This window comes from Pinus tabuliformis, chromosome 6 (genome assembly GCF_031772625.1).
Source record: "Pinus tabuliformis cultivar Carrire ecotype Pingquan chromosome 6, CPIR1, whole genome shotgun sequence".
In the NCBI taxonomy this organism is placed as follows: Eukaryota; Viridiplantae; Streptophyta; class Pinopsida; order Pinales; family Pinaceae; genus Pinus; species Pinus tabuliformis.
In genome coordinates this window covers 603,482,277-603,626,455 of record NC_142292.1, presented here as the reverse complement: position 1 = coordinate 603,626,455, position 144,179 = coordinate 603,482,277, and the positions used below count along the sequence as shown (strand labels likewise).

The 144,179-nt window shown below is 37.6% G+C and overlaps 1 protein-coding gene across 6 annotated transcripts; it reads right to left on the bottom strand.

The window, feature by feature from the left end:
• Positions 1-29,607: 29,607 nt before the first annotated feature.
• Positions 29,608-110,290, bottom strand: LOC149260007 (BTB/POZ domain-containing protein At5g60050-like). Of its 6 annotated transcripts, none has more exons than XM_089419576.1 (5): positions 110,072-110,290; positions 109,905-109,941; positions 109,272-109,494; positions 107,836-109,061; positions 29,608-30,325 (listed from the first exon to the last, which is right to left on the bottom strand). In XM_089419576.1, the coding sequence occupies exons 4-5, from the start codon at positions 108,973-108,975 to the stop codon at positions 30,044-30,046; spliced, it is 1,422 nt and encodes a 473-aa protein (XP_089275702.1). In that variant the 5' UTR covers positions 108,976-109,061; positions 109,272-109,494; positions 109,905-109,941; positions 110,072-110,290; the 3' UTR covers positions 29,608-30,043. The 6 variants fall into 6 exon arrangements, with proteins under 6 accessions (XP_089275702.1, XP_089275687.1, XP_089275686.1 ...); XM_089419561.1 differs by having other exon boundaries at positions 109,317-109,494; XM_089419560.1 differs by lacking the exon at positions 109,272-109,494.
• Between the last annotated feature and the right edge of the window lie 33,889 nt (positions 110,291-144,179).

Here is a 144,179-nt window from a genome sequence, read left to right as displayed (position 1 = left end):
TATGAGAGGAAGCGGTGGTGTGAGTAGCGGCAGCGTATCGAACATTGAAGCAGCCTGCGGTAACCGAGGGCCCGTAAGTCCGATCTACCATGCAGTGGGTTCTAATGTTCGATCTCCAATCGGTTCACAGCAGGCAGAGGGTGTTGCGGCTGACTCAGTGAATGAAGAGCTGCGCGCAGGTTCTGTTCCGGATGGCATTCCTGTTAGTGGGTCAGTGGTGTTAGATCTGCGCGGAGGCTCTGATGAGCTGTTAGGCGCGGAGAGATCAGGCTGTTTTAATATGCGTTGCTTGCAGTGTGATCCGGCCGTTTTTGAGCTGAAGTCGGTGATTCCAGGTACGTCTTTCCAGGAGAGCGTTTCGGTTGATAATGAGACAGTTAGTAGCCCTTTAAGTAATGAAGACCCAAATTCGAGCAAGAATATGAGTGTTAATGTTAATTTGAATAGCGAAATGAATAAGCATAATATTATTATAAACAATTGTGATTATAGTAATAAAGCTGCAATATTTAATAGTAATAAGGATGAAGTCGATACTCCTAATTGTGATTTTATTAAAGTAGATAATAATAATAGTAGTCGTGGTAATAGAGTATTGGATGGGATTGATAGCCGTTTTTGTAAGACTGATATTAAGGGTATGTCGGTGGGAAATTCGAGTTCCCTACCTAAGGACAATAAGGTGGTGAATCTGTCGAGTTTTTCCTTTCCGCCTGCGGTTTTTAATCTCTTAGGGAAAGGTCTTAATTTTGCCTTAGCACCCAAAAAAATCCCGATTGAGGATATCATTTGCGATGTAGAATATGGCATTAAGAACCTTCCTGATAAGATTAAAGACACGATTAGGCAGGATTGTGCCGTTACCCTAAGGAGGGCTAAACCTCCCCGTAGCAATATCAGTAAGGCTGAGTTTGAGGCTCTGAAAAGCTTGAACGGAAATCGTGACATCGTGGTCTTAAAAGCTGATAAAGGTGGGGCTGCCGTTATCATGGATAGAAAGGATTACAGAAATAAGATGCTTGACCATCTTTGTAATAGTGGGAGTTATAAGAAGCTTTCGAAGAATCCCCTCAAAAAGGTTTCCAGAGCGGTAGCTCTTGCGATCAAGTCGTGCAATTCCACGATTCCTCTAGCCCAGAAACTTATTGAGGGTAACCCCATCACTCCGAGGATTTATGGTCTTCCTAAAATCCATAAGGATGGGGTCCCCCTGAGACCCATTGTCAATACCATCGGTGGTCCGACTTACCTCCTGGCCAAGTTCCTCGCTGCAAAGTTGAGACCCTTGGTTGGGCAGACTGAGTCCTTTGTCAAAGACTCAGCTTCGTTTATTGAGGATCTTAAGAAAATTAATCTTGAGCCCGAGGACATTTTGGTAAGTTTCGACGTGGTCTCTCTTTATACTTGCATTCCTATCAATGAGGCCATGAAGGTAATTAATAAGCTAACTGACCCTGATACGGCTAAGTTAGTTGAGCTTTGCCTTACCTCTACCTTTTTCAGCTTCGAGGGAGAATTCTATGAGCAGACTTGCGGAGTTGCCATGGGCTCCCCCTTGTCCCCTGTCGTGGCTAATCTCTTCATGGAGGAGTTTGAGTCTAAGGCTTTGGCCTCCTCTCGCCTCTTACCAAAGCTTTGGAAAAGATTCGTTGATGACACTGGTGTTGTCTGGTCTCATGGTCCTGACGAGCTGGATCGTTTCTTCAGTCACCTCAATAACCAATCCGCCGCCATTAAATTCACGATGGAAAAAGAAGATAATGGTTGTCTTCCGTTCTTGGATGTTCTCATCTCTAAGAAGGTGGATGGTTCCTTTTCTCATCAGGTGTATAGAAAGAAGACGCATACTGAGCAATACTTGCATGCTTCTTCACATCATTTCCCCGCTCAGAAGTTAGGGGTTCTTAGCACGCTTGCCACCCGTGCTGTTAGAATTTCGGATGAGGAGAGCCTAGAAACGAAGAAGGCTCACCTCCTAGAAGTCTTTGAGAAGAATGGTTACAATAGGCACCTCGGTCGAAAAGCCTTCCTCAGGGCCAAGAAGGAGCCTTCAATCCGAAGGGTTCCTAATGATCATATCATGGGTGTGAACCTTCCTTACATCCAAGGAACCACGGACAGGATTGCGAGGATTCTGAAGAAGTATGGTGTTCCCACAACTTTTAGACCTCTCAATACTATTCGTGGCTCCCTCAGGTCTGTGAAAGACCCGGTTGACCCTAAGGACATGAAGGGCGTCTATGTCATTCCATGTTCCTGTGGGACCCCTTATATTGGTGAGACTGGTCGCTCTATCAATCAGCGGATTAGTGAGCATTCGGCTGACTTAAGACATGGTAGGACCAAGTCCTCAGCCCTGGCTGAGCATGCGGGGAAGACTATGCATCATGTATGTATAGAGGAGGCTCAAGTCATTGCCAAAATTGCGCAGTTTCACCATCGCAAATTTAGAGAGGCCCTGGAGATTGAGAAAAGGCCGAACAATCTTAATAGGGATGATGGCTGGAAGATTAGCAGTTGCTGGGTCCCAACCTTATCTTCCTAGCCTCCTCATTCCCCTTTTTGTTTTGTATTAGGGTTTCTGTCTTTCCCCCTCCTTTAATTTTTATTTTGGCAGATTTGTCCGATTATGATGGAGTGTTTAAGTCTTTAATAAGTTAGGAATTAGTCTCGGGCTAATTATTGTATTAACCTTAACCTGGTTATGATACTATTGGGCATATTATAATTAGATTTTTCCATAATTTCATTATTTATTCATTTATAATTATTTCTATTATAACCTTAGAATTGAGTTTCCCTTTTTTAAACCTTATAATAATAATCTATTTCCTAACGACATAGTTAAGTGTAATATTTTTTGGAATAAATGAATATTGAATAAATATTGATTATTAATAGAAATTTGACCATTAAGTTTAAAGGATAAATTATGATATACCAATAATATTAGTTATACTATTAGTAATATACGTGGACTTTATCAACCCTATAGGTAATAATATATTTACCTAAGGACTTAGTTACCTTTAATATTTTTATTGGAATAAAAAATATTAAACTAATATTGATTATTTGGCCATTAGGTTAAAGGATAAATTATGATATACCAATAATAAGAGTTATACTATTGGACTTTACCCTAAATTATGGTATTTACCTAATATAACTAAAATCTAGGAATAAAAATGTTTTAACAATTTGTTTGGAATTATAAATTATTAAGTAGATATAGATTATTTAATAAACATATATTATTTTATATAACTTATTAATTTAATGGACCATTATATTTAAATAGTAAATATGATATATTTTAAAGAAGATCTAACTTACCAATGGACCATTAAATAATTATTATACAATTACCTAGTGTAACTAAATTATAATAATAATAGTGATTTATTACCATTCACTTGTATTTAAATAATATTGGAGTAATAATAAATATAGATTATTTAATATATATTATGAGATATAATGACCATTATAATTAAAATATTAGTATTATACTTTGGATTCTCTTAATATTTGAGATAATAATAATAATATATCTATTTATTTTTAATTAGCAAATGAATTCCTTTATTTACCTATTTTAGCTATTTCTAGAAAATTTAGTGGTTTGACCAGGATCATTAGGTCAAATTAGCCGTTAGCATTATAGTTGTTGGAGTCTCTGCACATTCTATTTAATCAAGCTAAGCCGGATTGGTTCTTCAACTTGTCCTGACGATGAACCACACTGGTTGGTTCGAAACGCGTCGACAAAAGATTGGTTATGTGATTTTGCCGAAGATTATCTAAACAATGTCATCCATTTCACCTTCTTTTCTCTCACTTTCCTTCATTATTTACCATATTTTGCAGCTCTATCACCTTACACTAAGACCATTTTCATGATCATATATGGGTTTACCATTGTTATTTTCCAAAGCATTATTTTAGTATTTTGAGTGAATTTATGGTTGAATATTAAAAAAATAACATGTATTCACTTATATGTAAAAGTTGTAAGAGTTTTGTGATGTGTGTAGGCATAATTAAAGATTTCATCAGAGCCATATTTGGCCTCTAAGTCTCAAATTCGAAATTCCTCTTCAAAATATTAAAGATTTGAGGAAGATTTGTGATCTTTGATCAAACACATTTCATGGAGAAGAATCATGGAAGTCTTCATAAGTGTTTCCTATCAAATCTATGAGAGATTTGTGAAAGGATATGAAGAGATGTTAGTTACTAGATGTTAACACATGGTTGTAACCACATTAGATATTTGTGGATCTAGGACAGATTTTTGGATCTACATTTATGAGTTAGTTATCTTCGTTTTTGTATAAATAAGAGTGCCTTCTCCTCTCAAAGGTGTGTTAAGTTTGGGAGCTATGCTCATTCTTCAATGTTAAGTTTTGGAATGATAAAGATTGGTTATGTGTATATTTGATGTTATGAATACTAGAGTGCCTTCTCCTCTCAAAGGTGTGTTAAGTTTGCGAGCTATGCTCATTCTTCAATGTTAAGTTTTGGAATGATAAAGATTGGTTATGTGTATGTTTGATGTTATGAATACTATTTATTTTAATACAATCCTTTGATATGGTTGTGCTTTCGTGATGAGATTTGATGTTTGATCAATAATTTCATGAACTTTTCACCTCTCATGCACTTTATGATGGCCACTTGATGAGTATGAGTGTATTTTAGTGTTTCATTTTTTCAAGATAAATAGTTTCTTTTATGTTCATTTTTTTGCATGGTTTATTTCAAGTCTTTTGATTAGATGCTTTGTTTTCTATGCACTTTATTTATGTTCTTTTATGCTCATTTCAATTAAGTTTCTTGCTCTCATATTCATAGACAATTTGATATTTATGATTGGCTCTATTTAGTATGCACACATCAGTGATCTCAATGGACTTTAAGCAATTTAATTTCAAGTCATTTACTTTTCATAGATTAGATTTGCTTCTAATGTTTAAAAGTCATTAGAATTGCTTCCAAGTTCAATAGATTAGAATTGCTTTCAAGTTCAATAGATCATATTCATTTCAAAGTCCAATAGAATAGAATTTCAAAAATCTTTCTGATAGTATAGAATTAGAATAACTTGTTTCTTTCAAGTTATGAATTTGATGTTTTGATAGGTATAGTCTTTGAGAAAGAATGTGTGTGTGTGTGTGTGCTCATTTAGATATTTTCATTAATTGGTTTTCTTTGAGCCTTGCAATAATTTTCGTAAGTTAATTTCTTTTTTTGATTGAGATTTAATTGTCTAGCATATATTGTGCAAGTGTACTTCACAAGTATATGAACCTAGATTGACATTTAATGCAAGTAATTTAAGTCACAATTAAATTACCCAACAAAGATCAAGCCATATCTGATAATGATATATTGTATGAGAAATTCATGCATTTTAACATGAATTTCTCGATACGTGGACTCACTCTCTTGTCATATGGTTTCCCAAAATCTGAAGACAGTTATTTCAGTAGACCAGTTTTATAATATCGCACCAAAAATCCCTAACATATTACATTCAAGTTGTATAAATGCCCATAGATGGAACCATAGCAGACAATCTTGTTGTTGAGAAACACTTCAATATTTTTAATACAAACCTTGTTGTTATTGGCTTATTAATTTACTTTGTGATTACAGGTCATGAATGGTTCCATAGTCTAGATTATTTAATAGTTTTAGATCTCATACGACTTCCTTAGCAACGCACAACTGAGCCAAGATGCCCCCCTAAGTAAAGGAAGTGTTTCTCTTTTCCTTTCAAATTTATTTCGTTACAGTTCGTTTAATTATGTGCTCAAGTTCATTGCTTCTAATCACTGATAGTTTTGATTGATTTGAATGAATGTTTTTTATTTCCTTTGTTTATAGTTTGGTGTGGTGTGTCAACACAGTGTAGGCTACTCATACTAACCAACCAATCAAATAAAGACTTGTTCATTTTCAATTGTAAAATTCGATCGTTAAAATATAAATTGTATGATCAATTGAATTTATAATTGTTTTATGATAGATATTTACAAGGCGAGGATTTTAAAATGTTTAGAACCATGACCATGTTAAATTATTTAAATTGCAATTACTTTCATAAAATAGAACTTTGTTTTCATGATGAGATTCAATAGAAAAATTGGAAACTAAGTCTTGCATACATTGTGCATTACACTTCATAAGTTTACCAAATCGAATTGATGAACTAAATGTAAAGGAATTCCAATTCAGAAGAATTAACTGGCACAACCCTCTTTCCTTAAGGGTATTAACATTCTTTTTCATAGAAGAAGCAAAACCCAACTCAAGAGACACAATATTATCCGCCCTTTTAAAAAATCTACTTAATGAACCATGAGGAAGAGGGTCATGCGAATTCACATCAAATTTGGAATTACCCATTGAACAACCAATGAACTCAACAACTTAAGAACACAATGAAGATCTAAATTCTCAACCACAAATAAACCAATTTTCTTCAACCAAGAGAGATGTGGAAAATACCACCAAACCATAATTACTCGTAGCTAAAATCCACAATATTGCACAAGCAACGAGCCTGGGGTAGATGAAAACCAAGACTGAAGTCTCAAATCCGTTGCAACAAGGCCATATCTTCCATGAACAATGGCTTTGACAACATACTACAACATTGGAAATGAGCAAGGAGAGGTTGTGGCAACTAGCAAACCCTATCCGCTTACTCTTGTGGCTTCATCGACTTAGATTTCATATTTTGAACTTCCTATGAGATTCCCAAAATAAACCTGCTCTGATACCAATATGATCTGTAAATTGTCATGAATGTTCCACTAGAATAGTTCATCACAACATATATAATAATATTTTTTTGTTTTCTAGGTTATGTGAGACTTGAGATGACCAGCACACCTAACTTGCGGCTTGAGTAGTCATGACCCAAGGGCATTTAAGTCATCAAAACACAAGAGGATCTCACCTAGCCTAGGCCACACCATTCCTTAGCATGGTTGGATTTTTCCCCATGGAGTTTCGAGCAAGTGACCTTCACATCAAGGAGTGCCTTAACAAAACACCCTTTCATCGTCTCCCCTACACCTCATGGGAAACATATCTAATAATATTAGTAAAATCTTTGTTATTTTCCATAGGTTCCAAATCCTTTTGTTAGTTGACTTTCTTTTTTAATTAATTAAATTAGCCTAAAGTTGAGAAATAAAAAACATAAAGAAATATACACAACTCGCAATAAACACAAAAATTTTCTCTATAGAAGGTGAGGTCGATCTTCTCTCTTTTCTTCAATATGGAAAATGTGTAAGTACAAAGGAAGAGATACTCTCTATGGATTTACCTAAGACTTATGGCCTACAAGGTTGCTATGAAGACATTAACCCCCTCTATTATGCTCTCTATTTTCTCACTCCCAATTGCTCTACCCTATTTGGAACATAAGTTAATAGCATAGAATGAAACCCCTATTCCTCCTTGTGGGCCAATATATAACACAATGAGATATCCAACTAGAGGTAAGGTTTGACTCCCTCAACTCTCAATCAGAGTTTACAATTTTGAATTTTCTAGAGTATTTTTCAGTGTCCACATGTGGCTAGCCCCATATGCATGAGTAATGAGGGATGATGTGGCATCCACTCATACCATGGTTTTCAACATCGTAGGTCAACTTGAAGGAGGCATAACTTTACATACGGACTCTGTTTGGTGCACTTTTTGCGTCCTTGGAAATTATTTAAGTGTAGAACAATATCAAGGGGTCTAGGGAAAGTAAGAGTTTTTGGACCCCAAAACCCTTCATTTAATGCCTCAAGATGCCTCTACAAGGTTTCAACCCCAATTCTCCAAACTGGGGTCGACCAGTAAAAATGACCTTGCAACCTAATTCCTGTAATTTTTCCTCTCTAAAAGCATATAATAATTCAATATGAGTCAATGATGAAGAATTAAGTGTGAAATACTGTACCAAGACCAAAGAGGAAATCAATGGTTGATTCCAAGTGGACGTACAAGGTGAAAGATGCCATTGATGGCAACATTAAGAGAAGTACAAGCCCCGATTCAAATTGAGAGGAGCCTCCCATGATATAGTTACGTACTTGACAAGAAACCTTCAAAATTCTCATTTTTTATAAGTACATTTAGTAGTGTTTTTACCACCAAATCGAAAAGTGGTACTATTGGTAGCATCATTTTAATTTTTGCCATTAAAATTACCACTTGTTTTAATTGTAGTCTTAGCAATCTCATAATGTTGCCAACGAAAGCTTTAAATCAACTCTTGAATCAAAACATGGTGCCAACCATAGAAGCATTTTGTGGGAGGGTGGGAACTTTGTGGTTAAAATTATAGATCATTTGAAAACATGCCCTTAATCAATTGTATTATTGCAACCAAAATCTTAAAAATAACTCTCAAATCAAATATTGGTGCTCTCAATTGCACGTCCCTCATTTTTATGGTTAAAATTGCAACTTTGGTACCATGGCTTTGAGCTTGATAACCAATGCTTTTGTAACAAAAATATTAAAATTAATCCTCAAACCAAAAGTTTCTACACTTTTTAAACAATAACGTGAAATCTCAAAACATTGCAAACAAAATCATAAACAAAACAAACAAACAAAAAAACAATATATATATATATATAAACAAACTTTTTATATATGAATATAGAATCTTCTACCCATACGTTCCAAGAGCATACCCCTCACTCTACTTACAAGGAATTGAAAGCAGTTGGTCTAATTACCACTTGTTTCAATTGTAGCCTTAACAACCTGATAATGTTGCCAACAAAAGTCTTAAATCAACTCCTGAATCAAAACATGGCGCTAACCATAGAAGCATTTTGTGGGAGGGTGTGGGGTTTGTGATTAAAATTGTAGCTCATTTGAAAAGATGCCTTTAATCAATTGTATATTGCAACCAAAATCTTAAAATTAACTCTCAAATCAAAATTTGGTGCTCTCAATTGCACGTCCCTCATTTTTTTTATGGTTAAAATTGCAACTTCGATACGATGGCTTTGAGCTTGATAACCAATTCTTGTGTAACAAAAATATTGAAATTAATCATCAAACCAAAAGTTTCTACGTTTTTTAAATAATAACATGAAATCTCAAAACATTGTAAACAAAATCACAAACACAAAAAAAAATATTCTCAAACCAAAAATTTCTAATTTTTTAAATAATGGCATGAAATCTCCATTGCAAACAAAATCATAAACACAAATATATATATATAAACTTTTTTAAATAAGAACATAGAATCTTCTACCAAGTTCCAAGAGCATACCCCTCACTCACTCTGCTTACAATGAACTGAAAGAAATTGAACAAGAAGCAAGGGTGGAACATTGATTATTGTTTAACATATAGGTGGAAGAAATGTGGGGCAGTGGGTTCTTGATATAAGTAAAATCCATACCAAGAAAACCCAATACATACAAACAATGGACATTTGTTGGCAACTAAAAACTATACGGAAAAAGTGTTGGTGGAGCAAAACAAATCCCACAAGGAGATTCTTCTATCGAAGCTCTGCAGCAGCAAGTAAACAAAATGGATAGCAAAATTTCAATGTTGGTCGAGAAATTGGCAAATCTATAATTTCATAGTAGTGAAAAAGATGAATAAGCCACAACTCTCATTAGGTTGACTCCCCCAATAGATAATTATGCTTTTCGTTTTTCTCTTTTACCTCTAAATTATGAATGCGAACTTAATAGACATGTATAGAGTTGCGACAATGTTTTAATTTATGATGACTCAATTATTTAGTTATATTTGACTCATCCTTTGAACCTAATTTTAAAACTTCTTTTTCAGAAAGAAAAAGCTTCATAATTTATATTAAGAGAATATAAAAATCCAGATACAGGCAAAGGCATGAGGCCTTGATGCAAATTGTTCAGAAACCTATTACTGTCCAGATGCATGGATCTTAGAAATAAACAAAAATTATGAGTGCATGGCACTACAGAGACTTCAGAAAGGAGGAACCATGTAAGTCAAGATATTAAAGTTCTGAATTTTAACCAAAAATGCCCCTAATGAGAAAGACAAAAATGCCAAGACGGAGATTAATCCTCAGAAGGCAAATATCCCAAGATCTTTGTCAAAATGAGGTCAAGAGGCAGACTGGAATTCTGGAAAATATGATCGTTCCTCCACTTCCAAAGGAACCAGCATGTGATGATGAAAAGAGAATGCCAAGAGGGACGTTGCGTGCTCCACCAGAAGAAGGCATCCTGAACAGAAGGAAAAACTCTGTGAGAAAAACCATAGATTAGAGACAGCACGTACCAGATTGAGGAAGAAGCGCCACATTGGAAGAACATATGAAGGTTGGATTCAGCACTGATGCGGCACATCTGACATTGGCTCGGCCCCTGCCAGCCTTTCCTTTGCAAGACCTCCCAAGAGAGGTTTCTATCTGAAAAAAGAAGCCAGGAAAATAGGATCATCTTAAGCGGGCAGGAGGCTTTCCAAAAAGGGGAAGGAAAGAGAGGCGAGGGAGGCGGCCGGGCAGTTGAGAGGGCTGCATATAATTCTTTAACAGAAGTTAGAAGGGCAGGCTTCTCAAGGGACCAGATGAGTTCATCAGCAGAGCCCGATTGCAATCTTCCTTTGCTGGAGAAACTGTTGACAGCCAAATTCCATGAGGGACGAAGAGGAGGAGGGATGGAAAGGTCCTCTGCGCTCTTCCAAACAGGAGCTTGAGAAATCCAGGACTGAATTAGCTTATTCCATGTAAAGAGACCTTTTGAGAGGAAGAAGAGGATCAAATCTGGAGAGAGCAGCGATTCCAGATTATGCAGCGTTGGATCGAGGCCGATAAAAACACTGGAACCGGAGGAGAGGGACCATTTAAGATTTTCTAAGAAGAAGGATTGAAGCTTTCTGAAGCTTTTCCAAATGATGGAGCCAGACCTGATTCCCAGCGACTTCCTTCTGAACCAGAATACCATATTCCTCCCTTTAAGATATTTTTGTTTTATAATGCTGCTCCACTGGCTTTGACCATAGATGCCTCTGATAAGCGATTTGCAGAGAAGAGCTTTCCCAAAAGAAGACATGTTCAGAAGACCCCAGCCGCCCTTCTTCTTCGGCTTTGATAATAATTCCATCTTTGCTAGGTGAAGCTTGTACTGGATAGAGCGACCGCCCCATAAGAAGTTTGCTGCCAGAGAGGTCATCTTTTTTGTAATAGAAGAAGGAAGGAGGAAAAGGTGCGCCCAATAAACCGCCATTTGAGAGAGGACAGCTTGAACCAAGATTAGCCTGCCAGCTAAGGAAAGAAAGCGCATCTCCCATTTAGAAATTTTGCTGTAGAAACGATCGATCAACCACTGCCAATCCTTGATGCGATATCCATTCGCTTTTAGATGGAAGCCCAGATATGTGAGGCCGTCCTCCATCAGAGCAATTTTTGTTCCAAACAGATCAGCAACCCATTGAGCTAGGACAGGACTCAAATCATTATGAAAAAGCGTGGACTTATCCTTGTTTATAGCCAAGCCTGTTGCAGATTGGAATTTAAGGAAAATCACGTTGAGACAGACCCATGAAGATTTGCATAACATCGCAAAGATGAGGATGTCATCTGCGAAGAGATTATGAGAAAGCGAAATATCTTTACATATTTTAACCGGTCTGCATCTTCCCTCAGAAACTGCCCTGTTAATCTGAGAACTTAGGGAGTTCATCACCAGTATGAAGAGGAGGGGGGAGAGAGGGCAGCCTTGACGGAGGCCCCTCTCCGCTTTGAAGAAAGAAGAGGGAATGTCGTTGATAATAACTGAAAAATTGGCGTTCTCGACACACGCCAAGATCCAGTTAATTCCTTGCGCCTTTAAACCGATTTTTGCTAAAAGAACTCTGAGGAAACCCCAATCGACAGAGTCGAATGCTTTTCTGAGATCCACTTTTAGAGCGGCAGCATCAATATTTTTGGAATTGATTGCAAAAAGGCATTCCTGAGTCAACGCGACAGCATCCAAGATAAGTTCCCTTTAAAAAGGCGTGCTGTTCTTTTGAAATGAAAGAACTTAAGACAGACTTCAACCTATTAGCGATTATCTTGGAAATGATTTTATAAAGGGAATTGCATAATGCAATTGGCCTGAAATCCAATAGCGAAGTCGATTTTTCCTTTTTGGGAATAAGAGCCAAAAATGTGGCAGATAAAGCACTGTTGACATTCCCTGATTATGCTACTCGTATGATTTCATTATAAATTGGGAGAAATACTCAAAAATAAAACAAATTAAATTAACAATTTAGATATCAAAATTAAAAACAATTACAAAACTTTTTGAAACAAAAATATAAATATAAATATAATAATAATAATAATAATAAATTGGGAAATCTAAACTAAAATTAAATCAAAAATAAATTAATAATTTAAAAATAAAAATAGACCTAACTCTAAAACATTTTAAAATTTAATTATATAATAAAATTAAAATCAAAATTAAAATAGACATCTTATTTAAAATAAAATCAATTTATATATATATATATATATATATATATATATATATATATATAAATAATAAAATTAAAATAAATTAAAATAGACATCTTATTTAAAATAAAATCGAAAAAAAAAGGGTGGGCTCATCTCTAGGATTTTCTCCCTCCATTTTTTTTCCCTTTCCAATAATGTTTTTTAATATTTTAATCTTAAAATTATTTTTATCTACTTTTAAATTTTGTTTTTTTAATGTTATTACAAATCATTACATTTTATATATATATATATAAGGAGTAACACTTCTCAGTTTAATGATTGGTTTTAACATTTTAATTGTAACCTTACAACTAATAAATTCTATATTTTCAAACAAGTTATAATTTTAACTCTAGATTAAAAAGAGGGCATTTCTATTATTACCATGTTTTTGTTATACACTATATTTTCAAACTAGTTATAATAACTAGTTATAATTTTAACTCTGGATTAAAAATAGGGCATTTCTATTATTACAATGTTTATGTTTGGTGATTACAAGGTTGTTAAAACTATGATTGAAAACATAGTAATTGTAACCCCAAAATAAAATAAAAAACCAATAAAAGGTGTTACTAGTGACATCCCGATTTAATTGAAGGGTTGATTTTAAAGTTTTTGTTCGAAGATTACAAGGTTATTAAAGCTATGACTGAAATAATCCCCAAAATTTAAAAATTGCAAAATTACAAAATTAAAAACCAATAAAAGGTGCTACTAATGACATCCCTATCCGATTCAAGAATTGATTTAGTATTTTAACCAAAACAAATTTAGTATTTTAACCAAAACAAATATTAATTTCTAGAAAGAGAATTCCCATTCTGAGGTTACAATGCTCATCAAATTGATAAATATATGTTTCACATAGAAGTTGAATATGGAAAAAAATTTGCTCCAATTATTAGTGATCCTCCTATTATGACCATTATGTACTCTATTAGTTAGTAGTTATATTAAATGAATGTTAAGACAACATTCCTTAATCCCTTGATTAAGAAAGAATTATACATTAATCTATTAACAAGGTTTGAGGTGCATGGTTGATATACCTATATGTACAAAATAGAGTAAATCTTTTTACAAGCTAAGGTAACCACCCCATACCTCTTTTTTCACAAAAAAATAACCACCCCATACCTCTTACATTGTACTCTAGAATTGATTAGTACCTATTAAATTTGGGCTTCACCAAGAACACTACATATTCTAATTTTATTATTTATTTAATAGATCTAATTCACTAGTTTTAGTAACTTTATGTAGATGAGGAGTTCAAAGAAGTCAATCACATGTGCAATGATGAGTTGACACAAGAATGACATGATGGGCATTGCACTAATGTGTTATCTCTTAGGTCTGGAGGTGTGGTTAAGCAAATGTAAGGTTTTCCTTATGCAATGAAAATATACAACTAAAAACCTAAAAATGTCCCAGACAATGAATTGTCAACAAAAGACCACTCCTATGATGTTGAATCTAAATTTGCACGCTAACTTAGATCCAAAACTCGTATATCAACTAATGTACGTGCAACCTATAATTGACACCAGACCTAATATATTTTTTGCATGAACACCTTGAGCCAATTCATGGTTGTGCTAACATGAATTCATTAGATAAATGAAAAACATGTGCTCTAGTATTTAACGTTGAATTATGCTATACGATATGCGAGATGTTAGTTGATGTTGCATGGATTCATTGTTTCTAATCGGGAGATACAAATAACAAGGAGAGTACTTCAATGTGGATTAAAAAGTGGTTCCCTAGTTCAATGAAATGCAATATTGAGTGGCATTGAGATCATAAGACAAAGCCCCAATGATAACTAACATTGCTAATTCGAAAGCTATCTAGCTTCATAAGTTGATTGTAGAACTAATACTTGAGATCTTGGTGCCAATTGTGGTCTATAATGATTAGAGTTGTATCATACTCTCTGAAATCCAATTTTTCATTATCACTCCAAGCACATTGACATCAAGACCCTTTTTTAGGAACATGGTTTAAAAGAGAACATTGGCTTTAGAGTATATTCTGGCATCAATTAATGATAGATATCTTGACTAAGCCCTTGCCCAAGGGGATTAAGATGTTCAATATGAGACTTGGATTAGTCAAGAACACTTTCCTCAGTGGTGAGTGTCAAATTATTGTACCTTCAAAAATGTTTTACAACATAGGTGCACATGTAGCAATCTTGAGCAAATGTACGAACTAGATCTTAATGCTTTAGTCATAACAATGTGAACAAGACAGTGAAGGCACACCTCATTCCAAATTCAATGGTATGGTGCATTAATAATGAGGTCAATGTAAAAGTGTATTATTCTACTATTTTCAACAATTTGTTCTCAACTTAAGTATAATTTGCATGAATTATACATTTTACATGTCTTTTTAAGTAAAAGATGGTGAATATAGTGAGTTTCAATATGATTCAAGCAAATCGCTGATATGAATTTTGTGTAAATCTATTTAATAAGGATGCATGTAATCTACTAGTGTATTAATAACAAGGGAGTGATCATTGTTATAAGGTGGATTGTTCGTCTATTTTCAACCATCTATTTTCAAGGTGTGTGTACAATTTGTATGTATTCTACATTTTATATATCTTTTCTAAATTAACAGTGAATGTAGAGAGTTTCAATTATATTTAAGCAATTTAATATTATGAACTTAGCGTAAATATATTTAATAAGGGTCCATGTAGTCTATGAGTAGAACACCAATTTCATGGAGACCTTATCTCTTTACTGAATGATCCGAATTGGATCCATGGAAATTATCAAAGTGCTATGACTGTATCAAATCAGGAAAGACTTCAAAAACTGTGAACAAAGAGCTATCAGGAAGACCTCTAGACAGTGGCAGTTTGTAGCCAGCAAGGAACGACAAGAACCTCGGTCAAAGCGCGTTGACCGAGACCCATGGAGACCACGCAGGACGCAAACTGACACTTAGGAAGTCTGAATCAGAAAACGAAAGTCATTTCTGATGTGCGATTAGCGCTTCGTTGGACAAAACCCCTCGAGAAGGAAAAGCTCGAGCACTTGGTTGCATGGGAAGCCAGGAAACTGTAGGGAAAGCACTAAAGCAAAAGGCGGGCCCCACGCTCCAAAACCAGCGAAATATCAAAGGCATGTTGGGCAGTAAGCGGATTTGGAAAGAGAACAAGCGATTCCATACATTGCACGACGCGTGTCCAGCGGATGAGAGAGGAAATCGCCTCTCATTGCGGGATAACAGTCGAGCAAGTCAACCGCACGATAAGAGCGAACACCGTAGGATCTGGGGGCTCCAGATCTAACGGCGGAGATTGCGCCCGATGAATGACCGGATCTAGAGGGAGAATTAAGTTGCGGCATATAAAAGTCTGAAGTCCGATTTCACTGATGAGTTGGCGGATGAATCATTACATAGCGTAACTGAAATACCGAACCGTTTGAAGAAGTATTGGCGCAGTTCGTGAGAGGACAAGTGGCCACTTCCCTACGAGACATTACACAGTGGCAATGACGCAGAGGCAGGGAACTCCAAGCGAACAGCAGCAGGCGATCCGAAGGGGCAGAAGAGGAAGCAAACAGTCATGAGCCGCATTGGCTTTAAGCCATGAACAGACAGAGAGACAGAGAGAGCGCGGAGCGAGAGCGAAGCGAGCACTGTAAGAAAGAAGGAGACAGTGAGACAAAGAAACAAAATAGAGAATAAGCAAGAAGCAGAAAACAGAGAGTCGAACTAACCTGCAGACTAAGGTAGCATCGAGCAGACAGAAGGCTTGAAAGGTTCGAGCAATCCCTGAGAGGATATCTGTTGGGAACTAGGTACCAGATTGGACTCATTCCATTCAAGACCAGTTGAGGTCGAGACTTGGCAAGGAAGAGTCTGTGCACTCTAGTGGCTTGGGGAATCCAAAAACCACCCTGCTAAGCATCATTTGTTTCAGGAGACTCAAATTGAGCTCCTCATTGTAAAAACTCTACTTTAAAGACACAATAAGAAAAGGCCACCACTGAAAGCTGGACCGGAGACGTAGCCCAGGAGGATTGGGTGAACTCCTTATTAATTTGTTGTGTTCTTGTGTTTGCTTACTATGTTTCTCTTATTGTTTTCCATTTCCAATGTCCATGTATTTTGCAATCTGATCGATCCATTGCCTAAGATAAAATAGATACACACCAGCACATGAGTTTGTAATATCTTTATTCATTAATTAATTAACTGAGATCACTCAAGAGTGATTTTCAGATCAAGTGGTATCAGAGCGCAAGGCTGTTAAGGTTAGACAAGCTTGTGTTGGATTCAGTTGTTGAATGCTAACTAGATCAAAGTTCAAATTAGGAGAATGAGAGTTGGTCAAAACTAATCTTGAAATTGGGAGAGTCCATCTTTGAAAGACAATGTCAAAAGAAGGTTCTATGGAGCCAGACCTCAATTCATAAATAGTTTCCTAACCATAAAGTCCATGGTAGAGGAAATGTATAGGGACTTTAGTAAACACAAAGATGATGATTCATCAGGCTCCAAACAAGGTAAAGGAAAAGATGAGTCTCACTTCCATGACCACTCAAAAGGCAAGGGGAAAGAAGAAAGCTTTCTCACACCTCCTAATAGCCCTGAACATAAAAATAAAGCATCTTTGATTAAACTAGATGTCAAATTTGATTTACCTATATATGATGGAGAGTTGAATGCAGAAAAGCTGGACAATTGGATTAGACAAATTGATGTTTATTGCAGAGTGCAGAATATTGATTCAGACAAGAACAAGATTCAGTTGGCAAGCCTATGCCTTGGAGGCACTGCCTTGGTTTGGTGAGAAGGCAGGACCCAAGTTAACCTGAAGAGACATGGTAAGATTATCTCTGTCTGGAGTGAATTTGTTTCTGCAATCAAAAAGTAGTTCTATCCATTGGCCTACATGCAACAAGCCATGATGAGTTGGCAAACTCTTCGACAGTTGTAAGGGAAAAGTGAAAAGGGAAACACTCAAGAATTTAGAAAGATAGCATTGATTCTAGGAATCTCATTAGACTCACCTGAGAGTCTGTTGAAGTACATTGGTGGTCTACACAGCTACATGAGGCACATTATCCTCATGTTTAATCCCACTAGTATAGATGAGGTATCCGTACAAGCTACTCATCTAGAAGCTAGAAGAAAGAATGGAAGTCCAGAAGTTGGGGGATCATCCCAACCCACTGCAAGCAAGAATAAAGAGAAAATAAAGCAGAAATGGAAAGCAAGGAAGGCTAACACTGCACAAAAAAGCAAGGCTTCATGCACTCATTGTAAAAAGGATGGGCATGATGATGAGCACTGTTGGATTCTGCACCCAAAGTTGAGACCTAAGAAGTTCGAGGGCAAGAAGAAGAACACTGTTGCAGCTATTCAGAAAGACTTGGGGTCAGACTCAGGAGATGAAACAACTATTGCAGCGACAGGTATAAGAGGTTGTCCACTTTAGAGAATGCAGAAATCAAGAAGCAAGGCCAAGAGTTGCTCGAGAAAGGGTTCATCAGACCTAACACATCACCATGTGGGTCACCAATCGTTTTGGTGAGAAAGAAAGATGGCTCGTGGAGAATGTGCATTGATTACCAAGCACTAAATAAGATAAAAATCAAAAATCGTTATCCCCTCCCTCCCATAGATGATCTTTTAGATCAATTGAAAGACACTGTTTATTTTTCCAAGCTAGACTTGCATAGTGGATACCATCAGGTCAGAATTGCAGAACAAGATGCATGGAAGATTGCTTTCAAAACAAAGCAGGGATTGTATGAGTGGCTGGTTATGCCTCTTGGCTTAACTAATGCTCCTGCTACTTTCATGAAATTAATAAATGATGTACTCAGACCTTTTCTTGATGATTTTGTTATTGTGTATCTGGATGACATTCTGATATTTAGCAAAACGCGGGAAGAACACTTAAAGCATGTTAAGCAGACACTAGATGTTTTGAAAAGAGAAAAACTTTATGTTAAACTCTCAAAATGTAAATTTGGCAAAACATCTTTGAATTATTTGGGACATATAGTAGGGGGTGGTGAATTGAAGATAGATCCCTCTAAGGTGGCAGTCATTATGAACTGGCCTAAACCCAAATCTGCTACAGAAGTTAGAAGCTTCTTAAGGGCAGAGCAATATTGGAGGAATTTCATTTTTAACTTTTCCTCAATTGCAGCTCCCTTACATGTTTTAACAGGATTGAACAATGTGTTTCAGTGGGGAGGAAAACAGCAGAAAGCCTTCGACACCTTGAAAGAAAAGATTAGTACAGCACCTGTACTAGCACTGCCTGATCTTCAAAGACCGTTTGAGATCCAAACAGATGCTAGTGACTATGCCATGGAAGCAGTGTTGACACAGCACGGTAAACCCATATGTTATCATTATGAGACATTTAATTTTGCAGTAGTTAACTATCCTACATATGATAAAGAATTGTATGCATTAGTACAAAGTGTGAAAAAGTGGAAACATTACTTAATGGGAAAAGAGACAATAATATATACTGATCATCAACCACTTCAATATCTACACTCCCAAACTAAGTTGCAACAATCAAGACACTATATATGGATGGGTTTTCTACAACAGTTTCATTTAGTCATCAGATATAAAAAGGGCATACATAACAAAGTTGCAGATATGTTATCTAGACCCATTCTAAATGCATCTACTATACTCAAGCATAATTCTGTGTTACATGAGAGTTACATTGAACAATATGTTCAAGATATAGACTTTAAAGATATATATGCAACTTTAAGTCAAGGCAAATGAGTAAAAGAATTGAATTATCATGTAAAGAACAGACTCTTATACCATTGTGGGAAGTTATGCATTCCACAAACTAAAAGAGGAAAGATAATTCGAGAAGCACACATTCTCTAATATCGGGTCACTTTGGGGTAAGTAAAACAGTTGCACAGCTGCAAAGATTTTGTTATTGGCCAAAAATGAATGAGACAGTTTTTAGATATGTAAGAGGGTGTATTATGTGTGCAAAGAGCAAGCCCAACAATAGAAAACTAGGCTTGTACACTCCATTACCAGTTCCTTCTCATCCTTGGGAAAGTGTTTCCATGGATTTTGTTGGAGGACTGCTTATATCTAGGAAAGGTCATCATTATTTGTATGTTATTGTGAATAGGTTCAGCAAAATGTGTATTTTGATACCTTGTAATAAACAAATTACAGCGGAACAAATTGCAAAAATGTGCTTTCAACATGTATGGGTTCAGTTTGGATTACCCACTTCTGTTGTATCTGATCGAGACACCCGATTTGTGGAGAAGTTTTGGTCAAGTATGTGGGAACTAATGGACACCAAACTGAAGAAAAGCACAGTGTTTCATCCACAAACTAATGGCCAGACAAAAATAGTTAACATGAAAGTGATCCAGTTACTCGGGGGATATTGCAGCAATCATCCTAAGCTTTGGGATGAACATTTATGTTACATGCAGCATGCTTACAACCGAGCAAAATATTCTTCTACACAGAGATCTCCTTTTGGGACCTGTTTTGGTTTCACACCAAAGTCTCCTTTGGATTTTGTCTTTGGTAAAGATACCACAGTTGAGGGACACAGTGATGTGGACAGGGCAACCAAGTTCATTGAACAGATCCAAGAGATCCACCAGGCAGTACAGGAACTGCTTGAAAAGAGCCAAGCCAAATACAAGGCAAGGCATGACAAGCGTCGGATGGAGCATAGTTTCCAAGTTTGTGACCAAGTCTAACTGTATATCAACAAGGACAGGATGCAAGGTGAAGGTAAAAAGCTAAAGCCTATCAAGTATGGACCCTTCAAGATACTTGAGAAGATTGGTGATAATGCTTTTCGCCTTGATCTACCAGCTTACATGCACATCTACTCAGTCGTAAATGCAGAATGCTTGAGATTGTTTGAACCTTCACTAATTAAAAATCCCGAAGAGCAGAGTCAATTGCATTCTATTGATGACCTATTACCTAAATATCTTAATGAATTGCAGGAAGACACAGTTCTGGACAGGAAGGTGAGGACGATGCTCAGAGGAAATGTTGAGTACCTTAGAGTTGGGCTCAAGGGTCCAAAGTCGAGCAGTGCAAAGTGGATAGAGATTAGACAAGTGAGACAATTGTACCCTCACTTAGTTGATGCTTGAAAACCAACTTTTGGTGTTCCAAAAGCTTTTTCAGTGGAAAGGCCGTGATCCGAATTGGATCCATGGAAATTATCAAAATGTTATGATTGTATCAAATCAGGACAAACTTCAAAAACTATGAACAAAAAGCTATCAGGAAAAACCTCTGGACAGTGGCAGTTTGTAGCCAGCAAGGAACGACGAGGACCTCGGTCAAAGCGTGCTGACCGAGGCCCATGGAGACCGTGCAGGACGCAAACTGGCAGTTAGGAAGTCCAGATCGGAAAACGGAGGTTGTTTCTAATGCGTGATTAGTGCTTTGCTGAGCAAAACCCCTCGAGAAGGAAAAGCCCCGAGCACTCGATCGCATGGGAAGCCGAGAAACTGTAGGGAAAGTGCTAAAGCAAAAAGTGGGCCCCGCGCTCCAAAACCGGCGGAATATCAGAGGCATGTTGGGTGGTAAGCGGATTTGGCATGAGAACGAGCGATTCCATACATTGCACGACGTGTGTCCAGTGGATGAGAGAGAAAACCGTCTCTCATCGCGAGCTAATGGTCGAGCAAGTCAACCGTGCGATAAGAGCGAACACCGTAGGATCTGGGGGCTCCAGATTTGACGGCGGAGATTGCGCCCGATGAATGACTAGATCTGGAGGGAGAATTAAACTGCGGCATATAAAAGTCTGAAGTTCGATTTCACTGATGAGTTGGCGGATGAATCATTACACAGCGTAACCGAAATACCGAACCGTTTGAGGAAGAGCTTCCGCCGTTCGTGAGAGGACAAGTGGCCACTTCCCTGCGAGATGTTACATAGTGGCGATGACGTAGAGGTAAGGAACTCCAAGTGAACAGCAGCAAGCGATCCGAAGGGGCGGAAGAGAAGTGAACAGTCATGAGCCGCATTGGCTTTAAGCCATGAACAAACAGAGAGACAGAGAGAGCGTGAAGCGAGAGCGAAGCGAGCACTGTAAGAAAGAAGGAGACAATGAGACAGAGAGACAGAACAAAGAATAAGCAAGAAGCAAAAAACAAAGAGCCGAACTAACCTGCAAAGTAAGGTAGCATCAAGCAGACAGAAGGCTTGAGAGGTTCGAGCAATCCTTGAGAGGATATCTGTCGGAAACTGGGTACCAGATTGGACTCATCCCATTCAAGACCAATTGAGGTCGAGACTTGGCAAGGAAGAGTCTGTGCACTCTAGTGGCTTGGGGAATCCAAGAACCACCCTACTAAGCATTATCTGTTTCAGGAGACTCAAATTGAGCTCCTCATTGTAAAAATTCTACTTTAAAGACACAATAAGAAAAGGCCACCACTAAAAGCTGAACCAGAGACGTAGCCTAGGAGGATTGGGTGAACTCCTTATTAATTTGTTGTGTTCTTGTGTTTGCTTACTGTGTTTCTCTTATTGTTTTCCATTTTCCAGTGTCTATGTATTTTGCAATCTGATCGATCCATTGCCTAAGATAACATAGACACACACCAGCACATGAGTCTGTAATACCTTCATTCATTAATTAATTAACTGAAATCACTCAAGAGTGATTTTCATATCACTGAAGGATACTAATTAAAGTTTGTCAGTCATAAAAATAATGGCACAAATGCCAGCACTACAGAGGATCCTAGATTCAAATCTATTGTCATAGCCCTGAAGAAAAAACTACTTTAATTCTATAAAACGGTAGAGATATGAGCTTTATACATTTAGTTCGGCAAAGAACAATGAGTTACCTATCTAGTTTTTTCCTAGTAAATTTCATTTCACAAAATTAAAAGAAAAATAAATAAATAAATAAATAATACTTTAATGTTATAGTTCGGCAAAGAACAATGAGTTACCTATCTAGTTTTTTCCTTATAAATTTCATTTTACAAAATTAAGAAGTTTTTATGCAAAAATTTAATTTTATAATTAGTTAAAAAGAAATCGCAAATTTTGATAGTAAATTAAGTTGTTATTATGTAATTCTTTCCAATATATACTTGTAAATTGTCAACCTGTAGCAAACTCTACTTACCACAGTCTAGAAATCTAACATGACATCCCTCTTTGTAATCCACAAGTGTATAATACTAATACATGTTTTCCCTTCAAGAGTAACCAAGAAGGTAAGGCGACACGACTTGAAAGCAATAACCAAGGGCCCCTCTATATAACTTAGAATATAAATATGCAATGTCAAAACTTTGACGGAAATGTAATAACCCTTGACACCATACTCATTATTATGTGGCGTATGTAAAGGAGCAGATGCCCATGCAAATAGCATGTTGAGGATCTGTATAATCACTGTCGTGATATAAAAAGAATCCATTACTCTCTTAGCGAGGAACTCTTATAAAAAATAATCCATAGCGGGGAACTTGGGTCAGATAGAGATGGATGGTCAATTCATTGAAGGGAATTGTCATGCACATTAAAATAGCAAATGCAAAAAAATATTGTAGGGTATAAATACGTATTAAGAAAATCATATGACGTAAAAAGAATCCGTAACATGCTTAGTATGAAACTCAGGGAGTGAGGGACTATGAAGTCCTAAGCATGTAGTCTAATGCATTTGTGACACAACCATGCTAAAAGTTAAAGCGAGTTACAGAAAGAGTTGTTTTAGGATATAGCACGAGCGTTAAAGACGGCCTGAGTGACGTACCTTTGATGTGTGGAATGCTTTAATCCTGTAACTCGCTGATTCACGAGATACCTCACTCACCCAAGGGCGGCATAGCTTTATGTTTTGCATAACTTGCACACTTCTTGTCTCTAGTTGCTTTGCTACGCTATTGGTAGCTTCTGTAAGAAAAAAGATTGCTGAAATCTCAAAAGAGCCACTTCACATTTAAATGCCTCGGATCAAGGGTGGCATTCGTGCAAAAGTGTAAGAGTTGAAACGTCCCTAAACAATCAGTGTCATTATTTGCTGCTATAAACCTCATTGTTGTTATTTAGACTTGCTATAAATCTCATTGCTCTTATTTAGACCTGTGTCATGATCCCCTTTGAGATAGTTTAATAGTTGTAATCGTAAAAATGCATGGATAAAGAGATTAAATTCATTCAAAATCTATGTAAATGTGTTAGAAAACCTACACAGATGAATCTAGCTAGTAAAGGTTGAACACACAGCTTTGCAGAGCAAAAACACTAAAAGAAAATCGAAAGAACAAAAGAATGATTCATTAGAAAATAGATTACAATGCTCATGATATAGCATTACTGGGTGAAGATCCCAAGGTAATGCACCACAGTGGTGATCAATGAGGGGACTCAACACCTACAACAAGTTCCGGAGAGAACTAGCCAGTTACGGAGTGAAAGGAGGAGCAAATCAGGGAGTAAATCATGCAGAAGAACTAGCCAATTGCGGAGTTAAAAAAAAGAGAAAATCAGGAAGTAAATCATTAAGAAGAACTAGCCAGTTGCGGAGTTAAAGAAGGAGAAAATCAGGGAGTAAATCATGCAGAAGGAATCTTGCATGTAGTCCCATGCTCTAACTAAGTGTCCACATGTAGGTGTGTAGTACCTCCAACACCCCCCCTGAACACCACTATGGGGAAAAATAGAAAATGGGCCCTGGCAACTAAGGCCAAAGGTCACTCAAAATACAATGCAACTTGTACTAAAATTGAGGAAAGTGGGAAAACCTCGTGGGGAAACCCCCCTCCCCTCCCCCTCCACCCCCTCAAAATACAATGTAATCAAAAGAAAAGAGGAAGAAAAGACAGTTGCTAAGCAACTGTGTCCTTCACTCCAAGACGATCGCACAGAGAGCGAAACTTCTGCTCAGTGAATGTCTTGGTGAAGATGTCTGCAGTCTGTTCTATTGAAGGACACAACTGCAAATCAATGACCCGATCATGTACCAAGTCTCTGATGTAGTGCATATGGATCTCTATGTGCTTCATTCGCTGTCGTTGTACTGGATCCCTGCAAAATTTGAGTGCTTTGGTTGTCACACCAGATGACAATGGGCTAGTGGAACTGGACGCCCAACTCAATGAGGAAGTGTTGTAGCCACAGAGCCTGAATGGTGATGTTGACTACTCCTCTGTACTCGGCCTCAGCTGAAAAGAGAGCAATAACAGCTTGCTTCTTGCTCGACCAACAGATAGGGCCAGACCCTAGACTGAGTGAATATCCGAAGGTGGACTTGCGATCAATACTGTCGCCCACCCAATCAGAATCAGTGAAGCCAAAGAGATTCAATGCAGTGCCTGTTGCATGGTGAATCCTGAAGGTGATGGTACCCTGCACATATCGGAGGATGCGCTTGGCAACATTCCAGTGTAGCTCATGTGGCTCCTGCATGTATCTGGAAACTGCCCTTACTGCATATGAGAGATCTGGTCTAGAGTGGGTGAGGTACAATAAGCTCCCCACTAGCTGTCGGTAGAGAGTGCTGTCAACAAATGGAGTGTCACCTCCATGCTCAAGGCGGACCCCAGACAGAAAAGGAGTCAGTGCTGACTTGCAGTCAGTCATGTGAAATCTCTCAAGGAAATCCCGTGCATACTTAGCCTGAGAGAGTTTGATGTCTGTGGCATCCTGGCTGATCTCAAGACCAAGAATGAAGTGTAATGGACCCATGTCCGTCATCAAGAACCTATCATACAAGGCCCTCTTAACTGTAGCAATTGCTGAAGCCAAGCTACCAGTGATCATGAGATCATCCACATACAAAACTAAGATAAGAAGAGAATCATGTGTCCTGAGCATGTAAACATTCGGATCAGACTTACATCTTTCAAAGTTTTGTGATAAGAGAAAAGAATCCATCTTCGCATACCAAGCTCTCGGGGCCTGCTTAAGGCCATAGAGAGATTTCTTTAGTCTGCAGACCAAAGATGAATCATGAATGAAACCATGTGACTGCTCCATGTAGATCTCCTCAGATAGGTCTCCGTGAAGAAAGGCATTCTTCACATCCATCTGAGGTACTTCCCACCCCTGGGCAGCCACAATGGCAAAGTGCAAGGCGTATGGAATCTATCTTTGCTACTGGAGCAACGGTCTCATCATAATCAATGCCATGCACTTGCTGGAAGCCTTTGGCTACTAGCCTAGCTTTCTGCCTGGTGATTTGCCCATCTCCGGCACTCTTGGTCCTATAGACCCATTTGCATCGGACAAGTTTCCTTCGTGAAGGAAGGGGGACCAGATCCCAGGTTTGGTTCTCAAGGAGGGAGTTATACTCCTCCTCCATGGCGGACTCCCAAGATGGATGCCCAAAAGCCTCAACATAAGACTGTGGATCAGAAGGCTGAAACAAATGACAATGCTAGGATGGCGATGGTTCAGTGGTAGTGAGGGCAAGAGGAGGCTCAATAAACTCTGAGCTAGTCCTCTACAGATCAGAATTATCCCCCACAAGACCATTTCTCGCAGCTGGGTGGTCTTGTGCATATATCTCACGTAAGATCCTTGTCCTCTGATTTATGATAAGGGAAGTTGATTCACTGCGGGAAGCCCGATCTATGCTTGGATGTGGATCATCATATGCATGCACTAGATTTGTATCTGAAGATTCTGTCTCTGCATCTGCATGCTCTACCTCGGCATCTGCATGCTCTGTATCTACATCTGAGTGTACTGAGTCATCATTTCGGACATGAGGTAGATAAAAGGTGTCTGCATGTGGCGATTGAGGTGCATGCAAGAGACCTTCCTCAAATTTGACACTTCGCTCAATGATGAGCTTGTCCGTAGAGGATATCAGGAGTCAGTATCCCTTCACACCATCAGGGTATCTAACAAAAATGCACTCAATGCTCTGTGGATCAAGAGCTTTCCTCCTTTCAGAGGGGATCCTGGCCCATGCTCGGAAGCCGAAAACACGAAAGTGGGTGACCTCCGGTTTAGTGCCGCTCCAAGCCTCAAAGGGGGTCTGATCCTTGACAGACCTATGAGGAGATCTGTTCTGGATGTAGTTAGCACAATTAAGTGCTTCGGCCCATAGCTTATGAGGCAATGACTTAGCATGCAGCATGCAAGAAGCCATCTCTTTGAGAGATCAGTTCTTTCTCTTAGCAACTCTGTTCTGCTGCGGAGTGTATGGAACTATGTAATGCAACTGTATGCCGAACTGAAGGCAAAGGTTCTGAAGTGCTGTGTTAACATATTCCCCCCTATTGTCTATACGGAGGGCTTTGATTTTTCTCTCTGACTATGTCTCAACTAGTGCTTTGAAATCTTCAAAGTGCACAAAAACTTCATATTTGTTCCTGAGAAGATACACCCAAGTATATCGTGAGAAATCATCAATAAATGTAAGCATATACCTTGCTTTGTTGATGGAAGGATGAGGGAAAAGCCCCATGAGATCACTATGGATTAGATCTAGAGGAGAGGATGCTTTGTGAATCTTGCCAGTGTCAAACATTTCTCTAGGAAGTTTGCCAAGGACACACCCTTCACAAACTCCTTTGGAGAAATTGATATTTGGCAAGCCTTCCACCATCTCATGCTTGCTTAGCCGCTGCATATACCTGTAATCTAAGTGACCAAACCTCTCGCGCCAAAGCCTACTACTATCATCAGCATGTGTAAGCAATAAGGAGGATTCAGATTCAATAAATTTAGAAAATGTATACAGTCTGGCTCCATTGTTTACCTCACCGGTCGCAATTTTGGAGCTGCTATGTAGGTCATATATGTTCACTGCATTTGGAATGAATTCCACTCTCTTTCCGGTGCCGAATGAGTGATTTGATAAACTGAAAGCAGGTTTACCGAAAGTTTTGGAACATGAAGCACATCTTCAAAGCTTCCGTGTAAAAGTTCCACTCTACCTTTTCCGGTGACCTCAATAGGTGAGTCATCTCCCATGAGGATGATAGGTCCTTTGCATGCATCCAAAGAGGAATAGACTTCCTTTGCAACAGCCATATGATGTGATGCACCAGAATCTAAATCCATGCATCAGGGGAAGAATTAATTGCAACTAAAGCATGAAAATTGTTACCTTTCCCGTGTGGCGGATCCTCAGTTTTCTTCTTGGCGCCCTGAGGGATGTGGTCCCCAAGGTTGTGCTTCTGAAGGATTTCTGCCATTTGGTCAATTTGTTTCTTCATGCAAGAGGATTCTGGATGGAATCCTCTTTGACAGTAGGTACATTTGTTTCCTTTATTCCCTTTCTCATTTTTCGAGCCGGAGGAGTCCTTGAAGGGCTTGGTGTACCCTTCCTTCTTTGGATGGGAATGCGCTTTTCCCTTGTCTTTTTTCTACTGATTTTTCTGATTTGAATCAGATCTGTGATTTTTATTGTGGCTGCCATCATGCACAGCGAGTGCATGCACTTTTGGAGGTTTGATTTTCCCCATGCCAATGAGTTTATCTTGCTCAAAAGTAAGGAACTCCATGAACTCTTTGAGAGAAGGCATAGTGTAGGATTTACCTGTTGCGAGCCTCACTGGATGATATAGCATTACTGGGTGAAGATCCCAAGGCAATGCACCATAGTGGTGATCAATGAGAGGACTCAACACCTACAACAAATTCCAGAGAGAACTAGCCAGTTGCGGAATGAAAGGAGGAGCAAATCATGCAGAAGAACTAGCCAGTTGCGGAGTTAAAGAAGGAGCAAATCAAGGAGTAAATCATGCAGAAGGAATCTTGCATGTAGTCCCATGCTCTAACTAAGTGTCCGCATGTAGGTGTGTAGTACCTCCAACAATCTAATGGTAAATTCATCAGCGATAGCAAGGGACCCCGCCCCTAAGAGACTTGGGGGCAATGACATAACCAAACAATATAGAAGCAAGGTCAACATACGAACCCCACTCGTCCTAAACGAACAAAAGAGAGATATATCATTGTGCAAGCTATTGCAATTCAGAGGGCGTTATCCATAACGAGGTCAATGGACGAAACAGATGGGAAGGCATTGCAAAGAAATTTGACCTCTTCTAGTTTAAATTTGATGTCCCGATGGCTCCTAGCTTGTTTCTTTAAAACTAATCAAGGTTACTGTTTCATTCAACCTCAAGAAAATTGAAGCCTTTTGCCATTGTTTTGTGCTTTCCCCAGTGCAATGCCTCCACCAGTGATTTTGATGATGGTAGAACCCGGGAATTTTGTTTGGCATTGCTTGCCCATCGTTGTCCTTGAAAAGGCCGCCACAGCCTGCTGGAACTAGGTTTCTCCTAGAAGCGCCCTTGAAAGTAAACTTGATGTGATCAAGATCCCAAGCATTTCCAGTGCATTTAGTCAGTTGTGGCTGCAGCTTTAGTCTTTAGCCCTTGAAAGTAAATTTCTTGTGATCAAGATCTCAAGCATTTCCAGTGCATTTAGTCAATTGTGGTTGCAGCTTTAGTCTTTAGCCTTTCGCTTACCAGAAACCTAAAGTAGCAAAGAATATGTAACATTTCTGTATTCAAGCTTCTGTGATCCATAATGAATTAAACAAAGTCTTTCGGTAGAAATCACATGGGATAATTTTTTGGCCAACACATTTCGAACCAACAAGTATGGTTCATCATCAAGACCATATGAAAAAAGCATTGCGAAAAGAACCAGTGTTCACAACATAAAGACAATTTGTAATGACGAAGGGGCTTTCATATTAAACCCTTAAACGAATATGCAACGGTAGAAAAAATTGTTTGCCATCAATGATAATCACTGAAAAAATGGGTGCTTCTTCCTGACATTTGACATTCTACTTGTTCAGAGATGCCTTGAATCTAGGGAAGGCTTATGTATCATTGTGCACATCATATGCAGGGAGTCTTTGAAGCTTTTAGAAAGAAACAAAACATGGCTGCCTATGAAACTTGCTGGAACTAAATCCCCTCGTACAGATTATGAGGCTTCGAAACTCACCTACCTCGTACAGATTATGAGGCTTCGAAACTCACCTATAACAAGCCACAGTGTAAATACATAACAAGCCACAGTGTAAATACATCACATATGGCATGAGAGTTCAGTTGTGCGACTACAAATCCAACTCTTGATTATATAAACAGAAATTATCCAGTTCTGGAGTACATCACAAAGGTTAAAGAGGTCAATTGAGGCATACAAGCCATGATACAATGTACAAGTAATTTCACAAGGTGTTGAGTGGAATATTCACAAGGTAAATTCATACCAAAGGGCCTTGCATACTCTTATACATAACTACATTCATATGGCCCTGACACGAATTCGATATTAAATCTGATAACTGAGCACTGATTTTGATGAGACGTATATCATCCTCAAGAAATAGTAAAGCAGCTCCTGTTGAACTCTATAGCCCTTTGTATCTTGCAGGTAATCACTTTTAAGCAAATGAATAAAACAAAATCCATAGCAAGCAAACAGCCACCCTCGTGTATATAAAGTTTGTTCCCCAATACTGCCTTGCTTTCATGACTCGAACTAATCTTCACTAAAAAGCTGTGGAGCATGACTTGCTCTTCGGAACCAAGTATTAAAAGCAGTTACTAAATGAGTACAATCATCCACATTTCGAGTAGCAAAACTTAAGCACTGCTGTAACAAGACTTGAGAATCAGGCATTGGCAATGTGGAGATTATTTGCAGAAATACATCTTCCAAATCCTGATAAAGAAACTTTAGTGTACTTGACGGGGTGGGGGAAACACTGTCTTTGCAGACAATAAGAACTGGAAGCCAATCCTTTACAAGCTTCATCCGTACCTGGAAGAATAACACACAGATATTATTGATAAAATTGCTCATGAAAACAATCACTTAAGATAAGGTACAATCATGAAAACATGGAAATGCGGATCCGATGGGATATGGCATAACAAACAAAAGAAAAATAACAGAAACCAGACAACTTCATAGCTACAATATCATTTTCAATCATCTCACAATTAATGGCTTATAAAGCTTGGCAATTATAGACATGCAACAAAATAATGGTGAATCCACAAACTGAAATAATATAAAGGAAACCTGTCATATAAAATCGTGGAAACTGTGGAAGCAGATTACTAAATAAAACAAAAATTCTAACAAATTGTGTTTTTATTTTTCGCTGTACACTACAGGATAATGTGATATGAGCACAACCATAGTATTCAAAAGCAGCCGGTTCAATCCGTAAACAGGTCAAACCAGCCGATTCATTAGGCGGAGGTACTTGACCAGTAGAAAAACCAGTTTTTATGTTCGTGGGCTGGGGTTTTGGCATTAACCGGCCATAAACCAGCCAGTTTATGACAGAACCGGCTGGTTTTCCCATAAACCGGACGGTTTTCCCACAAACCAGCCAGTTCTGTCATAAACTGGCCAGTTCATTACCCCATATGAGTTTTTTTTGGCTTTTCTCAGAAGTTTTGAGGGAAACTAGGGGCTATTTCCCTCCAAACAGCCCCTCCAAGCCTTTAAAAGGATGCCTCCCCTCTCAATTGCCTCACACTTCTCAAGATTATCAACCCTAGCAGTGTTGTCAACCAATGGTAATGTTAAATTCTTAGAGTAAAAGTTATTAAATTTTTATCATTACTATGAAATGACTCAGGATGTTTGAAAGTGGTTTCGACCTCATTGCATTTCATATGGAGAAACTAGATTTTTAGATATCACTCGAACACCAGCAGAGTTAATGGTTTTCAGGATTTCAAAATTTAGGGGATTAGGGGATTAGAATGTTTCCAATTGATTCTGTCATGCATAAGGGTATGAGATTGGCATTTGTTCAAGATCATGAAGCCCTTTAAGTACTTGACCGGTAGAAAAACCGGTTTTTATGTTCGTGGGCTGGGGTTTTGGCATTAACTGGCCATAAACCGGCCAATTTATGACAGAACCGGCTGGTTTTCCCATAAACCGGACGGTTTTCCCATAAACCGGACGGTTTTCCCATAAACCGGACGGTTTTCCCACAAACCAGCCGGTTATGTCATAAATCGGCCAGTTCGTTACCCCACATGAGTTTTTTTTTTCTCAGCAGTTTTGAGGGAAACTAGGGGCTATTATTTCCCTCCAACCAGCCCCTCCAAGCCTTTAAAAGGATGACTCCCCTCTCATTTGCCTCAAGATTCTCAACCCTAGCAATGTTGGCAATCAATGGTAGTGTTAAATTCTTAGAGTAAAGGTTATTAAATTTTTATCATTACTATGAAATGACTCGGGATGTTTGAGAGTGGTTTCGACCTCATTGGATCTCATATGGAGAAACTATATTTTTAGATATCACTCGAACACCAGCGGAGTTAATGGTTTTCAGAATTTCAAAATTTAGGGGATTAGAATGTTTCCAATTGATTTTGTCATGCATAAGGGTATGAGATTGGCATTTGTTCAAGATCATGAAGCCCTTTAAGTACCTTGATGTTGGTGGCATTGACTGTTGAACTTTGTTGAAGTTGGTGGTAGGTGGTATTGCTTGTTGAACTCCTCTACCATGGCCTTAACAAAAATGTACCCTTCACTCAAAGGAAAATAATTGGTTAGGCATGCTAAGTTTTTTCTACCATATTATAAGGTTGAGGAGATGAACCCTTCACTCAAACCAAAATCATTGGTTAGGCATGTTTCAATTTCAACCATATTATAAGGTTGAGCAATCCAAGTCTGAAGACTTCGAGCTAGATGATGTTTATGTAGCTCTTGTTGATGATCCCATTTCTAGTTGTGTTGAATCATTTATGAGTTTCATGAGTGATCATGTTGATCAGTGATTTGTAGTTTTTGATGTCTAGTTTTTTTGCTACTACAATTACCACTGAGGTTGCAGAGGAGTCTAAGGTGTCCTTAAACTCTGAGCTAGATGATGTTTATGTAGCTCATGTTGATGATCCAATGTAGTGGTGACAAGTTTGATCATAATGAAGAGTGATCATGTTGATCACTAAAATATAGACTTGTTGTAGGCTAGTGGCCCCATAGCTTGTAGCATTGGTTTTGGACTCTGGAGGCCATTTAGAGCCTCATTAATTATGTATTTTGTTGCTGATATGTATTACAATCAATGTCATTTTGATATATTCACCTTTACATGGTATATAGATGAGCAAACTTTGTATATTTTGTCCCCTATTGGTTTGGAATCATGGTTTTAAATCTTAAAAATAGTTTTTTCATTAAAAACCATTATTCCATGTATTTTTTTGAAGACCGGTTCATTGAGATCTGACCAGTCTAGTTTTTTCAATCCCAGTTTGAAAACCGGCTTGATAAGTGGATCAGTCTGGTTACCAGTTCCAGTTTTAAATACTATGAGCACAACAATGTGAATATTCACACACATGAGAGCACGTATGCAAGTATGAGAAGAGAGGATATTGCTGCAATGTATGCATGATGTAAAATTGAAGAAGAGTGACTAAGTTTGTCTACGTCCTCAATAAAAGAAGCTTCTAGAGGTAGGAAGTTTCTAAGAGAAAAAGATGTACAAACAAGATTTTAAGAAAGCGCAGAGATATGTATAATACATAGAATACATATTAAAATGCAAAGATTCTAGCCCCAAGGCTAGCTCAATTATTAGATGCATATATTGAGATCAAATCTCATCAGATATTTTTGAGTTACCAACACCTATACAACTAGTGGGCGATCCATGTACTAGTACCTCCACTCTTCACTCAAGTCTACGAGGGTGGGATGAGATTGGGCAATCCATGTACTAGTACCCCCACTCTCAAATCTATGAGGGTCGGATCAGATTGGATGATCCATGTACCAGTACCCCCACTCTCAAGTCTACAAGGGTGGGATGAGTCTGGACGATCCATGTACCAGACTCCAGTACCCCTACTCTTAAGTCTATGAGGGTGGGATGAGATTCTTTCCTCGGAAAATATAAAAAGCAAAGCTTCTGGAAGAAGGAAGCTTCAAAGAAAGAAAATAGAGATATCTGCGATACATAAAACTAATATAATAGAATATAGTAGTCCATGTGATTACATTTCATATTTCTTCCATGTTTAGAGGAAACTATCGACAATTTTTGCTCTAATAGAGGAAGTGTTGCCCAAAAAGCTCACTAGGACATGCACTTAGGATGAGTTGACAATGAACCTTGCAGCCAACAAAGTGGTAGTGAATTTATACCAATTTGTACGTGTGCATACATCAGAAGATTATCTTCATCCAAAAGAGGTTGAAAATCTAGAATGATGTCCATAGAATAAGAAATAACAATTTCACCCTCCAAATGTGGTGGGGGCTCATATAGCATAAACTGACTCACATTCATAACATCATGTATAACCATGCTGAGAGCGAAGATCCAACCTGAAGGAATTTTCTCCAATTTGCTGCAAAATGGTGTAACACCCATACAGCAAAGGTTCAGATGAGGTTCACATGTGTGTGTGTGTGTGGACTTTAAAATGAATTATAGGATAAACGAGTAAGAAATCATCAATAAATATAAAAAAAAGCTACCACAGGCTTGGAAATTGCGAGTGATTACAAACTTGAGTTGTGGCATGAGGCTATGAGTTTTCAACCATGGACTTGGTCAATGGCTATGAGATTTTTTTAGGGTCGCCAAATTTCAAACCTCAAGGTTGAATTTCAGCGAACCTTGTGACATAACAGAAAAGGCTCAAGTTTATAATACTAGATTGAAATGTGTTTATCTAGTAAGGCCAAACTTTATTACCACTCTGAAAATCTGGGCAGACATGATACCAGCCATGAAGTTGTTTATCCAGTAAAGCCAAAGTTTATCACCACTTAGAAAATGTGAAGAGACATGATGCCGACCATGAGGCTATATGTATTTGTCTCAAATCTTCAATAACCTATCAAGAACCTGTACATGGACTTCAGCGAAATTCTAAAGTAGAAGCCTCAGATTGCTCCCTTCGTTGATGAGTTGAAGAGGCTGTGAGAAAAGATACTAGAATCTCATAAGCAAGGGGTTGATACTCATAGCAAACCTTAAATGGACGGTGTCCCCTATAAACATGGATAGCTCTATCGTAACTACACTGCAACACGAGTACAAGTGCCCCAGTACTTATTATCTTGGTGATAGATACAAATAGCATGAACAAAGGAATAATTAACTATCTCAATTTAATGACTAGTTTGTGGATGAAAAGATACAGAGAATCTCTGCTGACAATATGAGGTTTTCAAAAGTGACTAAGAAATCACAAGTCACAATCAAAAACAATAGTGAGTGGTTAGCCAAATGGCACCATACAAGCAAGAAAAACAACCCACCAATGTCAGAAAAATCTTATTGTTACATGGAAGAAAGGGAGCCATTTTAAAAACCCTATATAGAAAGATGAATATACAATCATGCTTCCAAGAGAGTAGTGGGCAGCACTAATAAATCCACTGATATAAATCCCCAAAACTGTGAGGGAAATGGAAGTAGTGGTTAATACAAGCCAAGCTATCTATTCGAAACTTTAGATTGATTGCATAAAAAGCATCTTAACTTTCACATGCTTGTCACAGAAAGCCAATAGAATATCTATGTAAACGTTGAATAGAATAGTCTTCAATGTGCCAAAATGACCATACCTTGAGAAAAAAAAATGGGACTCTCTAATGATTGTGAGGATCTTTGAACAAATTGGAACATTACATTGTTTTAATTTGTTCAGCAAACCATCTCTTCATATATAATCAAGAAAACGAGTTTGATTTACTATTGTAGTTATTAAAAACTAGGGTATTGCTAAAGTATGTAACTAGGAAACCAATAGTAATCGGTTATGTTAATAAACACCATTATAGAACTGAAGCATAAGTAACATCATAAGATATCACAAAACCTTTCTCATTGTTGATTGATAGACCAATCTAAGACATCATCTATATATAATTGAGTATGTTGCCTCCTCAAGGTAACTACCTTAAAGTCACATTCTACCTAATGTGATGTTGCCCCGCATGTATGAGGTTTCTATTCCAACTCCTCAAATCCAGGCATCTTTTTCTCATACACTCCATCATACACCTGTTCTTCAAATTCGTTCAACAGTGGTATATCAGTTCTTGCTTCCCAGATACATCAATTCATATGCGCCATCATTGCTTCCAGTTATTATGATTCCATGTGTTGTTTCCTAGCTTCGAATGATGATGATGATTTTGACTTGTTTGTAAACTGTGCTACAACATAGATATGAAACCTTGTTATCTATGTCTGAGTAAAAGTCTTACATTCTTGCCTCATCTAACCATGGAAAATATAATTGTTCTCAGACAATTGTGTCTTGGCCTAGGCCACTAGAACTGCCAAGTATCAAGGTAGATAGCATAACCATACCACCTCCATACTTAACTTTTCCATGATTTCCCTAACATCTCCATTTCATTCATACAAAATAACTTGTTTGTAAAGTGTGTTGCATTAAACGTTAATATCTAAATCTGAGTAACAGTCTTACCTTCTTGCCTTGTCTAACCATAGGGAACTTGATTGTTCTCAGACAAATGTGTCTTCGCATAGGCCACTAGGTACTGCCAAGTGTATCAAAGTAGATAGCATAATCATACCACCTCCATACTTAACTTTTTCCATGATTTCCCTTACATTTCCATTTCAGTCATACAAAATTTACATCCCCAAACTTATGAATAACTTATCAAATGTCAACAAGAAAGTCCAAATGAAGATTTCAGGAAAGAAGTAAATCATGCAAACGCCAATCAAATTAAGCCAAAATATAAAGGTTGAGAGGTAAAGAGCACAGAAAAGGAAATAAAGAAGTCCCACTACTTCAATAAAAGTCACTCCCCCCAAAGTCCTAGAGTTAAATGCCCATCTTAAAAAAGAGATATATTTCAGAACGAAAGGCTTGTACATGAGTAGCTTGCCCAATGTGCAGATAATCCTAGGGGTGTTCCAACAATAGTTGTTTATACTAAGGATGTCTCAAAAATTGCACGTGTTCCAATAAGTAACGTTCTAGAATATGTGGGTGTTCCAAAGAATTAGTGCACACACACACACACATATAAGGGTAAAAGAAAGGTGTCGAAGTAATAAAAAAATGAATAAAAACGGCCCCCTCTCAAAGGTTTGTGATAATGAATGATGATTTCTAGTCAAAAAAAGGCTAGTCATACCAAAATACAAACTAAGCACATCATGACTTATAAAGTTATATATAGGTTTTCCTACTCCCCTTCCATAAATTATAACACCCTTATATACATTAACTTGGAAAGTTATTTTTTGTCCTACTCCGAAGACACATGTAAAAGCGATGGATTGTAACAACATGATTTGCTTTAGCAAGTTGGTAAGATTAGCTCGTGTTATTTTTTCAAATCTGAATTATCTATGTTGTCGCACCTTACATCTTGTTCAGTGTTTCAAGCATCACGATAGGTTGGGAAATTACACATTGGAGTTCATGCCTTGTATATTTGGGACCTATGCACACTACCTTAGGATCAATGATAGTGTGGATGTCCCATCATCATTATGGTGTCCACATCAACAAATTGCATACTTGTTAGCATATAGAGAATGCATTAGCCACTTGGAGCAATATTCTCATACATGTCGGTGGTTAGAACATAATTTTTTAGAGCGGCCCGCTTCAAGAATAGTTACCTTTTGACAGAGTGCCCAAAATTCTACCAGATCAATGCCATTGGATACAAATTGGTTGCGGGATTTCTGAAATGTGGCCATAATAGAAAATGGAGTAAAAAACGACCAAGTTACATTTGTTGCATAAATTGTTGTGTGAAAATTACCATGTATTTTGAGCCTTCAACTACTTGACATCCACACGTGGAATTTGACCACAAGATTGGAGAACTCCACTAACTCGACCAAATCAAAGAGGAGGATAGGAGTTTTTTTAAAAACCACTTGTAGCAAGCACATGGTATTGTAAAGCATAGTGTATTGAATGATGGTTTTGAAGCACCTCTTCTCTAAGAAAAGTTGCTCTAACTCATCTTTTTACTTATTAGAGGTTGGAGGAAATAAAGGAAATCTTTATACTATTTGTATTTTGGAGTATTTATTTCTTTTATTTGCAAATGTTTTCTGGATTTAATGGAAATCAATTAAAGTTTTAAACTCTATCAAACAATCAAGATCAGCACAAGGGAAAAGGAAGCCAAAGAGGTATAATCCATGTTTCTTCTTTGCATTTTCTAATGTTCGTTGAATGTTGCGAACATTGGCATCGGGGTAAAATCAGCAAGGGTCCGGAAAACCAAAAAATCATAAAAATCGGTAAAAATCGGCAAACATCAGGAAAATCAAGATACCATCAAAATATTGGTAAAAATCAGCAAACATCGGCTAGGCCAAAAAATCGTGATTTCGAGATAAAATCCGGATGTTGTCGAGATGTTCGCAACACTGTGTTGAACAAATTAATGAGATGTTTTAAGACAAATATCACTGCATTTTGTCCTTCTATTTCGTTATTCTTTTAGTAAACCCTTTGAAGTCTAATCTGGTTTTTTTTCTAGACTTACATTTAACATCTATGTGGAGTTAAGATTTTTTATGATTTCAAATTAATGCTTTTATTCCAACATGGAGGTTTTCTTGTGAGAAGCATTGCATGCAAAGAAAATAAAAACTCCAACACCCAATGCTGAAGGTATCATTGATTTTTTCCAGACCAATCTAATTTTTCCTCATTTAGAATTTTTCCAAGTGATCTTTTAGTTACTAGCTCATTTCAAGTTGAAGGTTTTAAAATTTATATCTTTAGATTTAACTTGGATAAACAATAAATCGATTTAGGGCTTTATCAATTTTCTCCAAAACTTAAGTGGGATCAGTTCTAATTAGTCTCTGTCAGGAATGAATTACAGAGTTTAAATTATTTATATTCCTAAGCACTAAATTTTCGCCTCCAGCGATTTTTGCAATCATCTCATTGGTAGTACAAATCTAAATAATAACTTAAGCACTTGAAATGACTCGGAAATTTTGTTGAGCATTTGATCATATCTACAGTTGTTTGGTATGACATGGAAAAAAATGGTAAATCTAGCGTTCATATGTGAAGTAGATCGGTCCCTTTAAAATGTGAATCGAAATCTTTCCTAAAGTAATACTTTATATTTGTTTTATGGAAGCACTAGTTTGATGAATACGTGGTGGAGGTTAAAACGCTCAATATATTTTTTATCTACTGGAATGTTAATAATTTTGATTTCATTTCCAAGTAACAAAGTAAATTCAAATTTCATTTCAATGCACCATGTCTTTCGAATTTGATGTGCAAGATTTTCTAAATGGAAACACCATACGATTACATATTTCCTATTATCTTTGTTTATATTTCTAACATTGATACATTGTTAGCATCATATTTTTCAAATGAGAATTTTTATCCAATGCATAAATGGTATCTACTTTGATTGCTTGCTGCATGGTTTAAAATATGGTTGAAGTAAAACAATAATGCTCAAAAATGATCATACATTATCTCTAGGCAAGATTTCTTTAGAATTTTTTCTTTCAGACTAGAGACATATTCCAATGACTTTAAACAACCACCGGATCTGTCATTAGGTAGGTAAAACTGCAGTTGGGAACTAATACATGCAAGAACTACATAAAATTTCACATGGTTGGAGAATTGTTCTCACCTAGTTGGAAATCCCTATAAAACCAATTAGTACCCCTTTGAGTAGTACTGCATTAGACAACACCTGTAAATGGACTCTACTTCCACGTGATCTAGGGTAAAGACACATGGGTCACCTGGAACCAACCATTCGACTGCCCAACTAATATAGTGGCACCAAGAACAGCATTCATGAAAATACTCTCCCACACTGTGGTAATCAGGTAGCATGGCTAAGGGTGCTGAAAGAAGTTGTCATTGATGTCAAAGGCTGTCCAAGAAAAAATAGAATATGATACCCTTTCTTTGAATGAATTTTTACTCCATTTACCTAGCTCAAATGGAAGCATAACATAGAGACCTCTCCAACGGTATATGGCACTCCCTCTAACTCCTCACAATTGAGGAGATACGAATTTTTTGAAGTTTATTAATTATGTTGCTTTGACAAGTCGACCCCACAGTGACAGTTTGGACCCCAAAGAGCACTATATATAGGCGTGAGGAGAGGAGGCATTTTAGCAATTCGCCCAAGGAAATTCATAGCTGTTTAAACAAGTGAAGAAAAAAAGGATTTTTGGGGTTCATATCTCATGAACTACAAGTGAGGAGGCCGGATTGGAGAGGCAATCTATGGAAGGATTTTTGGCACATTTTTAAAGGGTTTTGGCAGATTTTTTGAAGTGTTTTTGGCACATTTTTTAAAAAGGGTTTTGGCACACTTTTTGAAGGTTTTGGTTATGGTTAGAAGGTTGTTACAACTTACAAGCCTACACTTTGGAAAGCAAGTAATACTGTAGCTTTTCTCATGTAGTGTATGTGAGAGGGCCAATATCCCTAGTACAGGAGTCCTTATTTCTCTTTATTAAAGCAAGGGTGGCAAGGTGGAGCAAGGCAAGGGAGTTGTAGCTTCCTTCAGGTTGAAGCCTGTAAATTAGGGGGTTGGTGCCTCATTCTAGTAGGTGCTGGTAAACTAGGGGGTTGTTGCCTCCTTCAAGTTGGTACTTGTAAACATTGAAACTATTTAAGATAAGTTTTGTGCATAAATTAATGTGTTGTTGATAAGTATTATTTGCATGTTGTCTTTGAAGTTTTAAAAAAGTGTTAAAAGAGTCAAACACTGATTCACCCCCCCCCCCCACCAGTATTGGTAATATTTCCAACAAAGGGTACAATCAATCCTCCTTAGTTGGAACTCTGAGATATTGGTCGAGTATTACTTTTTGAGCCTATTAGTATATTAAAGAGTTGTAGCACGTGGCAAACCTTTTGTCTATGAGCCATTTCAAGCACAAAAATATACTAATTTAAGCTATGTTATTTAACCCATTGTTTTACAACCCGGCCGAGTCAACTCCGAAACGGCCGTTTCGAACCGAGCCAGCACCAAAAACTATGACCCGGCCAGCAACCCGGCTCGGTTGACCGAGTCATAGTTGACTCGGTCAACCCGGCCAGCAACCCGGCTCGGTTGACCGAGTCATAGTTGACTCGGTCAACCCGGCCGGGTCCGTATTGACTCGGCCGAGTCAATGAACCTACGGCTGGGCAGCGTAAAACATGAAATAAATTCACTTTTTTGTGATTTTTGGTAAAGGTAAATTCAGTTTATGGATTCCAAAGGGTAATGGTAAATTGTTAAATGCTTTTGGGGTCCATTTCCCCCTCCCAAACCCTATTTAAGACAGCCAAATGCTCTCATTCACTCACAGCAGTCTTATGCATTTGAGTGAGAGTCTTCTTTAAGAATTAGTGAGCAGTTCTTGAGCTTGTTTTAGAGCAGCAGTGAGGAGTCTTGGAGGAGCATTATAGCTGGAGTGAGGAGCTTCTTGGGCAGCCATTTGGAGCAGCATTGAGGAGCTGATTCTTGGAGCAAGCTTCAGGAGGCAGTTTGTGCTTGGAGGTATTTTTTTCCACCTCTATAAATCTGTTTTTGCTTAGTAAATTTTAGGTGCATATCAAGAAAGCTTAGAGAGTGTTTTTTGTCAAATAAATGAACATTGAATCAATTTTATTTTTTTTTTCATTTTCAGATTGTTTTCCTAGTCAAAAAATGGCACCTAGAGCAAAAGATCCTGCTTGGGCATATGTTGAAATGGTTGATAGTCAGATGCATTGCAAGTTTTGCCATAGGAAAATTAAGGAAGGTCCTGGGGGGATTCATAGGTTGAAACAACACTTGGCAAGGATTAAAGGCCAAATTACCGCATGTCCCTCTGATGAAATTGAGGAGATTAGAAAGAATTTGGTGGCCAGCTTTGAAAAATTTAAAGAAGATAAGGCTAGGCAAAAAGAGATACATGCTGAAATTGGGAGGAAGAGGGAGATACAAAGAATGATGGCTACCAACCCCCACTATGATTTTGAGGGTTCTTCCTCTATCCCTCAAACTGAGGCATCCAACCCTTTCCGTTATGTTCCTCCCTCTTTTGGTTCTGTTCAAGATAAGGGAAAGGGTAGAATGAAGGGTGATGTGACTATCAAAAGTTATTTCACTCCCTCCTCTCCATCAGATGCACATGGTCCTGAAGCTAGTAAAGGTCAAATTCAGCCCACTTTAGATGACCATTGGAAGAAAGAATTGAGGGAGACTGCTTGTGACTACATAGCTAGATGGTGGTATGATGCTGATATCCCCTTTAATGTTGCTCGTTCACCATATTATGAGCCTATGTTTGATGCCATACATGCTGCTGGAAAAGGCTTCAAAGGCCCTACTATGCAAGAGCTAAGGGGGTTTCGTTTGCAGAAAGAAATTCAATCCATTAATGAGTATTTGCAAGAGTTCAGGGACTCATGGGCAAGAACAGGGTGTACCATCATGTCAGATGGATGGACTGATCAAAGAAACCGTACCATCATAAACTTTCTTGTCTTCTTCCCACAGGGAACCATGTTTTTAAAATCAGTTGATGCATCTGATAAGGTAAAAGATGGCCACTTCTTGTTTCAGCTATTGGATGAGGTTATTGAGGATGTGGGGGTGGCTAATGTTGTTCAAATCATCACAGACAATGCCTCTAACTATGTTCTTGCTGGTAAACTGTTAGAGGAAAAACACAAGACCATCTTTTGGACCCCATGCGCTGCACATTGCATAGACCTCATGCTTGAGGATATTGGAAAATTAGATTGGGTCAGAAACACTGTAGATAATGCCAAAAGCATAACAAAATTTATCTACAATCATACACTGGTTTTGAGTCTCATGAGGAAACACACTGGAGGCAAGGATATTATTAGGCCTGCCATCACTAGATTTGCTACACATTTTTTGACATTGCAATCTATGCTTTCCCAACATAGAAACTTGCAAAAGATGTTTTCCAGTGATGAATGGAATCAAAGCAATTGGTCTAACAAACCAGAAGGCAGAGAATTGAAAAGGAAAGTCCATGATGAAACTTTTTGGAGAAAGGCAGCAGAGATTGTGAAGCTTGCTGAGCCACTAGTTAAGGTGTTGCGGTTGGTGGATGGGGAAAGGTTGGCTATGGGCTTCATTTACGAGGCTATGGATCAAGCAAAGGAGCAAATAAAGACAGCATACAAGGATAGAGTGGCAAAGTATGGGCCCATTTGGGCAATCATTGATGAAAGATGGAACAATCAACTCCATCGCCCTATACATGCAGCTGGATATTTTTTGAACCCACGGTATCATTATAAAGCTAAGGAGTCAGGAGCTTTGAGGGGGGAGGTCAGAGATGGACTGGTTGATTGCATTGAACGCATGATCCCATCGGAGTCTGATCAGCTGCAGATACATCAACAGGTCACATCCTTCAGCAATGCAACAGGTACCTTTGGGAAGAACCTAGCAAAGATTGCAAGAGAAGCAGATGAGCCAGGTAAACAAAAATTTCAATTTTCAATTTCTTAATGGTTTTACAGTTTTACTTTTTTTATTAAAGACTAAAGTTTGTTAAATCATTTATAATTTGAAAGTTAGATATAATTTGTAATTTTGTTGAGCTTCAGCCTTCATCTAACAAATAATTCATTACACTCCTATGTTTTTTGCAGCACAATGGTGGGAGGCCTTTGGTGGCCAGTGCCCTCAATTGCAAAAGTTTGCAATTCGTATTTTGAGTCAAACTTGCAGTGCATCTGGGTGTGAGCGCAATTGGTCTGTCTTTGAGAGGATTCACACAAAGAAGAGAAACTGTTTGGAGCAAAAATGGTTGAATGATCTAGTTTTTGTCCAATACAACCTTCGGCTCAGACGGAACCAATTGCTGAACAAAAGACCTGATTCAGATCCCATTGTGTTGGAAGACATTGATCCAACATCAGATTGGGTAGTGGAGAGTCGTGCACCAGAGTTTGATCCTGATGAGGATCTTGATGAACTTGAACTGGAACATCAACTTCAGCCTGTTCAGTTGAATGCAGATCCCGATCCACCAGCCTCAGTCTCACAGCCAGCAAGGAGTAGGACTCCAGTTGTAGGTGCTTCCTCTGCTCAGCCACGACAGAAGCGCAGCCGCATATCTACTCTATCTCAGCTTGCATCTGCTTCACAGCCTGCTAGTGGTACTGGCACCACTTCTACAATTGCAGTTGGAGACGATGATGATGAGGAGGAGGCATGGGGCCCCTTGTCTGACTCAATGTTTTACGACTCCGACTCCGACTCGGCCGAGGATCGACTCCGACTCGGTAATGACTCGGCCGGCTCGATTTCAATGACTCGGTCGTTGTAAAAAATACATTAAATATTTATTTTTTTTATAAAAAAACATAATTTTAAATATTTTAAACATAATTTTAAAGATTTTCATTCATGTTTCCAAACACACAGCATTATAATATAGATGGAAGACAACATATGATCAAAGTAGGCTCATGAACCAATCCATTATATCAAAATGGTACCCAATGGCAATACATAGTCAACTGTCATACATGATCAAAGACTCAAAACAAAATACAAATAACCAAGGAGGCTAGAAATGGCCTCTACAACAAAAGTAAACTGTGATGGTGACCAGACTCCAATACTAGTACTACTGGCTAGTAGCTACTGCCAGAGGAGCCAAGATCATCTCGACCAATCTCTGGATCATCATCATCAGAGTCAGACAAGGGGCCCCATGCCTCCTCCTCCTCATCATCCTCTCCAACTGCAACTGTAGAAGTGGTGCCAGTAGCACTAGCAGGTTGTGCAGCAGATGCAAGCTGAGATAGAGTAGATATGCGGCTGCGCTTCTGTCGTGGCTGAGCAGAGGAAGCACCTACAACTGGAGTCCTACTCCTTGCTGGCTGTGAGACTGAGGCTGGTGGATCGGGATCTGCATTCAACTGAACAGGCTGAAGTTGATGTTCCAGTTCAAGTTCATCAAGATCCTCATCAGGATCAAACTCTGGTGCATGACTCTCCACTACCCAATCTGATGTTGGATCAATGTCTTCCAACACAATGGGATCTGAATCAGGTCTTTTGTTAAGCAATTGGTTCCGTCTGAGCCGAAGGTTGTATTGGACAAAAACTAGATCATTCAACCGTTTTTGCTCCAAACGGTTTCTCTTCTTTGTGTGAATCCTCTCAAAGACAAACCAATTGCGCTCACACCCAGATGCACTGCAAGTTTGACTCAAAATACGAATTGCAAACTTTTGCAATTGAGGGCACTGGCCACCAAAGGCCTCCCACCATTGTGCTGCAAAAAACATAGGAGTGTAATGAATTATGAGTTAGATGAAGGCTGAAGCTCAACAAAATTACAAATTATATCTAACTTTCAAATTATAAATGATTTAACAAACTTTAGTCTTTAATAAAAAAAGTAAAACTGTAAAACCATTAAGAAATTGAAAATTGAAATTTTTGTTTACCTGGCTCATCTGCTTCTCTTGCAATCTTTGCTAGGTTCTTCCCAAAGGTACATGTTGCATTGCTGAAGGATGTGACCTGTTGATGTATCTGCAGCTGATCAGACTCCGATGGGATCATGCGTTCAATGCAATCAACCAGTGCATCTCTGACCTCCCCCCTCAAAGCTCCTGACTCCTTAGCTTTATAATGATACCGTGGGTTCAAAAAATACCCAGCTGCATGTATAGGGCGATGGAGTTGATTGTTCCATCTTTCATCAATGATTGCCCAAATGGGCCCATACTTTGCCACTCTATCCTTGTATGTTGTCTTTATTTGCTCCTTTGCTTGATCCATAGCCTCGTAAATGAAGCCCATAGCCAACCTTTCCCCATCCACCAACCGCAACACCTTAACTAGTGGCTCAGCAAGCTTCACAATCTCTGTTGCCTTTCTCCAAAAAGTTTCATCATGGACTTTCCTTTTCAATTCTCTGCCTTCTGGTTTGTTAGACCAATTGCTTTGATTCCATTCATCACTGGAAAACATCTTTTGCAAGTTTCTATGTTGGGAAAGCATAGATTGCAATGTCAAAAAATGTGTAGCAAATCTAGTGATGGCAAGCCTAATAATATCCTTGCCTCCAGTGTGTTTCCTCATGAGACTCAAAACCAGTGTATGATTGTAGATAAATTTTGTTATGCTTTTGGCATTATCTACAGTGTTTCTGACCCAATCTAATTTTCCAATATCCTCAAGCATGAGGTCTATGCAATGTGCAGCGCATGGGGTCCAAAAGATGGTCTTGTGTTTTTCCTCTAACAGTTTACCAGCAAGAACATAGTTAGAGGCATTGTCTGTGATGATTTGAACAACATTAGCCACCCCCACATCCTCAATAACCTCATCCAATAGCTGAAACAACAAGTGGCCATCTTTTACCTTATCAGATGCATCAACTGATTTTAAAAACATGGTTCCCTGTGGGCAGAAGACAAGAAAGTTTATGATGGTACGGTTTCTTTGATCAGTCCATCCATCTGACATGATGGTACACCCTGTTCTTGCCCATGAGTCCCTGAACTCTTGCAAATACTCATTAATGGATTGAATTTCTTTCTGCAAACGAAACCCCCTTAGCTCTTGCATAGTAGGGCCTTTGAAGCCTTTTCCAGCAGCATGTATGGCATCAAACATAGGCTCATAATATGGTGAACGAGCAACATTAAAGGGGATATCAGCATCATACCACCATCTAGCTATGTAGTCACAAGCAGTCTCCCTCAATTCTTTCTTCCAATGGTCATCTAAAGTGGGCTGAATTTGACCTTTACTAGCTTCAGGACCATGTGCATCTGATGGAGAGGAGGGAGTGAAATAACTTTTGATAGTCACATCACCCTTCATTCTACCCTTTCCCTTATCTTGAACAGAACCAAAAGAGGGAGGAACATAACGGAAAGGGTTGGATGCCTCAGCTTGAGGGATAGAGGAAGAACCCTCAAAATCATAGTGGGGGTTGGTAGCCATCATTCTTTGTATCTCCCTCTTCCTCCCAATTTCAGCCTGTATCTCTTTTTGCCTAGCCTTATCTTCTTTAAATTTTTCAAAGCTGGCCACCAAATTCTTTCTAATCTCCTCAATTTCATCAGAGGGACATGCGGTAATTTGGCCTTTAATCCCTGCCAAGTGTTGTTTCAGCCTATGAATCCCCCCAGGACCTTCCTTAATTTTCCTATGGCAAAACTTGCAATGCATCTGACTATCAACCATTTCAACATATGCCCAAGCAGGATCTTTTGCTCTAGGTGCCATTTTTTGACTAGGAAAACAATCTGAAAATGAAAAAAAAAAAAAAAAAATTGATTCAATGTTCATTTATTTGACAAAAAACACTCTCTAAGCTTTCTTGATATGCACCTAAAATTTACTAAGCAAAAACAGATTTATAGAGGTGGAAAAAAATACCTCCAGGCACAAACTGCCTCCTCAAGCTTGCTCCAAGAATCAGCTCCTCAATGCTGCTCCAAATGGCTGCCCAAGAAGCTCCTCACTCCAGCTACAATGCTCCTCCAAGACTCCTCACTGCTGCTCCAAAACAAGCTCAAGAACTGCTCACTAATTCTCAAAGAAGACTCTCACTCAAATGCATAAGACTGTTGTGAGTGAATGAGAGCATTTGGCTGTCTTAAATAGGGTTTGGGAGGGGGAAATGGACCCCAAAAGCATTTAACAATTTACCATTACCCTTTGGAATCCATAAACTGAATTTAACTTTACCAAAAATCACAAAAAAATGAATTTATTTCATGTTTTACGCTGCCCAGCCGTAGGTTCATTGACTCGGCTGAGTCAATACGGACCCGGCCGGGTTGACCGAGTCATAGTTGACTCGGTCAACCGAGCCGGGTTGCTGGCCGGGTCATAGTTTTTGGTGCTGGCTCAGTTCGAAACGGCCGTTTCGGAGTTGACTCGGTCGGGTTGTAAAACAATGGTCTGACTCTGATGATGATGATCCAGAGATTGGTCGAGATGATCTTGGCTCCTCTGGCAGTAGCTACTAGCCAGTAGTACTAGTATTGGAGTCTGGTCACCATCACAGTTTACTTTTGTTGTAGATGCCATTTCTAGCCTCCTTGGTTATTTGTATTTTGTTTTGAGTCTTTGATCATGTATGACAGTTGACTATGTATTGCCATTGGGTACCATTTTGATATAATGGATTGGTTCATGAGCCTACTTTGATCATATGTTGTCTTCCATCTATATTATAATGCTGTGTGTTTGGAAACATGAATGAAAATCTTTAAAATTATGTTTAAAATATTTAAAATTATGTTTTTTTATAAAAAAAATAAATATTTAATGTATTTTTTACAACGACCGAGTCATTGAAATCGAGCCGGCCGAGTCATTACCGAGTCGGAGTCGGAGTCGGAGTCGATCCTCGGCCGAGTCGGAGTCGGAGTCGGAGTCGGAGTCGGAGTCGTAAAACATTGATTTAACCAACATTTGCACTTTGATTATTGATAATTAACAGATTAATATTTCATTTACTACAAATACATTACTTCAAATCATGTGGTTTAATATTTTCCAGGAACTCCAACTTGCACCATTAATTATTCAAAGAATTTCCAATCAACATTAGACCAACTTCCTTCATAGCAAGTCCAAGTCTAATCCTAGCAATATTCTCACCCATAGTAAACAATAGGCTTAGGATTAAGTATAAGGAATCACCCTTCAGGTTAGGAACCATTCCCTGAACCTAGAAGTGAGGGGCAAGGCTATCGAGGTGACAATGGATAGCTTGTTTGAAAATTTCCTCAGGATTTCCCCTTGGTCAGGTTAGGACTTTTCCTTCAGGGAGAATGATGAATCCAAGAGACAACGAGCATATGACCACTTCCCTTTAATATGGTCAAATTTGATCACCAGTCAACCCCGACATGATTAGACATTTCTACCATTTTAGCCTTCTTCTATGCACCACCGATTACTACCAACCTGATCATGACCACCTCAATTGATCCAATCCAACCAATTGAAATCTACCTGAATCTACTATCAGCAAAAATTCTAAGCTATGTCAACCGACTCCAAACATGGGTCTAGTCATCGGTTATAACACTCGCCTATCAACAAAACTCATTGCAAATTCACGAGATGACATTATGGTTGTTTGCCTCTTCATAATGACAGCTTCACAAAGCCCAGGTAACTACCAAATTTTCCTTCAATCGATGGCTTCCTAAAAATATCAACAATTTGACCATTTTTTCTATGATAAACAAAAGACACCACATTCTCCTAGATCAATTGTCTAATATAGTGTGCATGAATCTCTACATGTTTCATGTTGATGTGAACAAGAAGGTTAGTGGCCACTTGTATTACACTTTGATTGTCACATAACACTAGATTCGATTCCATAGAAGAAAATCGGAGTTCACAATCATGTTAAAAATCCACACAATTACCAACCTAGTCCTGACTCCTCACTAGGTGTAAAAGTCCTAAGCACAAGAATGGCACCCCAAGGGCAACTTAGAAAATCCACCACTGTCACCTGAGTGACTTTGCCTTTCTCACTTTAGACTATGGATGATCCTAGTCAATGGGGATGCTTCCCTCAGGTCAAATGAGCATTAATGTATTATAGTATGAACTGGGAGAAAGAGAGCTTAATTCTATTATCTAATTTAATGTTTATGATTAAGGCTTCAAAATTCACAACTTAAATCAGTTAGCCTTCAAGACCAACTAATTACCAAAACACAAGGCTACAGATGTACACACTTGCTTATAAAAGATAAAAGACTGTTGATTTTTAAGGTACAATTAAGACAAGCACAATTTTGCTGTCAAATAATAACTTCCAATGATACAATTATATCTTTAGCACATTCCAGATCATTAAGCAATTATACTTAAGAAAATTTCAACCATAAATACAGTAGGGCAGTAGAGATCACAGTAAAACAATGATACACAACAGACACAAAAATTTATCTTGGGAAAACACAAATCAGGGAAAAACCCAGCAATATTTTCTTAGGAGAAATTGTTCATTCAATCAAATGTACATCTGAATTTTCTAGTCAAAACATAGTCAAATTGACCACACCACTTTCCAAGTCAAACCTAGTCAAAGGAAAGAGAAAAGTGAGACTTTTGTTCAACTAGTCAAGTCTAGTCAACAGGCCAGATTTTGACCTCTGCTGCTCCTGGTCAATTGTGGTCAAAGATGCCAAATTTTGACCCTACAACTCCCTCATGCCAAATTTTGACCCTACAACTCCCTCAGAAAATTTGGTCTAACTATCACAATTGACCTGTGGTCAATGCTAGTCAAACATGTTCAGTCAACATCCATATTTCTGCCCAAAGATTCAGTCAATGTCCAGTCAAAGATGCCTAGAATATTTGCTCCAATAACCAGTCAAAGGTTCCAAGTCAAAGTAGACCAGAAAATGCCAAAGTCAATGTTGGTCAACAAAAACTTCAATCTAGAATTTGGTGATCAACCTTGTTTATTTTTCCTTAGTATCCCAAATTTGGTCTATGTCTAATCATGATCATATGACACAAACACAACGAAATACACAACTACAAGCACTTTGCCCAGCAGAAACATAACAACAGTGAATCAATGAAAAATACACAGAAATATAAGTGACCCAAAATTTGTTTTTATTAGCCCTTCAATAAAACAAACGTAGGACTCCCGTACCAGGGATCATGGCCCTTACAAAGCCCTAATACAAGACAACTAAGACTTGAGGTCAACTACTTTTGACCCCCAATCTGCCCAAAAGACCAAGAACAAAACTTAACTTGTTGTAGCTAGCCTCAAGCCCTTTCAGTCCACTTTGTCTTGACACCTGGCAAGTCCTTTGCCTCCTTTGACCACAGAGAAATACCTTCTTATACTCCTTTATGTTGATTTTTCAAGTACAATGTAGACTAGTAGTTATTTCTGAACACTGATAATTACTTCTGATGATTATGTCTTCTTTTAGCTTTTACAACCTCTTCATCAAGCAATTTTACTTCAGAAATTCAACCATTAACAATATAAGGAAAGAAGAGATCACAATGCACAAAAACAAGACAAAGTTTACCCTGGGAAAACCCACCAGGGGTAAAAAGTTAAAAACCCAACAATTTTTTCCTTAGAGAATCAATTCAATAGGATATATCAATGTCATAGACAAATTGACCAAGATGATAGTCCAACAAGTGCCAAGTTGATCCTTCACAAAAATTCCAGATCAGGACATCCACAACTTGTCCACAAAAGCTCTTGGTCAAGGTTTGCTTCAGGTCTAAACTGGGGCCTAATTTCGACCTCTTTATCTGCCATAAGGAGCTCGCGCTTCACCTCAGCTATAGGTCTGGTATAGGATTGTACAAGGCTGAACTTCGGCCTCTTTCTTTGCCATAGGGAGCTCACACTTATCAAAAATTCTATCACAGAGAAATTTTGGATCTATCTCAGAAAGATACCATAGGAACTCAAATTGATCTCAGCTTCCTGCAATCACTTGAGCAAGAGCAAAAAGTTAACTTCTTCTTTTCGGCCTCCTTACCTTCTGATTAATTGCAGAGATATATTAGAATGTGGTGATGCGAAGTGCGGCAAGTGCCTTGAGGGAGGACGAGGGAGGATGAGTTACTCTAATATATAGTCATCTTAAGGACCAATGGGTGTCTCCTTAGGCAGGCCAACATGATCATAGGAGGGCCGACTTGGACACTTGTTGAAGCCATAAATAATCAACAATAAATTTAGTTTTTCTTTCCATAAGGTTATGAAAAATCACATCATTTACATTTGACAAATACATGAGCATTAAGAACATGCTAGACAGATAAAGTAAAATATTGTTTCAAGTACATCAATGACAAAAATATAATTTATGAAGACCGACCATAGCTACAAACTTCAACACTCCCTCTTAGCTAGGGAGATATTCATAATGACTATCAAGATAATTTCAAGTTGACAAATTCTCTAAGGAAAGATCAAGATTAATATTAGCATCATCATCAAATCATAATCACCAACATCAACCATACATAATCATGGTTCACCATCAAACAACTATAGACATAGTCTATGTGAAACACAGAGGCCTCACCAGTGATAAACAAGCTCACTCTAGAAAGAGATTTGAGCATGATGTTGGGAGGCTCCTGCTCATCTAAGCGACCTCTAGGACTATTCTCCAACCAAGGTCAAACTGACACATGGAGAATGTCTTCTACTAGATCATTATCCAACCAAGGTCAAACTGACATAGAAAGAATGTTAGTCCATTGGACCATTCTTCTACCAAGGTCATAAAGACAGGAAGAATGCCAGTCCATGATGCTATCTAATCTGTCAAACCATTCGCCAACCAAGGTCATAATGACATAGGGGGAAGAACTCCAAACAACTACGTTTTAAAACTCTGACTCGGGTTCGGAACTGGCCAAGGGTCGACTCCCACTCCAACTCCAACTCAATATTGACTCAGTCGGTTTGATTTCAATGACTCGGTCATTGTAAAAAATACATCAAATATTTATTTTTTTATTAAACAACAAAATTTTAAAGATTTTCATTCATGTTTCCAAACACAAAGCATTAGAATATAGAGAGAAGACAACATATGATCAAAGTAGGCTCATGAATATATCCATTATATCGAAAGAGCACCCAGTGCACTATCCAATACATACATGACATGGAGGTCAAAACAAAAACACATAACCAAGGAGGCTCTAAATGGGCTCTACAACAAAAGTAAACTATAAAACATCACTAGTCACCAGTACTACTGGCTACTGGTAGAGAAGCCAACATCATCTGGCTCAGACTCCGAATCAAAGTCAGACAAGGAAACCCATGGCTCCTCCTCCTCCTCATCACCATCTCCAACTGCAACTATAGAACTAGCAAGCACAGCAGTTGCACGTTGAGATAGACGAGATATGCGCTTTCGTCATGGCTGCGTAAAGGAAGTGCCTACGACTGGAGAACTTGGGGTTGGGCCTAGTACAAGTGGATCTGCATTCAACTGAACATTATGTTCAACTAATGCCTTTATCTATAAATCCAAATCAATACCAATATCCTCATCATAATCAAACTCTACTGGATGATTTTCCACTACCCAATATGATGTTGGATCAATATCTTCCAACACAATGGGATTTGTATCAGGCCTTTTGTTCAGCAATTGGTTACGTCTTAGCCGGAGGTTGTATTGGACATAGAATAGATCATTTAACCGTTTTTGTTCCAAACAATTTCTCTTCTTTGTGTGAATCCTCTCAAAGACAGACCAATTGCACTCACACGTGTGACGTAGTAGCACTGCAAGTTTGACTCAAAATAAGGATTGCAAACTTTTGCAATTGAGGACAATGGCTACCAAATGTGTCCCACCATTGTGTTGCAAAAACCGTAGTTGTGTAATGAGTTAGCTCAACAAATTATATCCAACTTTCAAATTATAAACAATTTAACAAAATAAGAATTTGAAAATTGAAATTGTTTGTTTACCTAGCTCATCTGCTTCCCTTGCAACCCTTGCTAGGTTCTTGCCAGAGGTACCTGTGGCTCTGATGAAACAAGTGATATGTCAATGTATCTCCAGCTGATCACTCTCCTTAGGGACCATGTGGTCAATGCAGTCAATCAATCCATCTCTAACCTCCCCAGTCAAAACTTCTGCCTCTAGAGCTTTATAATGATCCCTTGGATTCAAAAAAAACCCAATTGCATGTATAGGGCAATGGAGTTGATTATTCCATCTTTGATCAATGATTTCCCAAATGGGCCCATACTTAACCACTCTATCCTTGTATGTTGCCTTTATTTGCTCCTTTGCTTGATCCATAGCCTCATAAATGAGGCCCATAGCCAATCTTTCCCCATCCACCAATCGTAACACCTTAACCAGTGGGTCAGCAACCTTCACAAGCTTTGTTGCCTTTTTCCAAAATACTTCTTCATTAACTTTCTTTCTCACATCTTTGCCATCCTATTTGTGAGACCATTGACATTCATTCCATTCATCACTGGAAAACACCCTTTGCAAGTTTCTATCTTGGGAAAGCATAGATTGCAACGTCAAAAAACGAGTTGCAAATCTAGTGATGGTAGGCCTAATAATATCCCTGCCCCTTGTGTGTTTCCTCATCAAGTTCAAAATCCATGAGTCATTGTAGATATATTTGGTTATGCTTTTGGCATGCTTTACAGTGTGCTTGACCCAATCTATTTTGTCAATATGCTCAAGCATGAAGTCTATGCAATGTGAAGCACATGGGGTCCAAAAGATGGTTTTGTGTTTTTCCTCTAACATTTTACCAGCGAGAACATAGTTAGAGGCATTATCTGTAATGATTTGAACAAAATTAGCCACCCCCACCTCTTCAATAACCTCATCCAAAAGTTGAAACCAGTGTTGCACTAATCGCCAAATAATTGCGATAATATCGTTTTATCGCGATTTTTTCAAAACAAAGATAAAATTGGGCGATAAAATCATGGGTTTTTTTATAGCCGATTTTTTTCGAAAAATCGTGATTTTTATCCAAAAAATCGTGGAACCGTCGGGTAGTGCGTGTTTTAAAGGGAAAAACACGATTTAATTTGTCATTTGGGCAGCAGACAAGCGCGCGACTGGGGTTTGGAGACTTGGAGACTTGGAAACTTGGTAATTTTGGAGCTGAATCAACTAACTGGAGGAGAAAAACGAAGTGTGAGCTAAGGAGGAGACTTTCACTGTTTTTTAACTTTGTTTTTTTTCTATGTTTTTGGTTGGGTTTGGAATGGGGTTTTTGACATTTGTCCAATGTAAATTTTTTTCAGTTTTTTTTGTTGGGTTTGGAATTGGGTTTTTGACATTTGTCCAATGTATTTTTTTTTAGTTTTTTTTTGTTGGGTTTGGAATGGGGTTTCTTAAATTGTATGTAATTTTTTTTTAGTTTTTGTACAATGTAAATAGTAAAATACTAAATTGTAAGTTTGTAACTTGTAAATTGTAATCCTTATTTTGGCATAGGTTCACGGAAACACCATTCAAGTTTTCAACTTCAAAGTTCAAAATCAAACATGCCAAGGAAATTGAACCTTTTCTGGGAATTTGGTGAACCTAATGCTCTGAATGATAGACTAAACTTGACTTGCAAGTTGTGTGGGCAAGATATGTCCGAGGGGGTGTACAAATTGAAGTATCACCTTGCACAAATCCCTGGATTTGATGTCGGGCCTTGCAAAGAGACAAATCCTAAAATCATCTGAAGAGCCATGAAAGCATTGGAAACTTTAGACCACACTAGAGAGGCCAAAGCAGAAATGAAGAGGCAACTAAAAAGTCAGTTGAACAAGGAAGTGCCAGTGGTTCTACTGCGGCATCAACCAACCCGGTAGCTGCTTCATCATTTTTTGTTCCTCGAACCACACCTAGTTCACAGCCATCTATCAGTTCAATGCTTAAAAAAACTGAAAAAGAACAAGCTGACAAGTTGCTAGCCAAATTTTTCCTTTGGAGTGATATTCCTTTCAGCATTGTAAGGAATAATCCATTTTTCCAACCTGTTGTTGATGCTATTGCCACTGTTGGCCCAAGGTACAAAATCCCTTCTTATCATGACATTAGAGGCCGGATTCTTCAAAATGAAAAGCTTGACTACATCAAAAGATTGGAGGATTTTAGGGAATCATGGGCACAAACAGTATGCACTGTGATGTCAGATGGTTGGACTAACCAAAAGGGGAGAAGCCTTGTAATCTTCTTGGTTAGTTGTCCCAGGGGGACTATGTTTATCAAATCTGTTGATGCAGCTGCACAAACCAAAGATGCAAGAACTTTATGCGATTTGCTGGATGTGTTTATTTTGGAGGTGGGTGCAAAAAATGTTGTCCAAGTCATAACAGACAATGCTGCAAATTATGTTGCTGCTGACAAGATGCTTATAGACAGGCATCCTACTTTATTTTGGACACCTTGTGTTGCACACTGTATTGATTTGATGTTGGAGGACATAGGGAAAATTTCCTCTGTCAAAGATATTGTTGAGTCATCCAAAAGCATTACAAAATTTATATATAATCATACATATGTGCTTAGCTTGAAGAGAAGATTCACCAACAACAAAGAGTTGGTACGCCCCGCCATTACACGATTTGCCACCAGTTTCATATCTCTTCAATCCCTCTTGAATTCTATGTGGGATGTGAAGAGAATGTTTCTTTCAGAGGAGTGGTGTGCTTTGACAATGAGCCGCAAACCAGAGGGAGAGGCCATATGCAGACTAGTTTCATACCAGGAAGACTTCTGGGCGGGAGTGCAGGAGGTGTGCGCCGTTACTAAACCTTTGGTAAAAGTTCTTCGATTAGTTGATGGTGAGAAGCCTGCAATGCACTATTTGTATGAGGCCATGGACAAGGCCAAAAAATCCATTCGGGCCTACTATGATGATAAGGGAGATGAGGGGTTTCAGAGACAACTCCTCCTATGGGGAGAGATTGATGAACGATGGAACAACACACTCCATCGTCCCATTCATGCTGCTGGGATTTTCCTGAATCCCACATTTTCTTACGCATGTGGGTTCATATTTGATGCTAAGATCATGGATGGATTCTTAACCTGTGTCCAGGGAATGGTGTGATCTCCAGCAAAACGTACAAAAATCTCTAAAGAAATTGAGACATATAGGATGGCAGGTGGCACATTTGGCTTTTGACATGGTTGTGACTGATAGGACAATTAAAATGCCAGGTATTTTTTAGTTTGTTTCAAATTTCATTGTCTCTTCAAATTCCATTTTTTTCATGTTTATTTAAAATTTTATTTGTAATTTTGTTGTAGATGCATGGTGGAGAATGTGTGGTGCCAGGGTACCCCCTCTGCAAAAGCTTGTCATTCGAATCCTCAGCCAAACATGTAGCTCCTCAAGATGTGAGCACAACTGGAGTGTATTTGAAAAAATACACAACAAGAAGCGCAACAGGTTAACACTTAAAAATTTTAAATATTGCAAATTTCCAAATAATTTTTTGAATTCATTAAACAATAATTTTTTTTATAATTATTATTTCATGATCTTTGTACAGGTTGGAGTCCCAGCGACTTAATGACATGGTCTACGTCTACTACAATCTTCGATTGTGGGTGAGGCAACCTGAGAGGACACCTGATATGGAGGCCATCTCATTGGATGGGATTGACACCACTACTGCATGGAGGGTTGAGGCCAAGAGGCCTCTCATGGAGTCTAATAATGATTGGTTAGTGCTGGATGTAGTGGAGGGGGAGGAGGAGGGGGGCAGGAGCAACAGGAGGATGAGGTAAGTCAGGTGACACCACCTACCCGAGCTACCCCTACCACCGGTAGAGGACGTGGTCTACCTCCTATAGCTCCTACTCCTAGTTCTTCAGCGTCTAGAGCACAGCAGACTCCACTGCCAACTCCACCAACACCAGCATCTACAACTAGAGGGAAAGGGAAAGCTATGGCATTTTCTCGCAAGAGGGGCAAAGGAAATCAACAGTATTAGACTTTAGTTATTTTGTTCATTTATAGTATATGACATTATGACTCACGAAATACATTATTATATTTTTTGTTGATATTTTGACGCTGAGTTGGGACTTAGGAGTCACGACTTACTATTCAGGACATGATTCACTATTATGTGTGATGTAGCACTAGAAATGATATTAAACATCTTGTATATTAGTTCTTTTATCATATTTATGTGTCAATGTATTTATTTTATGTTGTAGATGGTTTAGATAATAAAAAAATTGAAAAAAAATGAATATTTTTGTATGTTACGATTTTTTCCTGATTATTACCGATTTTTTCCCGATTATTACAATTTTTTCTGTTTTTTCCCCCGCGCCGAAATTATCCCGATAACGATTAGTGCAACATTGACTTGAACCTTCAGGTTTAGAATCCGGTGAACCTCAAAAAATCCATAAAAAAATTGTTTAAATTCGTTGGGTTCGAGGCTAAGCAGCACAGAAAAATCCTAAGTGACCAGGTTATAGGGCATAAAATTTATTCAAAGTTCATTAAGGTTCGAGGGCAATTGGCAATTGTAGTCGAAAAAGGCCCTCGGCAAGCAAGTTACGGCCATAAAAATGTGTTCAATTACGTTAGGTTTGAGGCCAACCAACACAAGTAAAACACTAGGAGAGGAGATTACGGGGCAAGCAAATTACAGGTTGGAAATAAAATCATGAATTTGCATTAAGGACTAAAATCGTACACAAGTTACAGATTGGGATCGGGGTTACACATTACAGGTCTATGTTACAAGTTTTGGTTATGGGTGTAAAATTTTCATTGTGCTTCGAATGGAATCTAGCATATGCTATTTATCCTATCTGTCCTAGAAAACATATATTAGTATATTATATATATTATAAATTAATATCATTTATATTTATTAAAAAAAAAATTATAAATTCATTACTATAATATCTAATATTAATTATAAATATATATAAAATATAAATTAATATATATATATATATATATTGAGATTTTGAAATATGTGTATGGACAAACCTAATGGCAAACCTTATTCAAAAATTCAAATTCTTTGTTGTTGAACTCGAACTTGAACACGAACCATGTAACATTGCAACCAAGTAGACTCCCTTCCCTCAAAAGTGAGAAAAACACGGTGAAAACACAACAAAGTCCCTCATCTAGGGGGTCAACCTCATCAATATACAACAAGATAGCCTTAAAATGCTCAACAAGTCCTCCACACATGTGGACCCAAGGAAATAGGTGTTGTCCCCTCAAAATACTTCATGAAGTGCTCAAAAACCCCGCACGTGTGAGCTAGACATCTCCAAAGGTGAGTCACTCCCTCAAAATGCTCACAAATCCTCTAGAATCGTGCCAAGTGAGTGGAATAATAGGCACTTGTGGCTCCAAACGCAACAACATCAATCAAACAATCAAAAAGAACCAAGTTGACCCCTCAAATGAGCGACGATGCAGTATGTGTGGCTCTCAAGAATATGTGTATGGGCTATTACAACACCCAATGCAATCTCACAATGCCCAAGGCAACCACAACACTCTTAAGCAATGTACACAATGCTTTAAGTAGTCACAGACCCCAAGGCAATCATATGTCTTGATGTAGGTACACAAATCTTGAGGCAAATACACTAATCCTAATGCAACATGATTAGTCATGCATCAATATGTATGCCCTTAAGTCGAGAAACATCAAGTGTGATCCCTTCACTTCAGGATGACTCGTAGAATTTAAACCATTTGCCAAGATTAACCATGTTGGTGACAACATCAACCTCGATGACATGTGGCAACTCCAAAGTCAAGAAGCATTTTCTAAGACACTAAGTTAGGAGTATGTGATGTGATAGATGTGACATTAAATAAGGGTAACTTCATGAGTTGACTCTCACAGCCACATAACGTTTATTTAAAATATTCATTCATGTGAGTGCCTCTAAAGAGAGGGTGTGCTTAACATTGAATTATCATTCCTTGAACCCTTTTTCTTACTGCCCCTTTTCTTGCCTTCTTCTTTATTTGATTACTTCCCTTCTTTGGATACGCATTCTTAAGCATGGACTTCGAGCATTTTGCGAGGTGGTATATGGCTCAAGCTTTCTATTTGGCTTTTTACATTTAGTTGAATTAACCTCAAACTTATAGCCCTTAAGTTGAGACTTTCCTACATGGGATTATTAAGAATGAACCTTGTTATGACATATGATCAACAAACCATGAGTGAGAATACAATAAATGTGCATGGAAGTGATAAGGGAAATGAAAAGGAGTGAAATATGATAAGGATGATGGACATGCTACACTTCCTAGGTCTCTAGTACTACAACTCAATCGAAGAGTGACAACACTTTTAGAAGGAAGACTATGATCCACCATCACATCAAGAAAATAATAACAATTTAGAGTGTTATGATCCATTATTAGATTTCACCAATGTTTATCATCATCATAACAAACATATGAAACACTATCACCATACATGAGCAAAAATGAAAGAATTGACAATATCCAATGCATTCAACCTCATCATCATAATCATCATAAACAAAAAAAACAGTGAGGCACTCTTGTCATGTGTACAATATCATCACTACCAAAATAAACTAAACCAAGCTAACATCATCATCATGAAATCATCAAGACTGCCATATCAACTGTTGATTTGGGGTAGCATTGGATATGCTCTAGCCATGAAAATTGGTGGAGAGACTAAAGAGCATGAGATCTCCAAGGCCCAGAAATCATTTTGGAAAATCCATCTGGATGAAAAGTTATTAAAATAATTAATATTTTTAATGAGGTCCTAAGTCTAAACTTACGAAAATAGAAATATTAATGGGTTTTAATAAAGATAAGGATGAGAAACTTCTAAGAGACGAACATCAAGTCTATTTTAATCTTAGCCGTTGATTAGGGACTTAATCTCGGTCGTTGATTCATCAATAGGAAAAGTATAAGAGAAGGCTTGAGGGCAATGTTCCACCAAGGTTCCGAGACGAGGGGGCGAGGGAGTGAGGGGGTGCGGGAGAGGCCTATGCAAAAGCTCCCCACCATTTTTTAGGAAACGTGGGGGAGCGTCAGGGTCTTAAAAACTTACAAATATAATTTATTAATTGAGTCCACTATGACAATTTGGTTTGAATTGAAAAGCTGCAAAGCATGATCATTGATATGAATATCATTATCTAAATTTCTAATATCATATAAAATAATAAATTTAAAATTCTAATTATAAACAAAAACAGTTTCAAAAACAGTTTCAATTTTTTTTTTAAACACAGTGAACACTCAAAACATAATGATAAAAAAAGAAATTTAAAAAAATGAAAAAAAAAAAAACAGCAGCCTAAATCAGGAAAATTCAATAGCAGATATCAGGTTCCTACAGTACAGGATTACATTTGGATAAGGGACATGGGAGTCTAAAATCATGGTTCTTTCTTCATTCACAAGGAAGTATTACCTCCAACGTTCATTAAAATTGAAATCCCTTCCAACGTTCATATGAGAAATCCTTTGCTCCTACTTAGAATATAAATTGAGATGTGATGTATCTTGATGAAAATATAAAAAGATGTGAAGATATTAACGAATTATCATTTGAACTGTTTGATCACCCTACAAGAGCAAAATGAAGGAATCTTTTAAGGGTAAGGGCTTCATTCTTGTTGTTTGGTTGATTACAGGTCTACTAGAATAACATTTGAACGATGAAGGTCTATCCCAAGCTTTCGGCCTTGAACTCTGAAGTTAGAGCTCAATTTTTGTTAGCTCGAATTCCAGAAATAAGAAGTGAATTTCTCTGTTCTCTACTGAAGCACCAAATCAAGGATTAAGTTTCGTACTATAGGTGGATCACTCTAATTTTCGGTGGCATTAAGGATACATACTTTTGCACTTCAGACTAGCTAATACTTGCAAACATATTCATCCCCTTTGAAGCATAGCAACTCAATACACGTTGAGGTTGATTATAGAAAAGGTCTCGGTGTCATGCGGATGGGATTGAGCAAGTGAATACAATGCATTACCTCTCTGCACCCTGTTTGCATCTGATGGTCTTGGTCATCTAAAATTTCTAAGTATAACAATTAAAATAAGAAGCTCGATCCTTGATCAAATCAAGTGAACGCAAAGATGTACACGCAGTTACGCAAATGCTCATGAGTTGTTACTTACCTGTTAGGCTGTAGCAGTCCGCTCCTCGCACGCAGCGCTGCTCGCACGATGCTTGATGGGAGGTGCTGCTCGCACGATGCTCGACCGAAGGGAGGGAGGAGTTCTGGAATCAGAACAGTGAAATCGAAGGCTGTGAGTGGAGCGCTCAGTGAAGGTTGTGAGTGTGTTGTTCTGTGTTCACGCTACGGTTTTTATAACATGAAACAGCTAAATTCCAAAACCCTACGCTTAGTTTAACTATTAATTAAAGATTAGTTTTAGCGTTAAGTTAATTAAAATCATTTTTTTTCATAAACGTGTGCCACGTCCCCCCTCGTCCCCCCACGTCCCCTCACATCCCCCCTCGTCCCCCTTTTCGGAAACGCCCCCTCAGGAAAGGGAAACGAATCCATGGCACGTCCCCTTGAGTTTCCTCATTTTTGGGAGCGTGGGGAAACGTCCCCTACTCGTCCCCAAGTCCACAGAGCGTGGGGGAGCGAGGAAACTAGACCCCTAGGGGTGGGGGCGAGTCCCCGTGGAACACTGCTTGAGGGTCAGTTGGAAATATACTAAGGGAGACCAGTCAATTCGATTTCTGGAGCAGGGTTTGCTGAGAAATTTGAACTAGAGGTCTGGATCGCAGCAAGAGGTAGCGAGTATGGAGCTGAGAGGCAAGGATAGTGCCAAAGGATCAGCGCAAAGGTCAAAAAGGCAGAAGCAAAGCTACTCAGGAAGACGAAGAGGCAGCAGGACTGCGCAGTCACTGGAGTGCCTGCATGGGTGATGCAAAGAGGCTCAGTGCTGACGCAGAGGGTGTGGGAGCTGCGCAGAGGCTAGCTGGTCTGACGCTGAGCCTAGGAGAGGTGTCGGAGAATTTATCTCAGTCAGGTGAGCCAGTTTAGCACCCTGTGTACTCAAAAAATCTGATTAATAATAAAATCCTCTTTTGCTGCACCGGTTTTCCCGCATTGGGTTTTTCAAGGACAATTGTCAAAAAATATCTGTGTTGATAAGTTTGATTCTTGTGTACGTATTTGTTTCTGTATTATGGTGTGATATCTGCAGCAGAATTTGTTTTAATATTTACTGAAGGGTTTTCGTAAATAACTTATTCGAAAATAAGTAGGTAAAATAAATCAGTTGTTGCAGTGATAGAATTTTCACATCAACTATGTGAGGAAAACCATCATGTGACAAGATCTCTAACATACAAGCTCTCAAAGACCAATCTAAAGTGCTCACAATCAAATGTGAACTAGAACATCATGCCACTAGGAGAGTGGTTCTCACACTAAAGTCTCTAGCATATGATGAAAATCACATGGTTACCTCTCATATAGTATGAGGGGTAACACACATAACATCAACTCTAGCATTGACTACACCTCTATATTCAATGTCAACAATTAACAAAGAAACAACCTTATGTTTCCTACATAAACAAATTGTTGAACAAGGTCTGAGATATATGCCCTTGATATATCGAACAATTCTAGTTGTAGCCTTTAAATGGCTCCCCCTCAAATCTTGCATGCACTTGCAAACCAAGCTAATAGCATGGTAAATATCAAGCCAATTATGAATCAAACATATAAGACTACCCACAGGTTGTCTATACACGGTAGCATTAACATCCGAACAATCACATTCCTTATCCAACATCACTCCCCACTAAGACAAAGTAGAACAAGACATGTAGTCTTCCTCTTGAATCTCTTCAAGGGATCCAGTGCATACTTTAGGTTGAGAAATGAAGATAACATCAACCACTTGCATAACTTGGCTACCACGAAAGAAAGGGCCCAACCTTGCGTCCAGTCTGTCCAAGGTGAAGCGTTGGTTCCTCGGCATCCGCTTGATGTCCTCTAAAGAAGCAAACATATTATACCTTTCAACTTGTTTATCCTTCAAGACCAGGCCCAGTAAAGTCTTCATCTTCCAGTGAAAAGCTACAAAATTCAAGTATTGCTTCTTTCGTCTACTGGTGTGACGAAGGTTTGGTACCCAAGCAGACACCCCATCCATGATTTCAGAGTTGGAGTGAGCTTGCCTTTCCACTCTAGCTTGAGTTTCCAACTTATGAATTTCTCTCCTTGTCTCTCGAGAGGCAGCATTAAGATAGGTAGCAACAGAATCCTAAGAAAAAAGCCTTGCTTTTTTTTACCTTAAGGGTTGCTTCCCCCAACCCCTTGCCTGCAACGCATGCATTGCCTAGGTGGCATGGTTGCAAAAAGGGGGTCACACCTGTAGCAACTGCTATAACGACGACGACTTGAAAAAAAAATAGGAAAAAGACCCAACCACGACACTGTCAGGGCTTTGGCACCACCCAACACAATTGTCACTAAAACTCATCAATCAAACCATGCCAATAGAAAGACACCCCATCTCAAACCACACTAAAATGGTTGCCCTGATGGCAAAGCCAACAAACCCCAGAATAATTAACCAAATACAGAGCCACAAGTTTTGCATAATACATTCATAACTGAATAATACCATGAGGGCAAAGAGACTCTCGACTAGCCAACAATTTTCGTCATGAGAACCCCTTACCAGAACAGAAAACAATCGCAAAAATTGTAGAATAAAGCCCTCTCATCTCAAGCAATAATATATCCCACTTAAGACAGAGAGAACAAATTCATGTGTTGCCCACACCCCACCAAATTCTCAAACTAGCTTATAGAAAGACAATACAATTGACCTAGTAAAACAAGTGCTCAAAGAAACAAGCTCAGGGACGAAATGACTTGTACCACCTCACCACGAGTAACAAGGGTGAATCTCCACAGACTATCGACTACCAAGGCTTGAGGCCATTGCAAGACTTTCGCATGCCCAGCTCCAACACCCACCCACCACCTCTTCCTCAACACCGCAACATGCAAATACCACGTTGTCTTAGTAGCAGGCACACCCGCAAATGTTTCCATTTAGTTAAAGGGTGAAGAATTGCCACCTGTACTAGGGAGGTTGACAACGTGACCTCACCTCTGCTCCATATTCTCTGGCAAAATGCCCAAAGCCAAACTGATGCCACAAATAAATAGCCAAAGGTGGTCGTCTGGTGCATTGCATGCTGGGGGCAAGTCGCGCCCCCTATTCATAAATTCCCATTGCATCCCAGGGCAATGGGCTCGGCCCCCAAGGATCCCTCATAATCACCATTAACACCCCCACTAGGGAGCATATATACATATACAGTTACTGCAATGTGTAATGTCCCTTTGTGATTGCTTAGAAGCAAAAGGAAGTTTAGTCATAGCCTATCTAGATCCCATGGGCTATTGACTGGGAAAATAAAGTGATCACCATAATAAGATAAATAACAATTATATTAAAGGGATAAAAAGCCACTTTCGAGAAATTAAGTGACCCATGGTTTTCATAGGAGCAAATTATAATTCGAAAGGGTGAAGGAGAATGAGGGAGAACAAGAGAAGAAATTATTGAAGAAATTGACAAGGAGCTCTAGGAGTTGTTGAGTAAAGGGGAAACCCTATTATTTTTCAGTTTCAATGTTAAAAGACACACCCTAGCAAAAGATTGTTGGTTTCGGTGTTAAAACTTAAAAGACACACCCTAGCCAATATTGTGTTGTAGGTTGATCTTGTGGCCAAGGAGAGTTGGAACAGGAGGATGATTTCCCATTTCATTGTGCAGGGGTTGAGATTAACCCTGGCAAAAGTCAAAATTATCCATTTGCAGAGGCCAAGATCGTTAAATTGTTAAGGCCAAGTCACCAGGGTTTGCCAAGCCGAAATTATTGTATTATCTGGGCTAAATCAGTAGAAGAAGAGGGGACAGATTATCAAGGCCAAGAAAATCGTTTCGCTGAGGCCAACTATCAAGGTCGAGTTCATGGATTTAACCAGTGAAATTACAGACCGAAAACCCTTGTTCATGAAGGGAAGGATTAGATTGAATTTACCATTGTAGGAAGCCAGTTCGGAAAAACGAATTTTGGATGAAAACCCTAGTTCATGAAGGACATAATCAGGCTGACTTTCCTAGTGCAGGAAGCCAAATTTTGGCTAAAAACCCTAGTTCGTGAAGGGTAGAACCGAGTCAAATTTACCAGTGTGAAAGCCACTTCGGGGAGCCGAATTTTCATGAGTTGTGGATGCCAAAATTCATGGATTTAATGGGGTTGAATCCGTCAAAATTTACAGGCTGAAAAGCCTAATTCGTGAGGGTCAAGTTTATCTTCTTTTACAGGTCTAAATTGTGGTTTAGCAAGGTCGAGTTCATGGGGGTTTTCATTGTGTTAAATTTTGGTATGTTTTATGCCTAGAGCATTTTACTTCAAATTTTCATATTAGATCAATATCAAATTTTCAATCACATCAGCATGATAGTAAAGTGTAGATAGAACATAAACAAAAACAGCAAAAGACAAGCCAAGACAAGAGGACACAAGATGTGTCACCAGCCAGGGACAAACCCAAATGTGGGGAAACCCTTGATTAATTCTTCTTATATTCTTCAATAGTTCAGCAAAAAGAGAGATAGTACATCAGAAGTCAACACTTTGACTTGTTAAAATACATCAGAGTTCTTCACCATGAAGATGACATAATCAGGTTGCAGATATGATGACATGGACTACAGTTCTGAACTCGGGTGAAGGCAAACATTCTTCAATTGATTCTCCAAGGTGATTCCATCACCATGCTACACCTGGCTAGCTGACTAATCCTCAATGCAATAATACCAACCCATGACAATAGCTATGTCCATCTCATATTGCAGCAACATCATACAGCCCTCTAATGGCTTCAGCAGTATGACAGCTCCATGTATTATGCTAGTGATCTGAGCCTTCAAATACCCATACGAAATATTGACTGTGTTGTTATGGCCTACGGCCTAACACACAGTTTTCCTGTAGCAGCATAAACCTCTGTTGCTCACAAGGAAGTCCGCACCTTCATATGATCAACTCATCAATCTAACTTCTATCAATGATGGAGCTCCACTAAGGTCACTGAACATAGGCCTATATTAATCTGCCCTCCAACAATCCCCTTTGTTGCTCCAAAGGTTTCCAACCAAGGTCTTCAACACAGCGATTTCTCTTCCACAAAATTCATTGTTCATAGCCTTCATCAAGTTTAGGATCTCACACCCCTTCCTCCATCCAAGTGACTGTACATAGCTTCTAGATCAAGGTCTACAACATACAACAATTATGCCCTTGCATTTATTGCCAACACAACCCTAACATATGTTGTTCGAACACGCTTGGCTGGATAGACTTCAATGCATACCCTTCAGCACTCTTCTCCACGTCATACAAGCCACTCGCACTGATTTTCAGACCTTCCTTATCTGCCTGAAGCTTGACGCTGTCCCTGTCCAAATCAGAGGTCAGATTAGGCATCATTTAGCTATGGTAAGACTCCTCCATGACTGCGGCTAGGGCATGCTTGAATAGTCTTCCTTTTGACTGTGTCTAGGGCTAGTTAAGGCCTCCTCTTCCCAGCGTATAAGGATCCTCCTCTTGCTGCATAGAACCCTCATTGACTGCGGATTATATCACCTTTCGGGATTGCGGTTAGGGCAACATAGAGACCTCTTGAGACAGTGATTAGAGGACTGCGTCTAGGGCTAGGACAGCGGCCAGATCTTTGGGGTTAATACTCTTCCTTACTGCGGCTAGGGTAAGGTTGGATTCCTTCCTTTAGGACTGCGTATGGGAGCCTTTTAGGACAGCATATAGGGTCTCTTCTAGACTTGCGATTAGATCTCTCCTTGTTGCATTATGGAAGCCTCCTTCACTGCGTTAAAGCCTCCTCCATGACAGCATTAAGGTCTAGGGCAACGTATCCTCTTTAGATCTCTCCTACCACCAAAACCCAAAGACAAGTGGAGAGAGATCACAAGAGATGATTGTGAAATGACTTGAAGACCTCTTCTATTTATGGTGAAACGTTGAGGACAAGTGGGGGTAGTTTGGTGGTTGGCCGACCTTGAAGAATTGTCATATAACACAAATAAATTCATTCTCTATGAATACATGTCGGAATCGGATGATCTTTAGATCAATCCTACACCTATCAACGAGAGAAATCTAAGAAAAATATCAATTGCCATAAAAAAGAAGACCCACAAGGAGTTTGGCCCTAGTTGCCAATTTTAACACTCCCTCTCAACTAAGGAGAACTCCATCTTCTAATCCATCTGCTAGTTCGTACTATCTCTGCCATCACTGCCCTGCACTGCTCTGCTTTGCTGAACTATGAAGAAGAAGAAGTGATCGAGAATGTATCAAACCATTCTCTACTGACACGAAATCAGTTCCATATAAAGAGAATGTCTCATACCACTCTAACTGATCTGAAATCAGTTCCAAATAAAGAGAGTGTATCATACCACTCTTAATTGATCAGAAATCAATTCCAAATAAAGAGAGTGTATCATACCACTCTTACTGATCCGAAATCAGTTCCAAATAAAGAGTGTATAATACCACTCTTACTGACCCGAAGTCAGTTCCAATTGATCCCAAATCAATATCATCCTAGCATAGGGAGTATGGTAGTACACGATGCGTCCATCGGTAGTGCTATGGTCCCAATCCTCATTTCCCTACTCATTGGCCAGATGAGAAGTACTTCCCATGAGTCCCAAACTGCATGGGTAGGATGTCTCAGCATGAGAAAGATGAACCACTCATCTTGCCTACATGTTGCCATGGGGTATCCCAGGGGAAGGCTAAACCACTCACCCCGTACAAAACAAATCAGTAGGGGAAGGTTAAACCACTCACCCTATGATTGTGTCTCAGCAGGAGAAGGATGAACCACTCATCCTTCCTACATAGCAAACCACTAGGGGAAGGTTGAACCACTCACCCTATGGTTGCTCATCGCTCCAAGAAGTACCCCATGCCCCCTGAAGCTCCTAGAGCTCGATATATCATACAGGACACTCAGGAGAGGGTCTCTCCACGACTCCTAGTCGTTATCGGAAAGTCAAGAATTTGATCTTTCCTAGGGGCTTCATCTGAATATCGGCAATTTGCACATCAGTCCCAATGTGATGGAGCCTTATTGCTCCTTGTTGTACCATATCCCAGATAAAGTGGTACCGAATGTTTATATGCTTGGAGGGATCATAGAACACAGGACTCCTCAACAATCGAATTCCCCTCTGGTTGTCACAAAAGATCATGGTGGTATCCAGCATGTGTCCAAACAACTCACTGAAGAGCTTCCACAACCAGACAACTTCACAGGAGGTCATACTCTCAGTTATGTATTCGGCCTTAGCGGTACTCAAAGCAACCGACTTCTGCTTCCTGCTCATCCAGGATATCGAAGCAGAACCCAAAGAGAACCGGCACCCATAAGTGCCCTTGCGATCCTCCACACTACCTGCCTAATCAGCATCAGAATAATCATGCAGCTTCATATTTCCAGCAGTGTATTTCAATCCATGAGAGATTGTACTCCGAAGATACCTCAAAAGATTCTTGGCACCAATCCAATGAGGTTCAGCGATATGATGGCTCAACATGCTAACTGCAAAACATCTATCCGGATGGGAGTTCACCAAGAACATCAATGCTATTATGAGTTTATGAAACTCAGAGGCATTTCCCAAATTAGGTCTGGCCTTTCTACCGCATAACTTCTTAAAGTTAGGCTTCATCGAGGTATTCACGGGCTTGCAGTTCACCATTCCAAATCCATAATCCAACTCCCTCTTACTTTTGCAAATGAGAGGATCTGCACCTATCAAAAAGAGGTCGTCCTCGTAAGGTACCAGTATGAGAGGTCTATCATCCACAACCTTAAAGCAATGGTTTGGATCGACTTCACTCCTAGTGAACCTCAGCTTCATCAGATAGCTATCAATTCCCTCATACCAAGCACGGGGTGCTTGCTTCAAACTATAGAGAGCTTTCTTCAACCTGCATACATGAGATTCTCGATCATGAATCTCAAACCCCTCAGGTTGATCCACATGTGGGGTCTTACTATTACATGAGGGGAATGGTCCCCTTGTAAGTTTTCCTTCGATACATCTCGAACATGTACCTTCATGCTCTTCTTTGAATTTAGGCAACCCTTTCACCATCTGTCTCACATCGGGTAGGGCCTTACATTGAAGATGGGCAAACCTCCGATGCCATAGAAGAGACGTGTCACACGACATGGTCCCCAATCGACTTCTTGCAACTTGATACAAATTGCCAATCCTGAACCCAAGAGTAAAAGCATTTAAAAAAAAAACTTTTTTCCAAACACGTACCTTTCCAACGACTTGTGCTTGTCGTTGGAGGACTTTATGGACTCATATACATTTGACACATGCCCAAGAAGGGCTTCTCCATACATGGCATTGACTCTTTTGACTTTAATGACAAATCTTAAGGCTCTCAATGGGAGCCACTAAAAATAAAATCTTTGGCTCATGAAACCCATGAAACAAGCATAATAATAATTTTATTTTTCTTCTTTATGTCATTTACAAAGATCATAATTACCTGTCATTATGAAGACTGAACCTAGTTACACTTTTCAACACTCCCTCTTAACTAGGGAGGTATTCATAATGGTACTTGGTCATTCTCAATCTGAAGAATTTCTCATAAGAAGAATCGGATTTGTAAACCCTCTGTCTAGCATCGTATTTAACCAGCATTGTCACATAGCAAGGCCTTGACTAACAGCTCTATCCACATGATCAGAGCACAATGCTGGTGAGACCAATGATTTATAGACACCATAATCATTGTCTCTCAAGGTACATACTCCACCCGGGTGTTCACAGAGTATGACCTACTTTGGAATATTCTTATCTTGGATAGCCAATCCTCAAAGAATATCGGTCCTCTACGACTACTCTTATCTTGGATGCCCTATATCATCCTCAAAGAGCATCGGATGCCAGATGTTTACCCAATCCTCCATTTTGTCTTCCCAGGTGAAGACCAGAATGATGTGTCTATCTCTCCCTCTCAATTAGGGAGGACATATCAATTCCAATAACGGAATGTACTCATTCCTACGGAAGGAATGTACCTAAGCTCCCTCTTGGCTTAGGAATTTCCAAGTTTCTTCCAAGTAAGAAACTTGTTTTCAGACTCCCTCTTAATTAGGGACCTAGAGCAGCTGCTTGAAGAGCTCCTTCCTTCGATGTCATGAATTTCTTTGTCAAGGAGTCTTCATATTTTGGGGCTTCTTCATAGGGCACAAACCATCCATCACTTTCATCCATGAGTCAGTCATGTCATTATTCCTTTCATCAAAAAGTGATCCATTAGTCTTCATCTAGCCTTGCTTCATGTCATGCTGCCTTCTTCATGCCATATTTTTCGGAAGGATCTTACTTCCTTCTATATGGTCCTCTTGGACGACATCCATAGTTCTTCCCTTGGCAAACCTGCATAAACCCATCCAAATATTTGTTCAAAATAAGAAATGAACACCTTAAATCAAACTTACCTTTGTGATGGTCTTTCATCATGACATCTTCCAGTGTGAATCAGCAACCTACATACATGTTGACATATCTCCCAAAGATATCCATTGTCAAGGGTCTCCATCTTTTCCAGACTTCAATCAGAGTCTTCATATCTTTCAAGGAGATTTCCTAGTCAAATTTTCTTGGTCTTCCGAATGTTGATTGTCTTTACCATGGTTGCATATCTCACGATATCTTCCTTCCTTTCTTCACACATTTCATTCCTGAGAGCTTCCAATCAGAGTTCCTCAATTGTAGTCAACCACCTCATATTTCATATGACAACATATTATGTTGATTTCATCTAGTGTGACTCGTGCCTTCCGGAATCATTACATAGGAGGAGATTCCTTTCCTTTGATCATGCTTCTCAAGATAGAGCAATGATCCATGTTACCAACAACCATATAACATGACTTTGTAATATTGAATACAAGCATGCATACCTCATTTCCCTTTAGGTCATCTAGGCTTCTTTCAGCATCTTCCTTGATTGAAAAGATTTTCAACCCCTTGATCTGCTTCATCTCTTATGTCATCATACCATCATCCCATGAATTCCACAAGTTGGAGTTCCTGATGAAACACTTGCTTCCTCTCTAGATCGGTGAACCCTTCGATGAGGATTCCATCATAGAATCTTGAGGATCTTTCATATCCCTATTCAGCAGATGTTTCGTTTTGACTTGTTGTATGATGAGACTTGTCCTAGATGACTTCTTCCATTTCTACTTGGGGTCACCAAGAGTTATGTCCTTCATAGTTGACTGCCATAGAATTTTGTTCCAACTATCCTGTCACGAGCTCTTACTTCTAATGCTTTTCCTATTTCAACTTCCTCCACTTCTTTGGTGAAATGGACTTCTTCTCTATATTCCTTGTTATTGCCTTGCTTGAGTTAAGGGCAATCTTTTCCTGAAATGCTCATAGCATTGAATCTTAGCTATGTTCTTCTTTCCTTTGAATACTTTTTGCCCTCAACCTGTCTTCTTATATCTTGCATAGAAATCACAAGTTGTTGAATGGAATAACTTTCTTATCCTCACAGACATTTGTTACCTTGTTCATCATTTAGTGTATGAAGATTATCTCATCCAAGACCTTGCAATTTAGATCTTATGACGATACCCCTTTATCCTTTGATACCTTCAATTTGTGTAGATCATATCTAAGTGATATGACCTTCTTTATCGCATCTTCAAAGAATAGTTCTGCCAACTTATCATAATATCTCTTTGATGTCTCCAATACTACTATGTGAGGGGACCTTTGATTGATTTCACAAGAATCCCTTGAGCCCTTTGATCCCTTTCCATGTATTCAGATAATGCTTGTGCTTCAGATGGTTTGGAGACTTTCCATTGATATGAACAAAGACTTCACTTTCTTCGAGGACTATGTTTATCCTCCTTTTTCCATGCAAGGAAGTTCGATGACCCAACCAGCTTATAGATCTCCTTGCAAAACGAAGTCATTTTACCAGATTTAGATTATAGAATAAAGATACTTACTTGAAGATGAAATCTTCAACTCAATTACTTTGATGGTGGTTGAAGAAGATGTATTAGTGCCCTTTTTGGATGATCTTCTTCCAAATGAAAATCCCTTCTTTAATAAAAGGAGATTGTTCCTTTTATGATGACAACGCCTTTAGATCTAGCTCCCTTTGTTCATGGTGATTGATGAGGATGTCTTGATGCTTCCTCAAATGATCTTCTTCAAGGATAAGGAGGGGATCCTTGCTTCAATGAGAGGGATCTTGCCTTATAGCCTTCTTTGGATAACGAGCCTTCAAGATACTTTGACCTTTTCGATGGTGAATGAGTGCAAATCTAGAAATGTTTCGGCGTTCTCCAAGATGATGTGATCTTTGTCCTTGAAGTGCTTCTCTTGGATATCTATGCTTTGGGCTACCTAGATCTATTCAACTTGATGAAGGTCTTTGTGGTCTTTTGATGATGACTAGAGGATCCAAAACTTGTTGGCGTAGACTTCTTCCTCGATCTAGGATTCGATGTAGATCTCGACTTCGCTTTGATATCCTTCAACTTACTTTGATGTCTTTCTCGAGATTCGATCCTTGACTGTCTCTTTGATTGCATGCCCTTTTCTTGACTTTGACACCTTAGTTCTGATACCGTGTTGAGAAATCTAGGCCATTAGCATTAGGTGATTTCTCTTTGATTAGTTACTGCTTGTGAGTGCTTTTTACAACTTTAGATTAGGATCTACTTTACTTTAGTTATTAGTGTTCTTCTCCATCAAACAACTACAAATGCATGAACATAAATAGACAAGCGACACAGAAGGTAGGCTATCTGCTAGGGCCAAACCCTCACTCTTTGAGAGGAAAACCCACACAAATACTTCCTATAGAAATTCCAATTGATGAATACCAAGACCAAGACCCTTGACCTATTTGCCACTCCAAGACCAAGACACAAGTCCTCTTCCACCTTCTCGTTCACTCTCTCTCGGTTCCTTCTCCTTCAGATTTTGCACTCTATGAGATCATTGTAGTCAAGAGATGACATCGAAATGAGATCACTATAAAGATACAAATCATAGTCACACCGAGACCTTCTTCATGCAATAACCCTGAGACATAGTCACACACTTGTGACCTTCTTCCCAAGTGGCACCGATCTCTCCCTTGCTGTGACACAAAATATCGATGTCTTTGATGTGATATCACATCGAGACAGTGAGGAGACATCACTGTAGTATCACCAAAACTTTCTCTGCTCCAATCCGCAATATTACCTCTGCAATTAGACTGAAACAGAGAGAGACCCTTCTTGTGATTATACTGAACCTTGATCACTGTAGTCTCACTGTATTTCTCCTTGTTGTACTGAGACAACGTTTCACCCTTGATTGTGAGATAGAACCGAATTTATCTACTGCATTTGTTCACCGAAAAACTCAGAGACATCCGACTTGTTAATTGTTATTTGTCCTCTAAAATTACAGAGATATATGTGAGTTTTTGACTGTCCAAAATGTGAAGACCCTAGCCACATATATATAGTAGTTCGTCCTATATAATAAGTCGACATGTGCATCGAATAGGTGTCTTTATTTAGGTGAGCCGACATGATTTTTTATTTCATCTTAAGGCCGACATGAAGAGGAGGACTTGTGCTTGTCGTTGGAGGGCTTTATAGACTCATATACATTTGACACATGCCCAAGAAGGGCTTCTCCATACATGACATTGTCTCTTTTGACTTTAATGACAAATCCTAAGGCTCTCAATGGGAGCCACTAAAAATAAAATCTCTTGCTCATGAAACCCATGAAGCAAGCATAATAATAATTTTATTTTTCTTCTTACATCATTTACAAAGATCATAATTACATGTCATTATGAAGACCGAACCTAGTTACATTTTTCAACAAAGGGCCAGCTAGGGCATCACATGATTTCTATTGTAGCCATCAAAAGTCAATGAAAATTGGTCTAGAGTTGCGCTAGTGAGTCCTCTAGAGGTCCTCTAAATTTGAGGCTATTCCGAAAGTGGAATCTCGAGATATCCCAAGCTCTAGCTTGGAAATCATTTCCCTAATTTGCCTATGGTTAGTGGCTTCATTAAGGATCATTACATTGAACATTGAAGTTGAATCTTACCCCTTTGATCCTTTTATCCTCTCTCACTTGGTCAAGCCCATCTATTTCAAGTCTTACCCCACATCCTTGACCGCGTTTGGGTCCACTAGGGTTTCTTTGTGGTCCCACAACCTTATCACTCCAATTTCACATGGATTGCTTAGAAAACCCTATTCCATTAGGATCCTTACGTCTAGGGCATTTCATATCAAGAAATACTCCTCAACCCTAGGTCTAGGTCTCCTGCTAGCCCTTCTTGGAGAGCCATTTACCTTGCTTGTTGAGCAAGTAAACCCCATCAATAGAGCCTCTCCTCTAAATAGGCTATTGAAATCACTACCTCTGCATTATTGATAAATTTTCTTAGTGGTTTCCATCATACCAGAACTCCTCCCATTGGTGAAAGTCCGTAAAGAGCAAGGAGCTTTAGCTAAGGTGACAATGGGTTATTGCTCTATTGTTGCCACTTGACCTAGTAGTTGCTCTATAAGAACCCCTCCTAGGACCCTTGCTCAAGCTTGGCAATCTCCACGTAAAGAAACTAATGGAAGACCCGCACCTATTATGTTCAATCCCCTTTGTTTCCAAGAGTTCTCCCAAGACCAAATCGAACCCTCCGTTCTAATCAGCTCGTGTATTTAACATTGTTTGAGGCTACCTATGAGTCTGACTGAGAGGGTAATTTTGCCCCTCCCCCTGCATTTCCCTCATCAACACGTTACCTTTTCGTTTCACAAGGGGGGACTGAATTTGGACAGCACTGCCATGCATTAATGGCCAACCTGCTCAGAGCGGCCCCTTCCCAACCACAAGGTTTTGCGTTTAATCTTTGAATGAGATGGGTATGGCGGTTCTGGTCATACCTTGTCCCCTCAGACTTTGACCCATGTGCCTTCTCGGGTTTTTAATAACCAAATAAATATTTAACTATTAATATTACAATTACTAATTACAACATAAAAATTTAGTTAATCATTTTTAATTAAAAAACTAATCCACCTTGAATTTATTTCAAACATGAATACATGCATGTTTTAACTTTGGCAATAATTACAGTGTTGAAACATAATTAATTTTAAACAAAGTATCCACACAACTTGGCACCATGATCGAAATAACAGCCAATTTCACTAGTATTGACTTTTATTTATATTAAAACGGCAATCAAATATTGCACTAAGTTGCTCAATTACGCAAAAATGTTTATAAAGTTCATATTTAACGCAAGAGCATAACAACACATGCATTGAGAGTTAGTCAATTATGCAATAGAAATCTGCCCAAAAGTTAGTCCAATAGTCCTAGTCGATTCCAATAATTGACTAGTCACTTCATGGTGTACGTATGTTCATTCATAATTCCCCAAAGTTTCCACTCAATTTCTACTCAAGGTACTCAAAGATGTCAACGAAAAAGCATTAAGAGTTTACACATCAAACATTCTGATATTTTTGACAAATTAGTCCCTTCTTGACTCAATCAAATAGTCTATGGGCTTTTAACTCTTCAAAGTAACCCACCTAACACAATAATGAGTTTAGGGATCTAACTTCTTTCACTTATCATCTGGCATATGGGCCCTGTCAAAATTCGAGAGCAATAGAGAATTTCTAGACTTGATAATTACCTGTGACTATTTATTTTTCACGTTTTCATTTATTCTTTACTACTTTCATTAGGTCATCAAGCAATATACAAATACAATACATACAAGACAAGGGACACCAAAAATTAGGCCAGAGACCATGGCAAAACCGGCAAGAAGAAAACTTGTCAATCCTTTCCTTATAGTTTCTTCATCAACAAGAGAAATCCAAGTCACAACAAACCTGATTAGAAGATCCAATTTCCAAGTCAACCCTCCACCATATCTTAACATGAAATCTGCCACAACATAGTCCATAACATACAAAAGGTACACATTGCAACTTTATATTTGGAACCCAATCAGTTTTTATGGTTTCGATCGCTTTTCTCCCGCAAACAAATTATCACTTGGTCAATTTTACGGAGGAAATGATAGCACATTATGAGGATACAAAGAGCAACACCTTCTTTAGCCAATTGATAAATCTCAAACAAAAGGTTTCAATGGTGGAGCACACTAAGGACTTCCAAAAATTGAATATAAAGGTAAATGATATTTCAAAGGAGCATAGGATCGATGTGTTCATAGGGACTTTAAAGGATAACATTCAACATGATGTTCGCCTTTGGGAACCTGATTCATTGGAGAAGGCATTCAAGTTGGCAAAAAAAATTGAAAACAAAATTATGGCAACAAAGAAGCCTACCACTCACAACTATAAAGATGGAAGTGTTGTTGCTCCTAGCCTTCCACGACCTAAAGGTTGACACCACAATAATTGGAAGAAAAAAGAGCAAAAAGGCTCCTTGCCATCAAACTTCCTCATATCAATCTTTGGAATGTGGTGGGTCTTAAATCCAACGTTAGAGTCTATGAAATCATGATTAACATTTTTTTTGTTCTCATCCTGAGTTTCCTCTACTACATTTTCGCCATTAGGAAGGCTTTCTTGTAGCAATTTTGTCAAACATTCCATGTCTTTCTTCAAATCTTTAATGTTGCCTTTCAGTTTTGCTTCTATACCATCGATGCCATTCTTCAAACCATCCATCTTAGCTTATGTTACTTTTTGTGAGTGAAATTTGTTGCACTTTGTCTCATAATTTTGATATATCATGTTGCATTTATTCCTCTTCTTCATGTGTCATAGTAGAGATTTTGGGTTGCTTACTAGGTGTTTCCATTTTCATTCTTCGGGTCATCAACTAATGATAATTATGCTTCAAAATGCCCTTTCAATCACTTCAAGCTACTTTCTCAAACAAAACTTATGCAAATTTATAAAAAAAACTACACACCTTTTTTTTTCGCTTTGTAGGAGCTCAATATTGAATCTAATGTTGAATCTAATGTATCTCTGTAATTTCGAATCTCCGAGGTCTGGAATTTCTTTCTGTGGTAACCCTCTGAGTCCTCTTCCCAACCCCACAAGTCTGATCGAAATTGGAGTCTCCAAGAAAGATTTATGCCCAATCTCCCACGATGACCTGATTATAGATTAGTTTAGTAAAGCGAACTTGTACGAAGTGCCACATGTCAATGTTTCAACCTTCGGCCTTGAAAACAATACCCAACAAACTATAGTTCGTCCTCTTTCTACCACTTGTTACGAAATTTGAATCTGATGCTCAGAGAGAAAGTTATGATGATTTTCCCAAGGTCACCTATTGAGATCGAATTCTGAAGCCTGCAAAAACCCTAACTTCCTTGGCTCATATCTCTGAAAACATAGCGAGACAAGATCTAAAATTCGTACACGAGGTCCACCAAGATTTCGGCTCAAATGGGTTTTAATTTCAGCTTCTGAAGCTTTGTAGAAAAAAAATTATAGCGAAAATGCCACAATGAACTGTTTGAAGCAATGAAACCCTAGAATCCAAAGCTCTAATACCAAATGTTATGCAACCAACTCACAAAATAGAATAAGAGATAGATCAACGACTTCAAAATTAGCCTCTTTGAGGGGGCAACCTCCTTTACATTACACAAATGAACAATTTTTGAATGATACAAATAACAAAACCTCCTTTCTATATATAGGAGTCTAAGGTGTCACAATATAATCAGAGCCGACATTACAATAATAATGTAAGGGCACAACAATAACAATAGTGGGCTTCTATGGGGCACAATAATAACAATATGGGGACAATAGGGGCACAACAATAACATAATCATAACATGTTCACACTCAACCGTACCATTATTGACAACATTAAGTGCATAATCATTTGCAACAAATACCTTTACTCATGAACATCAACATCAAACTTAACATTAGTAACACAACTTCTCTCTTTTGCATCCTCCTCCTTTGTATCCAATGTAATCTATGCATCTGGTGGTGTGGAGGATGACCCCTTAAGAGTATCGCCATCATCCAAAACACTCCTATCTCCTTTGTCGGTCACTCCCACAACCCCACAACGCTCAACAACAAATGCAAATGGACAAATGCAACCCAATTTCAGCAGACAGGTGTCCAAATATTGCGATTATCTCTGGGCATGAATCGGACACCTTCCTAACACGAATCCCAAACTTCGGACACATGTGAGCAAATAATCATGTCCGACACGATGGATCTGCGACACATGGGGGGGGGGGGTGGAGGGACGAATCTAGTGACTTAGCTCAGCATTAGTTACTGACAAGCTTCACCCATCTACAATGAAGTGAGAAGATTGATATTGTAAATATCTACATGCCTACAATTTATAATGAGAAACTAGAATGTTGGGATTCACTTATAACTTTGAAGAATTCAGCATACTAGGAAAACAACATTATTGCAGGAAATTTTACGCTACTCTCAATCAAAAAGAAAAGAGTGGTTAGAGTATAGAAAACAGCATTGTTGCAGGGGATTTTACACTACTCTCAATCAAAAGGAAAAGAGGGGTCGAAGTATAGTTCAAGATCCCTTTCGAGAAAGAATGGAAAATTTGATCTCACTTTAGGATCTCACAAATGTAAAAGCAAGGGAAGGTGCACCTGTTCAAATAAAAGATTAGGACCTGGACACATTACTACCCGATTGGATCATTTTTTGGTACAAAGCTCATTCTTGGATAACAATTTTTCTATTTCTTCAAAAATAATTTATTGTGTCGCTTCTAATTATAGGCCAATCTCTCTTATGTTTAAGGAAACTCCTAAATACACCCCAATTCCCTTTTGTTTCAACCCTTTATGGCTACAAAATGAATTCACTATGGATTTAATCTCTAATGCTTCAAGCATTCGAGCAAGTGGGTAGTCGATTCCCCAATCTTCATTTGAGATTAGAGGTTAAAAGCCATCAAGCATGCATTAAAGGACTAGAATAAACACTATTATTTGTCTTCAAGGTGTGAAATTAAGGTTCACAAGGCCAAGATAAGTCACATTCAAGATGGCATGGAGATGGGCCCCACCACCAAGGAGTCAATAAAGGAGGAAAGCATAGTATTCCAAAAATATCTCAAGGAACTCAAATTGGAGGAGGAGCAATGGTGGCTAAACTCATGTAGCCTATGGATAATATCAGGGAAGAGTAACACCAAATTCTTTCATAAGCAAGTGAAAGCGAGAGGGTTATGGAAGGATACAAGTAAAGAAATTACAAAAGAGGATGGAACAACTTTAGATCGTTTGCAGAAATAAAGGTAATTGCTCACTCTCATTTGCCATACCTGTATATTGAAAAGGATGGAGCTAAGTCGAAAGAAACATTGCAAATGATTGAGAACATTCCCACAGTGATTACCAAAAGAGACAACGAAATGCTCATGCAAGAAATTTCTAAGGAAGAGGTTCTTGAGGCAGCCTATGACTTGGACCCTGATAAGGCCCTTAGGCTAGATGGATTCACAATCCATTTTTACAAAGCATGTTGAAATACTATAAAATTTGATTTTATCCAAATGCTTTGCTATGTTTGGAAGTAAAGTCAAATTGGAAGAGGTACAAATTTGACATTTCTAGTTCTCATCCTAAAAGAGGACAATCTTTCATCATTTTCCAAATTTCATCCAATTTCATTATGCATCGCCTCTTATACAATGCTAACAAAAATAATTGCCAACAGGTTGAAGAATCTCATCCCAAACATCATATTAGATAACCAAAGAAGCTTCATGGAAAAATAGTAGATTGTAAACAACACCATTTTGGTTCAGTATGTGATTCATTCCAACCATGCAACTAGAGACAAAGATATGATTATCAAAGTTGATATGGGAAATGTTTTTGATATAGTTAGCCATTCTTTCCTCTTTGATGACCTTTACAAGTTTGGTTTCAATCCTATATTTATATGATCAGTATCTTCTTACATAAGCAGTCATTGGATCACTACTTTAGCTGATGGAAAATACAATGCCTTTTTTTGAAGCTAGTAGAGGATTGCACCAAGGTTGTCCTTTGTCTCTAACATTAAATGTATTCATGGCCAGTAATTGAGTAAAAAATTGGAATCAAAAAGATACAAAGGAAATTTGTCGGGAATTAAAGTAGTGAGCGGAGTTAAGGGCATAAATCACTCACACTTCATTAATGATAAAATATTGTTGGGATGTACATCTTTTGTCGTGACAACAAGGTTTAAACTAGTTCCACATCATTTTACCAGAGTATTAGAGGGGGAATAAACCACAAGAAGAGTCAAATCTATGTATGGAGTGTAAATAAAGAGTTGTTGCATGTAATTTCCAGAATTCTTTTGTTTCCTATAATGAAGAATTGTCCTTTTTTAGATATCTAGAAATGCCTATTTGTCTATTCTCTTCCAAAGCATGGCAACAAGTAATTAGCAAAATCAAATCAAAGTTAAAGAAATCAAGGGCTCAATGGTTGAATTCAACCGAGAGGTTAGTACTTATCAAGTGGGTCCTCTTTGCATTGCCTCTTTTACAGTGTTCTGCCCCTGTAGCTCTAGCTAGAGTGATGCAATAGGTTTCTCAAGAATTAAAGATGTTCACCGAATTTAGGCTTTTGTGATTCATATTGTTTCAACAAATTGTTTTCAGTAAAAATCACATTCATGAATCTGTGATCGGCGCGTGTTGAACCACCCAATGCGGTTCATCATTGGGACTAAGATGGGGAGTTTGATCTAGGCAAGCAGTTAAATAATGTAGAGATGCAACGATTAAATTAAAACAGTAAAAAATAAACCAATTAATAATATTTACACAACATTTATTATTAATTCAAATTAAGCGTTAAAGAAATAATTAAAGAGTTAAGTCAAAAAAAAGAATAAAGAACGAATTGAATTTCAAATAGTATCATTCAATGAAAGCAATCATTATTAATAAATATCTATGTAATTATAATGGATATATATTTAAGGATATTTGGAATATATATAAAAATCTTTATGTATATATGAATTAATAAATAAAAAAAGGATCAAAATAAATAAACTTATTAGTAAATATAATAATAAATATATATTAATAATAAATAAATGTATCCATATATTTTTATGAATATTTATGTAAATAAATATATATACATATATAACTAAAAATTAAAGATTAGTAAAACAAGACCAAAATAAATAAATTATTATTAAATGTATATCAGAGTATTAAAAATAAAAAACATGTTTAAATGTGTGTATGTGTGTGTGTATATATATATAATCACACTAAAAGAATACAAGCCCAATTGAACATCATGACTATAATTAGTCGTTCAAACAGGGATTGTCACATTGTTCCGAGGCAACATCACAAAAGGAAATAAATCCATAATCGCAATCATACAAGAAAAACGCACACAAAAACAACATGGCCATGCATATTCATAAATCAAATCGCACAATTAAAGTTCCAACCCTATGTTCCAAATTTTATTTCTCTGTCTCTTCTAGGGCCAAGCTTAAATACCATTGATACACAACAAACTACCCCAATGTCGTCTTTGGAGCATGCTCCATCAAAGAACAATTTCCAAACTAAATGTAACTCATGTGGTTGTTCAATCTCAGCGGGTTGTATATTGGCTTGAAATTTTGTGCCTGTACTACTATAATTTTTTATAATGCATTGCTTGGTATTTTAAACAATCATCTTCATGAGTGATGAGCTTGTTTTCTCTTGATAATTCAATTTTGGTATAAAACATAAATAAATAGAAAATATAAAAATTGTTATTAGTCCTCGTCACAAAGCAAGAATAGAAATTTATTTCAATTTTTTTAACCAAGTTACATAACTTCTCACTATATCAAATGTGTATAGTAAAACTCAATAATGCACTTAAAAACAATTAGACTTGGTATATTAAAACAATATTCTTAAACTTGCATTTCCGGAATACTCACATTAAAAATTTTTTGGTTGACGTTTCGAGCCATCAAGTGTGGCTCATCATCGGGACAGGGACAGAGATGAGCCACACTTGATGGCTTGAAATATTGCGAAATCCTATCCCAACATACCAACACCTTGATGTTTCTAAAACAAAATTTTACAACGGTAGAATTGGGCTTTGTAGATTGTCTCAAGGAAGGGGTGAGAGTGAAGATTGCACTATTCAGGGTTAGCCTATCAAGTGTTTTTAGATTTATATCTATTGGCAAATATATTTAAACATGTTTTTTATTTTAATACTCTGATATACATTTAATAATAATTTATTTATTTTGGTCTTGCTTTACTAATCTTTAATTTTTATTTATATATGTATATATATTTATTTACATAAATATTGATAAAAATATATGCATACATTTATTTATTATTAATGTATATTTATTAGGATATTTATTAATAAGTTTAGTTATTTTGGTCCATTTTTATTTATTAATTCATATATACATAAAGATTTTCATATATATTCATAAATATATATCCATTATTATTATATAGATATATATTTATTAATAATTTTTGGTTTCATTCAATGATATTATTTGAAATTCAATTTGTTTCTTTATTCTTTTTTTTACTTAACTCTTTAATTATTTCTTTAAAGGTTCATTGAATTAATAAAAAATGTTATGTAAATGTTATTAATTGGTTTATTTTTTACCGTTTAAATTTAACCGTTGCATCTCTACATTATTTAACTGCTTGACTAGATCAAACTCCCCATCTTAGTCCTGATGATGTACCACATTGGGTGGTTCAAAACACGTCGATCAAAGATTCATGAATGTGATTTTTACCAAAAACAATTTCTTGAAATTAAAGAGGTTCCTATGGCAGAGAGGTAAGACAGATGCCAAAAGGTTTCATTAAGTGAATTGATGGATTCCAACATAGCACAATGGCCTTGGAATAAAGGATCCTTCATTAATGAATTTAGCTTTCATAGCCAAATTGCTATGGAGGTTGATATCTAGAAAGTATGATGGTGGAAAAAAGTTTTGCACAAGAAATATTTCACTGAGGAAAGAAAAGGATGCCTTGAGAATATCCAAAAGTAGGAAGCTTATAGAAGTTGATATCCCCATCATTAAAGACAATCTCACCTGGGTTCTTGGTAGTGGCCATTCTATAGACGTATGAGCACGAAAGCTTTATGGGGATGATCAGTCATTGAGAGCTTTGTCCACTTAAGGAATGGTAGGATAACTAAAACAAGGCATCACTACATGATATCTCCTCTTGGTCACAATCTTTGGGCACTTGGTAGGTATGGGATTTTGGAAATCGCCCATCCCATCCACTGCCCTTAGTTTCATTGTTTATTTTCTCGCCTCAAAGACTTTGCTAAGGGACACCTTAATACCAGTGATCAAAGAGGACATGCATTGGTGGACTATAATGTCAAATTTGGCTCCAATCATCAACTACAAGCTTATTCTTTCCCAACAAAGGCCTCATTCTGGTGCAAAATCTAGCATATGGATGACCCTCCAAAAATCAACATCTTTTTTTAGTATTAGTTCCTAGTAAAATCCTAACAACAGAAAATTTACATAAACAAGGGATTCACTTTTAGGTCCCTTCCAAATGCACCCTTTGTCTCTTTGAAGCAAAATTGATCCAACATTTCTTTTCTGAATGTAAATTCACAAACTAGGTTTGGTAATCTGCCTTCAATGGGTTAAACCACAGATATCGAAGATCGAAGCATGTTTGATTAATGAAGCACTCATTACATTGGTTCCCTAAAAGGTTAGCTCGTCTTTGGGATATTTTGGTTAGTGCTTCCTAAAGTTTTTACATTAGCAAGTATGCTCAAATCACAATTATCTTCTCCCAAGAATTTGTCAAGATTGAGAAGGTAAAAACTAAATTCAAAGTAATGTTGGTTAAACATCTAAATTAGAAAGGAAATCAGCTTCAAGAGAATCAAATTCTCAGCAAAGATGAAGAATAGTTTCAACAATTTCATTTAGAAGTCCCCATTATCAGATCGAGAATTGATAACGATATATCCAAACCAAGTTGCCAATTTTTAATGAGTTTATAGGATTTTCAAAGATGGAGATCCAATTGGCAATCCCACACTTTGCTCTTTGATGGGGCTTCAAAGGTGGCATGTGCTAGAGGGGTAAACTTAAACCTTATAGGAACAACAGAATTTTCCTTCACTTGGGGCTTAGGCATGTCAACAAACAATCAACCTAAACCCTATGCTCTTTTGCAAGGCCTAAAGATTGTCATCATCTCTAGCATCCAAACACTTAATGTGTGAGGGATTCTAAGAATGTCATTAGGCAATTGGTTTTGAATGTTACTCCAAGTGACACTCTTTTGCAATCAATGCTATAATGGAAAAAGAAGAAACTGCCTCTTAGGAGTAAAGTTCTTCCATGTCCTCCAGAAGAACAATTCATTAGTTGATGTCAATGCAAATCAAGCCACTTTGCTAAATGTGGGGGCCATTGTTGTTATGGAAAGCTTAGAACCCAACCAATTCCTTAACACTTCATGATTACATGGCACATTTCATACATATGGCTAAGCATGAGGTAACTCTGTTGTATGATGATAGAAGTAATGTGAAGAGACCTCTCCCTTTTGTCTCCATGCATAAATGCTCAACCTCGCATGATTTTGAAATCGTTGGAGGCATTCTTCCTCAAAACTATGGAATAATGGATATCAATATTGTCTTTATGTGAGATTTCAACGTGCAAGTCTACATTTTGGGTTGGCAAGTCTCCAATATCTAATATGGTTAGAGGGGATGATCTTGTTTCTCTTTTGGAGTTTTGGTAACTTCCCACCCTTGTTCTCTACTTCAACAAACAGGAATATTGAGTTTGGGAGTGTCGCATGTTTATGTTCAAGCATTTTCAATTAGGGAACCATTCCTTTATTTTATGATTTCAATCTTCCTCTACACCCCTCTATTTCCTAGGTGTTTGCTTTCTACTCTTGGTTTCAACCATGTTTGTGAAGAAATTGTATGGCCCAACAAGGCATTGCCTCGTTATCTATCTAAGTGGTCTATTATCTATGGTGCTCTTCAAGCCTAGATATTTCACCACCAAGTTCTTTGGAGTTTCCTCTATTTAGCCTACAAATTGTTTCTCTATGCAACTTTTGCATGGTGATCCTAATTGGATCATTATACTGTTTGTCATTCATCTCAATGCTTCCAGAGTGGAAAAAGTGGAGAAATCATATCACAAGACCATTTTTACCAGTGGGATTTGGCAAATTGGGGTCTGAAACTTTCCAAGAGCATTTTGAAGCATCAAACAACGTTTTTTGGGCGTAAAACTTTGGCGCTTTAGTGTTGCACCTTTTCCTCCTATTCTACACAAATACCTTCCAGCGGCACAAAAATCACCTCAATCAAAATCCGTACGCAAAAGTTATGCCACTCAGAAGTTGACCTTCCTATTTTCACCGCCATAATTCAAGACGATGCCACGCCAGCCCCCATAACTCATGGAAAAGGGGCTAGCCACCTGATTATGATAAAGAAAACTCTAGAAGAGCCCATATTGTAACTCTAGTTAAGTGTTGAGATAGTCAAACCTAACCACTAGAAGGCTATCAAGTTACGTTATAACCAGGCCACTAGGAGGAAAAGGGGTTCCATTCTTTTCAAGTGCATTTGTTCCATAGACGAGCAGAGTAGCCGAGAGGGATAGGGAGAGAGCACACAGAGAGGATTTGTGCACTATAGTAGCACACACGCCACAGGCCATACTTATATGTACTCGCTACCATTTTCTATTTAGAGAAATAAAGCAGTGCGGCCTCACCTTCTAGCTGGGTTTTCTCCTGAGAGGTTTCCCTAAGTTAGACCTTGTGTCAAATCGTGGTTTGAGTTTGTATTTCGTTGTTCTCTATTTTCTGCATAATAATAACTTGCATGCATATGCAATAAACAATAATTTACAAATCCAAAAATCTAAAGAGAAATTAATGCTCATAGTGTAGAATTCATATTTTAAAATATAATTTATCAAAATTGTTCTGACGCAAGTGTTGCATGTTTATGTTCAAGCATTTCCAATTAGAAACTTGTTACCCACCAAAGTGCAAAGTGGGTGACCCTAGAGGAGAAAAAAATTCTCCCATTTTTCACATCAAGTCGACCAGCCATGCAACCCTTGATAGCCACCACTAGCTGATGACGTGCCATTTTATCTCCGCCACCTACATCAATCATATACTTTCTCACCCATCTGGCAAGAGCACATAGACGAAGGTGGGTTTTTTATCAAAAGGCACTTCATTCATTTTGCAATTAGGTGTGTATGTTTGTTTGTATTTGGGCTTTTAATATGGGTAACTTTGAAGAAAGAGGGGCTTTGACTGTGATCTTGTTCCCTCACCTTAAATGGGGGGTTAATCTTCAATCCTAGTCTAGTCGGACCTCTCCTAATGGCCCAATGGGTATAGGGGAGGCACTACTTGAGAAGCCTTAATTGAGGTAGCATGTTCCATCTATCCCTATTCCATACTTACCACTTTCCATCTTACATTACAAACCCATATTTCGTCTTCATTCTTTGAGTTCAATTGACCATTGATTCTCTGGGATTTGGCACCCATACATCCACATACCTGGGTAAGGCCCGAAACTTCACATTGGGAGGTTGATGCAGCCAAAAGAAAAGGAAAAAGCATATTATGGTCGCAAAATAAAACAAAAGACTATCAAAATGCCAAAAGATCACTGAAACATACACATTAACACATGGGCAAAAGCCTAGCATGAGCTCTACCTCACTCATTACGGCCATCACCCGGTTCCTGAGCACATGTTGCTCCATTACATCTTAAAAAGGGACCCTTGCATGTCCCAACCCCGATGAGCAATGAGTTGCCTCATCAGTAAGGGGTAATACCATTGTTATACATCATTCAAAGCAAACTCTAACCTTTTGAGCTACGAGCAGCAATATAAGGAAAAATCAAGCAAAAGTAAGTAAAAGGAACATAAGAAGGGCAGAAAAACAAAGGCCAAGTTGGTAGTTAACGCAACCATGATTGCTCCCTCCTCACATCTATACACTAAAGATGTGGATCCCCATCATGTTGGTCCCTTTGACCATGGCACTTGGCCATGAAGTCTTCTCCCCTTTGTACCATCCTTATTTGGTAACAGCTATCAATTGAAGCATGGACTGAGTAAATGTTACTTCCCCTTGGGGGCTGGAAACACTAAATAGGGTTGTCCTTTAGCCACTCCTACCTAGGGAGTAAACACCATTGCTAGTTCAAGGCCCTAATTTTAAAATGGAAGCCTTATTTGAAGTATTGAATATCCCTTTACATTCAAGCTTAGTTCACTTAGATGCAAAAAAAATTATTGCCCCTGATGACTAGTTGCTTTCAATAGACTTTGTGTTGTGATTGTCAAGTGGTTCAACAGCCCATGGCTTGGGCACCTTACCCACAGGTACCTAGGCCCCAAAGAAGTATATTGGCACCCACATGTGAAGCGTTGGAGCCTTGAGTCTCCGAGTAATAACACCACATCACACCTACACCTGGACACCTTCTGCACCCAAGACGGTATACCACTTTGCACTACATTTGGTGACTCTTCAGGATGATGCACTTGGACCAACATGCTCCCAAGTTGGACTTAGCACTCTCAGAGGGATGGCAATTGATTCAGGACCCAAATGAGGATGGTCTCACCTTCTGAGATGTGGGAGGGCCAGTAGCACCTAGAAAGCCCTCAACATTGGACCAGACATGGTGTTCAACAACTTGATCTGGGATCAAATCCGATAGTGGTTCTACCCCTAGACTTACTTTTTTCAATGGAGAGTGGCAAGGTCATGTGACTCACTCTCGATCAATTCTTCTTCATTGTTACATCAGTGTTCAACAAAGTAGAGACAAGATGCAGATGACAACATGGCATTACAATGGAAGGATTAGTACGTGGAATTCTCCCTAGTTGAGAGGGAGTGTTCAAATTGGCAACTAGAATTCCACTTTAGACAGCTCATTTGATAGAGATGATGATTGTATTAAATTCCTCTTTTCAAGAGGACAAAAATGGACCTAAAGATCATCAAATTTGGACAAGGGAAAATATATTATTGAGATCAAGCCCACAAATGTGCAAATTGTCAATTTCATTCACATCATCATGTAGGCTCATGAAGCCCAATGGACGTGTCACTTTACCCTCAACATATTGTATAAATATAAGTGACCTCAAACCTCATTTGGCATCATCTCATCTCACACATTCTTCTCTCTCCTCATCTGATTGGTTTGTATAGCTATTGGGCAGCGGAATTCTTCTCACATGTGTGGCTGGAAAAGAGGACGAATTACATGGCCGAATTGTAGGACTGTTGCAGAGTTTGACCAGCATTGACCAAGGAGTATTTGACCAAGTTTGACTGCGATTTTTGTGTCGAAATTTTGGTTTTGGAGAGCTGCATCTATTGCCATAGAAACCAAGGTATTTTGATCACTTTGACTGCAAGGTTGACCATAGAGTTGATTGCAGGATTTGACCATCGTTTCCATGACTGTTTTGGGCTAAATTTGACCACCTAAGGAGGCCGAGTTTGACTGGGTATGACCGAACTACATTGTGGATGATTTGTTGTTGTTTTGACGAGCATTGACTTTTTAGTTAGGGTTGTTAATTGCTGCAGAAAAATTACAGATTTGACAGAGTTGTTTCGACTTTGATTTGGCAAGTCAATAGTCAATTTTGACTTTTGTACTCTCTCTATCTCTTTTAAACGTTTGATACAATAAAAAGAAAATTGATCAAAGGGTTTTCCCCATCTTGGGGTTTTTTCCTTGCATCCACCAAATCTGGTGTCCTCTTGTTTTCTGCATTTTTGTTATTCATGTTCTATCTACAGTCACTATCAATGTGATTTATGGTTAATGTGATTGCTATTGGGATACTAAATTGGAAATTGTCATTGGGTTGCTAAAGAACATTGAAGTAATTGAGCTAAAAATATAGAAAATACCATTGTTAACTAAAATTAACACTACTTAACAATTTTTACCACTTTAACTTCTCTACTGAATCATGCATATATTAACCAGCCGCATATTAGATTATCTCATAAACATAAACCATATAAGCAGCTAAAACAAAATAACCATGAGAGCAACAATAATCAACACATCAACACAAGAGACACAAGATATCTGGTGGAAAACCCTTCACCAAGCAAAAAACCACCCTTATTGTTGTTGTGCTGCTCTGAATCTTCTATTAAGCAAAATGTGTCTTTTACATAGATTGTTGACTCCCATCAACATGGAGACTCGACCTCATATACAATCAGCTAACTCCCATTAACCAAGAGACCTAATTCCACTGCTCAGCTCAAAAGACTATGTTCTCACACGGATCTACGAACTACCATCCGATGAAGGCCACCACGATCAACGATCCTCACCCAACTTCGATTAGACTATCCAACTACCATTGGATGGAGAAATTGTTCCTTTCGCTCAAATTTTGCAATCACTGCTCCACACCCATGAAATCATTGCCCCTCTACTCTAAGCGGACCTCGTTTCATATATTTTCATACTGGATCCCAAGACTATCTACTCAACTCGATTCAACTCTGCAATATGAACTCTAGCAGTAAGACAATCTCATCAAATCAAAAACACACCACCACAATCATATGCTCTCCACTCTAGCAAAATAGTGGCCACAATATATCCAACAAAAACCGAATAATATCATCAGCAGTTGAAATAAAAATCACACTCTGCCATAACATCAAACCCTCACTCCAAAATATGTTTGCTGCATAATACAATCAATAGCATAAAACACAATGGCTATGTGCCAAATACATCAGCAGCCCCTGCAAAACCAAAAGTGGGAGTCACCAACAAATTATACTCCAGCAGCATGCAAAAACTCTCCAAACAATATCTGCTAGAGCAGCCTCAAATCTTATCTGAATACAAATGCACTACTTCAGCAACCTGCTCCATTCACTGCCATGTACACTCACTCTCTGAAGCAATTCTTCTCACAACTAGGTTTGAAGCATACTCAAACTATGCAGCGTTCTCTTCCTCACCTACACTCATCATCAACCATCACTCAGCTCCAAAATGAAGTATATAAAACATGGAGGGCAAAATTCACCTTAGGCATGGGATCAAGAGTGCACAAAGTTGACGAAATCAAGCCATCATCATCACTACTTGTGCACTTAAGGTGTTCACGCCCATTGGAGGATTCTTTCAACCCATTTCGACCTTTTTCAATTAATATAGAACGTTCTAGGATTTTCCATGTCGAATTACTCCGGAAGTGCACAAGGAATGTGGAGAAAATTTCATGCAGAAGCCTCAGTCGCAAGCACAACACTAGCTAATCTTCACTAGTCGCATGCATAGGTTCGCTTCCCTGCAACCAAGGGCCTTTCAGTCGCATGCACAAGTCTGCATGGGAGCGACCAGGGCAAAGCATAAGGAAAAACAACAAACCCTCACCTCAGAACCTCTAACACATGTTGGATCACCTTCTCCAGCACCTAATCCCACCTCCAAACCTCTTCTAAGCTCAGTGACACCTCTGCAAGTAGATAAAACAAGTCTCCCAAGTGTCACTATCATGTTGACCTAGAAGCCAACAAACAAAGGTTGGCAAGACTACCAACAAGTCCTCAACTCTCCTCAAACACCTCCACAAGTTGCAACACCTCTAAACAAACCTGCAACACCTTTGCACCATCAACATCATCATCATGAGGCCAACACACTGCTGCAACAAGTCATCCTCCAATTCATGCACTAGGTCATGAACACACTAGTACATGAACAACCATCACCATATCAATGCCATCATCTGACCATCATAAGTGTGACATCTAAGGTTACTTGGGAGAGGGAGCGAAAACAGGGAGCAGGAGCAGAAGCAGGAGTGGGAGCGACATTTTCAGAAGCTCCCAGTTTGGGAGCGAATTTTTATATATATATATATATATATATATATATATTGATGCATATATGTCAACAAAAGCATGTAGAATGATGAATTAGATATAAAAAGCATAAAAACATAGATTGAACCATATAACATCAATCATCTAGAAGTTATAATCTTCATCAACCATGTCCACAAGTTAGTAACATACAACATATTGAGTCTCATGATTCATCAATCTTAAAGTTTCAAGCTTTCAAAATTCAATATATAACATTTATCATCATTGATCACCAAAGTTGTACTTGTAAGCTAAGTGTAACCATTACAACAAAGAACATGTAACATGAAATAAAAAGTTTTAAAATGAAATGAAATGAAACAACTTTCAACTTTCACGAAGCATCATATTCATAATTCATTACCAATGAGTTATAATTGCCAACTTCAAACTTCAAACTTAAATTGTCATATATTGTTTACAAAAAATATCATAATAAATATGAAAGAGTCAACAGTTATAAAAACTACTAGAAACTAAAAAAGACAAGTAAAACTATTATCTATTGGATTGCTAATGCTTGGGCCTCTTGTCGCCGCGAGAAATGTCTAATTTTTTAGTATTTTTGGAAAATCAAGATCTTTGTCATTTAATCACCCTCATTAACATAAGATAGAAAAAACATAGCATGTCAAGTCAAGATTTTGTTCGAGTGATGGTTACATTCTTAGTAGGGTCATGATAGAGGAGTTCGACAACCAATTTCACTAACATCAAGGTACATAGAGGGATTGGTGCTCTTCATTAAATACGAGTTTCATACCCTAATACATGACAAAATCCAATGCAAACATTGCAATCCCCCCAATCTTGAAATACTGAAAAATTGATAAGTCTATTGGATTTTGAATGAGATTTAAAATTCTACTTTCTCCATATAAAATCCAATGAGGTTGGAACCACTCTCAAATATCCTGAGTCATTTCAGGGTAATGTTAAAAATTTAAGTAAAAGGATGAAAATGAAAATTAAAGAGAATGTCACTTTTACTTTAAGAATTTAACATTACCATGAATTGCGTATCAATACTAGGGCCATAGGATTGATAATTAGGTTGGCCCACTAAAAATTTATTTATTTCTTTGAAAAAATATTGCATTTGGAATAAAAAAATTGTAAAAAAGCTATGGAGCGAAAATTTTGCTCCCGAAATTCGCTCCCATGCGGGAGCGATTTCTGGAGCGCGCTCCCTGGTCGCTCCCAAAGGGAGCGCGATTTGGGAGCGGGTTCGGCCGGGGGGGGGCCGCTCCCCTGCAACCCTAGCACTGACATCATACAATTGACATCAATGCTGACGCAACCAGTTGTAATCATGCTACTAGGAAGACATCCAAACATCAACTAATCTACAGAGGGTTGACATCAATGCCAACATGAGCTAGTTTCCATCAAGAACCAATGCCAACATCAACTAGTTGGACACATGCACACCATAATGCCAACACACTTGGACATTTCGGCCTCTCTTAGGAGAATTTCGGCCTCTTGTATCTTGGCAAGATGTGATCTATGGAATGCACATTGCATGTTGAAGCTATTTTCTTGACTTTGGTTTAGTTATTATGGATCAATGATGGATTATTCATGCACTTCATCTTGTAAGTAAACTTTGCTGTTGAATATTTTTTCATTTAATGTCTAATGTATGGAATGTAATGGTTATCTAGGGTTTTTCTATTGTGTCCTAATTTGTTGAAAATCAATTGCATAGGACCTAGATAGCCTCATTGTGTGCATTACTCATGCATGGAATGTGAATGGTAGTCCCTTTGGAACTCATGTTGTAGCTCTCCCAAGTGCTTTTGATCCTTAACAAAGGTAATAATTAAAGTTTTGGTTGCTAGGGCATCAAAATATCCTTACTCTTTTGCAAGACCTAGCTAATCAGTGAATCACAAGCATCCATATACTCCATAAACCCAAAGATTAGCATTGGCCAAGTCTTGTTGGTCATAAAACCACTTTATATACATAAATTTGAATTTTCTTTCTCTCTCTCTAATTTGGCCCTCTTAAGGTCAAGCAACCAACTAGGGCTTAGTGCAAATTGACTAGGAAGGGAGATTTTGGGTCTTGGAAAGTCTAAACATCGAGGTTTGTAGTGGTTGCCTCAAAATCATTCCCCTTGGTGGGCATTCATTCCAATTTCAACCATAATTTCCCTTGCCCTAGTTGTTTGCCCTAGGATAAACCCTGGTTTGGAATACATTGTAAGGAACCCTTTTCATGGCATCTCAATCTTTGTGCCATCCCAACTCTCAACCTATCAATCAAACCCTAGGTCTTGTGTTGCCCCAATTTGGCCTCTCTAAGGAAAGCAAATTGCCTCCTCTTCATAGTTGGATCCTTGAACCTAAATTGTGTCTCTCCCTTAAGAAACCTTTTAGTCGCCTTATATCTTTAAGCCTAGAATATCTATTAGGTGACTTACTATATATCGGCACAGGTCCCATTGGTGAAAATCCATAAAGAGTAAGGGGTTTTGGTTGTGGTGACAATGGGCCATCAGCTCATTGTTGTCACTTAGTCTAGTGCTTGCCTTGTAGGGTACCCCTCTCCAAAGCCCGCTAGATTTTGCGCAACAAGACCCATTCCTTCCTTTTATGATTTCAATCTTCCTCTACACCTCTTTGTTTTTCTAGGTGTTTGCTTTCTACTCTTGGTTTTGACCACATTTGTGAAGAAATTTTATCGCCCAACAAGGCATTGCCTCTCTATCTCTCTAAGTGGTCTAGTTACCAATGTTGCTCTTCAAGCCTAGTTATTTCACCAATAAGTTCTTTGGAGTTTCCTCTGTTCTACCTATCAATTATTTCTCTAATCAACGTTTGCATGGACTCCTAAGGGCTTAGTCAACTTTTATATTGGGCTCCAAGGACAAAAATAGAAATTCAAGGGTCAGATTATAAAAGTAGTTTTGGAAAATTTTAGACTGCATTGATTCTTGCATTGTCTCATAAGTACAGATGGATTACAAGGAGATGCAAGAGATTCAACAGGTGTTGAGAGGCCGTGAGGAGGCTACCCAAGGCAACAAAAGCTCAATTCTAACTGCTACAGGATGAATTCAAGAGAAAGATATATAACTTCTCAAATTGCTACAATCATGGGCACCTTAGTTCAATTGAAGCGTCAATTTCCCATGCTAGAAGCATAGCATAACATGCTACGAAACATGATCATTACTCTCTCAAAAAGAGAACATTCTAGAACAACCAACCAAGTGTAATCCATCAATTCAAACTATGAGATTCTTAAGGATAAAGAAATAATTCAACTCTAGAAGAATGTTGAAATTGTCAAATTGGACCCAAATTCAGCCAAGGAAGCACTCAATGAAGAAACTCATAAACATGTATTTTGTTAAAAAAGTATGTTTTTTTGGTCAAAGGACAATAGCTCGAGTGGTAGCTAGTGGATTTAATTCCTCCACCCAAGTTCCCAAGTTCTATTCTCTAGAGACATTTTAGCCTGTGTGGCAAAAATTTGAATGTAGTGTCCCCAACCTTTGGATTGGCTTGTGGTCAGATTAGGAGGGATTTCTAGAGCTTATGTCAACTAGGTCAGAGGAGCAGGATTACATTATTGGTGGGCCCATCGGGTTTTGACAGGTTTTTTGGGCGTTGACTAGGATCACTTGCCATTTTTCATCATCGGGATGAGTTATGCACAATTCGATCTTAGTCTCGCTGCATTCTGATGATTTCCATAAAATGAAGTTATTAACAGGCATATTTTAATTACGCTTAAGGTGTTGTTTCAGGCTAATTACTTGGAGAAACACCTTAGTGTAATAGCTTGTTGGAATCGGGATGAAAATATCTACAAGATAGAATGATGAAAAAGGGCTTTGGGATGCTGGTATGATCATGGTGTCAGTTTAAGCATTTTCTGGAGATAAAAGTGACTTGAATTAGTAATAAAAAAGTAACTTATTAAATAAAAGGAGAAAAAGTGTTTTTATCTAAAGGGTAAATAAAAGGGGGCAAAAGTCGCTTGGAAAATAGGAAGAAAATGCACTAAGTGGCTTATTAATAAAATAATAAAAGGAGATTTCTAGAAGATTGGAGAAGATCTGGCAAAATCTCATAAAAGAGGAGAGAAGGTCATTTCTCATTCATTCCGGTTTATGAGCCCAGGCAAGTTTCTCTCGAGGATTTCAAGCGAGACTCTCAAACTAGTTCCAGTGGACATTCGTTGCCACCCTAGCTAGTAACCATCCAATTTCGGTGGGCATCATTGCCACCCTAATTGGCATTGTGGGGAAATAATTCAAATTTCCATTTGTGCTTAAATTGCAGGTTAATTTGCAACTATCTCTTTGTTGGGCCAATTTTCATTAGCTATTCCTGAGGGACAAGTTGTTTGCAGATATTATTTACCGAAGTTGTGTTATTTACTAGGGTTTTATTTGTTTTGCCAAAGCTGATATTTATTTGTTGGGGTTGAGATTATTTGTCGGAGATCTTATTTGTTGGGGTCAAGGTTATTTGTCGGAGTTGATATTTATTTGTTGGGGGGTCAATCCATTTTGTTGGAGCTGCTATCTATTTGTTGGGGTTTTATCCATCTTTCCGGGCTTGATATTTATTTGGTGGGGTTTTATCCATTTTTCCAGGGCTGATATTCGTTTACCAAGGTTAGATCCATTTTCCAGAGTTGGTATTCATTTGTTGGTGATCGATTCATTTCGTTGAGTCATTATCTTTGGAGGCCAAGTTAGTTTAGCCATTTGTTGGAGAGGTGTCCAGGTTCATAAAGCTGATATTTGCATGTAAACTCTTTATTTCAGCTACTGAAATTATTGGTTGCCTTTGCAATATTCTTGTTGTATGTGCGACTTGTTTTGCTCGCTAAGTGTTTGTGAAAATGTTTGCTCACTAAATGTTTGACAAAATTCCTCAATGAAAATTTTGAAAATTTGTGGGTTAAAATAGCAAATTTCAGAAAAAGGGGATATTACATTGAACATGCTGAAAATCATGATAAGCAATTCCTACAAGCGCAAAGGGTAAGGAAAATTTGAATATCTTGATATTGAGGTGAAAGTGGCAATTGTCATGATTCGATCTTGATTCTTGGGTCTTGCCCAAGATAGTCCTCCGAAGTTACTGATTCACCAATTACCGTTTAAAAAAAAATATTTTTCTTAAGTAGTCAGATATTTTGGCCTCTTTTGTAGAATCTATACCACTAGGATATACTAGAAGGTGTTATTATTGGCTTTGCATGGCTATAGTTATAGGCTAGTAGAAAGCACTCAATGAAGCAGCCAAAAGACATGTCTTTTGATAAAAATATATGTTTTCTAAAGCAGTTAGATATCTTGGCCTTGGCCTCTTTTGTAGAAACTATACCACTAGGATATACTGGAAGGTGTTATTATTGGCTTGCATAGCTGTAGTTATAGGCTAGTAGAAAGTTCCTTCTTATAGTTTTGTTTAGAGACTGTTACAGCAGACTGTTGATGTAATCCTTCTACGAGGTTTACTTACAGCTTGTGCTTAGTAAAAATATTCACCAATTATGATTAAAAATAAAAATAACGAAACCCAAATAATGATCATTACTAACATATTTTGCTCATTAGACAACATCAAGTGCTAAGTACTTATACACATTAACATGCTTTTTGGTTGCTTGCCAAAAAGTACAATAGAGTTGAGTGAAGGTGAGTTTTGATAATAATAAAAAAATCTATACATGGTAAACAGACATGCAAACTAAAAAGTGTAGAAAGCTAGAAATTTAGTAGACTCTCAACATTGTTGTTTGTAAGCTAGATCTATAAACACATGGCTAACTGAAAAGTATGATTACCAGACAATTGAAATTCGCAACACTCAAAATCACATATGTTTATTGACTCAAAACAAGAATTCACATAGTTTTCTCACATTTTTGTTGTTGTTATTGTTATGTCTCATATTGGTCCTCTATATTCTTTAAGGCATATATGGAGAGATAACAAGTAAGCTTTTAGAACAGAGAAGCTTTTAGAATAAGGAAGCTTCTAGAGTACAAGTTTAGAGTAACTATAACAATGTAACAAGTCTATAGTTACCATCTTTTTGAAGGTTGTACGTGTTGAGTTACCCATGAATGGCTTGTCAATCATACTAGTAAAGAGTGAAAATGCACAAGGATTATATCATAGTGAATTATATCCATAAAGAGTCCAATAGCAAAACTGAACACATATTACCTCGTTATCAATGTTTTATTCTCAGCATCTTTAAACAAAACCAAGTGATAAGGAACAAGATAAGCTATATGAAGAAGTTGTAATTCCAAAACTAAGGTACTAGGCATTTTTGGCTAACATTATCTATGATAAAAGAAACCAAGTGATCATTTACCTTGCAATTTTGTGTGAAGGAGGCTTCCTTCAAACTTGTTGCATGATCTTTGGTCATCAAGATAACCCATGGATTTAGAGCAATTAGATTGTCAACCATAATCTGATCTGCTTCTTCACTTAATTGCACTATTTTTACAATAGTGTCTTAAAATGGTCATTCTGTGAAACGAACCTTACATTCTTTATTAGATTGAACAGTTCTACATTCGCCAATGGAATAACCACAATTCTTATGATAATTACAATAGTTTCCTTTCTCATCAAATGAATAATGTTGGCTTGAACCCTTTAACTATCCCCTAGGGTTGTACAAAGTCTCGAGAGTGGAAGGTTCAAGGAAAAAGTACTCGAGTGGAATCTACACAACATGCATAGTTATTTTTGTCCTAAAACTCCCACCTTGAATTGAAACCTGTTGAATAGTTCAATGTATTATTGGACAAACTAGATTGGATGTTTCCTAACCTAAAGCCATTGTGCCAATTAATTTTCCCAACACGGGAAGCTTAAAACCTCACCTTCACAATAGAAGTGAAATCAACCCATTGAGTGATCAACCTTCCTTCAACAACTAACAAACTTTAATGATTATGCCATCAATCTAAGGCAATTCATTCCATATGGAACTCAACAATGAGGAACTTGTCTACGTCAATAATCTCAAGTCAAGTCTTAAACTATCCCTCCACACCTCATAACCAAGAATCAAGCTTCTCACCATTAAAGTTGCCATCAATTTTACGGATCTAGACCTTGGCTTCCAGGTGAAAAGTAATATGCGAACTAGGTTTGTAATTTGGGTTTCCATGAGCTTGTTTTTGTAGGAGAATCTCTTGGAAGGTCCACAACATCTCCCGTATCATCTGAGTCTAGTTCTCGCCCTTACCAAGAAGGATTTGTTCCAACACATTGGTAATGGTTAAGTCATGCATCAATTCAACATCTATTTGGCCTCTTCGACATCTATTTGGCCTCTTAGTGCTATTCAAGATCACATCTAAAGATAAACCAATGATCTAATGCTAGAAATATACTTTTGAAGCTAAAGGTGATAGGACATAGACAGTATGCATCAAATCAAAGATTTTGGTAGTTTCATGTCATAAACTGAAATGTGATTTTTGGAATTTATGAGGAGTTTTGGGGCCTCCAAAGTTGTTGAACTATGTTCCACACCCCGTCACATTGTAGATATTCTTAATTTGGCAACTCAATGACAAATTCAAAACATGGGACGAGATTCCTCTTTTCGAGAGGACCAATTTTGACTATTAAGGCGCTCAATTTAGTCAAGGGAAAGTGTAATTTTGAATTAAAGCCCACATGTGAATATTTGATCAAGTCGGCCCAAAAGATAAATTAGACACCCATGGATGGCTATAAATACAAGTCAAGTGACCCTCATTTGGACGTCATGAAACATTCTTCTATTCTTCGTTGGCTCGCACGAGTTTGAGATGGTTAGTGGAAGTTCGCTCGCACAGGTCCGAGATTGTAGGGTCTAATGCTCGCATGTGTCTAAGGTTTTGGGTCACAACAGCAACCTTGTAACAGGTAATTTTTGGTTGCAACCGCACGCAGTGCGACTCATATGTGCAGTTGAAGCCTTTCAATCGCAGCACATAACGTCATCCGTGCGGTTGGGACCTAGGGTTTGGTTTTATCAATTGACTGTAGATTTCGCTCGTTGATCGCAGGGTTCGGCAATTGACCGCAGACAGTGACAATTGATTACAGGCTTCTGAAGCAAGGTTTTGAGTATTAACATTGTCGGGTTCATCTCATGGATATATTTAGTTGATTTTGCTGGATAGGTTTATGGTTGATGATATGGATCATTGTACCCTCTCTTGTTGAATCATTCAATGACAATCTAATAAGAAGAAGAATTTGAAAGGGTTTTCCCCATAGTGGGTTTTGCCCTAGTCTCCACCAATCTTGGTGTCTCTATGTGTGAACGCTTTTCTTCTATTGTTCCTTTATGTTTGGCTACATCGCAGATGATGTTGTTTTTTCTATATCATTGCATATGTTGTTGAATAATGTTGTAAATCTGAATAATGTTAAGTTGTCATGGGGTCAATTTAATATGCAAATGTTGAAATGCAATTATCAAAGCAAAGAACAATCTAGCCCTAAGAAAAAATTAACATGGTATCAGAGCTACGCTGAAGAAAGTCATTGAAGATCACCCCTATGAAGACACCATTGATGGAAGCAAGAGAAGATGGTGGAGCCCTAAAAGAATACTAGGGTTTGTAGTAAACCCTATGCAATTTGTTTATTAGGGTTTGATGGATATCATGAGGTTAGGGTTTGGAAGAAACCCTGGATTATGACAAAGATTGGAGATATGCACTTTAGAAACCCTAGCATGATTAGTGTGAAGATGTTCTAGCACTTATGAAAATTTTGATGTAGCCCCTAGATGGGATGGTCTCAATTTTGCCTTAGTTATTGATGAAGATGATGAATTTAATGAAGGCAAAAATGTTATATGGACAATGGATAGTCACGACTCTTGAAGGCTAGTTCAAGAGGGAGAGGATCACCTCTCATTGAAGATAAGTACTTTTAGATTTATGTTACCTCTTTGTGATTCTATTCTTGTTTAAGTTTATTGCTTTGATTATTACTTATACTTCCTGCATGTATATTTGAGTATTTGGATACTTCTAACCTCCTAATGAGTTGTGATAAGTGGATCCTTCTTGAGGATCATGACTAGTGCAAGAAAAGAAGAACTAGCACTAGAAAAGGAAAAGAGGCACTTGATGAAAAGTTGACAAAGTGCTATAGCTACCTATGTCAAATAAGAAGGCGCACAGGTATTTGAATACAAGGTAAGGTATGATGGGGATTTCACTTTCATGAATGACTCATAATGCATATGAAAGTAAGTTTAATTCATGGCACTTATGGTGCATTTGGTATTGAGTCATGGTGAAACTACTGAGAAACATTGATTTTTTATATATTGACATACTTGATATTTGGCAAGCATCTTTTATTTTAGACATAATGGATTTCTTGATCCTATAAAGAAGGCTAGCACATTGATTCTTATATATGATAGCTTGATACTATTAATAGTGTTTGTGATAAGCATGATAACCATGATGATAGAAGTGTAACAATATGATTATTGCTCAAGATCTCCTTGTTGACCTTGGCTTAGTAATTTTTACAATATGGCAAAATTGGATGCCCTATCTTGATGATTGGATAATATAATAAAGGAGTCATGAAGTGATTATGATCCTTGAAGTATGATGATACACTTATCAGCTGCCCTAATCATATGACTCTAACCCTTGATGAAAATTTGATGTCATGTTCATATGTGATGATGAAGTAGTTGATGTTGACATGTTATGTCCATGATGAATATATGTATTAGAACTTGATATAGTTTGATTTCATGATCTAACAATTCTGTTGATGCATGACAGTATTATGATAGACAAGTTGATGTTTTGAATGATGATGACTGAAGTAGCTTCCCATTGAAAGGGAGAAACTCTCCATAAAATCCCTACACCTATTATCATGTGCATTAAATGTATAGAAGATTCCTTATTGTTGAAGTTTTCTAACATAAATAGACAAATTTCTGATGTTGTTGGTCTGCAGCAAGTTCTAGTCTGAGAAGAGAGGGTTTCTCTTAGTCTAAGCCCCAACTGCACGGAAGAAGGCTTAAGAGTGTGGTTATAGCTTCCCAACCGCACGGAAGAAAGCCTATGGGTGCGGTTATGCCTGTAGGTCACAAAATCTGAAGCCTCGTGCACAAAATCAAAAGTGCACTTGGAGTATGATAGTCCTACATACATCGAGCAGACAATAGAATGACCTATGAGCAAGGAAGTTTGAATATTTGACTTACTATAGAGAATATAAATGTGTTAACTAAACTTGTGTTTGCAAGGGACCAAAATATGCAAATTAGTTTGTTATTTTGATTTGATCATTGAAGATAGTATATGACAATATTTGATAACAATTGCAAGGATTCGACAAGATTTGGCTTATTGAATTAACTTAGTTGGCTTGGATGATTGATGATGATTTAGAACTTTAACATGATGGTTCATAGATATGTTTTGGCTTATGGATTGTTTGAATTCATAGTGATAGCAAGTTAGAGTTTTGATCTAATTTGGTACTTGATGACAAATGATTTGCCTTGGTGATAGTATTATGTGGGCATAGTGACTTTCAGTAATTGATGTTGGGCATTGATTTTGTATTGGCTTTATTGGCTTTGGCACATTGGTTGAAGGATAAATAGTTGTGACTTATCCTTGGTATATGCATTTGCATCTAGTGACAATTCATGTTATGATGGCATGATGGAATTTGATATCGCTTAATAACAATTTGTTGACATGACAATAGATGAAGTCATGACTTGGTATTTGGATGAGAGCTCCACCTGGTCCAAAGAGTTTGTTACAGTGTTATTGGCAGAAACTTTTATGACTTTGATATTAACTTTGATTTGGCATATAAGGCTTGATAAGCTGACTTAGTTGATTTGATTGCACAATATTGATTTGTGTAACGTTGATCGTATTGGTTTGGCCAATTGTTATGTTTGCAAAAAACATTGTATGAAGCAAGCTCCCCGAGCCTGGTATGTCCACATTGACAGTTACCTCGTGAGGACAGGAAAATGTGCAAATCCAAACCTCTACTTCGAAAGAAGTCCAAGGTATGACTTTGATTTTGGTTTTATATGTTGATGGTCTATTCTTGACAGGTAATGAGCCTCTGATGATCAAAGTAAGAGGGAGATGGCCTCTGAAGTTTGAAATGAAGAATCATGGCATGATGAATTACATTCTGAAGTTGGGAAAAGAAAATCTATATTGTGAAGCTATTAAAGAAAGCGGAAATGTGAATCCTTGGACACTCCGATTGAATTTCAAGAAGTTATGAAGAGATATTGTTGAACCTGACTTGGCAACCGATAGTTGATTGAAGTATTGATGTTCCATGTGAACACCCATCCATGTGTGTGTGTATATATATATATATATCATAGTTACATGGGTACTGCTCCCAGGCACTGGAGAGCACGTACCCCACACTTCCCCCGATCCTGGGAGCTTGGGAGCTGGTAGGAAACGCTCCAAAATCGTCGAGAGATTCAATGGGTACTTTGGATCTTTTCGAAAGCTTCACTTCAATAGATTTTGATATTTCGGGTACCTATTTTGAGAAGGGAAGGTACCATTTATTTATTTTCTAAGTGATACATGTCTGGTCAGGGGGCATGCATGAACTCTGTAAAGCAGCAGAGACGTGGAGATGTAGCGAAGGTTTCAACAAAATATAGACAATTGCCAGACATTCATTGGCAACTTCTGTTGCAAATATTGAACTTCAACAATTGCAAATAAGTCTACTCTCTTGAAGCCTATCTTGAAGCTTTAATGATAAGATTCAACGAATTACAGTGATGGTCAGAAAGAGAAAGAGTAGTGTGTGTTAATTTCATTTTATAAATTTCCAAACTTGAATTTCGAAGTTGAATATAATATAGCATTGCATGAAATCACATAATAATCAAGTAATAACAGCGTTTTTTCCAGTTTGGGAGTTCCACATGTTTCTTTGCTGGGAAGGAATTTGATTGGAAAATCGTTGATGGATTAATATTTTGATTTTTTTGGCAGTGTTTCAAAGTTCAATCTTTTACATATTTCTTTGCAAGATGGAATTTGATTGGCAGTTTTGGATGGAAATAAATAAATTATTTTATTTTTATTTTTAATATATATTAAATTTTAATATATTATATTATTGTCCTCCCAACTTGACATTTCCTGTAAATTTGGGCAAAGCTTCTAGCCGTACCAGATACTTGTTCCCCCGTACCCGAAGTACTAGCATACCAAAAACTCGTGCAACATATATATATATATATAGATATATAGTGTCTGTGTGTGGTCAGTGAAATCCTAAGCTGGACCTGGTGTAGTCAAAGAGTCCTAGGTGGACCTAGTATGGTCTCTGCCAAAAAACTGTTTGACCGAGAAAATGGCTCAATCTAGTTGTGGAAACCAGTTCCCATTGATTGGGGGGAGCATTCTTTTGTCACTATGGTTCTCATAGATGAACAAGTTAACTAATCAGATAAGTGACGTGTTAAAAATAGATTTTCTATATGATTTTGTAAGAATTTTATGTACATCTTGACAAGAAAGGAGCCTAGTGCTTGGAAAGGAATTGCTAGAAGTGTAAGTTCCTTCATTGTATTAGCAATCTTGTGAATGTCTTAGCAGGGGCTAAGACAATATGCACTTGGTGCAATTATTGGTCATTTCGATAATTAGAAAGCTAGGTGATCATGTATATATGTTTTGCATAAAACCTAATTAAGTCGCTTCATACACATTGAGTTGCCGCCAAGCACCCTTTGAGATATTTGCATGGGACAATCAATTTTTGGTCTAAGATATTCTTCCTATGATATGTGACTGCATGGATGTACTAATGTTGTTTGGGATTGTTATTAATAAGATGAGCACATTTGGGTGTTGCCTTAGTATGAGATCTGCCATGATATTTTTGGATGAGAAGTTTGTAGCTTTAAGCACAGTCGAGGTTGAGTACGATGTTGTTAGCATGACTAGTTGTGAGGCAGGTTGAAGAAGCTCTTTGGAGAGTTGTTTGAGCAGGTTCTGGATATGACAAGGATACATTGTGATAATAATGAGTAGGATCCGATTGGCAAAGAATCTTGTATATAGCAGGGACCAAGAAACCTTCAGTCGGTGTTGTTGTACAAGACAAGCTTAGGCTTGTGGTTGTTGCCTCCGTGAGAGGGAGGATGAATAAGGTATCCTTTTTGTGATATGTATTTGTTCTAATATAATATTTGATTTGATGCCCTGTATGAACAAGACACTGCTACTATTGAGACATGATGATTGAACTCTTTAGTGAGTTGTTCAAGCCAATACCAAATATGAGCATGATGATATGTTTCTGATCTACAGAGCATAGGACTGATTAAGAACACTAAGTCTGCTCTTCCCCCTGTCTGAGCTCCCAGGGTGAGGAATTGAAATGGAAGACTTCTAGGGTTGAGGGACCTCTGGACAATAGGATCGTAGATGTTGCTCCCCTATCTGTCACCCATAGGGTGTGTGTGATCCTTGTATGTTTTTACAAGTCGGGTATCTCCCCCTATCTTGGTCTGTGTAGCGTATACCCCAATTGGCATCATACCCACAAGTTAGGCTTGTTCGGATTACCGCTCCCCGTCTGGCCAATGGGTTGAGAGAGTGCTTGGGGGTGTGCGATCCTTACCTTTGGTAAGTTGGGTATCTCACCCAAGCGGATTATGATGTTGGCATTCTACCACATGACTCTTGAGGATCATTGTTGGGAAGATCAGTGGGCAATAGGATAGGTTGAGATGTGCTCCCCTATATCACCAATTGCTCGACATGGGGTTGAAGATGCTTTGCTCCCCATGAGATTCCGAGTTGAGATGTGCTCCCCAATGTGATTTTTGGGTTGAGATATGCACCCCTATGCAGTTTCGAGTTGAGACTAAGCTCCCCGATGTGGTTTCAGGTTGATATGTGCTCCCAAATATTGTTTCGGATTGAGATGTGCTCTCCAACGTGATAGAGGGTGGTAGCTTAGGCTCCCCTCCGATGTCAATTTTTTCTTCTTTTAGATTCGAGAATGTTCAACATATGAGCAAGAACAATCAAGAGATGAGCATGAATAAGCAAAGATGAACCGAGATTAGCAGTGATAACATTTGATGATAAGATACTTTGTATAGGATATGATTTGATGGTAGGATACTTGCTATGATTGCATGATGCGATTGGAATTTCTCCCTAGATGAGGGGGCGTTAATTTGGTAGTTCAATGACAAATTCCAACCATAAGACGAGATTCCTCTTTTCGAGAGGACCAATTTTTACTATTAAAGCGCTCAATTTGGTCAAGAGAAAGTGTATTTTTGAATTAAAGCCCACATGTGCATATTTGATCAAGTCAACCCAAAAGATAAATTGGACACCCATGGATGGATATAAATACAAATCAAGTGACCCTCATTGGTTTATTCTTCTTTCTTTGGTTTTGGCTCACTCAGGTCTGAGATGGTTCATGGAAGTTCGCTCGCACAAGTTCGAGATTGCAAGGTCCGATGCTTGCACGTGCCTAAGGTTTTGAGTCACAACTGCGGGCTTGTAACAAGCAAGTTTCGGCTACAACTGCACGCAGGCCGACTCATATGTGCAACTAAAGCCTTTCAGTCGCATGCACATCACGTGATCCGTGCAATTGGGACCTCGGGTTTGGTTTTATCAGTTGACCGCAGATTTCACTCGTTGACCACAGGGTTCGGCAGTTGACTGCAAACAGTGACAATTGATTACAGGCCTTTGAAGGAGGGTTTTGAGTATTAGCATTGTTGGGTTCAACTCATGGATATTGTTTAGTTGATTTTGCTGGAAAGGGTTATGGTTGTTGATATGGATCACTGTACTCTCTCTTGTTGAATCACCAATGACAATCTAATAAGAAGAAGAATTTGAAAGGGTTTTCCCCATAGTGGGTTTTGCGTGTGAATGATTTTCTTCTATTGTTACTTTATGTTCTGCTGCATTGATGATGATATTGTTCTTTCTATATAATTGCATATGTTGTTAGATAATGTTGTAAATCTAAATAATGTTAAGTTGCTATGGGGAGAATTTAATATGCAAATGTTGAAATGCAGTTATCAAAGCAAAAAACAACATAGCCCTAAGAAAAAATTAACAGATATCACCTCAAGCTTTCTAATGCACTTTACAATTTGTGATTCCAAGCTACAATTAAGAAGATATGGCCTCATCAAGTTAGTGTTTCCTTGAACTCCTATTCCAATTAAGAGAGAGTGTCAATTATTCCAAATGCATAGCAGCAAAGAGATGAATCTTGTTAAAGAGAGTAGATCTAGTAGAGGGTAGGAGGTGGAAACCCTCAAGGAAACTATATCTAGGGCCTTGATCGTACAAAGCCAAATGGTGAGAGATCTAATCAGGGTAAAAAATGGAAGCCATTGAGGTGACTAAAGCTAAAGACCATAACCTTTAGGCTCGAATACCAATTGATATGAACACAAAAACAAGAATGTGAATACACACATACAAGATAACACAATAGAAGCATGTAAGTATGAGAAGCGAGAAGATTGACATAATCTACACATGTTGTTCACTCACTTGCATTACTATATATAGAGTACAAATTGTAGGAGAGGATGAAGTTGAACATGTCTCCAATAGTAAAAAGGAAGCTTCTAGAGGAAGGGAAAGCTTAAAAGAAGAAATATGTACAAGCAAGCTTCTAGAAGAAAGAAACTTTTAGGAAAGTACATAGAGATGTATGCAATACATGCAAATATACAATAAAATGCAACAGCCCATTCGACTATGTGTCATCCTACTGTCTTCACATGTGCGCATTCAAACACATACATGTATGATTATACATGGTTACAGCACCAAAAGAGTAGAGTAGAGGAGAAAATTAAAGGAACCTTTCAAGAATCCATTTCTGCCATACCCTCTGTTTTCCAGGGTTATCACTATTCACTTTGATATGAATCAAAATAGGGAGGCACCTTTAAGATACATTGAAAGTATACAGGGAGACAAGAAAAAAATACATCAAGACCTCAGGACATTGTCAAGAATGAAGCAATCAATATAGAAAAACTTAAGAACTAAACAAATTGCACACCAGACAAAAAATTGAACAGAACAAAGTCTTTGCTGGCTTGTGTTCTTTTTCATATCCAAGACTAGATTTACAGAAAATAAGTCTTGTTTTGCAATTTGTGGAGTCTCTTTCAGACCTGATGCTTTCGCAAAAACATCACTTGTACCTGACGCATAAAATCCACAAAACCTAAATTCTAATATTTGAAACAAACGATTTTAGTAATGAAAAGATGGATGCTCACAGTGAGAATTTGGTTATTAACATTTCGGTTTGTTCCTTTGTAATTCAAGTAACATATGAAAGGAAGATAGGAACACAAAGTACAATGACATACGAGTGAAATATTTTGAAGTCATCCCCTAGGTCTCTTTCCATTATTTTTTTGGTAGATAAAGCAGTAGCTTACAAACTGGAGAAAGTATTTTTAACACAAAAGCTAGAAATTTTTAAAATAACTTATGCTAATGGAAGAAGAATTATTATGTACCTGTCGTGCAGCAAGGATATTCCCAGTAACAACTGAATTTGCAAGGCGATAAGTGCAACGAAGGACAAGTCCAGGAAGACCTGGGACTATGTTACGCCATGCATCATCTCTAAAGGTTCTGTGTAGATTTGCAGTAAATGCAGCTTGATCACTCCATTCTTTCACTGCACTGTCTGCAACTCTCAGTTCAATCATTCTTTCTATGAGCCATAGCAAATGCCTTGCATTCACACATGCTGTATGCAGGTTCATCCGCTGCATAGCTTCAATTTCATCATGGTCACCTCTCAGATTGGGACTGGAGAACTCCTCCAATGAATCTTTCACTGTTCTCAAACTTGTAGTAAAAGCATTGTCCAAAACTAGGCGAACAGCATCTCGAGATGAATAATCCCGCAACAGCTTAGCCACAAATGCCTTAACAGTTGCACCATTTGAATGACAGTGAGTTGCAGTAAATATCAAACCATGTAGCATATCCTCCAATACATTGCCCTTTACAGGAGAGATTCTTGCAAGGAGTTCTGCAGCCTCTTCATGCTTAAGATATGGGACCAATTTGATAACTTCTCTCTCTTCCTCTTCCGTCCATGGCACAGCCTCTAAGAACCGAACACAATAACTGATACATTCATCATACAAGAGTTCTGAAGCAATAGGGAGAAGAGATAATGCATCGGAAACATTGCTGATAATTCCAGCAAAATCCTTGGAATAGAACAGCTGAAAAATCGCAAAATATGATTCCGTCGCTCTCGAGATAGGCATATTCAAACTTATAGGCAATGGCTTTTCCGATTTCTTATCCACGGATGCCTGCCATCTATCAGATAGAAGAGCAGCAAAATACCTAGATTCTTTAAGAACATTGGAATGCAAGTGAACTGCAAAAGGCCGATCGATCTCCACACTTTCCTCCGTATCCTTGTCAAAGGACGTAGAAACTCGGTGCAGAAACAGAACAACATCGGCAGTAGCCACATCATTGAATCCTCCAGACTTATTAGCTTTACAATACTTTGCTTGCTGAAAATCGAAATCACTCTCATCATTTATCATTGAGTCAAGCTTTTGGTCACAAAATGTTGATAGTCGACTGCTGCTGCCAACACGCTGCCTCTTTTTAGAGTTCAACGTCATTCTTTAATCTATACACAGAACCCTACAATCCAATTTCCCCCAAGGATTTGCACTTGAACAATACAATACAAGCACGACCTGGCCTGCTGCGGAAAATATAAATATTCAACATATAAGTAATTATCTAGACATAATATACCTTATAATTTTATAAATCTAAACACTTAAATGTTTAGAATAAGTTAAACAAACTTTCATGGAGAAAAAAAATGAGTGGCATGACACAGAGGCTAAATTGATAACAGAAAACATAATAAAACTAAATAAAAAATAAAACCTATAATTATTAAACATACAAGTAATATCCTATAAAATTGTCACTGCCTAAGGATGGCACGCACAAATCGAGAAATGGTCCAAATATTTTGTGGTTGATCCTCGCTAGCCTGATGGTTCTAAATATGGCCATGTAAAAGGAGGCAGCGAGTTCGAGTCACCGCATAATCGCTCGCTGAGAAGAGAGGAAGAAAAGCGGTACTTCGCAGTACCCATGTTCTTTTATCTCTGCTCCTCTCATATCTGTTATGCACATATTGTAAAATTTGCTTACAAAATATATATATATATGAAAAATACGTTTTTAAAGTTTTTAAATGTATGCACATAAATGTTTGGAATAAGAGCCGTAAATCTGAAAGTTACAGGGGTTTTTTTCTGCGAAATTCAGATGACAAAATTTGAAGCATGAAAACTTTGAATTTTTAACTAAAATGACTCAAATCTAAACGATGTTAAATCTACACAGGCCCACGACGGCTTGCAAAATTTTGGCAAAAATATGCATTTAAAAGCATATGGTTGTGCAGAATTCGGTGCAAATTCACAAAATCACAATCACTGGAAATAGCGATTAATCTAGTGCTTAAAAACAATTTATTCCAATGCCAGCGTTCAAGCAGATCCACATTTTGGTTTACAATGTTACTAACCTCAGCCATATCCATCGTCAAATTTATATAAATTACCCTGGGAACCCAACCCAACAAAAAAATTCTTCGATCACCCATTAAGTTCGGCAGAAAATGATTCAAATAAAAGAACTAACACTTTAGAGGGACAAATTTCAACAGAGAGGGCGAAATTGCGAGCTTAGTACCTGACAAATTCCGTTAGAAACATTCGACAATGGCCGTCAATTGATACAGGGTTCAAATACTGTCCAGCCTCGGTTGCGTTAACAAACAGATGCAAAGACACTGAAGTGATTTGTTCCGTTTCGCTTCCTTCTTGAACATTCCTGTAATAAAAACCCTTTCCCTCGGAATAGTTCTCGTCACTTCAAAAATAGGAGGAAATTATTGGGCCATTACGCGGAGGACTTATCCATAAATCTACTTTTTGGTTTTTTATATGTTTTGATTATCAATTAAAAAAAAAAATGTTTTGTTTGATCTGTATTTTCCGAATATCAAAAGGTCCGGGCTGTGGTTCATTTTCCGAATTAATAAAAAAAATTGGGGAACTTAATTTTTGCCACGCGTTCACTCCATGAGGTGTGAATTGAAGTAACATTACATGTAACTCGGAAAATGGAGGATAAGGATATGACCTCATGACAGTGGTTTCGGATTAATATGAAGTGACATTTAATTTGAAGTTGAACCTGGAAGATAATGTATGTTTTTATGTTTTTTCGGTAGAAATTATATAGTATAATATTTTGGTTGACGTGTTTTAAATTAATTAGTGGTTTATCATTAGAGTAGATGAAGAGGGAGACCATGGTGACGGTATGTAATTTTTACGAAAGATTTTTGGTAATTCATTATGGATCACAGAAGCTTCGAAAATGCATGTCTTGTCAACAATAAAGGTTAAAGTGTTATTATATGTTAAGTGATATAAAAAAACGTGGTTGTTTATAAAAGGTTTTGGAAGGTTTTTCTTGGTGTAATTGTTGTTTTATGTTTTAGTTGGTTTTTTGGTATATTTTCCAATTTAATTGGTGTAAAATTCCATAGGGATTTCTTGAATTGAAAGTTTGAGTTGTAAACTCTCTACAATCCAAGTGTTGTTTTATGTTTTAGTTGGTTTTTTGGTATATTTTCCAATTTAATTGGTGTAAAATTCCATAGGGATTTCTTGAATTGAAAGTTTGAGTTGTAAACTCTCCACAATCCAAGTGTCTTATATGGTTGAATCTATATATGCGCTCAATCTCATTTTAAACAACAAAAATTAAAAGTTGGCCCAAAAAAATTTGTCAACCAAAAACTCCAAAACGTAACATGTTTAGACAATGCCTAAAATATTACATTTTAATTTTTCGTTTTCATACATCTTTCTAAAATTTTAATTTAATTTTGAATAATTATGTGGATAGACATGTCTCTTTTAATTTTGAATACTTTTGTGGATAGACATGTCTCTTTTGAAATAGGGCTTTGAAATTTTTAATTTAATTATCAATAATTATTTAATTATTAGGTGGATCTGCTCAAAGTATGTAACTGGCAAAGATAGATCTGATTTTTCAACTTGTCCTAACGATGAACCACACTGGTTGGTTCGAAACGCGTCGACAATGATTTTCTGAATGTAATTTATGTCGAAATTTCTTCTTATAATTGGATGGTAGGGTTTTAACCTCCGTGAAATATGTTAAAAGTTGTCACAAATCACGGGTTAAGATTTATCTCTAAGTTAGTTGTTCCCATTTAATTAATTTATAACAAATTAATTAATTAAGAAAATGTCATATCAAGATATGTCACGTTGGCCATGTGGTATTGATAAGTTATGGTATTTGTCCATGGTATTGTAACAAAGACTATTTACAAGTTAAAAATCCACATGAAAAAGTGGGGGTGAATCTCCATGGTTAAGAATATTGTTACATGTTAAACACGTAACAATATTATTAACCATGAGTTAAACATATAGGCATGTAACAAAATTTTTAACCATGGAGATTCACCCTCACTTTACCATTGAGATTTTTAATTTATAAATATGATTTGTTACAATACAATCTTTGATCAATACTACATACTAAAAAAAACCATTACTCATTTCATATGAGAATTGTTCATATGATTATTTTTTAATTAATCAATTTAATTAAATAGGCAAAGAAGTATAATTGCTTTAGTGATAAATTTCAACCTTTGATTTAAGAATATTCTAAAATACCCCATGGAAATTAATCTCTACCATCTACCTAATCATTATTGTTAATTAAATTAAAATTTTGAAAACCCAATTCCAAAAGAGATCGACAAAACTATTCATAATATAATTAAAATTTTAGAAAGATGTTCCAAAATATAAGTTTGCGCTCTCAATCTACCAAGCACCAAGAGGAATCAAATCTCTTGACGTGCAAACCTCTTTTAGAGTGAAAAGAGAGAGTTTAAATCTCTTGAGGGCCAAAACTCTTTTAGAGTGAAAAGACAATAAACTTGATATTTTCAAAAATCTTTTTAAAATTTTAATTTAATTATGAATAATTATATGGATAGATGTGTTGCGATTTCAAAATTTTAATTTAACTATCAATAATTATTAGGTGGATGACAGAGATTTAACCTCTATAGGGTATTTTAAAATATTCTTAATAATATTCACAAATCAAAAGTTGAATTTTTCTCCAAAGAAGTTATGTCTCTTGTCTTTTTAATTAAATTGATTAATTAAAAAATTAGTCATGTGAGTGAACAAATGTTATATGAAATGAGTTATTGTTTTCATATTTTAACTTGTAAATGGTTTTTTGTTACAATACCAATGGCCTATACAATGGCTTATCAATACCACATATCAAACCTAACACGTCTTGACATGACATTTTTTAATTAATTAATTTGACATAAATTAATTAAAAGGGAATAACTAACTTAGAAATAAATCTTAACCATTGATTTGTGAAAACTATTAAGAATATTACTTAATATTCCATGGAGGTTAAATCTCTACTATCCACCTAATAATACTAATAATTAAATTAAAATTATGAAATGTCTATTTTGAAAACACCTATCAACCTAATTAATTATTTACTAAAAAAGAAAAATAAAATAAAATAAATCTTAACTCTCCTTCTATTTAAACTTAGTATTAGTCTTCTACTTATAATTTTAGTTCTAATTTCATGCTCGTACAAAGTTTTATCATATTTGTTTTGTTATTCCATATACATTAGTTGGAACAATCTCATAGACTTTATAAATAGATGGTAAAGACTTAGTAAATTTATGGACAGATGGTTAAGCCTTAATTTTCTTTTTAATGAGCCTCAAACTACCATATATAATATATATACACACACATCTAACTAACAAAATTATTACAATAAATAATTTTTATTGATAATTCATTTTAATAAAATAGCTCTTAAACAAACAAAAAAAATTCATAAAAATACAAAAATTAAAATAAATTTTACACCACTACAAAACAAAAGCAATATTTAAATCTCCAATCTTTGAAACCATAGAAATTCGATTCAAAACCAATTAGCATATCTTCCTAATTCAATGAATTCGAAGCATCTTATTATATTTAGGGTAGTTACCAAAAAATGCATTGAACACATAGCAAATATCTCTATCCTTAGTAATTATTGACCAAAAGATGTTAATTTGGTCTTTCGGTTAAACATCCATATGTAATTTCCTTGGTAATGTGATTGAAGTAATTTCCTACTTGAATGATTGGAATTTATCCACACCCTATTTGAATATGCCAACTTTATTTGGGATTCAAGATTTCTTGCAATTGATATAACTCTATTGGGTTTAATCCAGATCCATTTACATTGTTCCCCCATTTCAAACTCCAACAAAAATTTGTATCATTATGTTTTTTATCACTCTATGGATAGGATCATAGTGACTTGCATCGAATGATTTTGGATAGATTATAAGAAGATCAAGTTGAAACTATCTCTTGATTGATTGACATTTATAATGAAACTCAGAAAAAGGTACAACATTCACTATATATAGTAAATGATTTTTACTTTCCAAAATATCAAACATCTCAAATTACTCTATAATAATGAATAGAATATTTATGCAATAAACCTATTAAATTATGATTACAATTAATAGAATATTCTTGCAATCTTGAATCCCAAATAAAGTTGGCATATTCAAATAGGGTGTGGATAAATTCCAACCATTCAAGTAGGAAAATACTTCAAACACAAGTGTTACCAAGGAAAATACATATGGATGTTTAACCAAAAGACCAAATTAGCATCTTCTCGTCAATAATTACTAAGGATAGAGATCTTTGTTATCTCTGCAATGCATTCTTTGGCAACTACCCTAAATAACCAAAAAGAGAGAGCCTCATACTGTGGATACTCTTGTCATGTCAATGATGCAATTTTTTAGACCTACCTCTTTAACTAAGATCCAAAATTCTACTTACACCCTTTGCCAACATCTGGTGACACTTTCACTGTCATCATGGAAGAGTAACAATTTAATGCTACTCTTTCCTACACTACTGCCTTACAACATTTCCTTTACAACATCTGGTGCAATTGCTATTTTAAAATAAAATTATAAGACATTATCTAACTATCCTACATTTCGGGCCCCTCATAGGGGTGATTAGGAATTATGTTTTGTGTGCATTTCGATTAGGAATTTGAATTTTAGATTGTTTGATTAGGAATTAGGTTTTGTGTTTTCATTTCGATTAGGAATTTGAATTTCATATTGTTTTGTGGATTTTAGACTATTTGGTCGGGCTCTAAACAATTGGGGATATTGTTAGATCTAAGGAAAATAACATTCAAACAATTTTAGAATGTTTATTTTTTTTTTCTCATATGAGTTTCTCATATAGAGTTCCTAAAAACAATACCACATTTTGAGGTTAATCATAAGTGATTTCTTTTCCTATGTTTGAAACTTTATGGGACACAATCCCACTTGGAGAGTGTCTTTGGGGAAATTTCTTCCAAACTATTTGGGTAAGCATGTTGATAAAAATTCCTCCAAACTATTTGGGTAAGCATGTTGAGAAAAATTCCTCCAAACTATTTGGGTAAGCATGTTGTTTGTAACACTCACCACAACAGATATATAATAAAAAAATTATTTTATGTTATGCCTTAGACCAACGTTTATGCCTTAGACCAATGTATGTATCTTTAATCAATATTACATTTAATTTATTTTGTTTTTTTACCTGGGTTAACATCGGAATAAAGGACAGTTTCACATAATGAGGTCTCATGAACTTAATAAGATTATCAGCACACCCTTATACTATCTCTACATGTAGCATTATTATGGAAATATATGTATATATCATTTATTTGGTTTGGGAACTTCGAAGACCCCGCCAAGGATTAAGGCTTAGGTTTCTTTTAACAAATAGTTGATTAGTCATGTCATGGAGTCGATCATTCTAGATCTAGTCCTTGATGTTTCCATGATAGACTCATTATTTAAGGATTCTCAACGCCTGGTTGAATCCCCACCATTCATCTTTAGGGTTTCCCATCAACGACACAGATCATTCGAGGGTGGTTGATGGTAACCGTTTCGCCTTCAACTCCCATTCGGTACCACCATTTTGCTCCTTCGTCGAGCTACTCTACAACCTATGGCACCAAGGGGTTTCGCTCCTTTCCTCTTGTCAATTTTCACAGATAAGTTGTAAACTCATTTTCATTTAACACTGTTTGGAGTGCTAGTTTAGTTTTATTTTAGTTTTTGCTCTCACATAGTCATGAATCTAGTTTTGTAGCGCAAAGTCAAGGTGATTGGTGAGCCTAGTTCGTGAACTCTTTCTCTTACTCCAGCATTTGGCCAAACCCTCGACTCATCAGGTAATTTGCACCTCTCCCTTTTGCACTTAACTATCAGTTTCCCCTCTCTAACATTCGCATCAGACCTTATGTCTCTGTCATACAAGTACCCAAAGTATCTCAGGTCCTATTCTGTTTGCCCAGGGTGTTCCTAAGGTGAGACTCCTTGACCCATTCAGGGGTTTTCTTTGCTTTCGTCTTTTTTGTTTGTTCGTTATGGCTAAATATGAGTACATCTATGCATAATTTCCTCACGCAGTAGCTTACCGGTATTACTTATGAATTTATTTCTTATTGGAAATTCAGTGGCACAAGTCAGTCTCTTTGACGTCGACTTGTAAGTTCGCTTTCCTCAGAGCTCGCAGGGTGACCACAACTAATTTGCTCTGGGTTCTTGCTTTTCTAGGTTTTGGGTTCTTTCACCCTACCTCTGAAGTGTCCAAAAAAACAAGGCTATACACCAAGTTTATTTTCTTTAAATGTCCGTAGCTCTAATAGATTTAAGGGTAAAATGGATACTAAGTCTGGTAAGCTCTCGATAGGGCATTGCAACTTATTAGTTTTTGTTACGACAACAATAGCCAGATTCCTTATTTTATTTAAGGCTCATGTGGCCACAGTTAATGTTTTTTGCTCTCGTTGGGTTATAAACTGTGAGTATAATTTCCCGTTGGGGTTTTGGAATTTATAATGTGTATTGTGTGGGATTTTGGACTTGGAATGGAGTAACAAGTTTTTCCTTTGTTATCTTTAAAATAAAATTATACACAAATGGTTCTTTTCAAATTCTTTGTGGTTATGGTTGTATCATATGTTTAGCGAGGCAGTGCCTTCTAGACATACCTCAGATGTTACATTTGCATAATTGTTATTATATTTTCTTGTTGTTCGATGTTAATATATTGTTCACATAGTTATGGTTTAGCTTATTCAATAAATTCCTGAAGGTTATTAAGTTATTTCTTCACAAAAATGTTATTAGGCACGTTAGTTATATATTCTCAACCCTAATGGGGTTCTGTTTCATACCCTGGATGAACTATTCGATTGTTTTGGGAGGAGGATTGTTTACCAACTAACCCAAACTTTAGTCTCACAAGCAATCCAACTCCCTTTTCAGTATAGGTTTAATTACAATTACCATTCCCTTTGTGGTTGACAAGCTTGTTAGGACCCCTCCCCTACCATTACCTAAGTTATACGCAAGCTTCGGTGATACACATTATCACATACACACGAAAAATACACTTTCAAATATCTAAGTTTTAGTCTCCTATTTATGCAAAATACTGGCACTTGGCCTTACCAATTTTCCTTTGACCAGAAATAATTCTTTTATATACACATCATTGTCAGCAGATATATTACACTTTTATTCATGCAATGTATAGTATAACCCATTTCATCAAGTCCTTCATAATTGAAGTTCCAATACATTTAAACTTATGATAAGTTACTTGTATTACACATAACCATTCTTAACAAAAAACTCTTATTTCACCATTCGATTAACACATTTCAAAAAATTGATTTCTTTCTAAAAAGACAATCTTTCAGAAAATTAAATATTACTTATCTATCCTACTTACCTTTGTCAGAGAAATTACGCTAGGGACAGATTCCTTTATCCACCCAACCTGCAAGACTGGCACTTACGTCCAGAGCCGCCCGAGCCTCTTAGTTGCCAGAGAAGGTTTGAACAACATTCATTCTAAAACCTCGAGACCCTTAGTCCAACCCAAAATTTCTTTTCAAGGGTTTCCACTGGCTATGACCAGCTCAAGAAGACCCTTTCTGCAGTACTACTTCTTCTTCCTTGACAACATCCTGTCACAAGTTCTTCTTCTTCCCTTTCCACCTCAGGCACACACTACCTTCTTTTCTAATATATTTTCTTTTAATCTCTTTTAGGGAAGGAAGTAACCGTCTAACTATTTAGAAAGTCAACATTCTTTTATATATATTTTTTAAATCTTTCCCCCATAATTTTTCTAACTCAACATCACTAACTAAAGGAAGAATATAAATAATTAAATTTTATAGTTCAAGTTATTTTACGAATCTTTACCAAACTGAGTTACCAACTCTTCGCAACGTAAAAATAAATGACAACTATTTACATGCCCAGGGGTGTTACATCTTCCCCCCTTGAGCAAAACATTGTCTTCAATGTTTATTCGTGTTCTTGAAACAGATCAGGATATGATTCTTGCATCAAGCCTTCATCCTCCCAGGTGGCCTCTTCCAGGCTAAAGTGTTTCCATTACACTTTAACCTAGGTGATGGCTCGCAACCGTATCATTATTTCTCTCCGACCGAGTATACACTAAGGCTCTACCAGAAACTCTTCATCTAGTTCTACCTATCCACATAATAAAATGCTGTTGACTCAAGTATATTTAATAATAATACCATTAATTATTTCCTAAAAAATTATCTATCAAATTGTTACATGCACCTCTTGGCAGTTATATATATATATATATATATATATATATATATATATATATAGATATATTTCTTGAGTAAATAAATGTGAAACACATTATGGACCCGTATATAGCTGGGTAATGCAAGTCGGTATGCAACAAGTCCAATTCTTTCTAGAATTTGGAAGGGTCCGCAATACCGTGGGGCTAATTTGCATGACCTTTCCACTGTAGGGTGCTTTTCTTGGGTTTCACTCAAACATATACACAGTCCCCTACTTGAAATTCCTTATAAGTTATTTTCCTATCCACGTAAACCTTTTGCCTATCTTGGGAAGCCTTCAAATTCTGTCAGACCTTTTTCACAATGAGCTCCATTTCTTCCAACATGTCCGGACCTAACAAAAATTTATCCTCCAAGCTATTCCAATTAATAGGTGTTCTACATATTCTTCAGTATAAGACTTCAAAAGGGATCATCTTTAATGATTCATGGTAACTGTTATTGTATGTGAACCCACCAAGTGTAGGTACTCCTCCCATTTACTAGGTTGTTGCATTACATACATTCTTAACATATCTTCTAATACCTGATTCGCTTGCTTCTTCTACCCATAAGTCTGTGGTTGATAGGCAGTGCTAAATTGAACCTTAGTCCCTAGACTGGAAAAAAGAGTTTTCCAAAACATTGATGTGAATTTCACATCTCTATAAGAAATCAAAACTTTTGGCATTCCATGAAGTCTGAATATTTCCCGCCTAAATATGTCCACAATTTGTACAAATTTATAAGTATATTGAAGAGGGATAAAATGAGCAATCTTGCTTAACTTATCCTCCACCACCATAATTGAGTCATTTTGTTTCTTAGTTTTAGGTAAGCTGGTAATAAAATCAAGAGTAATTACCTCCCATTTCCGTTCTGGAATGGGTAATGGGTGAAGCAATCCAACTGGGTGTTGTTGTTTCACTTTAACCTTCTAATATTCCAAGCATTTGGCCAAGTATTCAATGATATATTTTCTCATACCAGGCCAAAAATAACCTTGCTTAACAACAATGAAATGTTTTTGGCTGGGATGAGCAGCATAGGGTCTCTTGTGAAATTCATCTAATATTAATTGTTTTATCGCTATCTAATTGGGAACATATATACTTTCCTTAAAAGTCAATAAATTATCTTTATTTATGTCATAATCAGACTGCTAGTTAGAGTTGTTCGTATGTTTAGCTTGCTGCCACAAAAACAGATACTTGGGATCCTTGTTCACAACATCTTTAATTAAATTAGAAAAATTAACTTCTACTTGACTGTATGAAATCTCATATATGTGTTGTGATTTCCTACTTAATGCATCTGCTACTCGATTTTCCTTCCCTTTTAAATGCTTGATGTCAAAATCAAACTCACTTAAAAAGGTTATCCACCTAGCTTGTCGTGCATTAAGACTAGGTTTCTTAAAGAAACTAGTTAAGTTGCTATGATCGATCATAAGTACGAACTTTTTCCCAAGAGGTAATGCCTCCATACCTTCGAGGCATGCATTGTCATAGTCAATTCTAAATCAAAAGAAAAATACCAGTGTTCATGTTCTTTTGTTTTTCAGGATTGTATGCAATGGCCTTGCCCTCTTGCATCTATACTCCTTGCACTCCTTCCTGACACGCATAAGATAGATAACAAATTCCTTTTCAGGATCTGCAATTTTTAATGTTGGTGTTGTAGTTAGTATTTGCTTCAATAACTCAAAACTATGTTGACAATCAGCAGTACATTTGAAGACCTTTCCTTTCTTCTGTAAGGAAGTTACAGGATAAGATATTCAGGAAAATCTTTCAATGAATCGACGGTAATACCCCGCTAAACCCATAAAAAATATTGAATATTGGCCACATTAGTAGTGGCAGGCCATTCCATAATGGTTTTAATCTTCTCTGGATCAACAATCATACCCTCTGCATAAATTATATGTCCTAAGTATTGAATTTGATCCTTATAAAAATCACACTTACTGTACTTGGCGTACAATTGGTGGTTCTTGTAAAGTTTGCATAACTATATGTAAGTGTTTTGTGTGTTCTTCTAAATTTTTTTAATATATAGGGATATCATCAATAAAAATTAGGACAAACTTATAAATATAGGGATGGAACACATTGTTCATGAGACTCATGAATGTTGTTGGGGCATTGGTAAGACCGAAAGGCAGAACCACAAACTCATAATGGCCATAACGAGCCTGGAAATTTGTTTTAGGAACATCTTCCTCTCTAACTCTTATTTGATGGTATCTAGATCGCAAATCTATCTTAGAGAATAACGTAACTCCTTTAACTTGGTCAAGTAAATCATCGATTCTTGGTAAAGGATACTTATTTTTAATGGTCAACTTATTAAGTTGTCTATAATCAATGCATAGTCTCATAGTACCATCTTTCTTTTTGACAAACAAAACAGGTGACCCCCATGGAGACACACTTGGGCAGATGTATCCTTTGTCTAATAACTCTTGCAACTACATCATTAGCTCAGTTGGTTCAGGAATACTCATCTAATAAGGGGTTTTTGACACAGGTGCAGCCCCTAGAATTAATTCTATAGTAAAGTCAATATCTCGCTTCAGTGGTAACCCCATAATTTCTTTCGGAAACACATCAGCAAAATCATGAATAATTGGCAAACTTCCCAAGGAGGTTAACTTATCTTTTGAATTAGTGAAACCCACTTGAACCGTGTAGATCTGGCATCCTTTCCTAGTACACTTACCCAACTGGGATGTTGTAATTGATCGCAACTTAATAGGTCTTCTTATCCCTTGAATTTCCTGCTTGACCCCCTCTTTGGTAAGGTAATTGATAGTTTTCTCCTTACAATTTACTAATGACCAATGTTTTTCCAACCAATCCATTCCAATTAATACATCATAGGATCCTAGCGGTAATACATTTAGATTCACATTAATTAATTGGTCTGCTATCTCAATAGGACAGTCATCTATTTTGGCAGTTACCCTCCTTTTTGCCCCCATGGCCAGCTATACCAACTAAGAATTTTTTAATTTACAAACTTGCACATGACACATCTCCACAATTCTAGGATTGACATAACTTATGCTCGCTCTTGGGTCTATTAAAATTAACACAACATGGTTATGCATCTTACCTTCAAATTCGATCATTGTAGATTGATATTCAGCTTGATGGTCATCCAAGGCAACATTAATCCTAGGTATACTTCCCGCCACCTCTCCAACCATAGAAGCCTCTTAAACATTGGCAGCCTGCTATGTTCTAGTGTGATGAGGGTAGTTTTTATAGTAATGAGGCTCCCCACAACCCCAACACTGTAATGGAGGTCTTTGTGATAAACTGACTTCTAGTTTACTAGATACTTTTGCTTGTTTAAATTCGTTCTGTGATTTAAATTTTTGTGGAGACTTCCTAGAAGGTTTGTTGTGTTGGATTTTATATATGTTCTTGGCACCTCCACTTTTATTATTTTTAATATTTTGGAAGGGTTTATGCCCTTTATTATTACTACATCCCTTATTTCCTTCTCCCTTCTGCTTCATTTGTTGATAACAGATATGTGCCTTTCTGATGACCTCGTCCATAGTTTTTGGATTATCAAATTTCAATCATTCTCAAATAAAAACTGGTAGACTGCTCATAAAATGTTATACCTTGGCCTTATCTTCACGTGTATAGGATACATATCTTAACAGGGAGGTAAACTTGATCACAAACTCATCCATGAATAGTTTTCCCAATCGTAGATCATGGAACCCCTTCGCCTTGTCATAATAGAACCGCTCAGTCAAATATTTTTCTCTAAAATGTTTATGAAAGTCTACCCAAGTCACCCCATGTTCATCAACAACATGAACAACCTTGACCTCTTCCCACAACAACGTGGCCTTCCCCTGCAACTGGTAGATGGATAATATTGCCTTCAAATTATCATCGTAGTCATAAATTTGGAAGTATTTATTGATGTTAATCAACCATGCTTCAATAACTTCTTTCATTTCCCCATCAAAAATTGGGGGTTTAATTTTCTTGAACTCCCCTTTTAATTTTGTCTTCTGCTTCTTATTCTTCGGGTGATCTGACACATTATCATATTCTTCCTCATTTCCACCATTATTCCCTTCCACTCGTTGAGTATGCCTTTCTTTGGGTGCATTTTCACCTCTCTGCCTTTGTTCCTCTTCCCTATCTTCATTACCAGAAATAGGCATGAAGATTCTATGATTCTGACATTAAGACAGGCTTTTCCAGTATTCGTTCTTGATCTCGCATTAGCCTCTCATTATCTACCATCAAACTAGACATTTCAGGTCTTAATTGTTGTACATTTTCCAACAACATAACAGTGGAGTTTTGATGACCTCCTTCTAGTTGAACCCACATCTTTGGAGTAACTCCTGAGACAAGTATGGAGCCTGATTCCCTGGTAGGTCTTATCAGTTGTGTACTTCCATCTCCTCTTGTCATCATGCTTTTTCTATGGTCACAAACATATATTTGTTAATTCTATTGGCCAAAAAGGCCACCGTATAATAACAGGGCTCTCATACCACTTGTAACTCTCACCACAACAGATTATATAAATATATCAATAAATAAATAAATAAATATATATATATATATATATATAAAATATGTTATGCCTTAGACCAACGTATGTGTCTTTAATCAATAATACATTTAATTTATTTTATTTTTTTACTTGGGTTAACATCGGAATAAAGGACAGTTTCGCATAATGGGGTCTCATGAACTTAATAAGATCATCAACAGGCTCTTATACTATATTTGCGTGTAATTAATATATATGTATATATCATTTATTTGGTTTGGGAACTTTGGAGACCTTGCCAAAGATTAAGGCTTAGGTTTCTCTCAACAAATCTTTGATTAGTAATGTCATGGAGTCGATCATTCTAGATCTGGTCCTTGATGTTGCCATGATAGGCTCCTCGTTTTAGGATTCTCAACACGTGGTTTAATCCCCACCGTTCATCTTTAGGGTTTCCCATCAACAGTGTTGATCATTCGAGGGTGGTTGAAGGTAACTGTTTCGCCTCCAACTACCATCTGGTACCACCATTATGCTCCTCCATCAAACTGCTTTGTGACCAGTGTCACCATGGGGTTTTTCTCTTTTCCTTTTGTCAATCTTCACAGGTCAATTTTAAACTCATAGTCATTTAACATTGTTTGGGGTGCCAATTTTGTTTCCTCTCTCATAGAGTCATGAATCTGGTTTTGCAGCATAGATTTAAGGTGATTGGTGAGCCTGGTTCGTGACCTCTTTCTCTCGCTCCAACATTTGGCCAAACCCTTGAATCGTCAAGTAATTTACACCTCTCCCTTTTTGCGCTTAACTATCAGTTTCCCCTCTCTTATATTCACACCAGACCTTATGTCTCTTTCATATAGGTACCCAACGTATCTAGGGTCCTCTTCTGTTTGCCTAGGTCGTTCATAAGGTGAGACTCCCTAAACCATTCAGGCGTTTTCTTTGTTTTCTTCTTTTTTGTTTGTTTGTTACAGCTAAATATGAGTACATCTATGCATAACTTCCTCATGCAGTATCTTACCGGTGTTACTTATGAATTTCTTTCTTATTGGAAATTTTGTGTCACAGGTGAGCCTCTTCGATGTCAGCTTGTAAGTTCGCTTCCTCAGGGCTCGTGGGGCAACCACAACTAATCTACTCCAGGTTCTAGGTTCTTTCACCCTACCTACAGAGTGTCCACAAAAACAAGGCTATACGTTAGGGTTATTTTCTTTAAATGTATCATTTGTAGCTCTGATTGATTTAAGGGTAAAATTGTTATTAAGTTTGGCAAGCTCTCGATAAGGCATTGCGACTTGTTATTTTTTTGTTAAGACAACAATAGTTAGATTCCTTGTTTTATTTAAGGCTCTTGTGGCCACAATTAATGATTTTCTGCTCTCTTTGGGTTATAAACTATGATCATAATTTCCCACTGGGGTTTTGGAATTATAATGTGTATCATGTGGGATTTTGGACCTGGAATGGAGTAACAAGTTTTTCCTTTGTTACCTTTAAAATAAAATTGTACACAAATGATTCTTTTCAAATACTTTGTGGTTATCGCTGTATCATATGTTTAGCAAGGCAATACCTTCCAGGGATACCTCATATGTTACATTTGCATAACTATTATAATATTTTATTGTTGTTCGATGTTGATATATTATTCACATAGTTATGGTTAGGCTTATTCAATGAATTCCTTAAGGTTATTAAGTTCTTTCTTCACAAAAATGTTTTTGACCACGTTAATTATATATTCTCAACCCTAACAGGGTTTTACTTCATACCCTCGCTAAAATATTTGATCGTTTTGGGAGGAGGATTGTTTCCCAACTAACCCTAGGTTTAGTCTCGAAGAAAATCCAACTCCCCTTTCTATACAAGTTTAATTACAATTACCATTCCCTTTGTGGTTGACAAGCCTGTTGAGACCCCTCCTCTACCATTACTTGGGTTATACGCAAGCTATGATGATACACAATATCACATTCACAAGAAAAATACACTTTCGAATATCTGAGTTTTAGTTTCCTACTTACGCCAAATACTGGAACTTGGCCTTATCAATTTTCCTTTGACCATAAAGAATTCTTCTATTTACACATTAATGTCAGCAAATATATTACACTTTCATTCATGCTATGTACAATATATTCCCATTTCATCAGGTCCTTCATAACTGAAGTTCCAATATGTTTAACTTATGACAAGTTACTTGTATTACACCGAACCAATCTTAAAAAAAAAAATTATTTCACCATTCGATTAACACATTTCAGAAAAATGATTTCTTGTTAAAAAGACAATCTTTCATAAAATTAAATATTACTTATCTGGCCTACTTAGCTCTGTCAGAGAAATTACGCCAGGGAGAGACTCCTTTGTCCACCTAACCTGTGAGACTGGAAATTACGTCTGAATCTCCCTCAGAGCCTCTTAGTTTCCAAAGTAGGTTTGGACAACATTCATTTTAAAACCTCAAGACACTTAGTCTAGTCTAGAATTTATTTTCAAGTGTTTCCACTGGCTATGACTAGCTCAAGAGGACCCTTTCTGCAATACTAATGCTTCTTCCTTGACAACGTCCTATCACAAGTTCTTCTTCTTCCCTTTCCCCCTCAAGCACACACTACCCTCTTTTTTGAGATCTTTTCTTTTAAGATCTTTTAGGGAAGGAACTAACTATCTAGAAACTCATTATATATATATATATATATATATATATATATATATATATATCTAAGCATGACTAACTAAAGGAAGAATAAAAATAATTAAATTGTATAGTTCAAGTTCTTTTACTAGTCTCTACCAAACTGAGTTACCAAGTTTTCACACCGTAAAAATAAATGACAACTATTTACATGCCCAGAGGTGTACATTGTTAATTCCTTGGAAAAAATTCCAATCTATTGGGGTAAACATCTCATTAATTCAATGGAAAATGGCTATTCATGTTGATATCTACATCAAAAAGTTGTTGCAAGCATATCGTGATCTAAAACTTTTCCTAAAATTTTGTTGGCAAAGACCACCAACTTTAGCTCAGAATCTCACTACTACTAGTCCAATATTACTCTTCATAATCAAACTTAATGAAAACACAAGTTTTTGTTTGTTTCCAATATCATGAACTCAATTTCAAGTCATTTTTTTATTATCAAGAGTAATTTTACCCATAATGCACTTTTGACTTTGCTCCCATTTTAATTATGTGTGGATTTACTTTATTATTAAAAATTTAGAAGCATTTATATTATTATTTGATGAATATGTTTAAGATGAAAGATTATAAAGGTTCATAAAGGTTGTGTTATAGGGTATAATTCGATAAAGTTTTCTAAATTAATTTACATGTTTATTTGTAAATAAATAATAAAAAATAAATTATATTAATAAAACATTTTTTCTAAAAAAGAGTATATATATATAGTTTTTACTTTCCTAAAAGCTTGTTTTGTTCGAACGTGAGGAAATAGATTAATGTCCTAAAACTTAGAGCCATTTGGCAGGAACGAAAGCCTGCCCCCTTATGGGCCACGAATGAGTAATTACAGGTGGCGTGGTTTTTCTTGAATAACAATGATGAGTCAACCTACCTTTGCAGATAGTAGCCAGTGATGGTTGCCCCTACTATTGATTTGACAATTGAGTTATGATAGGATTTCCCACTGTTAAAATATGTGTGTGTGTGTCCGTGTGTTCTGATGATCTTAATGACTTATTCTTTAAAAAAATGTCATTCAAAATATGTAACAATACAAAACATAATTAAAATTAATAAAGTTGTACATTGATATCGATCTTCATTCCAAAAGTTTATGACCACGGCCTCCAAGGCTTCGTCATCTTGAAATTCCACAATATTCATTATTCCATTCTAACCCATAATAGCTTTCTTAGATAATCTATCAACCACCATGTTTAAATCTTTCTAGATATGTTTTCATTTGAACCATTCCATGTTTCTAATTTAATTTTTGTTTTCCTGCAATATATGTGCTAAATGGGGATCCACTAATCCGACATGATCACAAATATTTTTCACCTTATAAAAATTTGCAGCATAGATGAGTGCCCATAAAGCTAAGAATTCTGATATGGCGTCGACACCCCTCTTTGGCAAGAATTTGATATGCACAAATGATGCTTAGTTAAAAAAAATGTGTCAGCACCACATATTGGAGGAAAACCCTAGCACACCCCACAAAGAAGCCCCCTGGGACTTCCTCAACTAGAGTGGGCATGATTGGAAGTTGATTTTTTTTCCTCTTTGGAGTTGTTCTAAAAGATTTACAACAAGAGTCAATTTCCCCCATCACCAACTTGGCCAAGATCATCTTATCCTGAAAGATAGCCAAGTTTCGAGCCCACCAAATGGAATGCACACACGATGACAGAAAAAACCAAAAGCTCATTGACAAATTTATCATCAACCCAATTATGGACACAATAAGACAAAGAGTCCTTGTCCCATGAAGCAGAAAGAAGAGAAAAGGAAGATTTGGCGAGGGACCAAACCTGAATCACAAAGGGACAAGCAATGAACAAGTGATAAACATACTCAATCGTTGATTGGCATGATGGGCATCTATTTGGCCCATTCTAACACCTCTTCAAACTGTTATCACATGTAAGAATTTATTGATAAGGGCTAAACCCAAGGGGATCTTACACTTTAAATGACCATTATGCTTCCACAAAAACTTCCACCACCAACAAGACTCACTAGAAAAGGAAGCTTTAATTTGTGCTTGATATCCCAATTTAGCAAAGAATTAACTGGCGAAGGGTTATTGGTCCATATAAGGCAGTCCTCAACCTCATTTGAGAGTTGAATCATCAAGGAAGCTAAACATCCCACATATGTACACCAATCTTGAGCTTCTTTATTTATTAGGCCTAAGAATGCAACAAATTTCCACCCATTTTGATCTCATTCCTAAGGATATTGAGCTCGAGCATCAAATACAGATTAAACACCTGTAGAATTCAAAGTGGTGATGGTATTGTTGGATAGTCTGTATAAATATCCAGCACCAACCCATGCGTCCAGGTCGATTCGAATACTCTTTTTGTCTCCCACTTTCTAAACAATTCAATCGTTAATGATAGGAAAAGCACTAGAGAGAGCCTTCCACACAATAGAAGATTTAGTTACATATTTCCTAGGGTCCCTAATCCAATTAGTTACATTGTTCCTGACAAATTACTTGTCTCTCATCACTTTTCCCCAAAGAAAATGATTGTTTAAGAATTTCCATAAACTCTTGGTTGCCCGGGAGTTATAAAAGAGATTTGTGTTCCTTAGACCCCACCAGCAAAGAGCTTAGATTTTTCAATAGTATTCAATTTAACCAATGGAAAACCTTCTAAGGATTGACCTACAACCCATAAGAACATGAAGCTCAACTTACGTATTTTACTCAAAATACCTTTAGGGATAGTCGTTATCAAAGTCCAATAGATGGGTATGCTCTCCAACACAAACTTTACCAGAATCAACTTGACCTGGATAGATATTTGGCCTCTATTGTTTTTATCATCCAATTCCAATATGCCACTTTATATGCATTTGGCTTAAAAAATAAGCCCAAGTACTTAAATCTTTCCTTCAATTCTTTTAATTGAAAAGAAAATTTGCTACCAATCAAAACGTTCATTGAGTCATAAATGTTGCCAAAGGAGATCGATTAGTTCTCCTTATTGAACTTCATCCCTATGACAAGTACAACCCTCAGTAAAATACTTTTTTATAGCTAAGAAATAAGTAGGAGAACCATCTAGAAAAATGAGGATGTCATCCACGAAGAGAAGGTAAGATATCTACATATGATTTCAAACTTTTACTCCTTTCAAAACATTCGAGGCTATGGATTTTTGGATCATTTTACTTGGAGCCTCCACTAATAATAAGAAAAAAAGGGGATTTAGGGGGCATCCCTGTCTAGGTCCCATTGAGGCTTTGAAAAAAGGTGAAGGGCACCCGTTAATAAGCACTGTAAAGGAGACCAATAAAATGCATCCCATGATTCAGTTTACGGTTTTCAATTTCATCCCCAACTTAATCCAAACTAGCCTAATGTATGTCTAGCTCATACGATCATATGCCTTGGAAAGCTTTGTCTTCATGCCAATGGCTGGAATGTTGTGAGACTTTATAAAATGTATAGTTTCTTGTGCTAATGCCACCTCATTGTGAATCTGTCAGTTCTGTAGGAATCCAAACTATTTGTTTGATATAATGTCAATAAGGATCATCTTGAGTCTCATCGATATGACCTTGGTGATAAATTTATAGATCACATTACAAAACAAAATAAGCTCTATCCATGGAATTATCACCAATAAGAACAATGATCAATACCAATGGGAACTTTAAACGAGGAAATAGGATCATGCCTCTAAGTTTCAGAAGTTATCCGAAAAGTCCTCTATGCTCGGTGATCCTTTTCTCCCCGTGGGTAAGCCATCCCACAACCAGCTTTCTGTTAATCAGATGTCTGCTCTTCGGTCCTGGGTTAATAATCAATCTGGTGTTGACTGCTCCCCTGCGCAACAAGCTGTGTTGGTGGGTTCTGATGAAGCGACTGGCTCCCTTGGTCTTTCACATCCTATCCCTCGCTCTTTTTTGTCTATCTTGGAGCCTAAACTTGTTCCCATCCTGTTAGATAACCCTTGTTCGATCTCGCTGCTTTCACTTTCAGATCCAGCCCGCGCTCAGGGTTTTCGTCCTTTCGCATGCTATTCCCCTCCTCTGCTGTCAGAATCGTCCGAAATCGCGGTGGAGTCATCTCTTTCAGGTCTCAGCCCTCCGGATGGTCGATCCTCCGTCGAGCGGACTGGCTCTATCGTTCCCGTTCATTCTCATCCTGAATTTTCCCTTCCCCGCGGATCAACTCATTTTGTCCCTCTAACTCCACCGCAAGCCTGTCACTGTCCTCTCATCTTGGTCTTCCCACTTCAGATCCACGTGACCGCCTAGCCCCTCCGTTGACCCGATGCAGTCTTCCGATCTTGGTCCCTTCGATTCGGATCCGTGCTTCCCCAGTTCTCCTTCTCTGCCTAATTTCGTCGTCGTTGTAGGAAATTCTTTTAGATCTCTAGGACAACATCCGTTACCTAAACTTATTCAGCGTTCTTTTAATTTTGGCTCTCATAATAATATGTATATTAATATACATTTCGATAGGTTGAATAACAGTAGTTTAGGTGTTTATAATTTCAATAAAATTGTTGGTAATAATTATATGATGTTGATTGGTAAAAATATTAACAGTGAGTTAACGAATAATAATAGTAGTATTAACAGCCGAAAGTATTATTATAATAATAATAAGCTTCTTCATCTTTCTCGTAATAATAAGGTTGTTAATCTTTCTAAATATTCTTTTCCTCCTTCATTATTTAGCTTTCTTGAAAAAGGGTTAAATTTTGCCATCGGCCCTAAAAAAATCCCTGTGGAAGACATTATGTGTGACGTAGAGTTTGGGATTATGGGCTTGCGTGATAATATTAAAGACATTATAAGGCAAGACTACGTTGTTGTCCTCAGGAAGGCAAAGCCCATAGAAGCAATATTAGCAAGGTTGAATTTGAGGCCCTCAAATCCTTAAACCACAACAAGGACATCGTGGTTCTAAACGCTGACAAAGGAGGGGCTACTGTCATCCTTAATAAGGAGGATTATCGCCAAAAGATGTTGGATCATTTTTGTAATAGTGGCAACTATAAAAGGCTTCTAAAGAATCCCCTGAAAAAGATTTCCAGAACAGTCGCTCTAGCTATAAAGTCTAATAACACTGTGAGTTCCTTTTTCCATAAACTTATTGAGAGTAGCCCCATCACTCTGAGGATCTATGGGCTTCCAAAGATTCACAAAGAGGGGGCTCCCCTTAGACCCATTGTCAACACCATAGGTGGTCCAACCTACCTCCTTGCCAAATACCTTGCCTTGAAGCTTAGACCCCTTGTTGGCGTCATAGAGTCGTTCGCCATTTGTCAATGAGCTTAAGGGCATAAAGTTCAGCCTTGGGACATTCTTGTGAATTTTGATGTGGTCTCCCTTTACACTTGCATCCCTATAAAGGAGGCCATTGAGGTCATCAACCGCCTCACCGATCCTGATACCATCATTTAGTTGAAATTTGTCTCATGTCTACTTTTTTCAACTTTGAAGGTGAATTCTATAAGCAGATCTGCGGGGTTGCCATGGGCTCACCCCTATCCCCGGTTGTTGCTAATATTTTTATGGAAGACCTTGAATCTAAGGCTTTGGCCTCATCCCGTCTCTTGCCCAAGCTTTGGAAGAGATTTGTTGACGACACTGGTGTCATTTGGTCTCATGCCTAGGAAGAGTTAGATCTTTTTCTCTAGCATCTCAATAATCAATCTCTATCCATAAAGTTCACTATGGACCAGGAAGTTGATGGGTGTTTGCCTTTCCTTGATGTTCTCATTTCAAAGAATGATGACGGTTCTTTCTCCCACCAAGTGTTTAGGAAGAAAATTCATACTCAGTAGTATCTTCTTGCCAACTCCCATCATTTCCTTGCTCAGAAGTTGGGTGTTCTCAACACTCTAGCGACTCGGGCACTGAGAATTTCTGATGAGGAGAACCTTGATAGTGAGAAATCCCATCTCCTTAATGTTTTTGTTAATAATGGTTATAGTAGGCACCAAGGTCTGAAAGCTTTCCTTAAAGCCAACAAAGGCTCCAAGGTTAAGACAAACCCTAAAGATCGAGTCTCAGGGGTTCATCTCCCTTTCATCCAGGGGACCACTAATAAGATTGTGAGAATCCTTAGGAGGCATAATGTTCCCTCAACTTTTAGACCCCTTAACACCATTCGTAGCTCCCTTAGATCGGTTAAAGACCCTATTGACCCCATGGACATGAAAGGTGTCTATGTTATTCTTTGTTCTTGTGGTACCCCCTATGTCGGTGAGACTGGGCACTCTATTAATCAAAGGATTCATGAGCACTCAAATGACATAAAACATGGGAGGACCTGGTCTTCCGCCCTGGTAGAACACGCGGAAAAGACTAAGCATCACATATGTATTGAGGAGGCCCGTGTTATTGCCTAGATTGTGCCTTTTCACCACCAGAAGTTTAGGGAGACTATAGAAATTGAAAAAAGGTCGAGCAATCTCAATAGGGATGATGGCTGAAAAATTAGCAGCTGTTGGATCCCTGCCCTTTCATCCTAGCCACCCCCCCTCTTTTGAGTTATATTTTCAGTATGGTCTTCTATGTTTTTTCCCCTCGTCTTCTGGCTTGTTTGTTTTCCTTTTTTCCTTCTCTGCTCTTTGGATTTTATTCAAAAAAATTAAAAATCGTATTATAATTTAATATTACTTGTTCTCTTACATTTCTTCTAGATTAAAAATAAGGATAAGATATTTTAGTTGAATAAGTAATAAAAATTTTACCCCTTAATTAATTAACATAATGTAAATATATATATGATGGAATGAAACTAATATCTCGTTATTCCTTTAAATATAAATAAATTAAATTAATTATTATTTAACTAACTAATTAAGTTATCCATTTAATAAACATTTATTAATTCATATAATAATAATAATAAGTTTTTATTTAGTTTATATAGTTTTAACTAATAATAAAAAAGTCTATTGATTTATACTCATCATAGTTAAATACAAACGATTACATTTAATCAAATATGGAAATAAATATAACAAAACTAGCTTATCAATTAACTAATAAATTTTCCATGTCCCTATTTCTTGGTCTTGTCTTGTTACCCAGTCAAATATAGTTGTAGAATGATCTGCTCTCTCTATTTAACCTACAACCACGATCTGGTTCTTCAACTTGTCCTGACGATGAACCACACTTGTTGGTTCGAAACGCGTCGACAAATGAATTATGATGTGATTTTCGCCGAAAACTCTTCTCAATAAAGAACTATGACCTCAAAATCCCACCAATGAATATGATTGATAAACAAATATCATAGTTCCTTCATTAGTTCAATGAATTTCTTTCGGTATAGTTCCTATTATAATTTCTCGATGCTAAAATTACAATTCTCAATCCTGGTGGGGAAGTTTGTAGTTCCTTGGTAAACATTCCTAGGAACTATGACCAATAGGAACTTTAACTGAGGAACTAGGATCTTTGAACAATAAAAACACTGACATATAGGAACTGTGAACAATAGGAGCTATGACTAATAGGGTCCAATAAGAACTATGACTGGCAAGAAATTATATGAAGAAAATCTAATCAAGGAACAATGATTGGTACCAATGGGGAACTCTAACCTAGGAACTAGGATCTTTGACCTGGAAGATCCTTTGCATATTTACTTGAATATTCATTATTCTTATGTAAAGTTATTTTTGTAATCTTACTTTGGTTGTTGCATACATTTGTGCTACCAAGAAACAACTAACTATGAGAATTTTGGGGAAGCATTGCTCAAAGATTTCATTTATGGGGGCTTTTTAGTGGAGGATTGTGTGTAAGTGGAAGGAAAAGTTTTTGAGGAATTGACCTTTAGTGCTCTTAATGGATTAGAAATTGATACACCATTTCACTCTTTCACCTAAGGGTTGAGCCATAAGTTTCACATTTTTTCTCTTAATACTACCCATGGACACAACCAAAATCACCCAAAAAAATAAATTATTTTAACCCTATGCCATAAGAATAAGAACGTTTCACATTTTTTCTCTTAATGCTACCCATGGACACAACCAAAAGCACCCAAAAAATGATTTTAAACCTATCGCATAAGAATGCTCCTACTTAGCATGTTCACTTGCTAGTAGTGCACCACATCGCTTGTGGTAGACCATTTTGAGCATCCATTATCCACATTTGTTATTTTACATGATGTCATTGTGCTTAATAATTGAAGGTACATTACTCTAACATTTTAAAACGGTATAATCATCTATTGTGATACTTTCCTTCATGTTTACGCTAACATCAAATAAAAATTAATAATGTAAAAATAAAATAAAAGTATTGTAACTTGGAAATTTCTTTAAAACAATAATTAAAATTTATAATATAAATGTATTAGGTTGAATTTATGTATATTTAATCTTTTAAATTATTGTTTTTCATATATATATATATATATTTAGATTAATATTTAAATAATTTTATTCTCATTTTAGTATATTTTAACTATATCACTATTGTTTCCAAAAAGAGTACATCAATGGACTACCTGTATAAACTAAAGGGCCAACTCTCTTGCCCTTTTTTTATGTCTTCTTAATTGCTAATTTCAATGGTTGTATTTTCACATGGCTCAAAGCCACCAATGATGTGACACAAACTATTGTTAGCACCTAGAAGACATGAGATACGTAGAGTCGTTAAATTGCGATCTAGGAGATGTGAGGTATATGTAGCATTTAATGTTGGATCTACCTTACTTGAAAAAAAAAGCTTCAATTATTGCCTCATTTGGCATGTGCCTTTAGATCCTATATTTCTTCATTGGAGTTTGATTTTAGAATGCTAGGACTAACTCACAATTTCCTTGGATACAAAGGTGATGTTGAGATATTGTCATTGATGGCAAACCAAAGGGTTAGCTGATCAAGAAAAAACCCAAGGAGTTACTGTGTTAAGATATTGTGTTGACCATCCCTCAATACTTGTGTCTTCAACTACTCATTGTTTGTATAATGTTGAACACAAATAACAATTATTTTCAGCTACCATAGAAAGGTTTGACATATTGACCTAGTGTCACTTGGAAATTCATGTGAGAGGATATTGGCTTGATTACATTCCTAATGGTTACATCAAAAATGAATACAACGATTGTGTCATGAGGAGATTGAGATGCTTTGAACTGTATACAAGCTGCAACTAGCACTTGTAGTGCATACCTGTAATATTTTGGTGTAATGAACAGAAGTGAGATGAGAAAATTAAATGGATACTTTCGAAAACTAGCAGTAGCATTTTTGAACATAAGAGGATATGCTTGGAGATGATTTTTAGTTCTCAGATTATAAATTACAAGTCAAGCATTTTTAGAGGAGAATTTAATAGTATGCTTAAATGTTTCAGAATATAACACCACTGTTAATATATAGGTCGACTCTCCAAAAGACATGTCCATTCAATATAGGATTAAATTAGTATAAATAAAATTCATTCGACCTCATTTGGAGCCAAAATTTAGATGAAAATGGAACAAAAGGCATATTTGATATAAGATAGTATGAAGCCCAAAAAGGAGAGAGTTATTTGAAGAAAAGAACATGTCCAAGGATAAAAAATTGAACACAGGTTCTAAGGAAACACCAAATTTCGGCATTTTGAAACACCAGACTTCGACTTCTGACGTAAGAGACTTCGACCTCATTTGGGCATTAATCCATCTAAGACAAGACAAACAAATCCGAGGGAAGTGAATAACAATTTGAGGTTCACAACTTGTGAACCAAGGAGCTGAAACAAGGTGAGGTGCTTGTGGATTTTTTTTATTTTTTTTTTGGTGCTACCTTGGGTTTGTTTTAGGGAACAAGACCTCAACCTTCTATTGAGTAAACTTCAACCTTCTTGTGGAGAGACTTCATGCCAAAGATAGGGCACATATACTCAACCTGTGGAGCAAAACTTATTGGCCTTCTTTTGGAACAAAGTTTGGCCTATTGGGAACAATGATTTCAGCCCTATGTGTCTCAGACCTGTAACTTCGGCCTTATGGAGACCTTTGATAGGAGACAGTTTGGCTGTAATCGCCCTAGGTTAAAGTTCATGTAATAAAAGTTAATAAAGGCAAAAGAATAAGACCAAGGTCATGGGGCATGTATTCCAAGCTGAATGTTGGGAAAAACATCCTAGTGGGTGTCACTTTCGATTTATTATGTCTAAGGAAATTGACAAAGGCAAAGAGGCATTAATTGGCATTTTATTTATGAAAATAAAGGAAAATAGGAGAAAAGGGAGATGAAAGGTCACATATTTGCATGAGAGTAAAATTGAAGGAAAAATAAAGGAAAATGAAGAAAATACAGGCCTCGGTGATAAAAAGGCTTTTGAAGATCAATTCACAACTTTTGTTGGTTTAGCTTTAGTCAGTTGAATTTTGGAGCTCTTTCTATTCTCTCATATTATCGCACACTTAGAGCATTCTTGGAGCACTCTAGCATTGGAGAAGGCAAGCAAATGAAGGCAAAGGAAGGACAAGGAAAGTAAAGGACAAGCAAGGACGGTTGGATCAAGCAGCTTCAGTAGGAAGACTTGTAGGTAACATGTTGCATATATGATATCCTAGCTAGTTTGAGAATGAATGGTACATGCATTTGTATATTTGGTTCTCTTTTTGTCATGGGAATGGTTTTTTTCCAGGTGTGATAGTGGTTTTAGCCTTGTCTTTCCATTTCCAGAGAGCCATGGTGTGATGGGATTCTTTTGTTTGGTTGAGCTTTGGATTGCCAAAAGGTTTTGGAACCGGGTGAGGTGGTCTCAAGAAAATCCCCAAGGGTTTGGGGTGGAGGTGGTTTAATCTTCGGGAAGCTCTCGACAAGTGGGTGGAGACAGGAAAATTCCTTAAGGTAATGGTGAAGAAATTATGAGGCATCCAAGCTTGTTTTGGAAATTCTGATCTCTTGACTAGTTTTGGTGGGATCGTTTTAGCCTGAGGGTGGACGTGATTTAATCTCCAAAAAGCCCTGGTTGTTTATGTTTTGAGTTCCCACATTCATGCTTGGAATATGACATGGGGGTGATTGGTTGAAATAAATATTTGGTTCAACCCAATCTATGGTCGGACGGTACGTGGAAGTCCTTGACTTGGTTGCCTTTTGCATAAGTTATTAAGAGATATTTTCCCACTGTATTATATGAGAAATTGCACATGTTATCATGGTCATTTGATGGTTGTTATGTCATGGTTAATAATTTGGTTATGTGCTGGTTATAAGCATGGATTTGCGATGTATTCTAGCTATGTCTCATTTAGGATTTGATAAGTTGTTGGGATGGGGTCCCCTGGGTCAGTGTTGGGGTTAAAACCCCAAGTTTTGATATAAGTTTTGGTAAACAGATGTAAAGTCTCCGAAAATTGTGGATGCAGAGCGCATAGATAGTTAGAAGTCAAAAGGGGTTTAGCCTCTTGTTTATGTAAAGTCAAGTCAGTTTTCAGATCTATTCATGGTTCGCGGACCATGGGATTTTATGAAGAAAAGCTATAAATAGGCGTGTCTTAGAGAGTCTAAGGCAATAATCAATGATCTAATAATGATGGATGTAATGGGTCAATAGGAGATAACACAGAGAAGTGAGTTGTAGAGGAAGGAAAGGCTCTGCAGCTGAGTGGGCAGAGGCCTAGAGTAGAGTCCGTAGCTGAGTGCGCGGATCCCTGCAGCTGAGTGCGCAGATCCCTGCAGCTGAGTGCGCGGATCCCTGCAGCTGAGTGCACAAGGCAGTTTGAGTCTATAACACCATATTGAACATCGATAAAGAAGACTGTTGGAGAATTTCATGTGTTTATTTGTTTACTTCGTTTATTTATGTTTACAATATATGATGTGATGGAATAAATGTCTTTATGAAATATTGATGTATTGATGTGCGATTCTATTGGATAAGTCTTGCTAATTGTACGCATTGCATGTTGAGTATTTACGTGAAGATTATAATACATGATGTTGTGTTTATTAAATACTTAAGTAGATTTGTGCGAACTCAGATCTAGGGTTGTTTTATGGTGCACATAAGTGGATGTTTTATCTGTTAAGGGTCCGCAAAACCCTATCGTAGACCTCTGTGAAGGTCTAAGGGTTGTTTAAGTAAAGTTGCAGTACCAAGCCTTAGGGGCTTATAGGTCTGCGCGAAGGCAGATCTAGGGCAATAAAATACATCGCACTGATCTCCGAATGCGGAAACTTGGTTCCAACATCCCCCCATACTGCTCCGAGTGAGACTTCAGCTTGCGCTACACGGGTTGATGCCAAAAGGGCTAGTAGTGTAGGGTTTTGTTTGGCGTAATTAACTCTGAACTTGGGTCAGGACCCACTAAGCCAACAAATGGTTATGTTACCGGGACCGGGATCTGCATAAGGAGATGTGTGACGTCACATCACTGGAATTCGACCAAGAATGAAATTGAGAAGTGGTTGGATGGAAAGATCCACGAATTTGCGGCGCAAGAGAACAAGAATTCGCGCCTGTCAAAAGAGCAGTGGTTGGATAGATATTTGTACACAAAAATACATGAAATTTTCTTCTGCACCTTCTTGATCAAACTATACGAGTGGATGGCTAATTTGGTAGATGGCCAAGGAAGGTGGAGGCTTGACGGTCCAATAGTGTGGACTCTAGAGCTAGTGTAAATCTTGGAAGCCTCTGAAGATAAGATCGTGCACGTTGTTGACCACTGGCTCGATTGAATTATAGGAGGATTTGTTACAGAGTTCGTAGTTGATACCTCAGTCAGCTACAACGAAGTAGAGCGACGCTTCTTCAAGGGACTGCGAGGTAAGTATCTGAGATATTTGAATACCTGGATTAATATGCTCTTGTGTGAGAAACGGTTTATGCCATTTCCTTGGTGTTCAGATCTACGCGAAATGGACGGATCTTCAGAAATCTAGAGAAAGAAAGCCCTAAATATAGACCATTGATTGGACCTCCTTTGAGTGACAATGAGGGAACATCACAAACCTCACTACAGAGTGCGGTCCAGCTAATAAGACAGGGTTTTCCGCGGATACATCATCCATCCACTCCACCTCCACCTTCACCTCCATAGCATACAGCCTTGCCCACACCACCACCACCACCACCGTTCAGCATGTCGAACTTAATAAAGCTGCCAATTTTCAAGGGTATAAGGAGAGAAGATACAGATTAATTATGGTTTGTTGTGAATTTTCTATGTGTTAGCTTTGCTACATGCATGGACATTTCAAGAGTCGGATGCAGGCCTGGCCGTGTTGCTACTGTGTGAAGAAAATCCATATCGGCCATCCTCCTGATTCCTCTCACTCCGCCCACACTCTCATAGCCCCCCTTCCATCTCTGATTCTCCTTCAAAACTCGGCATACGCCCCCATTCCCTCAAGCCCCGAAACGCTAAGTCCAAAGTCACATGGCACCTCCACTTGACCGTGCACCTACTCCAACTATTCCTCACCATATAACCGCACCATTCGAGATAGTCCTTCAGCGATCTAACGGTATCCGTCGCTTTCCCCGCTTGTTAACGTGTGTACACCTTCCATCGTTCGATCGTTCCTGCCGAGTGATCCGACGTTATCTGCTCCTCTCGTGCCCATAAGCTGCACACGCAATAACCCGCGGGGAAAGCGGTTTGCCGCTGATCCCATTTGCCATGCGTCACCCAATGATTGCGATCACTCCCCCCACGTACGATTACCACCGTCCTCTGAAAGCAGTGAGGGGAATACCGCCTGCCAACAAAATCACTTTTCCCTGGCCGTTATGTCCCCGCGCAGCTTCCGCCCCCGATCATCGTTGGATCTTCCCGTGTTTAATCCAATGGCCCTCGTCCATCCCGATCTCATGTCTCCTGATACCGCCTACAAATCGATCTCTGCCATTCGTCTGTTCCATCCAACGACCAGTATTGCCCTCCTGACCAGATCATCCGTCCGCCGTGCAGTCTTCGTGTCCTCGACCTGTACCATGCTCTCGAAGGACAGAAGCGACCATATATCAGTGTTTGGCGCATTTACTCTTCAACAACTGCATTCAAGAGCATTATGGCCGAAGGACGAGAAGAACATGCCTCGAGCAGTTGAATTCATTTACCAGTTATGGAACTTCTTCCATACGGCATTCCACCTGCTCAAAAGGACAGCAAAATACCAGAGAAGGTCAAATTCATTCATTGAAGCAGCAGGTTGTAGCAGAGGCCCATTTTAGATAGTTAACGTGGTTGGTGGTCCATTATGACCCCTCCACGCATAGAATAGCAGAGCATTTTGTTAATCAACCTCTATATATATCCAGAAAACAGATGTAGTGAGGTTGATGGTTGTAGTTTTGATGTAAGGTTCAACTTCTGGAGACTGTAACTACTGTGATACTTACAGCGTCTAGTCTTCATTTTTAGCTAATACAAGCTTCTTTTGCTGTTAATTGCTCATTTTCCATTTCTGCTCTGTTCTAGGCTGTGCCTGTTATGCATTTGTTCATGTGCTCTTGAATTTTAGCAGTAGAGGGGCTGTCATCCCACCTCTGTATTAGAATCTAGTATGTGTCATTGACAGTGTTATACAGGTTTCTGTTTACTTAGTGCCAGAGAGCTGTCATCTTGTCTGTGCATTAGGAAATAGATTTGCAGACCTCTTTACTGGTTGCAATCGGCCATCACAGAGTCTTGTGCATCTGCTGGTGTGGTCAGTATTCTCCATGTACACCTAATCCTCAAACTGTGAGTAATTGGTGGTCTAAAGCCTCATAGTTTGGGGGTGTTCACCCATGTCTAGAGTTAAGCATAGTAGAAGTGGTTATCTGGCTTGAATAAGCATCATTCCTTCCATTCATCCATTTCCAACATTTTGTTGAGTTTGTAATGTTCTCGAGCATCTCCGAGATACAACCTAGGAGAGTTTCTTGGGGTGATAACATTAATTGGCGCCGTTGTCGAGGAGAGGAGATTGAAGCTTAGCTTACTTGGGAGAACGACACAGTTCCAGATTTTGGTGATAGACAAGGTCTGAGCACATTTCTGGTTGTAATCATCTATCTGGCGACTCCACTGGAGGAAGACCAGCCTTTGGCGACTCCACATTGCAGTTCTGGCTCAGTTTGTGAGGCATACTCGAAGAAATCCTCAGAAATCACCAGCTGAACCAGTGCCTGTCCTTGAGAAGATTGTCAAATCGAAGAAAACATCATAAAAAGGAGCATCAGGATCAGGTAAGCCTAAGAAAACTTACGCATCTCTGAAAGATAAGGTTATAGATGAGGATATATAGTTTAAAGATTTAGAGCCCAACACTGTTAGTAAAGAAATTCCTTCAGAGATTAATAAAGCTCCTTGTTCAGTTAGTTCCCCTTTGGATCTTGGTCCAAAGATAGTTTCCCATATAGTCCATCATATCCTCGTGTCTTTGTCATCTGTTCCATTGTTTCCCACCATTCAATCTGCTAGCATTCTCCCACATACCCCAGTCATGGCAGGACAACAAGCACCTACAAAGATGGAAATAATTATAGCTGCTAGGTATGGGCCTTTAGTTTTGCCTGTTCCTTTGAATGCCATGCTTGCTAGAGAGTATCAAAAATATATGCCTAAATTCACTGGTACAGAGGGAGTAACTACTGAAGAACACCTTGAAGCTTTTTATAGTTATGCTGATAACCTAGATATCAGTGAAGATGATGTATGGATGAGAGTTTTTGTCCAGAGCCTTGATGGTGAGGCTAGGAAGTGGTTCAGAGAATTACCCCATGGGTCCATAACAGGCATTGAAGCATTGGATGATGCAATCCTAAAACAATGGGGAGATAGAAAAGACCTGCTCTACTACCATACAAAGTTTGGTAACCTAAAGAGGGAGAATGGGGAATCATTGCCTGAATTTAATAAAAGATTCAATCGTATGTATAGTAAGATACCAGCTGAGGTAAAGCCTACCCCCACTTCTGCCAAACTCACCTATGCCAATGCTTTTGACTCTGATTTCTACCTGTTATTGAGAGAAAGAAGATGTGCCACTCTAGCGGATATGCAAGATGTAGCCCTATAAGTAGAATCAAATATTATGGATACAGAAAAGATCAAAACACATGTTGATAGAAGGAGGCAGAGAGGTGAGGCTTCTTCTTCCTCTACCTCATCTTCAGAGCCTAAATTAGATAAAATGACTAAGATGATAAAGTCATTGGCTGCTGAAATATCTAAGCTGAAGGTTGAGCAGAATTCAGGTAAGACAAGGCAGCAAAACACATTTGCTCCAAGAAATCCAAATCCATTCAGAAGAGCAAATGAGTAGTTACAAATAATTCAGAGGGGTAAAGAAACAAATGAAGAACAAAAGGTTAAAGCTCCTTTTCAGAATGTAGTCATGGAGGAGGAACAATTTGAAGACGAGGATGAAATTCACTACATAGAAGATAAAGGCAGTGCTGCATTTTTAACATTGGCTGCATATGAAGAATCACTGCCGCAGGACCAAATCAGTCAAGAATGGGACAGAGAGGTTGTTCTGCAGACTAGTGAACAACAAAGTTACAATTTGAGGTCACATGCAAAAAATGTCAAAGAGAATCCTGCCCAAGGAGCTGCTATCCAAACAGAGTCACAGAATAACAGACAGAGAAGACCAGCAGCTGACCCAGTCATCCTCAAAGCACCAGTTCAAGAGGTAAGAGGTTCTGACAAGCTACCTTCCTCTTTCAGCTTAGAGTCAGAAGTCCAGAAGATAAAAATATCTGTGCCTCTGGTAGAGTTGGTAAAGAGTGAAGTGTTTAGAAGGCCTATCCTTGAAGCTCTTGAGCTGGAAACCACACAAACCTCCACTGACTCTATCAATTTGCAAGATGACAAGCCTGCAGTTGTGCTTAGCCCTATGATTGAACCTGCTGATAATAATTCTCCATCATTTTATGTCTCCTTGACCATTCATGACAAATTCCTCCACAATTGCCTACTAGACACAGGGGCCAGCCACAATCTGATGCCTAAATTTTTCATGGAAGAGTTAGGCCTTGATATCACTAGACCATATCATGATTTATTCTCTTTTGATTCAAGGAAAGTGAAGTGCCTAGGATTAATAAAAGACCTGGCCATTACCCTAACTCAGCTGCCCATGAAGAGTATGATGATGGATATTGTGGTAGCAGATGTCCCTCCTAAGTTTGGCATGCTGTTGTCTAGAGGATGGATTAAGAGACTAGGTGGGACATTACAGAATGATCTATCTTATGCCACTGTCCCAGTTTTTGGAGGAGAAAGCAGGAGATTGTACAGAGAAGCACAACTGACATACATCATCAGTGATGAGAAGAACCCTACTAATCATCCCATATATGCTGTGGACACTGATTTTGGAGCATGTATCCTCCAAATAGAAGAATCCCAAAAGGCCTCAATGCAGCTCAAGAAACCAACAAATCAGGCCGGGGAAGAGCAAGGAAGTCAAGTTTGGGAGATGTTCTTTAATGGAGCATGTTCCAGGGAGACTGCAGGAGCAGGGGTGGTGCTGGTATATCCAAAACAAGAAAGTACACATCTGTCTTTCAAGCTGGCTTTTCAAGTCACAAACAATATAACAGAGTATGAGGCTCTGCTATTGGGCCTTAATGCAACTAAAGACAGAAGAGTCAAGAACATAAAGGTGTTTGGAGATGATGATTTGATCATTCAGCAAGTAAATAAAACCTTTTAGGCAAAACACCCAAGGCTGAAAGCGTACAGAGATGAGGTATGGAGACTCAGAGATTCTTTTGATAGTTTCTGTATTTCATATATCCCTAGAGCCAAAAACCAACTTTCTGATTCTCTTGTTGTGTCTGCTAGCATGTTTATCCCTCCCATGCCTCCCAGACTAGTTTATGTAGTCCAAATGAAATATAGACCATCCGTGCCTGATAATATCCACCATTGGAAAGTTTTTGAAGATGATGATGAAATAAATAGGTTCTTGCAAGTCATTGATGAGTTTTCTGAAATGCAAATTGACCAAGAAAATGAAGCCTTGGAAGAAAGCCCTCAACCCCAGCTTAGAAACAAAATTGGTAAAGATAGCATTGTCCAGCTTCCCAAGAATCATATTCCTAAGGGTTTAATTCCTCTAGAAAGACTGTTTGACCAAAATGATGTGCCTTACAAGGCTGCCCAAAAAGAAGACCAATCTGCGGTCTGTAAGCATAATATAGGGAGTCCAGGTCAGCCTAGATACATAAATTTGTCCTCTCATCTGTCTGCTGACCAAAGTTTAGAATATTGCAATTTAATGCAGCAATTTGCTGGAGTGTTTGCCTGGGAATATAGTGATCTGAAAACCTATGAAAAAAAGATTATTCAGCGTAAAATCCCTCTAGAGAAAGACACCATACCTTTCAAACAAAAGCTGAGACCAATAAATCCTTTGCTCCTTCCTTTGATTGAAAAAGAAATTAAAAAATTGTTGGCTGCCAAAATCATAGTCCCTCTCAGATATTCAAAATGGGTAGCCAATTTGGTGGTGGTGAGGAAGAAAAGTGGAGAAATCAGACTCTGTTGATTTCAGAAACTTAAACAAGTGCTCCAAGAAAGACAATTACCCTCTGCCCAAGATGGAGCATTTGCTGCAGAAAGTCTCAAGAGCCAAAGTAATGTCTTTCCTTGATGGATTTTCAGGCTATAACCAGATTGCTGTACATCCAGATGACCAAGAGAAGACTGCATTCACCACTCCTTGGGGCACTTTTATGTATTCCAAGATTCCTTTTGAATTGATGAATGCTGGA

Bases quoted from the DNA above. Each gene is read 5' to 3' on its own strand.
- LOC149260007 (XM_089419576.1), bottom strand. From the start codon at position 108,975: ATGACGTTGAACTCTAAAAAGAGGCAGCGTGTTGGCAGCAGCAGTCGA. The intron at 30,326-107,835 runs GTACATAATAAT...TTATTCTTCCAG, and splicing joins ATATCCTTGCTGCACGACAG to GTACGGATGAAGCTTGTAAA.